At 41.4% G+C, this 144,179-nt stretch overlaps 3 protein-coding genes and 1 pseudogene across 6 annotated transcripts; all 4 read left to right on the top strand.

Annotated features, from left to right (window-relative positions):
* Positions 1–36,634: 36,634 nt before the first annotated feature.
* COMMD3 (COMM domain containing 3) lies at positions 36,635–40,392 on the top strand. Its single transcript, XM_080917955.1, has 8 exons — positions 36,635–36,791; positions 38,054–38,165; positions 38,283–38,346; positions 38,446–38,480; positions 38,814–38,874; positions 38,998–39,054; positions 39,142–39,201; positions 40,057–40,392. Exons 1-8 carry the CDS (start codon positions 36,653–36,655, stop codon positions 40,114–40,116), a joined length of 588 nt encoding a protein of 195 aa, XP_080774081.1. The 5' UTR covers positions 36,635–36,652; the 3' UTR covers positions 40,117–40,392.
* Positions 40,393–41,080: 688 nt separating this feature from the next.
* On the top strand, positions 41,081–50,733 carry BMI1 (BMI1 proto-oncogene, polycomb ring finger). Of its 2 annotated transcripts, none has more exons than XM_080917953.1 (10): positions 41,081–41,589; positions 45,887–46,017; positions 46,313–46,409; positions 46,869–46,924; positions 47,012–47,062; positions 47,194–47,302; positions 47,393–47,432; positions 47,715–47,813; positions 48,053–48,133; positions 48,219–50,733. In XM_080917953.1, exons 2-10 carry the CDS (start codon positions 45,906–45,908, stop codon positions 48,546–48,548), a joined length of 975 nt encoding a protein of 324 aa, XP_080774079.1. In that variant the 5' UTR covers positions 41,081–41,589; positions 45,887–45,905; the 3' UTR covers positions 48,549–50,733. The 2 variants fall into 2 exon arrangements, with proteins under 2 accessions (XP_080774079.1, XP_080774080.1); XM_080917954.1 differs by lacking the exon at positions 41,081–41,589 and adding an exon at positions 41,836–41,949.
* A 12,416-nt stretch (positions 50,734–63,149) lies between these two features.
* Positions 63,150–127,358, top strand: SPAG6 (sperm associated antigen 6; the record flags this gene model as incomplete). 2 transcript variants are annotated; one of them, XM_080918422.1, is made up of 11 exons in its annotated part: positions 63,150–63,234; positions 63,308–63,403; positions 76,547–76,713; positions 81,265–81,448; positions 102,734–102,939; positions 103,770–103,943; positions 105,012–105,164; positions 107,616–107,807; positions 120,022–120,138; positions 122,692–122,837; positions 127,289–127,358. In XM_080918422.1, exons 1-11 carry the CDS (start codon positions 63,210–63,212, stop codon positions 127,356–127,358), a joined length of 1,530 nt encoding a protein of 509 aa, XP_080774548.1. In that variant the 5' UTR covers positions 63,150–63,209. The 2 variants fall into 2 exon arrangements, with proteins under 2 accessions (XP_080774548.1, XP_080774549.1); XM_080918423.1 differs by lacking the exon at positions 105,012–105,164.
* On the top strand, positions 71,393–72,530 carry LOC308421663 (lupus La protein homolog; annotated as a pseudogene). The gene has a single exon. The product of its transcript is annotated as a lupus La protein homolog (transcript).
* Positions 127,359–144,179: the final 16,821 nt, after the last annotated feature.

Below are 144,179 nucleotides of genomic sequence, written 5' to 3'. Positions count from 1 at the left end.
TCCATAGGCAGCCCCAAGGTTAGAGTCACCCTTGGCGCTGGATCTGGCCTGGCCCTGGATCTGGCCTGGCCCTGGGGCTGGCCTGGCCCTGGCCTGGCCCTGGATCTGGAGCTGGCCTGGCCCTGGAGCTGGCCTGGCGCTGCAGACCTCATTGTCTCCTTCTTTTCCTCCTTTTGCCTCTTCCTCATCTTATTCTGTAGAAACTGCACTTGGATGAGGTTGGCCATACTGCCGCAAATCTTCTAGAATGCAGTGAGTGTTGACACACTTAATCTCTTTTAATGTGGCAAGTAATGGGGTCAATTAGCTGGAAAACCTCAATGCAAAGAGAGCCGACAACTCTTATCATTCACCAACATTTCCCTTGGTGGCCATTATTCCTGCATTAAAGACCTCCTGTAACCCCAAGGATCAGCCTACCCGTTCCTCACTAAAACTGACCAAGTACACTTTCTCCTCAAGCATATTTACTTAACAAAGCATCAATATCTAATTAATTGGGTTGAAACCTTAATTTGCATGCTCACAAGCAACATTTTTATTTTTAAATCATTAAAAGACAAAACACTTGACATTCTAGAACGGGCTACAAAGACATCTCCCAAAGGTAGCTCTGCAACTGGTTATCTAAATATTTAATAGCACCCGAACATGATATTGAATAGGCTCTAGATTGTAAAAAAAAAAAATACCTTTTTGCAAACCACACTAAGCATAATTTTTCCTGGGGCTAGTGATCATTCCAGCTTAAAGACAACACAAGATCTTTGCTATGGTCAGAAGACACAGATGTTTTTATCATCTCAATGTTTGCCTGGTCCCCAGATAGTGACCCCCTTTGGGGAAGTTGTAGAGGCTTAGGCAGTTGGATGGAGATAAAGGATAAAGGAAGCAACCTGGAATCAGGTTCTTGGGGTTATGATATCCTTGGCTACTTCCTGTCTTGTTTTTTGCTTCCTAGTTAGCCATGAAATAAGCAAACAGCCTTGTCTTACACAGCCACTGCCATGATGTCTCCCTAAGTACCCAGAGCCACAGACCATGGGTAACATCCTCTAAAACTGAGACACACTCAAGCTCTCTGCCTTATGTCCAGCATCTCATCACAGTAGTGGGAACATCCTGTCAAGAATAACAGTGTTGCCTTCTAAGCTCTTCGTGGGCGTCTTTCTTGCTGAGTTCCTCTGTTGCTGTTAGTCTTGGTGTCTGCTTCTTTTCTATATTGTTCTCACAGAATATCTTTACTTTAAGAAACAAAATGTCTTTGCTGTTGTTGAGACAGGGTTCTCTGTGTAACCCTCCTAGACTGGCTTTGTAGACGAGGCTGGCCTCAGACTCACAGGGATCCACCTGCCTCTGCCTCTGGAATGCTGGGATTCAAGGCGTGTGCCACTATGCCTGGCCAAAAAATGTCTTTGTGTCAACAAGCCCCAGTTTTCTGTCTTCCACTCAGATTCCTCCCTTGAACTTCAAGTCTCAAATGTCCTCCTGCCTTGGACACATGCTATGAATAGGTAATAGGTACCAAACGATGTAGCCTGAGCATTTTTCTTAAATAAAAACCGTTACTCTCACTTCCTTCCACATCTCAACAATTAACAATTCCATCCTTCTAAAAAGCTCTGTTTTTTTTTTTGTTGTTGTTGTTGTTGCTGTTATTTTGTTTTGTTTAAAGAAGTTGGAGTAAACCATGCCTTTCTCTTTTCCTTCCTGAACCTTTAATTAAACTGTAGGAACCATACTGGCTTCGCTGTCAAATCCTCAACTGTATCTATTACAGAGCAGGTGGCTCTCTCTAGATTCCTACATCTTCTGGCTGGTCTCTGTTTAATTCTTCTTCCATGACCCACTCACCTCCTGTCTGTTTGAAATGTAACATCCAGGTACTCCTTTAAAAATCTCCTCAGTTCAGCCTCCCCTAGAATATTCTCACTTTGTAGAGAGCCAAAACCTCTAACATTATCTCGATCACTTCTCTCTTCCTCATCCTTCTCTGAAGAACAAGTCCTTTGCTCCAGCCACTTGGCTTGTTCCAACCACCACACCCCCAAACCCAGCAAAGACACTTCAAGATCTTTACCTCTCTCAGTTCTACCAAGAATACCCTTTAAGACTGGAGTGGTAGAGCATTTCTTTATTCCCAGCACTTGGAAGGCAGATATCTGAGTTCAACACCAGCCTGGCTTAAAAGAGTGAGTTCCAAGACAACCAGGAGTACACAAGTAATCCTGCCTCAGAAAACAGAACAAAACAGAACAAAAAAAAAAAAAAAAAAGGAAACAAAAATCCCAACAACAACAACAAAAATACTTTCTGCAGACATGTTCTTAGCTTCAAGTCCTAGGTTTAAAGTCACCATGTTAATCTTTAATTAACTTGCGTGTGTATGTGTGTGTTTGTGTGTATGTGTGTGTGTTCATGCAAGTAGAGGACAGAGGACATCTTTCTAGGGTTGGTCCTTGCTTTCCACTTTGTTGAGACACATCTTTTGTGATTGTTGTTGCACTGAATACTGAAGCTACCTGGTCTACAATCTATTTCACTGAGGAGTATTCATATAAGATGTTCTGTCCCACATTTGGCCTTATATATGAATTCCAGAGATCAAATTCAGACATTCAGACTTGATGAGTATCTTCGTTAATGATTCTATTGCTGAGATGAAAAACTGACCAAAGCAACTTGAGAAGAAAGGGGTTTATTTGAGCTTACATGTCCAGGTAACAACCTACCACTGAGGGAAGTCAGGGCAGGAACCTGGAATGGGAAGGGGCCAGGGAGAAAGCAGCTTGGGACTGACTCCTAGTGGCTCCTCCCTGCTGCCTTCTGTTCTCAGCACCTTCCAAAGTCACACCACCCTCCGGTGTCCCAGGGTTTAGTGATGAGCTTATGGGAGACATTTAATGTTCAAACTATAATGCCCACGCTCTCCCAAGTGCTTCTTTGCTTTCCTACAGCTTTTTAATGCCACTTCTCACTTTAACTGATGTTTTGTGTGTGTGATGAGTTCTCACCATTTAACTTAGGCTGACTTCTAACTTCCTATCTGCCCTCGTGCTGAGATCACAGCTATACCAACACACAGGACCTGAGCATGCCTTCCCTTCTGATGTATCTTCTATTTACCTGTCTGTCTTCCCTCACTGGCATGTAAGGTACATGAAAACAGGGAGTTTGTAGCTTTTATCCATGTATTCATTTATGTCCAGGGTATGGTATGTACCCAATAGCTATATGTTGAGTGGACCAGTGAGCACCAGTGGTTTATGATTAGTAAGCGGAAAGCATGGTGCATGGTCTCAGGAAGGAGTGGATCCTCAAGACTGCTGTGCTCTGCCCTGCACCCTAGCATCTCACACAAGCTGCACCTTGGCATTCAGAAAATACTCACTGAATTGAATTGGCTTTCAAGAGAGCGCACAGGCTGAACCATACAGCCTAGCTGTTCTGTTTTCTAGTTGTGTAAACTTCTGCCTAGTGCCTTTCTAAACTAGGGATGTTATATAATACAGTTTTTATGATGGTGTACTGTTGGTTGTTGATCTCTCTTTTAAAATTTACTTACTCGTTTATCTTTCTATATATACATGTGTAAGTGTGTACATGTATGAGCTTATGTGTGTGCATAAACTCAGATGCCAGTGGCCAACTTCATGTGTCATTCTCAGGAATGTCATCTGATTTCTTTATGATAGGGTCCTTTATTGGCCTGGAGTTTGTTTGTTAGGCTGACAAGTGAGCCCTCCAAATCTTTCTGACTCCACCTCCCCAGTGATGGGATTAAAAGCTATGTCTTTCCCATATGCACACACCCACACTTACACACATCGTTGAAATAAGATAAATCTTTTTTTTTTAAAATAAAGAAAGTTTGCCTAGTATGTAAAAGGTCCTTGGTTCCATCTGCAGACTGAATGAAAAAAAATGTTAACAGAAGGCTAGCTTCCAGACATTATACATTTCCAGAAATGTTACAGAGTGATGGCTTTTTCTAGAGATATAAAAACACTTCCTATTTTTTTAACAATAGTATATAATTCGCAGAGAGCTTTTATGTTGCCGAGTAGTTTACAATACTGATCACATTGAGGATGCCAGGGTAGACACTGCCACGCCTCTGAGAAGAAAAACTCAAAGAGAACAAATGATTTATATAAGAATTTTTGTGTGTTCTATTCTTTCCCAAAAGGGTCTAAAATTACATTTATTTATTTATCTCTTTATCTATTTATTTGTGGGTACAACTGTGGGGACACATTAGCCATGGGACATGTGTGGCAATCACAGAACAATATAAGGGAGTTCTCTCCTGCCGTGTGGGTTCCAGGGATCAAACACAGGTAGGTCTTCATACTTGGTAGCAAGCACCTTCACTACGAACTATGTTGCCTGCCTTCCTGCCTTCCTGCCTTCCTGCCTTCCTTCCCTCTCTCTCTCTTCCCTCCCTTGCTCCCTCCTCCACTACAGTCTCAGAGTAACAGCTTTACACATGCTGGGTAAATACTTTAGCTCCTGTGCCTCGTCCAACTCAGCTCCTGAGAATCACAGCTAACAATTGGTGAATCTATGCCCAGAAAACTGATTTTTTTTTTCTTTCTAATGTCTAAGTCACGATAGCACTTATTATGAACTTCTGTTAATAAAGACTAAATATAATGAATGGGTTTGAATTCCTTGTAGTGTTTAGCAGATACTAGAGTAGGGTGAGTGTTACGTACATGCTTTCTCATTGCTTAAGGTAAAACGATAACTTTATTCTTTTATTCTGACTCATCAGGGTAATCACAGGAGTAAAGACAATTCATTTCATTTGGAGGACAGTAATCTAACATCATGGCTGGGGGCAGAGCTCAGTGGATAGATGCTTGTCCGGCCTGTTCTGAGTTCTGCTCTTTGCACTGCATAAACTGGGCATGCTCCAGTAATCCCAGTACTCAGGAGGCAGAGGCAGAAAGGCCAGAAGTTCAAGGTCATTCTCAGCTAAATAGTTCAAGGCTGGCCTGGGATACATGAGACTGTGGAAGAAGTGGGGGGAGGGAAGGGGAGAAGAAATCCCACCTCTAGGTCTTGTTAGCCATAGCTGTTTAAATACTTTTAAAAGATGCAGAAGCTACTGTAATGTGTCTGTGCTTTCCACTGATGCTTGCATTTACCCACTGTCCTAAAAGGAGGATGCTTGCACCCATCTCCCAGGAGTTCGGCAAGATTAATGAGCTTCATAACTTATTTTCTTCTGAACCAGAAAATAAGTCATCTGACTATAGGATCTTGTTTGTCCTGAATCTGTGATTCTCCTGCATTTGAAGCATCAGAGAAATTTCACCTTAAGCTGTCTTTTCCAGGAGTTTGAAACCTCATGCTTAAGCTGCATGTGGATACCTGAGAGCCTAAGGTTGTACTGGTGGCTTAAGTCCAAAAATGTGGGTCAGCCTGAGCGATATGATGAGGCCCCGTCTCAAAGCAGAACAAACAACCCATTTGCTGCTATTCATCCCTACTATTTTGAAGGTTTAGTGAAATATAGAAAGTAGACGATCTCTGTGTTCAAAGAGCTTACGTTTGTCTCTGGGATATAGAAGACTACAGCAGATCCCGTAGAATACACTTTTATCTTGTTTATTTCCTTCCTCTCAGTTCATTCTTAGATTCTCCAAATCCCAGAAAACCTTATTTTCCCAAGACTGCTATGAAGAAGAGCCTGATTTCAGGAGCTCTCGGCACACCTAGCTTGCAGGTTGCACAGTGCTCTGTATTTGATCCCCTGAAGCCCTCCCTAACCTCACCCCCAAATTTCTTCCTGGAAAAAGACTTCATCTTTTGACTCACCCCGTGCAACCTTTTGTGGTGCAGCTATCCATTAAGGTAGGGACGCCAGGGCTCCTGACAGTGCTTTTCTTCACGGCTGCTTCAGTGAGGTCATTCTACTTAAATCTGGGATATCTCCCACCCTCTCCCCATACTGCCATCTTCCTTTTCTCTGTAGAGAGCATCTGGTGAAACATAGGCTGTGATAAAGGTGCCCAGGTTCCTCGGACACGTGTCTGGATGGAACTCACCATCATGACTGCCCAGGTTGCTGGAGTAAACTGTTAATTTTCTGGCACCTACACACTGAGGCAGGAGTCCAAACTTGTGGATGGCAGCCAGCCATGCCTGCAGATCAGCAGATGGACGCAGGGAAGGCGGCCAAGAAAACATGTGTGCATCCAACATAGGTGCTCAGAACAGGAGTTCCAGCTGAGAATCTCAGAGCCTAACTCCAGCTTAGGCTGAGGATCTGTCAGCTCCTGCCTTGTCTCCTATCGATGGAATGGGGTTCCACAGAAAAGACAGAGTTCAACAGACTCTTAAATGTATCTTTTTGTGAGAAAACATAAAGATAATATAAAGTAGATATCTTGCATCAAGTGCTTTGGTGGTGTCATCTGAATAGAAACAAATTTCAACATCTCTGTGTGGCTAGCTGACTGCTTAAAAAGATACAAAGCGGCCCTTTGGCAGCTTAGCGTTGTTTCTCATTTCTTATTAAAACCCGTAGGTGTACTCAACTTTGCATTTGAACGTCACTTCATTTGTTTTTAAACACAGGGTCGCGCTACATAGCTCTGGCTATCTTCTCTTTGTAAATCAGGCTGGCCTCAAACTCACAAAGATCTTCCTCTCTCTGCCTCCCTAGCAAAGTGGGAACTTCTAGTTTCTTTGGAAAGTCAGTTGTGTCAAATGATGGGTCTGGAGCACACGGTGAAAGGATGCCTTGCTAAAGCAGACACAGTGAAAGGATGCTTTCCTGAAGCAGACAGAGGTAAAGGGATGTTTTCCTGAAGCAGACAGAGGTAAAGGGATGTTTTTAGCAAACACATGAAAGGATATGTATAACTTTAATTTTTTTCAAATCCTACTTTTACTGATGGTTCTTAAACGTTTTAACCTCCCTTCTAGCCCACCACCCTTCAGAGGTAGTGGAAAAGAAAGGATGCAGGGGGAGTGGACCTGTTTAGAAATGGTTCTCTTGAGCAACTCCCATCTGTTTTCTGGAAAACAGCAGTTCAGTTCACAGGTCAGCAGCAGCTCCATCTGTTTGAAAACACCTCATGGATACAGTGTACGTCCAGCAGTGGTCGCATGTCCTAGCAGGTACAGCCAGGCCTAAGCCTTGGCACGAGTCAGTAGGAGGGACCAGGGCCACCAGGGATGCCAGAATTTTGTTGCTGTGCCTTTTTCAACAAAGTGAAGATCAGCAAAGACTCGAGACTAATCCATGCAATGTGGACTAATACATGTGTGTTGCTAGCGAAGACTCCTTCATCATGTGCTCTCAAGACTGCTTTAGCAGAACATCCTTTCACCTGTGTCTGCTTCAGCAAAATGTTTCTTCACGTGTTTGCCCCAGCAAAATGCCATCCAACACAACTGACTTTCCAAAGAACTCCTAGGTTTGCACTTCAGACTCATGATGAAAGAATGATATGACTCCACAGACAGTAAGAGCTGAGCACTGGTTTGGTTTGCTCCATCTTGCTATTCTCTGCCAATGGCACACAAGTATTGGTTCTCCTTACGTTCACTGGGTTTGTGGTAACACTGCCATTGAGAAAACCTCGATGAACTGCTTGTGAGTTTCCTGCAGCTCTTGCCACTTCCTTGGCCTCAGGCCAGTTGGTGAACCTTGCAGTCTCTTCACTGTAGGTTGGGTCTTGTGGCCTCTCACGTGCTCAGGCTTTGCCCAGTGTGGACACAGTCTCCTGCTGCTGCCGTCAGATCAAGATACTGAACAATCAGCTCCTTGCACAGTGCCATGATGATAATGGACTAAACCTCTGACCCTGTAAGCCAGCCCTCATCAAATGTGTCCTTTATAAGAGTTGCCTTGGTCATGGTGTTTGTTCACAGCAATAAAACCCAAATTGGGACAGCAAGGCCTCCTGGAGTGTATAAGGTAGAGAATGTGGACTGAGAAAGCATGCCTGTATTGTTTGCTCCCTATTTGTTGACTACAAATGCAATGTGAGGAGCTGCTTCAAGCTCCTTTTGCTGGACTTCCCCACCAGGCTGGGCTATGCCTTTAACAGTGAACCAGAGTGAACCCATTTTCCCTTATGTTACTTTTGTCAGGGTATTTTATTACTGCAACAGGAAAAGAAACTGTGATAGCCTTTGTTGTCATGGTCTCCCCTTAGTTTCCTGGTTTCTGTGTTTATGCCCAGCTGTACTTACATTTAAAGATTCAGAGCTAAGATACACAGGTAAGAGAAGATTTGTGGCGTTTGCCTTTCTGAGTCCGAGTTTCCTTGGTCCCATTTGTTAATCTGGAAATTGCCTTTCTCTATATGGCTGAATAGTACTTTATTGTACATGTGCCAAATTTTCATGATACTTAAGATGTCTCTGTGTCCTAGCTAATGTGTATGCTAATGAGTATGCTAATGTTATGGCGTGGCTGAGCAAGCTTCTGTGGTGTGATCCTTTCAGCATACACCAAGGAGTGGTATGGCTGGGCTATACAGTAAGTTTATTTTTCGCTTTTTGTGGATTCTACATGCTGATTTTCAGAGTAACTATACCAGCGTGCAACCCCACATATGACATTTCTAAGTGCATTCCAAATACCTATCATTCTTCCCCCAGAGAAATGTAGCTCTGTCCTCATCAGAAAAGCATATTTTTGCAGCAAAGACCATTACATAATAACACAACTGGCCAAAATGCAGAGAATAGCTTGTCACAAGATGTCCAGTCCCAATTGATGTGACAAGAATACAAGCTATACACCGAGAGTGCAAGGGATGTCACGGCAGAGGAAGAAGGGGAGACTCCAAGGCCAGAGAATCTGTAGATCTTCTTTTGGTAAGATACCTACTTTTATATGGATCCTGCCAGCCCGTGGATGTATGAGATCTTTCCATCTTCTAATGTCTTCTTTATATGATTTTAGAAATGTTAAAATGAGTTTATGCCATTTTCAAGGAATTATCAGAGGCTCTGAGCAGGAATGATGTGTCTCATGAAGTAGATGATTTCCCTGGGTCTATGGGAAGGTGCAATGCAAGAGCTGATGAGATGGGCACCACCATTTACTTCAGTGATGAGATTGGCGTCACTGTTGACTTTGGTACAGTGAACGAGAGTCCCCCACACTGCACCTCTGAGGGACTGAGACTCCATGAGACAGGTAAGGGCAGAGGCCTCTGAACTGCCCAGTGTGGTCTGTGACCTGCCCAATGGCAACATCACCTGGGCTGATGTGGAGGCCAGGTGTTCCCTCTTTGAAGGGCAAGAGAAGAGACTGTCAAGAAGGAGACAGGAGAGGAAGGAGAGCAGCTGGCACCTTGTGACCGCCTGTGCTAATAAATACCTCATCAAGTCCACTACAAAAAAAAAAAAAAATGTCTCCCCTGATTTCTTCAATGACTCCGTGTTCATTCTGGAGTGTTTTGCTCAGTCTCTGAGTATTTGTGTAGTTTCTCTCGCACTTGCTTCTAGTTCTCTTCCACTGTGATCTGATAAGGCAGAAGAAATTGTTTTGATCTTTGTATTTTTTATTTGCTCAGACTTACTTTGTAACCCGGACTATACTCTGTTTGAGAGAGAGCTTCAAAAGTACGTGTCATCTGTTTCCGCTGGTGAGAGTTCTGCAGGTGCACGCTAGCTAGCTCCATATGGCTTTCCACAGTGCCCTTTTTACCTCTGCTGGTGTGGGTACCTCTCCCAGTTTTATTCGGTGATCCTCTCCTGAGCAGCCTGCTTTCCTGTGTTCTATCTTCAGTTTATTCAATGAGGGGAAAACAAACTTTCTTATACAGTGTTCCATGGCTGTGAAAGATACCATGACCACAGCCACTTTTATAAAAGAAAGCATTGAACTGGGGCTTGCTTACAGTTTCAGAGGTTTAGCGTATTATCATCATAGAGGAGAGCATGTTGGCATGCAGGCAGACATGGAGAAGGAGCAGAGAATTCTACATCTGGATCTGCAGGCAGCAGAGAGAGAGAAAGACATTGTGCTTGACTTGGGCTTCTGAAACCCCAAAGACCATCTTCAATGACATACTTTCTCTAACAAGGCCACACCCACTCCAACAAGGCCACACCTACTCCAACAAGACCACACCTACACCAACAAGGTCACACCTACTCCAACAAGGCCACACCTACTCCAACAAGGCCACACCTACTCCAACAAGACCACACCTACTCCAAGGCCACACCTACTCCAACAAGGCCACACCTACTCCAACAAGGCCATACACATCTCCTAATCCTTCTCAAATAGTGCCACTCCCTGATGATCAAGCATTGGAATCTATGAGCCTATGAGACATTCTTATTCGAACCACCACAGGGACCATTATAATAGCAGCAACATCAATTTGAAAAAGACAGAAATACACTTGAAATTAGTGAAGACTCATGAGTACATTACAAATGACTGTAACCCAGTCAAGGAAAAGCTAATGTAGAATGTGCTATGGAGCTAAAATTATTCAGGATAAATATGGAAATAATAGATTAATCAGATAAAAAGGCACAGGTAAAGAAGAAAATAGAAAAGAAGCAAGAGGAAATATATTGCAGAAATAGATGAGGAGTGGAGAAGAGAAAAAGAAAAAGAAGAAAAATTTAAAGAAAGTTTGAATATAAATTTAGATAAATATAAAAAGAAGAATAAAAACTGGAGTTTTTTTTTTTTTAATACCGGTAAAATACTACTAAAAGTACAGTAGACTTTTTTTAAGGAAAAAAAAGGAGGGTGTAAAAGGAAAAATACTGAAATAATAATTAAAAGGTGTAAATAAAGTTAAAAGTATATATAAAGCAGAATAAAAATAAAAATATATTTTGGAGATACTATGGGGTCAAAATACTGAGTTTTAAGGAGCCAAAAAATAGAAGAAAAGAGGAATGGGAATGTGTGGAAGGAAGGAGGGAGGGAAGGAAGAAGGGACAGAAAGGAGGAAGGAAGGATTGGAGCAGTCTCTTCAAAGCTTCTTGTACATGTGTCTTCCCTATGGCTTATGCTGGTTTGGAACTTGTATTGGACAACTGCCTAGTGTGCCAAAGGTGGCTCCACTCTCGCAGCTTCCCTTCTCGGGGTACCAGGAGCTTCTGCTGGCTCTGCTTAGCCTCACACTTCCGTTACCCTCCCCAGAGCTCTGAACTTGGTCCTCCTGCAGTGGCTGGTGTTTTACTGTAGACTATCTACCAAATGCTTCTGGGTGTTAGACATGACCACAGCACTGCTAGTAATACAGGCAGAGGATTTGTCACTATGTCCCTGCAAGGCCTCCAGCCTACTAATGGCCCTGCGGGAGAGTGCAGCTGAGGTTGAGAAGTGGCCTGTTGGGCTTGAGTCTCTAGTCTGCTGCCTCTGAGATCAGGCTGGGACTCTCCACTCTGAGGTCATCCTTGGTTGATGAAGTCTGGTCCCAGCCACCAGGGCTTGGGTTCCCTTTCCCTATAAACTTTCCTACCTTCAGGGAGTGTCTCTTCACCTGCATCTTGAGCTTTTAAGTGTTGGCCTCTCACTTCCCCTAACACTCTCCCAAAGCTGTCTCTTACTTAGGGCCATGGCAGATTAAACTCAGGCTTCCTGTCTTGTGACAGTTTTCCATTCTCTGGATCAGTTTTGAACAACAGGTTCTCTGCTGAGATTGCAGGAGGCCGCTGTCCTGTGAGTCACACAGAGTGACACAACAGGACTTCTTCACTGCTGACCTGTCCTCTGGGGGCCTCATTTCCTCACGAAACTCATGACTCATTTGGAGGTCTTTCAGGGCTGTGAGCTGGTCCTGGAGGTAGGATTGCTGGTCTCTAGTCACTAGGGATATTTAACTCACCTTATCTTCGGGAAGCTTTGTCAGTTTTCCCTACACATAGTGTGGAATACAGTTGCCGTAGCTTTCTTGTGGTTTAGCTTTCTTCCTTCTCAGATATCCCACCTTTGTGAATTTCTGATGGTCCCCCCCTTTCTCTCGTTCTTTGTCTGTCTCTCTTATTGTCCCTGTCTGTCTGTCTGTCTGTCTGTCTGTCTGTCTGTCTGTCTCTCTCTCTCTCTCTCTCTCTCTCTCTCTCTCTCTCTCTCTCTCTCTCTCTCTCTCTGTGTGTGTGTGTGTGTGTGTGTGTGTGTCTTTCTTCCTCTGGAAAACAGTCCATGTTTTCTTATTCTGGCTCTCTTTACCAAGTTACATAAAAAGAACATCTTGTCTTCCAACTTTTCACACAGTAGTTTGGAATTAAGTTCTGTACTGGTCTGTTCACTGTTGGTTTATAGAAAAATCGGTTTCAGCACTTCAGCTAGGTGCAGTAGCCTGCACTTGGAATCCTAGATATTCATGAGGCTGAGGCAGTAGACACTTTGAGCCCTTCTGGAGGGTTGGGGAACATAGTAGGACCCCACCTTTTATAAAAGGAATAAAACCAAATCTGTTTTATGGAGTGTTAACCTCTCACTTTGCAGCTCTGAGGGGGTGCTTGTCTGCTTTCGTGCTTAGTTCTGCAATATTTGAGCAACTCTGCTTCTGATGTCCTCTCTTTACAAACACCTCTACTTCCCTTCTGCACATTAGATGTGCCTTGTTACATTTAGCCTAAGGCTTTATCTAGAACTGGAGGCGTGATGCTGAATAATAGAGATGGAAATGAATTCCCTTATCTGGTTGCTAATCTCAGGAAAATGTTTCTATCTTTCACCACTGAAGACAATCTTAGCTATAAGCTGTTCACAAGCATGTTTTCCCTTCCCTTCTTTGCAGTGCTGGTAATTAAACCAAGGGGCTGTACCTGCTAGTCGGATGCCCTACTATGGAAGACTCTCCCGTAAATGTGCCTTTAGCTCAATGAGCAAGCCTCCTTCTCTTTCTATTCTGCTAAGTTCGACTGTCTTCCTTCCAAACTCTTCATGTTTTACAAAAGAGTTTTGTCAAAGGTCTTTATTTAAAAATTAAACCAATTTTAAAGGAACAATTAAAACAATTGTCTCTCTGTGCTTGTGCGTGTGTTCCCTTCATCGATGATATAGCGCACTGACCATTTTGGGTTTCAACCACCTTTGCACCCCTACTTAAACTCACATGCCAGGTGTGGCACATTCTTGAAATCTAAGCACTCATGAGCCTGAGGCAGGAGGATTGATAGTCTGAGGCTTTCCTTAGCTAAGTAGTAAGATCCTAACCAAAGCCAAAGAAAAACCAGTTCACTCAGTTGGAGTGTATACTTCTCTTACAATACTGTTAGGTTTGAACCCTGATTTATTGAGGTTTCATTTGACTACCTGTAGGGAGTACAGGTCTGTAGATTTCCTCACCTGTATTCTGACTGACTTTGGCAAGGGGATGGTGCTGGCCACACAAAATGGCTTGCTGTTTCCTTCTCTTCTGTTTTCTGCAAGAGTCTAAAGAGGGTTGGTGCTAATTTTTTAAATATTTGGTAAAAGTAATATGGTTTTGGTTTGAATTTTCCATTGTTTAATGGAGGTAAGCATTTTCTTAAAGGCTCGTTGGTCATTTTTACATCATCTCTGTCAACATCTGTTTGAGTTTTTTGACCATTTTCCAGTTGGTATTGTTTCTTTTCCTTGATTTATAGTAGTTTTTATGTATTCTGGATGCTTCCTTTGTCAGAGTATTGTTAGTCTTTTCTTAGTTTGTAATTTCTCTCTCTCGACCCTTCTCCAGGGGCTTGCTTATGACTCCCAGGCTGGCCTTGAATTCCTGATTCTCCTGCATCAGTCAACTCCGCACTGGGGATACAGGTACCCTCTCACTTAGCTCCTTTATTCTCCCTAGGGCTTCTTTAACAAACAGACTTTTTGATTTTATTATAGCTCTGATAAACCTTTGTTTTATGGTCTTGGTGTGGTTACCTGTTTGTATGGTTGGCAAACCATCTTGGCAATGTCAAAAAAGAGTTCCTCCTTCGGCAAGCACCGTTGTTTATGTGCATGATATTTGAATTTATTTTTTGTATAGAGAGTAGGTTAAGGTATATTTTTTCATGTTAATATTTAACTGATCCAGTATCAATATTTTTCTCATTGCTCTGCAGCTCATGCACGTGTATGTGTGCACGTGCAAGTGTGTACACGCGAGCATGCACACACGCACACACAGAATTGTTTCTTTTCCAGTCTGTTCTGAACAACAGGTTACCTACCTATGCACAAGAATTACATTATTCTCATCACCACAGAAGGCCTAGCTCCTGACCATGAATGCCCTTCAGCTACATGCTTCAAATTTGTTTTAAATGTACTTATCTACTTCATGTGTATGAATGTCTTGCCTACACCTGTGTGTGTATCACATGCATGCCTGGTACCTATGGAGGTCAGAAAAGGGCACCAGATCCTCGGGAACTGGAGTCATAGTTGGTTATGAGCTACCATGTGGGTGCTGGGGATCAAATTCAGGTCCTCTACAAGGGCAGGCAGTGCTCTCAACTGTCCCCAGCCCCACTGTCACCAAGGCTTTATAAGGTATCTTTCATCCTTTGCAGGTCTGCATTCATTTTTGAGTCAGCTCTCTATTTCCACAGAGAAGAAAGAGAAGCTTGCTGGAATTTAACTGGGAGTGTCTCATCCCAACGAGCTCTAGAAGTTGAAGAAAAAAACAAACAAACAAATAAAAACAAAAAACAAAAACCGGTACCTCTAAAATTTGGAGGCACCATCAGGAAAAGTAATATTAATTCAGCAAACATTTAATCAGTGCCCAGTATCTTCCACGTGCTCTATAGGATGCAGTAACTTGGAAGAGGACACAGTGGTGAACAGGCTGGGTGTGCTGTTCACCTGGGAGGCTGAAGCAGGAGGTTCAGGCATTCGAGACCAGCCTGAGACACACAGCAAGACCCTAGGAAAGAAAGAGAACGGAACTCAGGAGGAAGACTTGAGTTCTCTTCATTTAATGCTGAGGGTTTCTAAAGCTGACGCAGTCTGTGGGATCCTATTTAATAATGACAATTCTGCAATAGGTGAGATTAGATACCTGCTGGGGCATTTTAGAGTCCTTTGTCAATATCCTCCCAATGACGGCAGGTACTTTTAAAACTTATAATAGATTTTGCTTAGGAAATAGACGTTACTGGATCCTGAGCCTGTGTCACTGAGCATTCTAAAAATTACTATATTTAGTGGACATGATAACCTTATCCAACAAGGAAAGGAAATACTACACCCGTTGTTCTTACAAATTAGGAAATTGAGGCTTAACTAAGCCCCAAGATCACACAAGTCAGTACTGTTAAACCCTAGAAGTCAAAACTATAAATGACAAAAAGTGATTCAAACCTGTGATTTCTAACTAGGGTCTCCGGGAAGTGTTGTGGTTAATATTAAATGAATGGCTTAACTTTTTATTCGGTCCCCGCGGTCTCACTCTGTGGACACTACTCTAGCGCGGAGCCGAGCACACACATTTGGTCCCCACACCACCTGGTGCTCCAGGCCAACTCGATGAACTCAGGTGCCGTTCACTCCATCCGTCCCAGGTGGATTCCACAACCCCGACAATTCCCCTTGGCGTGTTGTCGCCAGGCCTTACAAACACACGCCCCAACTCCATGGCGGGCTTTGTGTGTTCTGCCAGTACACCCTTTGAACTCAACTAAGTCACCACATCAAAGAACACACCAAAACACTCTGGTCCAACTGGTAAAATATAATTTACCCACCTAGATAAATCAAATGATCTTGTACAATTCCATCCCTTATAAAACATTTATAATCACTTTATTTATGAAGAGATAGATGTGCCAAGAGAAACATAAACATCTACCTCCATCTCCCCAGAAATTTCTTCTCCTGCCTCTGCTTCTGCTCTTCGACCTTTCCCCGCCTATCTCTCTGCTGTCCAACCATGTATCACATTAACATAAATCTACAGGGAAGAGCAGTTCATGCTCTTAACCACTGAGCTGCCTCTCCAGCCCCCAAGAGAAACGAGCTTACCATACACAAGATAATCTCTCACTACTCACTACCATAGCCATTTTAAGAACTGCAGATGCTCCCTGTAGATAGGACCTTGAAGCACTCAATGTTATCGGAGCGGTGGATTGAGTCTTTTCTTTGCTTGTGATGCTCAACCACATAAAGAGCTATGAAGGCAAACACCATGGACCATAAAGCAGAGGAAGCCAGTCATTATTACGTCTACATGAACCTGGTGACCCATAGTGGAGCTGAGGGGCGAAGCTTTCCTCCCCAAGACGAAAACCTCATATTACTTCCTAATCTCCCTCCCCCACCTCATTTCCACACACTTTTATACACATCAGTCCCCACACACTGGGATGAGAAGGAATGGGTTGGAAGCATACCCGCCTATTGAGTTTCTCTGCCTGTTTATAGCTCTGACATTTCTAGAGCATTGCACAAACGGAATCATGTAGCCTGTGTCTGGTTTTACCTCACACAACAACCTGGAGATCTGCCACTGTTGTCACATCAGCTGTCCCTTCCTGCTCCTTACTACTGCCCTCCTATATGATACACCATTTTTTGTCTCATCTGGCTCTGATGAACATATTTGAGTTATTGACAGTTATGAGTGAAACCTTATGAAGATCTGTATGCTGATTTTCAGTATAGTGCAACTTTAATTTCTTTAAAACTTATTTTTAACAATGGTTCTTAATCACGTTAACCTCTCTTGTAGCCCACCACCCATCAGAGGTAGTGGAAAAGAAAGGCTATTGGGTACAGGGCAGGGAGTGAACCTGTTTAGAAAGGTTCTTTGGAGTAACTGCCATCTATGGTGTCTGGAAATCAGCTGTTCAGTTCACAGGTCAACAGCGGCAGCTCTATCCATTCAAAAACACTTCATGGGTACACCAGCAGTCCAGTTTGGTAGAGTCAGGTTAGCAAACAGGAATCAGCAGGGACAGCCAGGCCTCAGCCTTGGCACGAGTCAGCAGGAGAGACCAGCAGGAACACCAGAAGTTCTCAGCTGCGCCTCTCCAAGGGAAGCAAAGATCAGTGAAGACAGGAAACCCACAGGCATCACACAGCTAGCTGTACCAGCAAGCCAAGCTCTGTCTCTGTCACGCACAGAGACAGAGTCCTATTTATACCTCTAAACATCATGTGTCCTCCACATGCCTTGGCTCGCATGTGCATCCAATCTGCCTGAGTCTGAGGAAGTGGCAGCAAACTGCAGCACACCACCAGAAGTCTTTTGGTGCATTTTTCTCTACAGAATCCCAACAAATGCCGCTCAATTACACAACCCATGCAAGGCAGACCAATACATGTATGTCGTTAGCAAAGAATTTTTCATCAAGTGTTCTTTCACATGCTTTGCTTTAGAAGAACATCCTCTCTCTTGTGTCGGCTTCAGTGAAACGTTCCTTCATGAGTCTGCCTGAGGCTTTCACCTGTGTACACTTTAATGAAACATTTCTTCCTGTGTTTGCCCCAGCAAAACACCATCAACTAACTTTCCAAAGAACCCTTGAGTTTCAATTTCAGTGGAGATACATTTGTATTTTTTGGAATACATTCAAATATGTGGAATTGCTGACATATAGAATGCATGTAAAGAAACGCCACAAGCACACTGCCTTTTTCACAAGGATTGCGGGGTAGTAAGTCCAGGTCTGTTTCTTAGGAAGCATTTTCACCAGGATTGTGGGGTAGTAAGTCCAGGTCTGTTTCTTAGGAATAAGAAATGTGTTGAATAACATCCATTAATCCATCTGTAACATGATAGATAGCCTCTCAAGTAATACATTTAAAAAATCCCTACAGGTAAGCCTTCATTCAAAGGAAGAAGAAAAGGCCTTTCTTCAGAATGTGGGGTATATTAGCCAAGTTTTTCAATGCTGTGATGAAATATTTAACAAAGCAATTTCAAGACGAAAGGGTTTGGTTTTGCTCACAGTTTGGTGGTATAGTCCATCGGTGAAGTCACAGTAGCAGGAGAGGGAGGCAGGATTTCCCAAAGCAGCGGGTTATAGAAAGAAATGATCAGACCAGAGGGTGACAGAAACACACCAGAGAATCTCAGGTTAGCCATTTGAAAATGGTGAGAGAATCATCTGAACTCCAAAACGCTTGTGTGAGTCCACCCCTCCAGCCCCTCTCTCTTGGACCAACTCCAGTCCAGCTTTTCTCGGTGGACAGTACTGGCATCTGAAGTACATAAAAGTCTCCATTGCAACTTAGACTTCACCTTCACAGCGTCACACAATTCTGTCACACATTGATGATACATGTTCCTGCTCTCTGGAAATGAAGTGCAAGATTCCATGATCCCTTCAGTCTTGCATCTTTCATCTTGTCTGCAAAAAACAATACTACATAGGCAATGCTACCAGCTGAGGTGACACCTGTCTACCAGCTGAGGTGACACCTGTCTACCAGCTGAGGTGACACCTGTCTACAGCTGAGGTGACACCTGTCTACAGCTGAGGTGACACCTGTCTACCAGCTGAGGTGACACCTGTCTACAGCTGAGGTGACACCTGTCTACAGCTGAGGTGACACCTGTCTACCAGCTGAGGTGACACCTGTCTACAGCTGAGGTGACACCTATCTACCAGCAAAATTGACACCTGTGCCTTTAGATTAAAAGCATAAGAAACTTTTTCTTGGGCTTACCATCCCTAGAACATTCCTTCATTCTTCACAATCCATGCCTTCTCCTTTCAAATGAACTCTCATTTTCATAAACCGGAACCTTTGGTGAGTAGGGTCATGTTTTCCAGGTACTTGCCCATTGTCTCAGTGCAGAGCAGAAGGTTTCTCTTTAATGACTGGAATGTAATGTGTTGATTTCTTTTTTCTTTCTTTCCCCCCTTTTCTCTTCTAAAGCTTTTTAATTGATTTTTTGTGAGTTTTATATCATGAATCCCAATCTCACTCATACTCTGCCTCTTTGTATCTGCGCTTCACCCTGGCAACTCCCCCCACCAAAAAAATAAATAAATAAATAAAAACAAAAACAATTTTAAAAATAAACTAAACAAAATATAAAATCCATTTCTTTGTGGGAGCTGTAGTGTGTCAGTGTGTCCCACAGTATACCCTTGTGTTCACACATCTTGATTTATAAATATTTATTGCAGTGAGTTATTGGTCTGGTTTGAAGCCTATGGCTTCTGCTATATCATGTAGTACTAGATCCTAGAAGTGGAAACTTAAGGGTTCTTTGGAAAGTTGGTTGGATGGTGTTTTGCTGGAGTATGTAAAGGAACATTTTGCTGCAGAGAGGATGTTCTGTCTGCTAAAGCAAGCTTCATGTATGCGATGAAGGATTCCTTGCTAACAACATACATGTACTGGTCCGCCTTACACTACATAGTTGAGCTCCATTTGTGGGACTCCATAGAGAGAAGTGTACCTAAAATCTTCTGGCTGAGTGTCAGAGTGATGTCAGCTGAGACAAACGCAGTGCTGAGGCCAGACCTGTGGAGGACACGTGATGTTTAGAGAGTATAAATAGGACTCAACCGGGTGACCAAGTTTGGCTTGCTGGAGCAGCACAGCCAGAACGTCTCCTTTCATCCCTCCAGGTCCCTCCTGCTCACTTGTGCCAAGGCCTGAGTATCCCTGCTAAGTAGCGCTACTGCTCCTGATTCATGTTTGCTCTCCCAACTCTACTGAACTGGACTGTTGATGTATTTTCATGATGGGTTTTCTATTGGATTGAGCTGTTGCTACTTGCTAACTTGTGAACTGAACTGCTGATTCCCAGTCAACACAGATGAGAGTTGCTTCAAAGAGCCTCTCTAAACATGTTCATGTTCCCTGTATCCTTTCTTTCCCACTACCTTTGGTAGGTGGTGGGCTACAAGGGAGGTTAAATGGAGCTGGAGAAGAATGAGCTAGGTCCAGGTGGACTTAATTGGCGTTAGCTAGCTATTAATATCTTAAGGATTTTATAGGTCTTTTATCTTATATGGAAGGGCGGTTTGTATCTTTGTCTACTGGATGTAATTGTATTGTGTAGAGGGCTTGTGAATTAAGAATTTATTATATAAACCCGTTTGAAAAGTTACTGGCCTTTGAAGTGATGTTTGTGACCGACAGTGGAGGAAAGAAGATGCCGGGGTGGTAATTCCACGTGGAACAGAGGCAGAAAGGCAGGTGGAGTGAACGACCTGGGAAGGGAACCGTGGAAAGGGGCGAATAAAAGACTGAGTGACAGAGTCGGTGCACAGGGTTCCACACTAAAGCAGTATCCACAGAGTGAGACTGCTGCAGGGGCCGATAAAGAGATAAGTCATCCTATTTTTAATATTTACTGCAACAAAAGCATGTAAGGACCATCATTAAAAATAGACATTAAAAATAATATAAGCTACATAAGGGTGTTTTTTTTAAAGGTAGGCTTTGTTTAAGTAGAATGTAAGCAGCCTGGCCTGGAACGCACAGTATTTCTCCTTTAGCCTCCTAAGTGCTGGTATTATAAATATCTTCTAATATTCACCAGAGGAAGCCTAGTTTTTTTATTTTATAAAATAAAAACAAAAAATATTTATAGTTAACATTCATATTTATGACCCTACACTTGAAAATAATTTAAGCAACATGAACAACATAATTATGTTCACTTTCACTGTTCCTACTCAAACTTCAAACTGAACATCCTTGCCTGTCTATTAAGGCATGAGCAGGAGATAAAAGACTTAGAGGATGGAAAGAAAGAAAGAAAACTACCTCTGTTTACATAAGACAGAATTATTTATGCAGAAAAATCTGAGAGTTTATAAAAACTACCAGAGTAGTGAATGAGTTCCAGTGAGGCTATAAGGTCATACAAAGCCAGACAGCATGGCTACTAATTATAATCACATGACTTTGGAAACTAAGGCATGCTCTGAGTTCAAGAGTGGCTTTGGCAATATACCGAGCTCCAATCTAGCCTAGGCTATAAGATTGTTTTAATTAACTGTTTCAGTAAACACTACAAAGTGGCTTTTTCTATCTTGCTGCTCTAAGCTGTCCCTAGAAACTCAAGCATAGTTCACTCCACTACCCCTATTGCTTCTGTCCTGGATAATAGACCACCCTGGCGTGATTCTTTCTTCTACTGCCTGGTTCAAACATGACTCACATCTTTTATTTTATCAATCAGGTTTATAGTTTAAATTCTCAATCCACAAACCCTCTACATAATAAGCTTACAAACAGTGGGCAAAGATATGAACTGCCCATCCAGAAAAGATAAACTAGACCTGTATAAACCCTTGGAAATAATCATGACAACCTCATGAAGCTAGAAATGCACCAAGAGGAACATACACATCTGCCTCCATCTTCTCCTCTGTCAGTTTCCTCCTCCTCCCTCCTCTTTCACTCCTCCAGCCTCTTTCCCCGACTACCTCTCCACTACCCAATCATGTATCATCTTAATGTCAACCTAAAATAAATCGTACATAGATTAAAAATACCTGTAGGCTTTTGATATTGTTTATAAATCAACAGGCTTACTCTATCTATAATTAATGTGGAGAAAGCAAGGAAAGGGAAGTTAGAAGAAAAAAAACAGGGTTAGAAAATTCACACTACCTGATTTTAAGACCTTAAAATAAATCTGTAATAGCCACTATTATGTAATTTTAGCACATGGGTAGGTATACAGATCAACAAGATAGAAGATCCAGAAATAGACCCAATAGGTCAACTGACTTTTGATAAAAATGTAATAATAATTTAGTGCAAATCAGTCTTAAAGGTGACAGAAATGGGACCAGAAAAAAATGGCTCAGTAGTTGTCTGAGTCAGTGTTCTATTTCTGTAAAGAGACACCATGACCATAGCAACTCTTATAAAGAAAGCATTTAATCGGGGCTGGCTCACAGCTTCAAAGGTTCAGTCCACTGTCACACAGGCAGGCATAGTGCAGGAAAGAAGCTATGAGTTCTACATCTAGATCCACAGGTAGAGAGAAAGCCACTGGGCCTGGCCTGGCTTTGGGTTTAAGTGCCAGTCCCTGGTGACCAAGCACTGTAATCTATGAGTATATGGGGGCCATTATAATTCAAGCCATTACAGTGGTTATAAAAGCACTGGCTTCTTTCTCAGAGGATTCAGGGTTAGTTTCCAGCGCCCAGACAGCATCTTACAAAAAAAAAAAAATAAATAAAAAAAACATGGAATAGTTTCCAGAGATCTGGGATCTTCTACTAACCTCAAGGGTCACCAGACATGCACACATTACACATACATGCAGGCAAATTACTTACACACATACAAAATATAAATAAATCTTTTAAAAAGACAAATAATTAAACATCCATATGCAAACAAACAATGACAAAAAACCCAACAACTTAATTTATCTTCTGCCATAAATAAAAATTAATTTCCAATGTGAATGTAAAATCAAAAACTAGATAACGTCAAGACTAAAACAGAGGAGAAATCCCTTATGATTTGGTTAGAAGGTAATTTTCAGATGCACTTTCAAAAATGTAAGTTATGAAAACTAGACTTATGCAATTAAAATGTATTTTATTTGGCACATATAATGAAAAGTATGAAAATGCAACCCATGAGGGCCCACAATAACATTTGCAATGCCTCTAATGAAGGTGTGCATGTGACATCTATAAAGAACACCCACAATCCAATAATACAAATGTCCTGATGTAAAGACCAAAGATTTGAATATACCTTCAGGAATAAAGACTGGGCGTTACAAATAACACACAGAAACGAGGCTCATTATTAGGCACTGGGGAAATGCACATTAAAATCCTAGTATGAGAACATGCTACTCTATAGCTATTAAAACAGGCAGCCAAGCAGGATTCTGTCTAGAAAGAAGAGAAGAAGGGGAGGAGGCAAAAAGTCTTTAAGTCACGTTCAGAAGGACATGTGAAGTCTTAAAACCACATACAGAAAGACATGGGAAGGATTCCCACTCGCTACCGCACAATGATGGTGGAAATGCCGTGGTCTGACCACCATGAAGGCAGTTCGGCAGCTCTTTATAAAGTCAGGTGTGCAGGAGGTATATACACCAGCAATTCCACACTTGAATTGGTTCCAACTAAAGAAAGACATCCCTCCCAGCCAAATCAGCCCACGCATCTTTATCCATAATTGTCAAGAAACTGGAAGCGATCCATGTGTTCACCGGCAGGGATAGAAACAGTGGAGTGCACTCTATGTGGGACACTAGAAAGGAGAAGGAAGGCACCTGTCGAGGCCTCCGCAGTGACAAATCCCCAAGCTGTTCCACGAGGTTTAAATCAGACACAGAAACCTTCCCTACTGCGTGATGCTACAGAAATGGTGACACTGTCATGGTTGGAGTCATTCATTGGTTCTTTGGTTCTTAGGTGTGTCAGTTATGAGGCCTGAAAACGGGAGCTGGGAAGTGTGTTAGATGTGGTGGCGTGATGACCTTACTGTTCACTCTCCTTTGCCTGTGTTCACGGAGATGTTCCGAATGTGGGGTCATAACGCTTAAGCCTCTGCATCCCCAAGTGTTCTTCAGTCCACAGTGAATGAGAGTCCTCGTTGTTGTTAAACATGGTTTCTTTTCTCAATGCCTTATGGAGCATGGGAGTCTTTGTAGAAGATATTCCAAACAGATTAAAAGAGATCACAATTTACAGATCACTCCGTAAAAAGGGTGAGAACCATGCTTTGAAATGAGATAAAAAAAAAAAAAAACCATTCTAAGGAGAATATGAATGCATCTTGATTTTTCTCCCTAAGACTTAAGAATGATAAAGCACATTTATTTATGTAGTGTGTGTGTGTGTGTGTGTGTGTGTGTGTGTGTGTGTGTAAGCTCACTTGTATACATGCAAGTCAGCTGATTTGCTCCTCCTCCCATCTAGGTTTCAGGAATTGAACTCAAGCTGCCTGTCTTGACAAGAGCCTTTACCCATCTGCTCTCCCCTGACCTAAGGGAACACTAACCCAAAGAATTATCTCAAGAAACCTGGAGGGGCTGAAGAGATGGTTCTGTGGGGAAGAGCACATTCTGCTCTTGCAGAGAACCCAAGTTCACTTCTCAATATTCTTAATGGAAGAGCTAATAGCTACCTATAATTTCAGTTCCAGGAAGATTCGGTGCCTCTGGTCTTCATTACACACATACACTTTTAAAATAATACTAAAAACGAGTTTTAAAACTCTGGAGTAAAAACTGGTAGCTCTTCTTTAGAAGCAGGGACTTACTGATGTCTTGATGGCACTGTGGACTCTGACTCCTGGGAGTTGTGGGGAGGATGGTATCAAAAGAAAGAAAAGTAAGAAGTTTATTATCATCAAACCTTGGAGGAACTGGACACTGGTGGTGTGTTCACGCCTTTAATCTCAACACTCAGGAGGCAGAGTTAGGCGAATTTCTGAGTTTGAGTCTAGCCTGGTCTACAGAGCAGGTTTCAGGACAGCCAGAGCCACAAAGAGAAACCTTGTCTTCCAAAACCAAACCAACTAACCAACCAGACAAACAAAAGCCATTGGAGGATATCACATGATTTGTGTTATTAGAAGACCTCTAGAGGTTTCACTTTTTTGAGTTCCTGAAAGCAACCGTAGGCACCCAGCAAGGTTTTTAGAAAATTTAATTTCTATCTGGGGGCTTGGGATCCACAAATGGTCAATCACATGCTCAACAGCTGTGAATTTAACTGAGAAGCAATCCACGCTGGTAAAATCAGAATTCATTATTACAGAATTCTGACATTTGGTTGAAACTACCACGGATACATTATTTCAGAATGCTCTTCAAGAGCCTGGGAAAATAATGTCTTTGTCATCTCCACAGTACACTTGAGGAAAATGCGATGTAGGGAAAATGTCTGTGGCCCAAGGTCATAAAAGGGAACCAGGTGGGATGGGAGTTTGATTCCATTTCCTTCGTTCCTTGTTCTCGGCCATCTTCTGTCATCAGCAGGTTCCTACCTGCTGTCTATTACTTGCCGGGCTCTCTGCTAATGAAAGGGCTCTTTATAGGACAGTAAGATACAAAGTAGCCATCCTTACTGTTGTTGACACCCACATCATAAATCCCCTTAACTTCAGCTGATGTTGAGAAGTGCTTATTTATGTAACTGTGGTGCCCCTCAGTGCTGTCAACATAAAAATAAACTCGTATGGCAGAGACAGGAGTATCTCTGTGAGTTCGAGACAAGCCTGGTCTACAGAGTGAGTTCCAGGACAGCCACAGCTACACAGAGAAACCCTGTCTCAAAAACCAACCAAAGAAACAACCCACCAAACAAAAATCCCCCAAAAGTGCAATTATCCCTCTGGATAAATGTTGTCTGAAAGGTACTAGGTATCTCTATTCGATAAATTATGCTACAGCTGATTATGTTATTAGAGAAGCAACATACTATACAGACCTGCAAGTAAACTCTAACACTGAAAACTACACTTAAATCTTTATATTTCCCTTAATATTAAATCACTGAATAATTATTCAGTTATCATTAACAAAAATTGGATAACTGCTTTCACCCAGAAAGGGGAGGCATTATAATACATACAGTTCTATTGGCCACTTTCTTGTTTCTGTGTTTCATATAGTTAGGATGGGGATCTAGGGATTTTTGCATATGTCAGTCCTCATTTGCATATGTCACGGCTTCCACATGGTGGAAGGAGAAAACATGCACCATTGGGTTATATCTACCCATGACATGCTGGGCCCACATACACATATATATATACACTCCCCACTCAAGTGAAAAATATAAACAACTGTGATTCTAAAATTCCCGCAGACATGATGGATCAGTAGTACAAGTCTTGCCACCTGAGAGCAAGCACCAGATCCACATAAAAGCTGTACTCTCACACTAGTAATAAACATTTGAAAGATGTGTTTATATACATTGCCTGCATATACAGCTGAATGGTTGTAGAGGCATTGGATCCCATTACAAATGATTGTGAGGTACCATGTGGTTGTGGATACTGAACTCGGGACGTCTGGAAGAGCAGCCATTGCTCTCAACCTTGAGCCGGCTCCCTAATAGATATTTTTAATCAAAATATGTGTTATGAGTAAAGCTGTCTGAAAATCTACTGCCAATTTTATGGAATAGTTTTCCTTCCTTTCTTATTAAAAATTTCCCTTTTATTAAAAATAGGGGGTTTACTCACATAATATATCCTGATTATGGTTTCCCTTATCTGAACTTCTAGTTCCTTCCTGTTTCCTCTCTCATCTGGATTCACTCCTTTTCTGTCTCTCATTAGAAAGAAACATGTTTTATAAATTTATATTTTTTAAAGCCTACTTTAAGAAGGGTTCCTAAATTCTTCAACATTCCATCTAGCCCATTGACCAAAAAAAGGGGGAGAGAGATGGTTAGTAGGGCCAGGGGACGAGGATCTGTCTAGAAGTAGTTCCTCGGGGCGATTCAAATCTTCTGTTGTTTACAGTCCAGTCCACTAGCAAACACCAAACAAGAATCAGCAGTAATGGCTTGATCCAGATAAAACCGTGGTCATCGGTCAGCGGGAGTCCACTGAAGCAGCAAGAAGCATCCAGAGCACCACCAGAGTTCACTGGTGCAGTTCTCTCTACAAAGTTACAAGAGAAGATGAGAAAAGAAAGCAAGGTCAGCTAAGACGAGCATCAGCAAAGCCCAGAGAAGACCAGCAAGGCAAACCAATGCCAGAGCATCATTTGCTGTCTGTTGGAACCTACATATACCCTTTCTAAGCACCATGTGTCCTCTCAAGGGTCCGATCCAGCAAAACATCAATGCCGTTTCACCAGGCAGCTTCCAGACAAACACCATGTGTCTGTCCACAACAAAACATCCTCACACATGACTTCTTCAACAAATCATCCTCTCACAAGACAGACACCAGAAAAGCATAACATGACACAACCAAGTCTCCAACAAAAGCAGAAATTCCCACTTCAAGGTTTCAAAGAGATAATAATAAAATAAAATGAAATAAAACAAAAACTAACACATTGGAATTGAACAAAACAAACAAACAGAAGGAAGAGAGTCCAAGGAAAGGTACAAGGAGCAAGAGACCTGATTGTTTAGACACTCGTGAATCTCATAACAACACTAAACTGGAAGTCATAACATACAAGCAGAGGAAAGGACCTGGCGCAGACCCCACAGGCCCTGTGCAGGCTGCCTCAGTCTCTGGAACTTCATTTGTGTTTTGATCATGTTGGTTTAGAGCACCTTGTTTTCTTGGTGTCTTCTGTCCTCTCTGGTTCTTATACTCTCTACCTCCTCTTCTGCGGGGTTCCCTAAATTTTAATTTAATTAATTAATTCTTTTTCGAGACAGGATTTCTCTGTGTAGCCCTAGCTGTTCTGGAATTGGATCCCCTTTGTGATGGTTTGAATATGCTTGGTCCAGAGAATGTCCCTATTAGGAGGTGGTTGTTGGAGTAGGTGTGGCCTTTTTGGAGGAAGTATGTCACTGTGGGGGGTGTGTTTTGAGAGCTTCCTCCTAGTTACTTGAGGATGCCAGTCTCTTCTGACTGCCTTCAGATCAAGATATAGAGCTCTTAGCTCCTTCTCCAGCACCGTGTCTGCCTGGATGCTGTCATGCTTGCTGCCATGATGATAATAGACTACACCTTTGAACCTACAATCCAGCCCTAATTAAATGTTGTCCCTGATGATAGTTGCCTCAGCATGGTGTCTCTTCCCAGCAATGGAAACCCAGACACCCTGGAACTGGGGTTACAGAAGGTGTGTGTGCCACCATGCTGGTGCTGAGAATCAAACCCTAGGTCTTCTGAAAGAGCAGACAGTGCTTCCATAACCACGGAGCTAGATAATCTCTTATAAGCATCACCTGTCCATAAAAAAGCTTATGACCAATGAGCAGAGACAGGAAATAGGAGGTGGGACATCTGTCATGTTGAGAGAGAATTCTGGAAAATAGTCAAGAACTCCGGAGACTCGCTAAGGAGACAGATGTAAGAAGGCAAGGAGAGGAAGCCAGCCACGTAGCTGAGCCCAAACAAGAATAAAGGAGAAAATAAGAGCAAGTCAGAGAACAAGCTGAAGCTATGGTCTAAGTGTTTATTGATATATAATTAGTCTCAGGGCCGTTATTGCTGGGAATTAAGTGGACAGAAAGAAAGCAGAGAGTTACACTACTCCCATCCACTGTGGTTTTCTACAAACCATTGCAGGAATCAAAGTGATACTGTATGTATAAACCTGATCAAGACTGAGTACTACTTTCTAAACTTCTAATAAAGGGAACTAAGAGAAAAGGCTTAAGTAAATGAATTAACTTGTCTTTAAACTATGTCAATGGACAGACACTTGTGGCTGGGGTAAATATTTGAGTCTCTTACTTATGACACATGCCCCACCATCCCCCTCTTTTGTGGCAGGATGTATGCTTTCGAAATGACCGACTTTCCTATAGTTGTTCTCGATTGTAATTTAGTAGACCATTATTATGACTCAACTTAAACATTAAATGCCACGAGCTCTACAAAGAGACAAATATTGATCATAGCAACTAAGATAAAGAATAAAAAATGAAATGTAAATAAATTATACAGTATCCATTTGAAGATTCCCTTTAATCATTGGTTAAAATGCTTCACAAAAATTATATCTCATATTTTATTTCTGTCCATTTTGTTCTCAATGCAATCTCAGGTAACTTTTACAAACTATATAAAAACATATGTGTGATATAGCTTTCCTTCAGTTATAACTGACAAAACAAAAAGTCAGTATTTCCCAACATTTCGAGTGCATGCTACTATAAGAAAGACTTATTTAAAATTTTTTATTTAGATTTTTTTATTTTATGTGTTTGAGTGTTCTGCCTGTATGTGTATATGAGCACCCCATGCACGCCTGATGCCTAACGTGGTCAGAAGAGGCCACTGAATCCTCTGAAACTGAGGTTGTAAATGGTTGTCAACCACCATGTGAGTGGTGGCAATTGAACCCATATCCTTGGCCCAAGAAAGACGTTTTTGTAAAGGAGAATGTGGAGTGCATAAAAAAATTTATGAAACAAAACATGTTTCTTTCATTGGTACCTGTGGTCTTATGAACTATTCAACATTTTCATTTCTATTCACAAATAACAGTATTGTATTATTATTATTTTAGAAAACCCAACAATTTTCTTACACTATTGAAGAAATACATTTATTTATCTTTTATACTTAGGACTACACATATTTTATATATCATATATCATCTATGTATATTTACATATTATACTCAGGACTACATAGAGAAAGAATGTCTCAGAAAACTAATTAAATAATAAATACACTTCACTGGTTTTTAAAAAAGAAAAGAAAAGCTTATGAAAATTCAGAGTATTTGGGATTTACTTCTCTCCCATATGTTTCCATCATATTATAATTCTCTGAATTTTTTATTTCTTGACCTGTATTTTATAGAGAGCTGTAAAGAAGATTTAAATTGTCATTTTTCTGATTAATTTAATGTACTCCAAATAATACGACCTATTTCTATCAGCACACACACATACTCAAAAGCTTGAGGAGCCGAGTAATTACATAAATACTAGCAATAGAGGGCCAAGTTTCTAATTTCATGGACTAAATTGACTATATAATACAATTCACCCTAGTTAACAGTTAACTATATTTTCTAGGTATTTTATTACATTAAACAGGTTTTATGGGCCCGTCCCACTGGCCCAGCGTGCAAGCCCTTTGTGTGATTTTCCCCAGCTGCAGGAAAAAGAAGAAAAAAGAAAAGATTTTGTAAAAAGTGCCTCAACCCAATCACTTTCCTTAATATATAGATAAAAATGCTTGTAGGAAGAATTCTAGTCTGGGTTTGGGAATGTGTTTACTTAGCATATACATGGCCCTGGATAAATCCCCAGGAGCACTAAGAAAATAATTCTAAATTAGAATATAACATTTGAAAAAAAAATGAAAACATTGCACTCTGAACCTTAAACTAAGGAAACAAAGAGGAAAACATTGACTCCATGGGAGGAAACAGTAGGAAAGTTGTATCTTTTTCATGGTACTCCCTTTCTCAACAGTCAACAAACAATGCTGTTTCAAAAGTTAGTATAAGGATGAAAGGATTGTTCGGGAAAACTCTTATCTATGCAAGCAATGTCAGAAAATGGGACTACTAAGGTTTCCCCAAATTATTTTTGGGGGCTGAACAGTTGTTTCAAGTCTATGCTTTCTTTTGAAAGGAGAAATAAAATATGTATTTGGTTGGAAAATAACATTCATCAACAATTATAAATAAAATGTTAAATTCTAAACCAGTAGTATTTTAAATTATAAATTTATTTCAAAACATTATAAAACTTGTTTCTACTGCCAACTGGGTCACATATACAACCTGCAATTTCTAATCGCTGCTCAGAAGCACCCTGGGAACCTCGTGAGATCTCGTCTGTCCAATCAAGTTGAGGAATGTGTGAAGAAGGCTCTGCGCAGAGCCAAGTTCAAGTTCTCTGGTTGCCAGAAGATCCACATCTCAAACAAGTATGGCTTGACTAAAGGGGGAGTGGGGCTTCAACAAGTATGATAAAAATGAATTGAAAGGCATGGTAGCCAGATTCATCCCTGGTGGCTCTTGGGGTCAAATTCACCCCTGGTCGTGGTTTTCTGGAAAGCCGAGCTCTACGTGCCTGTGGCGTCCATTTCTGAGTCTTACACCCTGCCAAATCATGCTCATTAATCAATCTCACATCTATTCTGAAAGCAAACAAACAAGCCTTTCCCCCTAGACTTTTATTCGCTAAGCTCTTTAAAAATCATTTGCATTTTTGTGGGTTTGTGTTCAGCTGACTTGGAGACTGAACCTAGAGCCTTATACACACACTATGCAAGTGTTCTGTTGCTGAGCTGCGCCCCCAGTTTCTTTTAAAATTTAATTCGTTTAAATGCTTATTTTAAGTGAGTTCAAAGTACATTTAGCATAGTCTTTTTAGTGTTTATAATGCATTTAATTCAAACCATCCCTTCTACATGCAATTTTCCTGCTGGAATGTATCATTTGATAAGTGAGTATAGTCAACTCTTGCAGTTTATAAGCAAGGACAGATTCTCTTTATCTGAGTTTTAATCTATAAAACATTCCTTTCCCTTTTCTCGTTTTGTTTTATTTTCATTTGCCTTTACAAGTTAATTTCCTTTCATTAAAATAAATGGAGGTTATTCATACATTAAAATTTTAATTGTGATATATGAAAAGCAAGCTCTCAAAATATCAACTTTAAAAGTTATTGCTATAGGCAATTATATTACCTGACATAGTCTCCCTCTCTCTCTCTCTCTCTCTCTCTCTCTCTCTCTCTCTCTCTCTCTCTCTCTCTCTCTCTCTCTCCCTCTGTGTGTGTGTGTGTGTATGTGTGTGTGTGTATGTGTGTGTATATATGTGTGTATGTGTGTGTATATGTGTGTGTATGTGTGTGTATGTGTGTGTGTATGTGTGTGTATGTGTGTGTGTGTGCAAGTGTGTGTGTGTGTGTGTGTGCTTGCTCTCGAGCATGCATGTACACATGCCAAGTGTTTGCTGGAACTCACAGATCTGACCAAAATTCCAATTTCTGAGACCAGAGAAAATATAGTTAGAATTAGTTCTAAATCTAGAAGTGAAGAGGGATCAGAGCCCTGCTTTTGTTGAGAGGTGGAACACCTGGAACTTGGCAAATGAGGCCCAACTGGTTCACCTGGGATGTTACCATGGTGCCCTGTTGGAACCAGTGCAGCTAAGAAAGTCTTGAACTGAACCTGTGAAAGAAATAAACAAGCAACCTCTGATTTTTCTCCTGGTAAAAGGTAAGGCTTTTCTGCCCTACTTCATTTTCATCCTTGCTCTTCCTTTCTCTCTCTTCTTAAAAACATCCTAACAATGTATCGGACAGGCTGTACAGGTAAGGAATTTGAAACATCAGTCAGCATGAACTTGTCTCCCATGTCTGAGCTTCACTTTTACCCTCTTTCAGGTAAACCGTGGGTCATTTGAACGGCCACCAAATCAATGCCATTGGACTCTGAATGTGGTATCTTTATAACTCAAACAAAGAGAGGGGGAAAGCAAGGGAAGGGGAAGGAGGGAGGAGGGAGGAGGAAGAAGGGAGGGAGGGAGAGGAAGGGAGGAAGGAGGGAGGTGGTGAGGGAGAGAGGGTCCCTGTAATTGAGGACTTATGTTCAAGTAGTCTATTGTTTAAGTAGTCTATTAATTCATTTAATAGAGTTGGCTAGATGACTACCGTCCTCTGACTGTCATAGCACTTCTCTGGTGATAGAATACAATGTTGCTTCAAGGGTAAACTTCTTTTTAACAATCTTTTTTTTTTTTTTTTTAAGATAAGTTGCAGTCACCTAGGTTACTTGATGGCTTTGAAAACACTTTAGTGTTTTCTGTCTGTGCAAAATTCCAAGAACCAGAATTTAGCACATTTCTTTTCTCGCAGGATGATGTTAATATGGTCTTTCATTTCTTCCTAGAAGTCTGCCTTTATCTTTGACAAATCACTGTTGGTCATTCCTGTTTCCTTCTCACAAAATATCTCCTCATTCTTCTCTTGTAACTTTGGTACATGTGACTCAGATATTCTCATCTAATTTAACTACTTTGCTGCAAAGCAAATGCTAGGACACCTTCATTCTGATGTTACCCTGAAGCCCTGAAGGGAAGAAATTATTTACTAATTTTTTATGCAGGGAATTTGTCTAAAAGATTACTTTTTTTTTAGACTGATTAGTTACAATGGCTTGATATTGAAAATAAGTAACTTTCAGTCGGTCCTGGTGGTACATGCCTTTAATCTCAGCACTTGGGAGGCAGAGGCAGGCAGATTTCTGTGAGTTTGAGGCCAGCCTGGTCTACAAAGTGAGTCCAGGGCAGCCAGGATTACACAGAGAAACCCTGTTTTGAAAAATAAACAAGCATTAAGTTCATGCATGTCCCTTTAATTTTATGGTCGCCTGTTTCTACGTTAGCAGCTAACACAACCATGACAAGGGTCTAGTGACAGCAGCTCTCACATTTTGCTTCAGAGATAACAAAGATTTCTCTTCACTATCTTGACTATAGAATTCTCTATTGACAAAGTTTTAACAAAATTAGTGTCCTTTCTTCAGGACAGGCCTTGAGATGTTTCCTTTAAAAGAAAAGGAGTTTCTTGACAGCATGATAAATTTGGCCGTTTTAAACCTTGGATCTAAACTATTTAACTTTCCTTATTGTTCAATTTTGAAGTTTTTATACTTTATAGGTATTCATTTAAAAGGAGAAAATGGTATGAAATGGTGAAAAATCTTATTTAAATGAAAATGGAGCCATTTTGTATTTAATTTCAATATCTTAAATTAAAATTTCAAGGAGAAAACCCAAAATACTTGTGTAAAACCATAATGATGGCTTTTCTGAGTGTTTCAGAGAACATTTTATCATGGGGTTCCACCTCCAGGTCCTAGTTTCTTTGGGCTATCTCAGGCCTCACTTTCCTTCCCATAGTAAGTCTGACTCTATTGAACAGAATTTGAATTCTGATCTCAAATCCACACATACAAACTAAGCTAGACTACATTGGGAAAATTCTTATATACATCTAAATAACTATTGTAGCAATGAGCATTTCAGAAGTTGAGATTTCCTTTTATGTTTAACTCAGAAAGAAAAATCTTTACTATCTCCTTTTAACACTCAGATCACTAGAACTCTATAGTCCTGAGGGTGCAAACCTGACAATTAGAATCCTTAGTCCCAACTGTGTCTTACCAAGTTAGACTCAATAAAATCAGTGCATATGGATAGAACATATAAATTTTATTAAAATAGCTTTTGGCCTAAACTCTCCAAAGATCATGTATAACTTGGTTAAATATTCCTTCCAGCAGTCTGGTTGTGGTAAGGATGGTTTAAAAAAACAAAACAATAAATTCTACTTTTATTATCGAGTTTTCAAGAGCTTATTATAGTTAATTATCAAATAAACCATATGGGAGTAATAAGCAAAATGGTTTCTTTTGTATGGGGAGCCTTAGATATGTGTTGGCATCTTCTCTATCCCTAGAGGATGAGCAGGTAGTTTGATGGACAGGAGCCAAACATCATCTTTACTATGCTCTTCAAACTTCTAGATATCTTACAGGCGTTTATGCCTATTTGTTTTCATTTCCTGCCCACAGATGTCCCACAGACTCTTTAAAGTCCTTCTCTTGGCTTCCTTTGCACAAAAGCAAAAAGTACTTGTTCACCTAAAAACGCTTTTTAATTCATAAACCTAGCATAATACAGCAATAAGGCCATTGGTGAAGGCTGACCACAGGGGGTCATATTGAAGTCCTAATCAGCTGTCACTGTAATGACAATGTGGCAGTCAGCAGTAAGGTGTGAAAACAAACAGCCTGCTCAAATGATACAGTGCACTCAGAAACTCTAAAGCTTTGTTTAAAAGGATACTTTTCAGTTCTTGAAATAACTTCTGGGTTTTTAAAAAGTAAAACAAACTTATCAGTACCTGATACTTCAATATCTGTAACAATAAAGACAAGGCACATCACTGACAGAAAGATGCCTGAATATTGTTATTTTCTGCTCCCCAAACTCTTCTTTTAAAATATCCTTTGAGGCTATAGACAGTCAATTGGCTTTGAGTCTGCAAAAGTTTGTAAAGTTTAGTGTGGAAGTTTCAAGACTGGCTTCCACAAAAGCAAAAAATGTTTAAGTACTTAATTGCTCACTTTCAGAATGTTATTCAGTTGTTCTAACAATATAAAACGTGTGGATTTTATGACTGTGGCAAAAAAGTTTCTATATTTTGCAAGGGCTTGTCAAATATGCATATGTTCATTAAATGAAATATTCGCCAAAGGGAATAAAGGAAAATGCACCTATTGTAAGAAAATCTAATTTTTAGCATGAAAAAAAATCATGGATTAAATTTTTGGGGAGAGCTAGAAATGTAGCCATTACTTGGGCCTATCCCAGGAATATATTTAGCCAGAAAAGACAAGTGCTCTGTAAATACTGTCACATGGGCATAGGTAATGTGAGGTTATGAGGGGGCCCAGCACTGTGAACTGCCTGGTTGTTATTCCCACAGACTTTACCACTTGTTCACTATTCTCTTTTAAAACAGCTTCAAAAAGCTGGTACTCACACGTTCATCTTTTCATTTTTGATAGTAAACTATGATCAGAGATATCACCTCAAATTCTATTTGAGTGGCAACACTCAGTGGTCATAAAATATATAATAAAGAGAATATTTTAGTTGTTAATAGTAACATGTACACGGTTCTTCACTGTAAAATATTCTCTGTGCAAATCAAGTATCCTGGAATTTTTCAACTGTCTTGGGGGGGGGTGGAGGGTTAAAAAGGAAGCAGAGAAGTAGAGAGGGGGAAAAAAGGGAACATAATTAATAGGTATTTGTTCCATGAAAACCCTAGGGAGACTTCTAAGCCTTTCATGGTGGTGAGTTCTCACCTAAAGAGGAGACTGCATGTGCTTTTGAAAGCTTGGCTGAGCAGCGCTATTCAACTTGTTAGATGCTAAAGCACTCCATTTGCGTCCTGTTACTGTGAAGTGGGGTACTGTCCAAGGAGACATAGTGACTTTATTCATTAATAACAGCCTTTCCCCCACAAATAAGCACCTACGTTTAGGAAAAACAAGTGTTTTCAAGTTGAAACAGTCGTTGCTCTGGGAGAGTAAAAGACAATTCTTTTTCTATGTCCCTTTCCTCCTTCCTTCTAAAACTGGATTTAAAAAATTTATTCAACTTTTTTAGTTTTCAAACTTTTTAAAGAATAATAAAAAAAAGCCTAATGTGCTTTACTTCGCGGTTTTCTTAACAAAGAACTATTCTTGTTCTCTTAAAATAAAAAGGAGGAAGTTAAACTTTATACAGGATTTGTCTTTGAAGTTATGAGTATCTGAAAAAGTAATTCATTTATACTAAAGATCTTGCCATTCCTAAGCGTACTTTAGATAAGCTTCTCGTTTTTGTTTAAGAACACTCTATTGAGTAATTAACGCCACGAACGTAGTGAGTTTAGGAGCACAGAATTTATATGACAGAGTGCTTTCGAAAGGTATTCATTCACAGCAGCATATAAAAATTTTAATAATCCTGTCAAATATGTTCATGAATAATTTATTAATCTCCCAATTGTTAAGTTCGGGGCGCGCGCACTCCCGCGCTCTCTCTATGCCAGTGTCTCGGGCACATCACGCAGAAATCCATTGCCATATCCCTGAAGTGACAAAGACAAGGTAGAACTGGTATATTTAAGCTGTCCTCAGCCTCACAAAAGGGCAGCGCTGCGGGTCAGGCTGGCGAGTTAAACACTCGCACTGTCTCCCGCTGTCCCGAAGCTCTGGCCGCTCGCGGCGGCGGGATTCCCGCGCCTCTGGGCACCACGCCGGGTGGGGACCGAGCTGCTGCGGCCCCAGGTGAGCGCCAAGCCGCTCCAACGGGCGTCCGCGTCGCCTCGGCCCAGGCCCGCTGCCCCGAGACTGGAAGAAAGGCCGCCGCGTCCCGCCCGAGGCCCGCAGGGCGGCTGAGGCCAGAGGCCCAGCCGCCGCCCGAGCTTCCCCCGAACCCTCCCGAACCTCCCCGAGCCGCCGCCCGAACCTCCCCGAACCGTCCCGAGCCGTCGCCGAACCTCCCCGAGCCGGCCCACCGGCGGGCGCGCGCCCGATCAGCTGGGCGCGCGCCCCGAGTCACGTGGTGCGCGTGTCGAAGGTCACGGCGCGCTCACAATGGAGCTCTCCGAGTATGTGCAGAGAGGCATCCAGACGCTGGCGGATCCCCGTTCCTTTGACTCCAACGCCTTCGCGCTTCTCCTCCGGGCGGCTTTCCAGAGCCTGCTGGACGCCCGGGCGGACGAGGCCGCGCTAGGTAAGCGGCTCGCCCGCCGCCGCGGCCTGGGCGGAGGGACGCCGGACCGAGCCGCCAGCTCGGCGCCTTCGGGCACAGCTCCGGCCCGGGCAAGTCCCCGGGCTTCGCCCAGCGCTCGGCCGGTCCGTGGCGACCCGAGCGGGCCCTCAGCGCCCCTGTGTCCCCGCAGGGCACCTACACGCGGCCAACTCCACGCTCCTGGCCTGGTCTCCCTGCCAGTCTCTTTGTTCCTTTGTAAAGCCGCGTTCAAGTCTTGTTTGTGGCCTAAATGTGTGGGGTTTTCAGCCTCCTCGGAGACTGCGGCTGTTTTGACACTTGGACTTCAGCTGGGGAGGTCCTGCGAATCAGCCTCCCCCGGCTGGGCTAGAGGGGGTCCAGAGGGGGACTGTTTCCGAGTAACGGCCGGGTCAAATAGCACTGACATTTCCAAGGCAGAAAACACCTCCGGATCCTGTGAACACTCCAGCTCGGGCGTTCAGTGTGCTAAGCCCGGGTTCTTCGCCTAGACCTTTCAAGTAGGGCGCATAATGTTTGTTCTGCAGCGGTTACCAGAAAGAGAGACTTTTTAAATGTCTGGTCGCAGAATGCAGTTGTCATAATGGGTTAAGATCGTGCTTTAAGACAAATTACTTCTAGATAATTTCCTCAAGTCTGTCAACACATTCCAGAACTCCTTGGGTCCCCCCCTCCCTCTAGTTTCATATGAGACACTTGGACAAAAAGTATGAAAGTGGGAGCTCTTCCAACCAAAAAAAAAGTAACCACCCTGGGTTCATCACAGAGGTGTGTGTGTGTGTGTGTGTGTGTGTGTGTGTGTGTGTTGAAGATATTAATGGGATTTTGACATTTCTGTTGTGCATTCTAATGTATGCCCTCCTGTCAAGCTTCCTTGATGAATTTATGTTCACGGAGCCAATTACTCTATAAAGTGTCATCTTTTGAAAGTTGTTCATTTTTAAATTTACACCGTGTACACTACCTTCAGTTTCTCCCTTGCTTTCAGTCCACCAGTAACCACTACTTCCTTTCTTTGAGGTCTTTTTTATATATATTAAGATGAAATAAGAGGATAATTGAGAAGAGATTGACAGCAGATTTTTGATGTATTCTCTCTATTGTTTTGCAGTTGACCTTGTTTATCTCATCCACTGACAATTGAATCGTTACCTTTTCTAAAAAGGAAGTTTTACCAAAACTAAAATATTCCTTTTAGGGACAAGGGTCTAAAGAATGTGTGATCACTAGCAATTAATTTATTTTAGATCACCCAGACTTGAAACAGATCGACCCAGTGGTTTTAAAGCATTGTCATGCGGCAGCTGCAACTTACATACTGGAGGCAGGAAAGCACGGAGTTGACAAGTCTACTCTGAGGTACAGGCTTTATCTAAATACCCATTTCTTTTTAAGTGGTATCTTTGTGATTGTAATTTCAGTTTTTAAAGATTCAGACTAAACCTTGGTTTATTCCCCCCACCCACCCACCCCCAGCACTTACTTAGAAGAATGTAAATTTGACCGAGATCGGATAGAACTGTTTTGCACGGAGTATCAGGTTACTTACTTAAAATTTTTAAATTAACAATCAGTAGCCCCTTTATTTCCTGCTGTTTGCAAAAATGTGTTTTCTTTCCTTTTCTTTCCCTTTCCCCAGAATAATAAGAGTTCTCTAGAAATCCTCCTGGGAAGGTAGGTACTGTCTTAGGTGTCAAGCTGGGTACTCTTCCCTTGTGGGTAATGAATGGCCTGTGTTGGTGTGAAACAAAACAGGGCCAAAAAATGTGGGATCCTGACCCAACATAAAGGGCCAAGGGGCAAGTGAAACAATTGAACTTAAGCTAATGTTTTCTTAAAGAGAGACTGACATAATCTTAGTAGGATGCTTTTACTCTTTTGAACTTGAAGATAAAGGTCAACAATCTTTAAGTTCACAGTGGAATGAGCCCAGTTGAGAGAGAAACACCATTGACTAGGTACTGAAGGTTTTTCTGTGCATACAACAAAATTATCATTGTCTTTTAGTATAGGCAGATCTCTCCCTCATATAACTGATGTTTCTTGGCGCTTGGAGTATCAGATAAAGGTAAAGATAACAAGCTCTTCTGTTAAGGGGATTTAGAAGAACTTTTCTTTTTAGGGTAAAGTTAAAGACTTAAAAAGTAGAGTTTTGTGGTTTCTTTTTTTTTTTTTCTTTTTTTTTTTTAAGACCAACCAACTTCATAAGATGTACCGACCTGGATATTTGGTGACCTTAAATGTAGAGGTATGTATAGATCTTTGTCTAAAAATTATATGTGTAATAGGATTTTTTAATTTCCTTTACATAAATAACAATTTTTTTCTTCCATAGAACAGTGATTCCCAGTCCTACCCAGAGATTAGTTTTAGTTGCAACATGGAACAGTTACAGGTACAGTATTAGGATCTTTAAATGTTTCTTTCAATGGGTGTTTGAGAACTGTTATGGAAACCTTTAAATATAATCTTCCCATCATCAGATAATGAAGGTTGGTTCAGGTTTTAATGGCAAAAGGAGAATGGAACGCAGAAATTTAACATGGACTTCACCTTTCAAAGTAATACAGTAACATCTCCTAGCCTGTACTTGCTGGTTTCTGTACTTTACACATAACTTCTGAAGGCTCCAGATTAGAATACTTTCCTTCATCTCATCATGCATCTGAGTCAACCTGAGCAGAAGTCAGAGCACGGATTTTAAAAAGCCTCTCACAAATTCAACTTCCAAAGCTTTAAGCAAGAGTTTTAAATTACCCTATAAAGAGAAAGTACTCATAAGTTCTTAAAACTGTTAATATCATCAGTGTAAAAGTGAAGAAATTTAAAACTTCGTTGATTGATGGATATGACAACGAATTTCTTACCAATTAAATAAAATTAAAACCATCTCTAAAAATTTGGATGAAATGGAATGTTCCAAGGATATCTAGTCACTTCAGAGTTAATATTAGTGAAACTTTAAAGAGAAAATGTGTGAATAGCTTTCCTTAGAGAAGTTGAGACGTGATTTAGATATTCTCTGCCTGCAAAAAAAAATCTGTTAGAAATTCTCTTTTAATTAGAACGTGAAGAGCTGATTGGAAGACAGGTCCTGTAGGAGAAGCGCTTCTTTTGAATGATTTGCCAGCGGTTAAAATCCCTTAGACTCCTTAGGTGTTCTTCCGACTTTTCTTCTTGCAGCTGCTTCAAAGTTGGGTGTTTCCTTACTTGTATCTCCAAGTTGTGACATGAGTTGTCCATCTTTTAGGACTTGGTGGGGAAACTTAAGGATGCTTCAAAAAGCCTGGAAAGAGCGACGCAGTTGTAACTTGGGGAAGCTGATGACCCCAGGAGCCTAGAGGAAAACCAGACGCGCGCCTTGTCTCCTTCAGGACCATCCTTCCTGCGAGCTGAATGTCATTTTCAATTGAAAAAAAAGAACTCCCTTTTGAAGTTATGCCAGCCATCAATTTTGACACATTTTTTATACTTGAAATGGTTAAGAGGGAAACTCTTAAGCATTTGAATTTTCAGTTTTAATCTTTCATCCTATTTTGAGTGCTTTCAAAGTATTGTACCCTGAATAAATAAGGTGGTATTCCCACAAGAAGGGCGGTTTTCTGTTTGGAGTTTGTGTGTGAATGACGACCGACCAGCGCTGGCTTAGGGACGCCTGCCTTAGCCCGGGTTAAGCCGGGGAAAGGTGTGCGGGGAGCCGAGCTTGCTGTCCCGACGGCCCGTTACCTGCGCCCCGCCCGCCCGACCCCGCGCGCAGCCAGGCCGGCTGCTACCCGCGCGCGCCTCTTCCCGGCCCCCAGCGGGCGGGGCGCCGCTGTTGTTTCCGCGGGCCTGAACCGCGCAGGTTCGGCGGGGCCGGGACAGCGGCCGGGCGCCCCCGGCGGCGGGCCCCGCGGACGTGTGCGCCGCGAGCGGGAGACATGGTGGGGGGCGGGGCGGCGTGCGGGGCCGAGCGGGCCGCGCCGAGAGAGCGGCGTGTGGCGCTGTGGAGAAATGCCTCCGTCGCGGCCGCGGCGCGCTGCGAGGGGAGGGGGCTGGGCGCGCGGCGCGCAGGGGAGGGGGCGGCCACGGGCCCGACTACACCGACACTAATTCCCAGGCCGCCCTTAAGGAATGAGGGGAGCACGTGACCCGGCGGGGGGCGGGGGGAGGGGGCGGGCGGACTCCGAGCCATTTTGGAGCCGGTGTCAGTTTCCACTCTGCCTTCAGCGGAGCATTTTTTTCCACCCTCCCCTCCCCCTCCTCATCCTTCCTCCCCTCCCCCGCCTCCCCGCCCGCAAGCACACTCGGCGCCCCCCGCCCGTCCGCCTCCCCCACGCGAGTCTGAAATAATAATCGTAGTATTAAAGGCAGAGACCGGGCGAGACAATGGGGAGGTTGGCGAGGGAGCCCCGCGCAGGCTTAGCAACACCTCCCAGCCCCGCAGAATAATACGGCTCGGCCCCTCTGCGCGCCCTCCCCCGAGCGCGGCCGGGAGGCGGCGGCTGCGCCGAGGAGGAGGAGAGGCCCTGAGGAGGCGGCGGCGGAGGCCGCGCGGAGGCGGAGGAGGCCGCGCGGGAGGAGGAGGCCGCAGCGCGCGAGCAGGAGGCCGGCGGGGGAGCGGCATGAGCGGAGCGCGGCGGCCGTGGCTGCTCTCGGCCGCGCTCGGTGCCCATTGACAGCGGCGGCGGCAGCTCGCTCCAAGATGGCCGCTTGGCTCGCATTCATTTTCTGCTGAACGACTTTTAACTTTCATTGTCTTTTCCGCCCGCTCAGATCGCCTCGCGCCGGCCGCTCTTTCCGGGTACGTAGGAGGCGAGGCGCCGACGGGCCGTGGCCGGGGACTGGTGGGGGTCGGGGCGGCGTGGAAGTGGGGGGGGGCGGCGGCGCTGACAGCGTGGGCAACCGGCCCGCGCCCCGCGCCCGCGCCCGCGCGCCCGCCGCCTCCCGCGGCGCCGGCCGCCCCGCAGCCCGCACCAGCGCCGGCCGCGCTCCAGCCGCTCCAGCCGCCGCCCGCGCCCGGCCGCGCCGCGCCGCCCCACGTTTTAGTTCCCCGCTCCCCCGAGCGCCCCCCGGCACCCTCGCGCAGCACATGGTCCCCGAGAGCGGCACTTGTGTCTCCAGCCTGCGCGGCTCCCGCGGCCGCTGCGTCCTTTGTTGAGAGGTAGACTTTGCTGAAACGGGGACGGGATCCTGAGATCGGGCGCTGCCTGGGTCCAGCGGCTTCCCTCCTCTCCCGAAGAAAGGGCTCTGGAGGTCTTTGAACCTCCAGGGAACGCCCCCATTTTATAGGGATGGGTACTGTGGGGGGCAGCGATCCCGACGAGGTGGGTGTTAGGCTGGGGGGAGCCCCGACAAAAATGTTATTAACTTAAGTTGGAGGGACACTTGTGTGAAATTGGATGGCTGGTAAGATGGCGGTTCCCAGTTGTTTCCAAGGTCTTGTGCATTTGTGTTGGAAAGGGTAAAGTTTTCAAGGTGGTATTTGTTGGGAGTCGTGGACAGGGGTTCCATACGTACTTGGGGCAAGCTCTTTGGGAGGTGGGCATTTCAAATTTAGAGCTTTGTTTTGGAGTGAAGCCCGTGACTGGACGTTAGCCTTGCTGAAGCTCCCTTTCTCTCTCCACTTCTCCCCCCTCCTTTTTTTTTTTTTTTTTCTTCTTTTCCCCTGAAGACACTACAACTTTCCCCTTTGCTGTGGGATGAGCTGAGACATGGGTCCATTGCATTTTATAGATTTTGCTAAATGTCAGAATAGGTCATGTAGTAAGGGGATGCTTCGGGGAAGGAGCACTAACGCGTTGATTGCTTATGTTTACGTAGTCATTTGGACTTGACAGCGCTGGAGCATGATCTTTTCCCCAGAGCTTTACAGTTAATAATTGGAAATAAACAAGGAGAGAGACTTTGATCATTCCCAATTGTAATAAAAGGATTTAGTGGGCTTAGTGGTCACGGTTCAATATCTGAAAGAGAATTGAGCATTAACCCCTTCTCTTAAAGTAGGCAAAATAACGGGCATATTTACCCAGATGCAGATGTGTGATGGTAGTTCAAGATATTTTATAGGAGCTCCCCCACCCTTTGGGAACAAGTTGTAAGACTTAGTAAAGACTTGATCCTAGAGGCTGTAAATCGTCGACAGCATGAGTTCCAAGACTATGTAGTGACACTGGGGTCTTAAGTAGACTAGTGAGATTAAGGAGACTTAATCAAGAGGTTGAGTTTTTTTGTAAAATTATTATATATACTATAGATAACCTATAGTAAATTGTATTTATATCCATGTCTTTTTATGAAAGGGAAATATTTGAAATAATCTGTAAGGGCAAATTATATTCTTGTTATAATGTCTTTAAAACTATGTAAAAGATTGTGTATGCATGTGTAGACACTCAAATATAATCACATAGAAACTTTTGTAAGGCATGTAAGCATTTGGATATATTTGATCGGTCCATTGACAATCTACCATTAAGCTCTTGGAATGTATGTTAATTATCTTAATAGGCAGAGTTCTCCCCATGAGTAAAGTCACCCCAACTTTACCCATACTTGCTTGTGAGCAGGGAGCTGGAGTGGGATTATGGGGTTCATTTGCATCTCTTAGGTTTCAGTGGGCAGGCTGATTGTTAACATCAGAGCTTCTTCTGTTTTCCTTCAGACTGGCATTATTGGTGGGAGGCCTCCAACTAAAGACTGACAACTCCAATGGACTAAGCTATATTTTAACTATTGAGTATTTTCAGTGTTTTATGCTTGTTGAATGTTCATGATTTATAGGCAGTTTCTGTAGTGCAAGAGGTTGTTTCTTGTCTCTCCAAGCATTCTGGAAAGTCTTCATGAGGTTGTCAGTACTACCCAATAGGATAAAACGATGAAGAATTGATGTTTCTATCAATAGCAGAGTCATAATTGATTAGCATTATGAATGTTTGAAGGAACAGGGCCAATTTATTTTCATCTGTGGGAGGATAGTTGCGTGAATTTGAGAGGCTGTGGTCAAGTCCATGTGACTGAAATGTTGAAAGAGAAGTAACTAGTGTCAGCTTCTATGGTTTGACTGCTCTTTGGGTCAGTACTCACACATGTATGTAGCATGGAGAGGAGGCAAGGGGGCCTTTGGTGTAAACGTAATGCTGTGTGGTGTGAGTATTGGATATGGTTTCTTTCATAGGCAGAGAGCGTCAACCTCTGTTTAGGAGAGAGCCTGTGGTTTTACTGGGAGAGTTGTCTTTAATCACTATGGCTGAATTTACATCTTACTCTTTTTAAAGGCATAATTTCATCTACACCTTCTCAGCTACTTTACTTAGATTGATGATGTTTGTTGACAGAATTCCAAAGCAGTAATCCAAAGAAGCTCTCTGGTTGAAGTCACTGGTTGCCCCTGAGTCGCTTTCAGAAAAGCTTGTTTTGGGATTGGGCCATCTTTAGTATTCATCCCTATTCATTCGAGCCATTGGGTTATACTGGTTGGTATTCCCTCTTCTGTATTAAAATGTCCTTAGAATTAAAGTTCCAGGTGCATTTTATTATAAATTATACAAGTTGGTAGATTTCCATTACTGGCAGCTTTGAGGCTAAGTCAGGTGTAGAAGTTCAGTCTTGGTATAGATGCTGCAATGAATAAAAGGGTAGTAATTGAGGCTATGTCTCCACAGCCACATCCCACACAGGGAAATGAAGACTTCTGGTGTGGTGGTGCTGACAGGTCTTAACTGTGAGTTTCTGAGATGTATCTTTTGGGATTATCATTTCATCTTGTGAGTATTGTAGGGAAGTTAGGTGAGAAAAGACATCCCCTCCCCCATCTGCTCTGCATTTAGCCTTGGGGTTGGGGCTGATCTCAGGCTCTTTGCACCTAGTAACTATACCACCCACTAAAGTAGTTTTTCTTGCCTCCAGCATAGTTTATTCAAATGGAAGTTTGCCCCTCCTTCTCCTCTTGTAAAACAGATTTCGGTATTCAGCCCTTCCAAAAACTGCTCGACTCATCTAATCTTCTGGAGGACTTATTAGAGAAGGGAGCCCAAGAAGTTCAGTGTAATAAATCTCTCTACAACTCCAGACTTTCCTGGCAGTGGCTAAGTGCACAGTTGGCAATTCTCAAAAGATCTCTAAGTAAAATTTCGGACATAGCGACTGATAAGAGGACAGTCAGAAAAAAAGCAAGATGAGAAAGTAGCTCTTCCCTCCAATGGTCATAGAAAAGCCCCGGAGAGTGTCCGGAATGACCGGTGCACTCTCTTTGGGGTTGGGACAGTGGTGGCGGTCACCGGAGCATTGGCACCCTGCATCCCCGCCCCGCCCCTCCCCCGCGCCTCACCACCCCGCACGCCCGCAGAGGCTGGGCTCGGCCAGCTCCGCGCAGAGTTGCAGCGGTGGCCGGATGCCAAGTCTAAGTGTAAGTTGCTATGGAAACTCCAACAGAGGCGAGTTCCGAATCCGGAACAAGACCTAGCCCGGGGCACCTCGGGATCCGCCCCTCACATCCCGCCGGTGTCCGCGGCGCCCTGGCCTCCGCCAAGGCCCACGAGGTGCTGCTTTCCTCGGTACCCAGTCCGGAAATGCCGGGGATGCAGGCGGCTCTCTGAGCGCTTTCCCTTTGTGGGGCCCGATCCCTGCCAGGTTCTGGTTGCTTGAGCCCTCTAAACAAGAATCACGAAGGTTTTGACTAGAGGTCTTGTAGGAAATTCCATAGTAAATTCGGAGACTTAGATCAAGCTCTAGTGGCTAGTAAATATCCGTGGCGGCCACGGCAGAGCTGCGTGGTGTCTGTGGAGCTGGAGGACAGCTGAAAGAAAGAGACCCGAATCCACTCAGTTCCCAACCCCCATCCCTTTTCATCTCGCTCCAGGAATGACCTGAGAGGCCAGAAGTAAATTTAGTTGGATCCTTTTACACCATTTAACAGTGGAGGTTATTCTGATCTCATTAGTAAATTCCTTTTGTGGAAAAGGTTTGGAGCGTCCAGCTGTACAGTGTTAAACTAGTTCTATGAACTGCTTAGCGTTTCAGGGTATACTGTTACTTGGAGTTGTGGAGATTATCTCAGTTCTCTTTTTTGAATTATAGCCAAGACTTTTTGTGTCTTGCAGGATCTTTTATCAAGCAGAAATGCATCGAACAACCAGAATCAAGATCACTGAGCTAAATCCCCACCTAATGTGTGTACTGTGTGGAGGGTACTTCATTGATGCAACTACCATAATAGAATGTCTACATTCCTGTAAGTACAGTGGTCTTCTTGGTCTGTATAGTTCACAGCTCATCCTGACCATAGAACTAGCAATATTCCCACATTCCTTGGAAATGTTAGTACACAATTGTGAGATTCGCTTTTATATGTAGTGATTTGTTACAATTAGGCAGTGTATAGTTTTCAGGGTGTTAATTGGTTTCACTTTTTTACGTTGAGAAATACCTTCATCATTTCCCTTCCTTGAATTTTCAGTTCTTACACTATTAACGTTTGAACCTACACTTTCTAAACTCACAAAACTTTTTTATGTTCTTGTTTCTAGTCTGTAAAACATGTATTGTACGGTATTTGGAGACCAGCAAGTATTGTCCCATTTGTGATGTCCAAGTTCACAAAACTAGACCACTACTGAATATAAGGTAGGAGAATGCAGACATTTCCTGGTGGGGTGTTACTGGCATCCCTGGTATTGCTTTACAGGAAGTTTAGTCCTGATATGTGTGGCTTCACAAGGGTAGAACTTTAATTTCTTGTTATTTTATGACTGTGTTTAGATGAAGTTTGGTTTCATTCCAGTATTTAAAGGTGCTGCCCTTTAAAGCTGATGAGTTCCCTTTCTTGTGCATAGCTTTATTGGTGCCATGACAGACTAGAGTTTTCCCAACACTTCCCTGCTCCTTATTCTCATGGAGAGAGTCCTCTGCCACAGGAAAGGCCTGCCTCTCTCCACTCTTGGATGTGAAGAGTTAATTAGGGAGAGAACAGCTGCAGCACCTCCTCACAGGCTTTCTCTTCAGTGTCCAAGCCAAGAAACCTCAACACCCAGAACAGAGGCACAGCTCTAGTCTTGCCATATTAATTGATTCTTATTTTTTCAGGTCAGATAAAACTCTTCAAGATATTGTATACAAATTAGTTCCAGGGCTTTTCAAAAGTGAGTAAATGGATTCAATGAATTTTTTTTAATTGTTGATTTTACCTACTATAGAAAATTCCTCATTTCCCTTTTCACACATTTTAGATGAAATGAAGAGAAGAAGAGACTTTTATGCAGCTCACCCTTCAGCTGATGGTAAACGGGCAAAAGGCATTTTATGTGGGGAAGAGAGTCTATTTAGTAATTTAAATTATGTTTAAATTATTTCTTCTTTTACAGGCAAAATATTCAGTTTTTAAAAATTAACTTTCCAAATGTCTTTCTAGCTGCCAATGGCTCCAGTGAAGACAGAGGAGAAGTTGCTGACGAAGACAAGCGGGCTCTGACTGACGATGAGATCATAAGCTTGTCTATTGAGTTCTGTGACCAGAGCAGGTGAGCTCTCTGAGAAGCTGCTCTACGGGGTAGGTCACACCTGCTGGGGCTCCTAGGCACCTGGTTTCACCAGCGGTTTCTCTCTCTTAGATTGGATCGGAAAGTAAACAAAGAGAAGCCTAAGGAAGAGGTATGTTCTATATGACAGAAATACAAGGGAGAAAAACTTTGGAATTCATATTGTCCTTTAGATTACTAAGGGGTTATATGATATTATTAAATGGCCAAGTTGTGTTAGGAGTTTGTTGATTTAGTATTTCTAATAGTAAATTCAAAATGTAGCTAGTTGAGAGTTGTTGCATTTTTGGTGTGACTATTAGTACCTTTTTTATCATATTTAGGCAATCCAGACATTTTTCTTCTCTGAAAGTTAGGAATTGGAAGAAAATTACTTTTGTAAATGTGCTCCTAGGTGAATGATAAAAGGTACTTACGATGCCCAGCAGCAATGACTGTGATGCACTTGAGAAAGTTTCTCAGGAGTAAAATGGACATACCTAATACTTTCCAGGTACCTACCTATGCATTTTATGTAGATTTTAAATTTTAAATGTGTTTTTTTTAATTTTTCATTCTGGATCTTAAGAAGCAATACAAAGAAATCTTAAATTTGGTGGCAAAGTTTAAGATGCCTCTTAAAAATGGCTGGTGAAGATGCTTTTTAAAGCATTTTGGATTTGATGTAGAGGACAGAAACATAGTATTTATCTTGTCCTTTTGTCACTGAATACCTGAAATGTATTTCAATAGATTGATGTCATGTATGAAGAGGAGCCTTTAAAGGATTACTACACACTAATGGACATTGCCTACATTTACACCTGGAGAAGAGTGAGTAGCTCTTTACCTGTGGGCTATGTTGGCCCAGTGCATATAAAGAATTGAGTGGCTTTTCTTTTTCCTTTTAATGTTGTAGAATGGCCCACTACCTTTGAAATACAGAGTTCGGCCAACTTGCAAAAGAATGAAGATGAGTCACCAGAGAGATGGACTGGCAAATGCTGGAGAGCTGGAAAGTGACTCTGGGAGTGACAAAGCCAACAGCCCAGCAGGTGGTGTTCCCTCCACCTCTTCCTGTTTGCCCAGCCCCTGTACTCCAGTGCAGTCTCCTCACCCACAGTTCCCTCACATTTCCAGTACCATGAATGGAACCAGCAACAGCCCCAGTGGTAACCACCAATCCTCTTTTGCCAGTAGACCTCGGAAATCATCAGTAAATGGGTCATCAGCAACTTCGTCTGGTTAAGACTGTTAAGAGATTTTTCAACCCAGTTGAGATACCTTCATCCATTACAGCTTTATGATTTAGATACCTTCATCCATTACAGCTTTATAGATGCTAATACATGTGACTGTCTGTCGTCCAGTTTGCTTCCTTTGTAGTGACATTCAATTTGGCCATAAAAGATGGACTAGGTGTGATACTTCATATGAATGTTAAGTGAAAAGAAAGATTCTTTCTCTACAGAATTGGATTCTGAGAAGGCGGACAAGATTTTTTTTTTTTTCTGTTAGGAAAGATGTGAAATGGGTTCTGTGACCACTGTTTGGAACTGGAAATGTTCTACAGTGGGTAGACATGGGCCATAGTTTGTTAATCTCAACTAACACCTACATTACATTCTCTTTGATTGTGCTTGTCATTATGCCATTTGGTGAACCTGTAGAAAACAAGTGCTTTTTATCCTGAAATTCAGCAAATGGGAGGAATAAGCATAGAATAATGCATTCTATGTAGCCATGTCACTGTGAATAACAATTTCTTGCATATTTAGCCATTTTAATTCCTGTTTGATTTTTACTTCTCTGTTGCTACGCAAAATGATCAAAGGAAACTTGTTTTACAAATCTGTATGCCTAAAAAGCGGGTACTACCGTTTATTTTACTGACTTGTTTAAATGATTCCCTTTTGTAAGATCAGATGGCATTATGCTTACTGTACAATGCCACATTGGTATATGACATAACAGGAAACAGTATTGTATGATATATTTATAAATACTATGAAGACATTGTGTTTCATGCATTCTTAAACAGTTGTAAACTTCTCTAAGTGGGTTCGACCTTTGCAGATGCCACAGTGCACCCTATGTTGAGGCTTACCACCAGCACAGAATTTGTTTTAATGCTGATAAGTAGTTTTAAATTCTTTTCTGCTTAGAAGCAAATGTCAGATCTTCATAGTTCTGGCTTTTCTTCAATAATACTTTCAAAATCAATGTTGCAGTAAAGAAAAATTTTAACCAAGGCAAATGGAAATAGTGTTTTAATTTTCAATTGGTTAAAATAGAATTAATGTGTTTTTAAATACTATTTATCAGTGGGATTCTAAAATAGATTTTAAAGTCAACCAGCTAATTGCTGAAGTAAAGCATTTTATCTACAATTTTATTTTAGTGTATGTGGCACAATAGTAATTTGAAATTTAAGAGTTGTTTTCATAGTTAGAGGAATCTGCCTTCTCTGTAATGTCTGGAGATAGAAACAATTTATTATGAGTTTCTACAGGTATTTTTAAATAGAGCAAACATGTTGAATTTAAAATATAAATGACCCCACCAAGTCTCAGTTTTGCTTTGGTCGGACTTAGCGTGTTTACCAGCCATCAGTTATTTGTGAGGATGTTTATTCCATATAAATATTGTTTCATGTTTGTATGGGAAACTGTAGCTAAGCATCTCATTGTCTCCAGTCTGCAAAAGAAGCACAATTCTATTGCTTTGTCTTGCTTAGAGCCATTAAATCATTACTTTTACATATATTGCTGTTACTTCTGCTTTCTTTAAAGATTTAGTAAATGATGTTTTATGAAGCCACAAAATACATATATTTTTATTTTGACCTAAATTTGTACAGTCCCATTGTGTGTGTCATTTCTAATTATAGATGTAAAATTAAATTTCATTTTTAATTGGAAAAATTCAATAAAAGAATATTCATTTAGAAAATAGCTATGATCTTTAAAATTTTGCTATGAAAAGCACAAGGTGCAGAAGTTTTGGAAACCCTGTAGCAGACTGTAAGAGCTAAAACCTAAGGAAAATACATTGTTGTCGTCAAATGATGTTGTTAGTAAATGCTTCGTTGTATATTGCTTGAAAGCCCAATGAAAGAAGTATGTTTATTTACAATCTTTGAAGCAAAAGTTACCAATGTTTACCAATTTTGGTGAATTTAACTCATCTTTCTAGGCTTTTCTCGAGGTTTTCATGGTGTTATCTAAGACAAAAGACATCTCACCCTCTATGATGGACTTACTTCTGAGAGTTCTTTTGTTAAAGTGTCAGAGGCACTTATGGCTTACTAAGCAGTGTGTCACCATACTTGAAAACATTTCCATTTATTGTATCTGGGAAGAGGCTTTTTACCCTTACTCAATTTGAAAATTGCTTAAGCTTAAAGGATATTTCAGTCAAAATTTGTCTTTTAATAAAACAACAGAAAGATGCATCGTGGTTTGCTTCTTAAATGACCAGTCATTGCTGTTCTTACCACTGAGATTTAAAACCTTTCCCCACTTACCACTTATAAAACCTTCACCTTAAGAAAGCCCCTATTGAATCTCCTGACTTTGTAATTTACCAAATTAGGTGAAAAGTTGGCATTAAAGTTTGACTTTCACTTCTAAAGGTATTCTAGCATCCTAGAATACAAAGACAATAACCAAGTGATCTACAGAAAATGCCTAAATTGATCTCACAGATACTTAGTTTAAAGGTAGGGAAATAGGGCCGGCTGCTGTTGTGTAAATAGTGATCTATCTTGCTTTACACATGCATAACACTTTAACAGTACTTTCACCTCCTAAATTGCCGGCGTTAATTGCCCTGAGTAGAAAGGGGTTGCCCTTTAGTTGACTTAAGTAGTTAAGCACATTGCTTCATTTCCATATGCACATGTTCAGACGTCGGGTTCTCTGGAACTAAAACACAACAAAAGCAAAACTTTCCTTCATCTTTTCTTGTTTCCCCACGGGTTAGAATTCAAGTACTGGTGATGTCTTTGATTACAACTGTACTTGTGTGGGCCTATCAAGAACAATTTTTGTTCTGAAACCTTTAAATGCCCACGTGATATACTCCGTGTATAGATCAGTAAGAAAGGAAGACATGATCTTTTTTAGGGTTCGGAAGCAGGTTGCACCAGGAAGCCAATCAGCAACCTGGAAGGAAGTTGTTTTGATCTTCTCTGTGTTCAAAGGATTTAGGACACTTTCCTTCCCATTGCACCAGAAATGACAGAAGTTATTATAGTGCTTACATGAGAGAAACATGTTGAAACAACAAAAGGCGGTAGTCAAATTGTATTTAAAATAACTATTTTCATCTTGTTAGAGCTGTGTATCTTCTAGCCAAACACAAAACCCTTCTCAAAAAGTGCACATCCCTTCAATACACCTAATGAAGTGGAACATGGACCCAGGCTCTAATTTAAAGGTCTTACATATGTATCACTTAAGGAAGTTATCTTCTTGTACAAAAGGAATAGTACAAGTGGTTATTTCCATCACCAGCTCTCCATCCTGACTTCTGCAACAACTACACACCCCCAACCCCATGTTCCCCAGAGGAAACACAGAATCGGGTTTTTATATAAGGAAGAGAAACAAGTTATCACACATTCCAGCCTCCAGTAAGCCTGGTGAGAAACAGTCCGGAGGGTCCTTGAACCCAGAGAGTCGCCCTTCCAATCTCAAGATCACCCAGCTTTGATTATGAAAGTCTCTAAAAAATGTTTACACAGTCGAGTGTTTCCTGTTTCCGCAGTTAATTTTTTAAAACGTTTTTTTTCTTTTGGTTCCTTAAACGGATTTCCTTTATTTGCATCAGTTTCTTTTTCTTAGTGTGTAATTTCTGGCGGTATTTGTCACACGAAGAACTTCACTAAAACTGCCTTCACCAAGACAATGGTACCAGAAATCATCTATCACTCCAGGATCCTTACGGGATTTCTGAAAACGTTCCGGTGGAGAAAGCCCACCTTGGAATCTCATTTAGCCCCTTGAAAAATAGTGAAGCACTCAATAAAAACTTATGAATTAAATTCCCCTTCCTCTGACCCTTGCCATAAAAATCTACCTCCAGAGATCAACAGATTTTTTTTTAAGCTGCTGTTCCCTTGGTCACCTACACGTCAATAAAAACATCCCTATTTACTATTAATTGGGGCCATCATAAAACCCCAACTTTAAGGTTTATGCAGTTGGACGATCTCCAACTCTGTTTCTAAATCAGGTAGAAGCCAAACTGACCGGAGTGACGTGTGGCTTAGAAAGCTATGGATCTTGGTAGGAGGGAAACACGTCGAAAATTGGGATGAGAAACAGAGATTGCTGCAGACAGTCTTAGAAAGAACCAAGAAGCCTGGGAAGATATTCCAACAAAGCAAACCAGTTGCAGAAAATAAAACCGGGGACCAGAGTGATTGTCCTGATTGTCATACCTGTCCAAAAAAAAAAAAAAAAAAAAGTTTCCAGTTATGAGTTCGAGAGGAGCGGGATGCCTGAGGAAACAGCACGGCCTTACACGTCAGGGCAGGTTAGAGGCAGCGTCCTCAGTCCGTCCCTTTCCTCGGTCTTGTCCTTGAGCCGCAGCGCGAGCTCCCCGTCCGAGCCACCCGCGCCCCGCCTTTCCCCGCGCGCGAGAGCGAGCGGGCGCAGGCCACGAGGACCCGGGAGGCCATTTTGCGCGTGCGCCGCTCACCTCGCGCCGCCCCCGGCTCCACGGACCGGGCTCCCGCCAAATTTGAATGCGAGCTTCTCAGGCCGGGCCGGGCTCCCGAAGCCGACGTACCCCGCGGACTTGCCAAACCGGGGCTCCGGACAACGGGCGGCCAGAGCCACAGGTCTGCAGCCTCCGGACGCCGCCTTCTCTCTGAGGCAGTCCTCGTCTCGGGACCGCGCGCGGACCGGAGTCCCGCGTGGACCCCCTTACCCCGAGGCTGCAAGACAGTCACCCCTTTGTCCACTCCTTTCTGCACGCTTTAGTTGCAAAACCATTGCCCCTTCACCAAGGAGGTGTCCTTGGAGCTTGGAGCCCGGGTTTTGTAGGATGGATTTGAAGCAAAGTTACTAATAGACTCGAAGCTGCCCAGGTCCCCACAGGCCACCGGGACCGAGAGAATGGCATGCTCTCTTTGAGCGCGTCCATCTCCTGCGTGGGCGCCCTGATGGCATGACGGGGGGAGCGGGCGAGGGCGACAGAGGCGGGGCATCTTGGGCTCTGGGAGAAGGATCGTCCAAGGGGGACACCCTCCTCTGCAAGGGCCGTGGAGCCGGGGAGGGGTGCGCACGGACGCGAGGGCGCAAGGGCCCAAGTGCCTCTGATTCCAGAGAAGCGAAAGTGGCCTGCCAGAGGCAACGTGGGCAGGCCGATCCCCTCACCAGTGCAGCAGGCTGCAGAAGCCGCCATTTGGGGACGGATTTCGGCGTGTCTGTAGCACGCTGTGTGGGACGTCACAACAGGCTCGCCCACGTGGCTAGTCTTTAACACCCTTTTCCCCATTTTAGGGAATGCAAGTCTCCTCTAGTTTCCTTCCTCTCGGAGAAAGGCATTGCCCTATGGGGGCTGGTAGGAGCTGTCCCTCGTACCTTTGTACCTAAGGGTCGGTGTGACAGGGAATGGAGTCCAGCTGTCCTCTGCCCACTGCTGAGGGTCTTATTTCTCTGTTGCTGAGGAGCGAGTCTAGCTTCCTGCCCGTGGTTCCCTCCCCTGTCTCCTGCCTCACACCTCCTAGGTGTGAGCAGGAAAAATGGGAACCTAAACCTGTGGGGACAGAAGCCACCCGGCCAGTGGCGGCCCGCGGGGGACACAGGACTTTCCAATGCAGCGGCCGATCCCCCCTCCCCCGACCCCCGTGGAGGTGTCAAGGGGCCGCCGTTCAAACCCCCCGTAGCGGGAATCCGCCGAGGGAGGAGAACAAAGGAGACTCCCGAGCCACCCTGGGCACAATGGTCTCGGGTGGGGGGCAGCACCCTGTTCAAGGTGTGGACACCCGGGACGGGCGCTCAGCCGAGCCCGCGACCCGCTGGCGTTCACGGTGCCGAGGGGCTACAGTCCAGGCTGCCATGTTGCTTTCACGGAGGGCGCCGGGATTTTTTGACGCTTGCGAGGCCGCGCGGCCGCGGATCGCAGACGCCTCCGGCTCCTCGCCGAGCACAGCTGCGGTGACGGGGGCGGAGGGCCTCGGGGAGCTGGCGGGGGCGACCGTCCTGTGGGCGACGGGAGCTGAGCGCCCGCCGCGCCGAAGCCGCTTCCCTAAGCCACCTTCCTCCCGAGGCTGCATCCTGCGCTCGGCGGAGGCTCGGTTGCCAGTAGCAACCACACGACGGCGATTTGCAGCCCGGGCCGTCGCCGCTGCTGTGGGGACTGCCACTTCCTCGGAGGTCTTCAGGATTGAGTATCTGAGTCTGGAGGTGGCCTTTGGTGACAGCTCTCTCAGGGAACCTGGCCCTCACCCTCCAGTACCCTAGGCTGGGCTCAAACGCCAGAGTCTGGGGCTTAGCCCTGCCCCCACGGCAGACAATGGGGACAGCTGCCAGCACACAGTGCCGCGTAGGGTGGAACCCACACTTTCTTGGAGTTGCGGGCGTTTTCCTGAGCACTAGGTTCCCTCTTCTCCGATTTAAGTCAAAATTCCCTTTCAAAAGCCAGTAAAGTGGAACAAGGATGGTATCAAATAATGCGACACCAAGATGGTCGGTACCTTTCTAGCAAAGCTGACACCAAGCAGAGGTCGCGGTACTTGCTCTTGGTAAGGGGTGGTTTTCCTAGAGGCACAACTATACCTACAGTTTTCCTTCTTTGTGTATCACAAATATTTAATTACTTGCACTAACACTGCAGGCAGGTTCTTGGTTCTTAAGTGGATAGAGCAGTACACCCACCTCCACTCGATTTCATTTGATGAACTAGAGCAGCTTTAATCAGTGAAAACTCGGGGTTACATAAAGTTTCACTCCTCCACCCCGTGTGTGTGTGTGTGTGTGTGTGTGTGTGTGTGTGTGTGTGTGTGCGCGCGCGCGCGCGCGACGTTTCTAAGACGCTAACTTTTCAAAACAATCTTAGTGTTTCACACAAGTATTACTGAGGAAAGATCTTTCAAGTATGCTGCTAAGTATTTTATTTAACTACAATTGTATATTATACATTGCCAAATCTCTTTGGTTCTTAATACTTGTCCTGGCCTTAAGTAGCTATTACATTTAGCTGAGTGATTTTTGTGGATTGAAATTTCACCTAAATCGCAAAGATGTGACTAAGTTCAGAACTCCTGGGGGACAAGCACTTGTCTCATTTTACCTTTGTATGCTCAGGAATCCATTTTGTAACAACAAATATTTGTCAGATTTCCAGAGGAAATCAACTGTCTTTAGAAACCAAAACCTTAGTATTAATGAGCACAATCTTGAATATGTTTAATAGACTCGCTGAAATACTCAACATCTTTCTCAGTTAGAGGCATTATACAGATGTCCTCATCTACACATATTTTAACTTAATTATATTTCAAAAGTGGTGGATTTATTTTAAAACACCTGATAGACGGTTCAAGATTCTGAGATACCCTGTACATAAGAATTTTTTAACATTGTTCATTTCTCACTCAAAATGCCTAAAATTTTGTTCAAATGGCCATTGGTAGGATTTTAAAATTGGTTTTCATACTTTCAAAAAGTATAGACACTCACCAACTGCCTCTACAGTTTTATGAGAATGTTCAAAGCTAGTACTGAGCATCATAGATCTTCTAAGACATGGCTCTTTGAAATGCCTATGCAATAAACTTTAAAGTATATAAATTACAATGTCTTATTCATATATGATGGTAAACTCAATATATTCCAAAATGACTCACATAGAAAGTAGTTCACGTTTGAGCCTTTCAAATGCCAAGTTCTTTAAGATAGTGTACTTCTTCACTTTAAATAAGAAAGTCAGCCCTTCTGGGTTCCTAGAGGCAACCTAAACCTGTGCTCCAGCCACACCTTAAAAAATAGGAAGACAGGGCTGTAGTGAAGTTTTTTTTTCTGCCCCATTTCAAAAAAGGAGAGTGCCAACTTGAGATTATCTTTCCTTTTTTTCCTCTGGGTCTTTGGGAGAACTGAGGGATGAGATTAAAATACATTCCTGTTCATGTGAATTATCACTTTTGGTTGAATAATGATGGATTTTGCGGTTGTATTTAAACTGAAACCTGTAGCATTGCTTTTGAAGCTATACTGTTACAGCTGAGGAACTTCTATGAGGACTCAGAAACCAGTTAGAACCAATAAACCATGCCATTTCCATGGAGGAAGGACTCTCAAAAAAAAAAAAAAAAAAAAAAAAAAAAAAAAAAAAAAAAAAAAAAAAAAAGAAGAAGAAGAAGAAGAAGAAGAAGAAGAAGAAGAAGAAGAAGAAGCAGTTCTATAGACTCTTGCCATTTGAATTTTGACTCCTTTTGAGTTCCTAATAAAACTCCTATGCCCAGCAAGTTCACTTTCCGAAGGTTCAGGGTTTCATCTTAATGGGAAAACACAATGGCACACCCTTTAACTAACTGTTTAGGAGTCTGACAAATCAGTGTTATCAGTAATTAGCTCAGAGGGGTGATTTTAGCTTTAAACATGATTCATTACAGTTTGTTCCCCAGAGTAACTGAAGAACGCGTCAGTGCAAGCTTGAGAAAATGTGTTTACCAGCTGTTTCTGTATATGCCTCATGACAATCTTCTTAAACTATTTTCACTTGGAGTTTCCTAGAATGCATCATTTTTCAGAGGAGAAAGAGGCTTCCAGATTCAGTGGAACCTGCATAGTTTTATCAAATGATCATTTCAGATCAAATAATTCACTTATTAGCATGCCTCTATGAGAACACATTTCAGTTAGCCCATTACAATAGAGTAGCCTTACATTGAATAACTGGAGGACTCTTTAACCTAGGCTTATGAAAATGCATCTTATGCACTTTAACAAAGCACATATAGTTTTTCGGAACTTAATGGTGTACACTAGGGCAACCCAAGCTCACTCTGTTATCTTGGTTTGCAGTGTTTCTGGGAATACTCTTTCCCAGAAAGAGAACTAATGCAGTTACTTGGCACCTTTCCTAAGCTTCTGCACTATGGTTTGCAGCATTTTACAAGGCACATCATTCGAACAAACAAAAATAAAAACAAAATGCCCTCCACTCTGGACACTCCGAGTCTTTGGTGTGGCCAAGATTTCATCAGCTGCTTCTATTTGGGATGTGTCTATATAAATGTTGAGATTATTTGGAAACTTTCAAGAACTGTAGCTTTGCTTTATAAATAAAACAACGAGCAATTCCACATTGTTTTACCAGGAAAGCAAGGCTTGCAGATGAGAAAGTATTCTTTTGCAATTGTTTTCTGTACAACTACACCCCCCCCCCCATCGATGGGAAAGGTAATTGTACTTTCTTCACATGGATGATCTTTTGTGTTGTTTGAGAATAACACAAAATGACGTAAATTCACTTTAAAATTAAAATGGGTTAATAGTGGAACAGAAAGTAAATAACTCAATTTAGAATGTTTACATTACATCTGAAACAATAATTAATGACAGTATATATCCTTTGTAGGAATGACATGTGCGATAGGGTCTCTCTACATTTCATCTACATCAGAGTCACTCTACATTTCAGCGGAGTTCACTGTCTGACCATTTCTGTTAGAGGAACGGGACCTGCAGAACTGATAAACAAGAGATGCTATTTTTACTTCAAAGGTTTCAGCTACCAGGCAAAGCTTTTCTCTATGTTTGCAGTGACTTTCAGGAGTCAGCTCAAACGACCAATCAGTTTCTTAAATATTCAGTGTACAGGACATTTTGGCTTGAGACTAGTCATAGAGAAAAAAACCGCAAAAGTTAAAAAAAAAAAAAAAAATTGGAACCTCGCACATGCGCATTGAGGTGCAGTTGCGCCGTCACCCTTCTCCTCCTCTTTTCCCCTCCGAAATAAGCTACTGTGTCCCGTCCCTGCCTTTGGGACCCGGCGTACGCCCGTGGAGAACTGAGTTGGCTGCAGGGGACCTCGCAGGGTTCTCGCACAGTCCTGGCGAAGGGACTCTGCCCACGGCTTGGGAGCGTCCCCGGCGGAGGCCAGCCCGGCAGGCCCAGCCTAGCCGCCGCGGGGCGTTTCTTGGTTGCACCCAGGCTGCGGCCTGGCCGCTGGGTTCCGGGCCGGGTCGGCGGAGGCCCTGCCCGCGCCGCGGCCGCGCTCTCCCCTGGTGCACTGCCGGGAAGGTTGGGGCTTGGGGGTGACTCCAGCCGAGATCCCTCTCGGCCTGCTGGGGGAGGCCTGGCCGCAGATCCGAAGCGGAAGGAGACGCCTCGCTTCGGTCAACCGGCTGGCTCCAAGGCCGGAGCGTGGCCGGAGGACCGTGCGGGGAGCAGAGGCTGCAGGGCCAGGCCCGGTGAGCGGCCAGGCGCTTCCGCACTCCGCCGGCGCGCTCCCTCCCTTCTCGGGGCCCCGCGCGCTCCCTGCCCTGCCACCCGCGCGTCCTCGTGACCTCGTGGGTGGTTCTTCCCCCTCTTCCCCCAAGTCCCCAGTCCGCTGCTCTCTTCTGGGCCTGAGGTTCGGAGGATGCTCCCTGGGAGCTGGAGAAACTTTGGGTGAGCGAGAACGCAGAGGCCAGGGCCTTGCCCTCAGCCCATCTGGGCGTGCTGGTCACGGGCGCATCCCTCTCTTAAGAGACCCCAGAACCTTGGTGGCACTTTGTGATCCGCCGGCACCCATCAACCTTGGGTCTGGACCGCACCGCCTGGTCTGGGGAACCTGCACCTGAGCATTGCATGTCCTCTGACGTAGACCCGGGGTTAGTCAGCAGAGAAGCACCTTCCAGGGCTCTCTTGTGTTTTGTACAACCATGAGAGATTTTAAGCATCGGAGAGCAAATTCCCATATGATTTCTAAGAAAAGTCCTACAATAAAATTTGGGAGACATAGAGGTTCTTGAGATGGCGGCTGATAATTTTAAATGTGGAACGTTCACAGGGTTTTCCTTCTAGCCACACTGGCTTTGGAGCAACTTTTAATTAAGAAAGCTTATGTAAGCAGGTTGCTTACATGCACATACTGCGCAGGAATAATTTGTTTTGCTCTGCGTGTTACAGCATAAGACATACCACACTGGTTGACTCCTACATTTAAAACTTAGATTTTAAGTAATCACGATTGTGCTCCTTGGTTTTTTTTTGGGGGGGGGGCGGGGTGGGGAATGAAGTCATTGCTTTGATTATAGCTTTCCTTGGGAGGGGACCAGACGCCTTGAAGCTTTGCATCCAGACACTTCTGTCAGTCTAGTCACTGTCACCTTGACATTGTACTGGTCTGAAAAGCACTACTAGACCCGCAAAACATAGGAGGTCGACTTAAAAATATTTGAGAAGCAAAGTCAAATACGAATAAAATACAAGATTCATAGAAAAGTCAGTCTTCCACTCCCTAGGGAAGTTCTATATCTCTTTTTGCTCTGGGGAACAAATTTGCTGGCACAACTGAATGGTCTACTTATACCTGACTGCAAGACCTGATGCTTATACTTCAAACAAGGATTGTGCTGTAGTTCAGATAGCCCTATGTTTGCTTTCTACATTATAGATCACATCTGAGCCCAACAACTTAGCTGATGTGGAGCACGTGGTACTTCTGTCTTAATTGGAGTGAGAAAGCTACTTCAGTGATTTTACACTTGATATTGGCAAAAGGATTGCTGAAGTTCACAAATTGACAAGTGACAGTTACCAATGGAATGCCTTTGAAAAATGTTCGAATTGAAAAGATTTCTTATCTATAGGAAGCAGATAACATTCTGTTAATAAATTTTTCATTTTAAACTGTCTTGAAAGTTTGCCATTCCCTACTTTACCCAAACCCTCTCAGTCTTTACTCCCTAAACACAATACTTAGAATAATTATAGATCTTAAATCAATGGTAGGCATATACATGTTGAATTAATACAGACTGTATCACATGGAGAATGAATTTTCTTTCTACTAAACGTCATGCTCTGGAAGACAGGTACGTTCTCTTAAGAGCAAAGTGTCTGAAACACAGGGAAATTATGTGTTCAGCTTAAAGGGAGAATATCTGCACACTTCAAGTACCTCAACAGGTATCTGAAATAGAGAACTTTACCTTGTAAAATTCAGCTAGGAACGGGAAGACAGATGGGTTAAAGCTACCAAAGGATCTTTTATGCATGAGAAACATATAGCTACAGTACTGGGATCTTCTGGATTCTCGAAGGAGATTTGTAAAGAGAAATGGAACAAGATTCAAAACTTGGTTTCATACTTTTGGGTTTCAGTGTCATTTTCATAAATAAGTAGGGAATGATTTTGAAATTGCATTGCTAGCCTTTCCTAAAAGAAAGCAAGGACTTCCAAACTTTTCATTGAAACAGTTTTTCAAGTTCATATTTCACTACCAGTCGAGTGCATAGTTTTATTTGGCAAGTTCATGATACACCTGTAAATTCCACTGGTTCTTTAAGAACAATAATCTTTGTTTGATAATAACTTAAGTATTTTTTGAGTAGTTCTTCATTTAACCATTAGATTGAAGCTTTATATGTGTTCCTGGAACATTCTTGTAACTATGTAAAACAGAAGCATTTTGTCTTAAAGTTAGTAAACTGAAAATGGGTCAGGAAAGATAGAACGACTTTCTTTTTAGTTACAGTAATCCCTTCACTGTTTTATATTTAAATTACCAACAATTCCACTTATAGGTAAATTATGATTATTATCTTACATTTCTTCATTGAACTTTAAAGGGCTGAGGGAAAATACTGATAAAAACAAAATGTAACTTTTTTACCCCATCTAACTTCTTCAGCTATGAAATAGTCATTTTATAGTGTGTTCCATCAGGATAATAAAGTCTACTAATGGGCATTGTCCATGACATGCAGACTTTATACTTTAAAATATTCTTTCTACTTGACTTTTAAAACCATGTTGCACCTCATACGGAGGTTATTGAATTCCTAACATTTTTTAAAGTAGAAAATACATAGAATGTAGAAATAGAAAATAAAGAACAAAGCACCTACTAAAAAATGAAAGGTGTAACAATTTAGGAGTTTGAATTGTTTAATTCTGAAACTAAGCAATGGAACCTTTAAGTTGTGAAGTTTTTTTTTTTTTTTTTTTTTTTTTTTTTTTGTCTTCAAAATGCTACAGGGAACTGAAAATAAAACCAGTACAGCTCATTAGCAATTTTAATAATCCACTGGGGGTTCCCTCTACCTCTCTACCTGGGAGCTGACACTTCTGCTTCAAAGACCCTTTTGGGGAAAATATAGACGACCAAAGTGAAACTTAGAGGTGAGTAAAGGATGTGTCACTGGCTGCTGAACTGCAAAAGACAAGGGCTGTCCCCGGGTGTGAAGCAGAGGAATATACACTCTCCTTTTCCCTGGTGTGAAGCATAGGACTACACACACTCCTTTTCCCAGGTGTGAAGCAGAGGAATATACACACTCCTTTTCCCAGGTGTGAAGCATAGGACTGTACACATTCCTTTTCCCTGGTGTGAAGCAGAGGAATATACACACTCCTTTTCCTTGGTGTGAAGCAGAGGAATATACACTCTCCTTTTCCCTAGTGTGAAGCAGAGGAATATACACACTCCTTTTCCTGGGTGTGAAGCAGAGGAATATACACACTCCTTTTCCTTGGTGTGAAGCAGAGGAATATACACTCTCCTTTTCCCTAGTGTGAAGCAGAGGAATATACACACTCCTTTTCCTGGGTGTGAAGCAGAGGAATATACACACTCCTTTTCCTGGGTGTGAAGCAGAGGAATATACACACTCCTTTTCCCGGGTGGGCAGTTCACATTCCAGCCTTTTAGGACTCCAGAGAACACCGAGGCTTCTTCAGAGAGCGCCTATCAGGACGAAACTTTCAAAGTGACAGTAGTAGAAGATTCCAAGTGTGTAAACCAGGGATGTGTGTGTTCCCTCCTGGTGATAGCAAAGATTTCCTGTCTGCCACTGTTAGGCAGCAGCTGTGGCTAGTTGCCCATTTGACACCTGGTGTCAAATGGTCGTTTCAGCGAGAGAAATATTTAAGATTGACACCTGTCACTGAGACATTTGGTACAGAATTTTCAGAGAGGAGCTAGAACTAATGGTGAACTGTAGCGCTTAAATTTGGTGAGAAAGAAAATGCTGCGGAGCTCAGTTTATGTGAGCTGGTGTTTCTAGGTGAAGGTTCATTTCTTTTGAAAATGTCACTGAGCAACAAAATGAAGTCCGAATTTAAAATAAATTGTTTTTTTTTAAAGTCTTATTGAAATACGGAGACAGCAAACTTGGTAGTAACTAGCAAAACCTGCAAGATGGATATTTATCATATCATTTTCTTTTCTGCTTTTCCACGGACTCTCTAGGTGTCTTTAATTGCTGTTAATATATCGTAATTTAGTGTGTGGACACGATTCCTGTGACTCTCCAGGAATTCGGAAATCAGAAATGCCAGGTAAGGAAGAGAGGCATTATAGGAACATGGAGTAACTCGTGCTGACACCCCGTGCTAGCACATCTACTGGTCCCGAGCGCCCTCCTTCCTTCCAGCTCCAAGCCCGCGCTGCAGTCGGGAAAACCACGCCTCACAGGAAGAGTCGACGCAGACCAAATCCTCCCGGGAAACTCCTGCGTCCCGTGCACCGCCAGCAGGGAAGTGACAACCGACACGGAGTCCCGGTTTGCCAGGTCGTCCGTCCACCACTCCATCTACCATTGTGACGTCACGCCTGGGACCCACAGTTGCCGTGGGACGGCTGCATTCAGGTTCCAGCCCGTTGCCGGGGCGTGTAGGTAAACAGGGCAGTCCCGAGGGACTTCGCGGGGTTGCGGCGAGCAGACCCGGCGAGCACCGCGGCACCATGAGCCAGAGGCAGGTGCTGCAAGGTAGGAGCCGTGGGAAGACGCCCCGACGGGCTGGCGCCGAGGGCGGGCTACTCCACTTCTCCTCTCCCCGCAGTGTTTGAACTGTACCAGAACGCCCGGACCCGGTTCGTGCAGATGGTGGCAGAGCAGGCGACCAGACCTCAAAACATCGAGACACTGCAGAATGCGGGTGAGCCTTCACATCGCACGGGGCCCTCGTCTCACTCCCCCATGCCGCATCCATCTTCTTCCTTCGTCGCCCCGGCCTCATCTTTCATCCCGCACTTCATCCTCACACCACCCAGCGCCCCAGCCCCACCCGGTCTCGGGCCCTGCTGCTTGCCCAGCTGCTTGCCACGCCTTCGCTCTCCCTTACTAGCTCAACTTTTGGGGAGCCAAGGAAGTGGACTAAAGTGCTGCCAAGTTACCCCCCCGGACTCCCTCCCCTCCGCAGGAACTTGTGGGTGAGGCGGTGCAAGGGACCTGGCGTCATTTCCATCTTCGTTGCAATAAGCCAGCCATATGAACTGCCTGGAAGTCATTTTCCTGATGGGAGTCTACCCCAACCAGACCCAGTCTATCCCGGTGCCCTCTCTTGTCACTCTTTGATCACATTCACTTCCTAGAAGCAAGAAATTCCAGGCTGCTTTCACCGTCCTCCTCTTGGTATTCATGGAAGAAGAGTAATATGCTTGAATCTTTTCCAAGAGATTCGAAATAGGCAACATGGACCTGGTTTTGTGACTTCTGCAAGGCATCCTTTTCCCACCCCTTAGTCTCTCTCTCTCTCTCTCTCTCTCTCTCTCTCTCTCTCTCTCTCTCTCTCTCTCTCTCTGTGTGTGTGTGTGTGTGAGAGAGAGAGAGAGAGAGAGAGAGAGAGAGAGAGAGAGAGAGAGAGAGAGAGAGAGAGAGAGGTGTATGTTTCTGAAGAGACATTTATTCACCCTTGATGGAGCACCACACACAGACCACAGAAAGGATTCTATTCAAATCCAGCTTGGAGAACCAGTGAGTTTACTTAGCATTATTAACAAGAACCAATCTACCAGTGGCTACACACTACTGAAAATACCTTTCTCCATTAGTCACTTAGACATCCGGGAGAGGGTACAGACATCATAAGCCTCTCCTTACATCTGCCTTTATCTGTGGCCACCCCATGACATGAGGCTGAAAGACAGACACATAGACAGAGACAGACAGACAGACAGATACACACACACACACACACACACACACACACACACACACACACACACACACACACACACACGGGGGGGGGGGGATGAATGCATTATGTTTAGAGAATTCCTGCTGGTAACCACAGCAGGCAGGAGCTCAAGAGGGCAACAGCATTACCCAGAAGACCGCTTTCCACAAGGGCCTCTTACTGAACTTTGAGCTTGATACTACTTACCTGGTCTTAAGAAGACCTCAGCTTACAGGAGGAGATCTTTAAAACTATTTTAAATGAACATGTCATTAAAACTAAATTAAAGAACAAATTGCCGTGCACAGCACTTAGACGGCGCTTACCCTGTTTTTTTGTTGTTTTGTTTTTGAGGAAACATCTTCTCTTTGTTTCCTCAAAACAGATTCTTTGTTTCCTCACTGAATTTTACTGTTTATTCCTTGGGTGTTATCTCTGGTTGTGATGGGGAGCCATTTCTAATAAAGCATGTCTTTCAATAGTGTGATGTAATTGTTGATTTAGCCTCCTCCAGTGCCATCTTCCAAAACTTTAAAACAGATTATGAGGAGGACACCGAGGCAGAAATTCCTTGTCCCCAGTTTTCACCTTTTCAGTTTTGTTCTAGTCTGTAAACTCTTGTCTCTAGAACCTCTGGCTGGCATCGTCAAGGTACAGTATGATGACAAGGGTCTCTTGTGGCTTTTCTTTTAAAGTTTAAATTAGCGTGTATGCACATGGCACAGTGCATTGGTTGGCTCTCCCCTCCCAACTCATGGCCCTGGGTGTGGAACCCAGGGCATCAAGCTTGCCACCGGGCATGGAGCCACCATGGCTGCCTTGTGTTGTGCTTCTAGCCCATGATCGCTCCCTGCTGCTGACTCCAACCTGCGCCACCCCTGAACTAGTATCTATTTTTAAAATATCATTTCAGAATTCATTTTCTCCTGGAATTGTTTCATGTAAATTGACTTTCTTTACATACATGTTGTTCATTAGGGCATTTTACATTTTAAAGTAAATTTTAAATTACTTTCAAATTTATTTTTTTCTCAGTCCTACTCAATGTACTCTGCGAATAGGTGTTTGCTATTTATAAGATTTTACTGTTTGGATAATGTATATGTAGGTAAAAGGTAAATGAATACTTTTAAAGTCACACTACTTAGAAAAATTAATATTGAAATATTAAAATAAAATATGCACAATACTGAAAAGTATACTGAATATCTTTAGGAATTTTAATGATGTGTTGCCTCATCCTATCAGAGTACAAGGTAGGATATATCGTGAGTTTTTCTTTTGTTTGTTCTGTTTTGTTTTTACTTTTAAGACAAGGTTTTAGTTTTGGTGCCCAGGTTGGTCTTGAACTCTTTGGCCCTTCTGCCTCAGGTCTACTAAGGAGCTGGGAATATGGACAGGAGATAATGCTCCTAGTGTGTGGGGAATTTAACATAAACTAGCTGGCTAAGTGGTCAAAGTATAAGAGTCTTAGGCCTGTAAGTCTGGCCTGTGAAGCAATGAACACAAGGGACATAGTAGTTTTTCAAAATTATCCACTACTGACTGTCATCTTCATAGCTCGTTAAGATTTTTTTCTTTTTCTGGGGAAACATTTTTAACATACTTAAGTTTATCTAGAATTCATAATTCTTGTAGTAATTTAAAATCCTGAGTAGCCTTCTATGTATATTCCTGTAGTTCAGAGCAACCTACAAGTTTTATTCTCAAACCTTTTCTTCCTTACTAGTCAATAAAATCAACCATTCTAATGGTACCATGGATTTAAGCCTGCTTTTGAGTGTGTTTGAATTGCACATTGCAACCAGGCTTTAGTTAGGTGAGTGTTTCCCTTAGACAGTAAGGTGCAGGTAGACTTTACTCTTGACTTTGATACATGGTCTATGTATCTGGCAAGATTTTTTGTTTTGTTCCCCATCCCCCAACATGTTCTTATATTAAATATACATCATGAGTCCAGGATAATAATAAATCATTTTCCATATAGGCATAATGAGCAAAGCATAATTCCCTTGCTAAGAATTTTTAATCATTGCATGTGAAAGGGATTTTAAAGATTAGGGTTATTAAAAACTTTGACATTAACTGTTTAAAGAAGCCTCTGACTTTAGGTACTACTGGTGGCTATCAAATAATAGTGAGGGTTGTCAGCCTGTGGGGTCTCTTTGGGAACCACCTTGGGAATCTGAATGAAGTCAGCCTTGGAAAACCTTCTCAGATAAACCCCTGTAGATGGGGACTGACAGTAAATTTAAAGTTGGCCCCATAGGGAGCTTCAGGCTTTTTCAGTCCTAAAAAAACAGTCTTATCAAGCCAGAAGCTCTTTAAAAGTATACAGAAAGAAGTCCAGGGTCCCATAGGAACCGAGAATTGAAGTGGTTCAAGGCAGGCCACAGAGAACCGTTTCAAGCCCACAGTCAAATCAATGATTTGCTGGCTGGGAGAAGTAGGGGAACAACTTAAAAAAACAACTACAGCTGGTTTTCAAGTCCACAATGAACACTTTATTCTTTGTTTTTGGCTTAGATCATACTTTGTGTAAGCTCATTTTATCGGAGCAAAACTGGAATGTCTGCTGAAATTGTGTTGGTCCTAGGAGAAGCACACAGCCACAGTTTTAGAAGAATGTTGGCCTTGCCCAAGAGTCAGTGGGCTAGTCTGTGAAGATACAAGTTAGGTTTTATTAGTTTCCAAAGAAGAATGTTGTCTTTGTCATTCGTCTTTTGCTTCCTGCCATAATGATTATCCAATATTAATTTCTTTAGAGATGTATTTTATTTTATGATTAAGAGTATTTTGCCTGCATGTATGTATGTGCACCACGTGTAGGGTTGGTACCCATGGAAGTCAAGAGAATCCCCCGGAAATGGGAGTTAGTCATGGTTGGAGGGTTATGAGTCACACGAGCTCTTAACTGCTGAGCTCTCTCCAGCCCTCCATGTTACCTTTATGGCTTGTTTGGGTTCTTTCAGAAGTCCAGCTGACAATAAGTGGTATTTGTGACATCTAGAGAGAGTAACCTCTGCCTGCTTTTCTAAACATTCTAAGCTTTGCAGCTGTCAAGGCAGCCAGTGTCAAAGTGTGCCATAGACGGTATTGTTCTTCCATAGAAGTGCTTTATAGACGGTATTGTTCTTCCATAGAAATGCTTTATAGACGGTATTGTTCTTCCATAGAAATGCTTTATAGACGGTATTGTTCTTCCATAGAAGTGCTTTATAGGCTTAGTATTGCGGACAGTTTAACAGCATGTATCTTGCTAAAGTCATTCAGGCTGCTCTGAAACTCATGATTCTCCTGCCTCAGCCTCCAAAGTGCTGGGATTGCAGGTCTGCATCACCACACAAGCTTACATGCATTAAAAAATAAACCCTGAAGTCTAATAGTAAAAGAAGTAGATGCCTGTCAGTAAAGGCATTGGCTTCTTGCCAAAAGAATTTGTCAAAATGCACTTATTTATTCCACAGTTACTTGTTAATTATTCTATGTCATGCTAGCTACTATACATGATTTTTCTGGTAGAAAGCTGTTCTTTTTTATTTATAAAATATTCTCCGTCCTCCTTTGGTGCCAGGAAACTTGTGCTTGGTCATCAAGTGTAATAATAATCCTATCTGTGCTTGTGACACAGTTATCAATTCCCTCCTCTTATGCACAGCTATTGAATGTTATCATTTTCGTGTGTGCTATGGATTTAGCCCAGGGCCTCTAACATGCTAAGCATGTAGGGTCCCATTTATACACATCTTTTAGAGTAAACTTCCTCTAATGAGTAAACTGTATAAATATTTTAGAACGAGTGTGTGTAAGAAGGAATTCTCTCTCTCTCTCTCTCTCTCTCTCTCTCTCTCTCTCTGTGTGTGTGTGTGTGTGTGTGTGTGTCCTTGCATACATGTTTTGCTGGACATTGAACTCAGTCTCATATATGCTAGCCATGTACTCTACCATCGAACTACATACACTGTAAGCCTCAGACAGTTTTCTAATGAAATGCCTTACAAATTTTATCCCCAAAACCTAAAGCAGCAGCCCTTATTACTAACATTTGGTACAGCCCTTATTACTAACATTCTGACTTCACCCTAGATATTTTAATTATCTGCAGTTTTATAATCACATATATTGCAAAAAAAAAAAAAAAAAAAAAAAAAAAAACAAAACTCTACACATTGGTAGAAGACAAGATACAAACCAAGATTTTCAACATGACTTTTGAATCACATGGAACTGTGTCTGTGTGGTGTGATTTTAAGGGAGGAACATTTTAAGTGACCCATATGAGTTCCTTAAAGTTTTATAAATTTGTAATTGCATTGTTACTATACTTAACATTGTATGAATAACAAGAAAATGGCTATCACAATTATTTTTATTGTTTGTAACTGAAGTTTATTTGAAATAAAATTAATTTGCACAGTTGGTTCCTTTGACATCAGCGAACATTTGTGGCATGCATAGGTGCCAGATGGACACTGAACATATATGATGATCATGCAGATATTAAAAGGAACAGTTCCTGCCCTTCAGTGGCTTAGTTGCTAAGGTATGTAGTTTATGTATGTAATATATATTACACACATATAACGCAAATGGTATGTAGTATATAGTGTATATATATATATATATAATATGTATTACTGTTATATATCTATACATTACTATTTATTTGAAAGAAGTGAAGATTTGGGTGTGAGAGTTGCTATGCAGACATGCATCTTGGGGTAGGTTTTACCTCTGTTGAATTTCTAGAAAGCAGCTGATGCAATTGCTTTTAGGCAGAGAAAATATTATGTGTAAAGACAGGAACTCGAAATGGATAAGAGGTGGTGCCGAGGAGAAAAGGCCAGCATTGGGGTCTGGCTGGAGCTTGAGAACCAGGGTAAGGGTGGAAGAGTCCGGTGAAGCGGGAGGGGAAAGCAGGCCTATTCAGGAAGTTTGGGTTTCTTCTGCAAGAAATGCAAAGCTATCACAAGTTTGCAGCCAGAGGACGGACTGGACCAGTGTTGTGTTTGGTAACATGATTCTAGGGTTAGTGTGGAAGAGAGTTGGGCATGGTTTAAACAGCACCATGAAGAGCTAGTGCCTGTCACATGGCTAAAAGCTGGCAAGTGAGTGAAGTCCGAGGATGGAGTAACTTAGGATGGAAGGCAGAGTCAGGTAAGGACAAAGAGAGGTTGGGAGATAATTCCCCAAAATATTGTTGCTTGGACACATCAGCACCATTCAGAAATGGAGAACAGACCAAAGCAGAAGGACTGGCTTCTCTGTAAGAGCATGGGGGAGGAGCGTTTGAGGTGGCGAGCAGTTCAGAAACAGTGCAGAAAGGAGATCGCAGCCGGAAAGAGGTTTAGACACACAGAACTTGCATCTTTATTTGAAAAGTATGTAAATGCCCACTTAATGTTTCCTCATGTAATTATGTTCTAATAACTTTGCCTATAGTACAATACAACTTAATTGGAAGTAACTTTTTCACTCAGCACTAGGGACTGAATCCTTGCTAGGTGTGGATAGCTTACGTCATCACTGCGTTGTATGCTCAGCCCTGAAGTAATCTTAAGTCCTCTCATGAAATCTCGTGGTGTTGATCAGCTGGAGGGTGAAAAGGCATTAGAAAAATTAGGTGATCTTTTACTTAATGTAGTGATTATAGAAGACAACTACAGCAATGCTAATGGTGAAATTATAGAAATTCTGGCAGTCAGAGGCTGTGGTACTCACTGTCAGTCAGAGGCTGTGGTACTCAGTCAGTCAGAGGCTGTGGTACTCACTGTCAGTAAGAGGTTGTGGTACTCCTTGGCAGTCAGAGGCTATGGTATTCACTGTCAATCAGAGACTGTGGTGCTCCTTGGCAGTCGCTAGCAATGGGCTCTTAGTTTTCATGCACTCATTGTGACCCATGGACTCCTTAACAAACAGCTGAGTAAGAAGCTGCTGTGGTTTTTTCCTTCTCTTTTTCCATTTCTTTTCTCTCTGTCTCTGTCACATTTTTTCTTCATTTAGTAAGAGCTTGTTTTATAGCATCGTCCTTACATCTGTACCTTTTAGAAGAAATCTACCTATTATCTCCTGTCTTCTATCATCTGTCACATGGTTCTGTGGATTAAACCTAAGATTATAGGCACAATAGGCGTGTGTCCTAGGGTTTCTATTACTGTAAAGAGACACTATGACCAAATTCAAGTTTGGAAGGAAACAGTGCATTTGGCCACACATTATAGTCCATTACTGATGAAAGCTGACAAGAACTCAAACAGGGCAGGAACCTAGAGACAGTAGATGAGGCAGAGGCCATGGATAGGTGCTGCCTTATGGCTTGATCCTCATGGCCTGCCCAGCCTGCTTTCTTACAGAACTGTACCACCAGCCCAGAGGTGGCACCACCCACAATAGGCTGGGCCCTTTCTTGTCAATCACTAATTAAGAAAATGCCTTACAGCCAAATCTTATAGAGGCATTTTGTTTTTCAATTGAGGTTCCCCCCCTTTTAAATAACTCTAGCTTGTATCTAGTTTACATAAAGGAAGCCAGCACAGGGAGTGTTCTACCACTGAGGTACGACCTTATCATTGGAATAATGAAGTGTCCTTGCCAGTGTAAAGGTAAGAACATATCTTCTAGGTGAAGAGAGGTGTCTGAGAATTGCTACCTATAAAATATACACTATAGTTTAGGAGGTAGACATTTGGGGTACTATTTGAAAGTTTGCTTCCTTCCCTAATAAAAAAATTAATTTTCTCAAGGTCATTTATTTAATGAAGTTATTCAACCCAAAGTACTTCAAACAGACTCCATATTCTGTAATTTTAGATACTTTAAAAATGGTTTAGGGAAAGCCCCCATCTTGAAGCGTGTTTGGCTGGCCCGCCTGTGCTCAGAAGTAGAGAGGCGCTTCTGTTGTTGTTCTCGAAGCTGTGGTGACTGTGGAATCAGAAGTGTTGAGTGTGAGAAACTTTACAGATAGCCACAATGGCTGAAAAGGAAAATAATAAAAAAAAAATGGCTGCTCTGAGGCCAAAAATATGTCATCAAATTGAGCATTAATTTGGAGACCTCAATTTACCACGAGACAAGTTTTTAAAAGAACAGATCAAATTGGATGAAGGCTGGGTACCTTTGGAAATGATGAGAAAATGCAACAGGCTAAACCAGCTGACCACAGACTTTGATGTAATCATACAAGCACTGAGCAAATCTAATGCAAAACTCATGGAAGTGAGTGCAGACAAAACTAAGATTAGATCACCAGGTAGACCATGTCCTGAAGTGAGTATAAGAATGACGTGGAAAACAGATGTTTATATTAAAGGCTTCCCACCCTTGATGATATAAAAGAATGGTAAGATGATAAAGGCCTAATACTGAATATTCAGATGAGAAGAACATTGCACACAACACTTAAGGGGCCAATATTTGCTGTGTTTGATAGTATTCAGTCTGCAAAGAAGTTTGTGGAGACCCCTGGCCAGAAGTACAAGGTCACTAATCTGCTAATCCTCTTTAAGGAAGATTCCTTTGGGAAAAAAAAATGAAGAAATAAAGCAGAGCAAAGTGGAAGCTAAATCAAAAGCCAAACAAGAATGTGAAGGAAGACACAAGCCAGGAAAGACAGGATGCTTACTGAAGCTTGCTGGTCACTTGGATGGGCAGACCTGTAGAGAAGATTTACACTTCCTTTTCTCAAATCACGGTGAAATAAAATGGATTGACTTTGTCAGAGGAGCAAAAGAGGGAATAATTCTCTTCAAAGAGAAGGCTAAGGAAGCACTTGAGAAATCCAGAAGTGCAAATAACAGTTACCTACTGTTAGGGCACCAAAAGGGGATTTGGGATTCCTAGAAGGACATGTGGGAAAAGAAGCAGTGAAAAAGATCACAGATGATCAGCAAGAATCCCTAAACAAGAGGAGGTCAAAAGGAGACCATGCAGCTGCAGATTAAAAGAAAGGGGAACAGACCTGCCTATGCTGGGGCACCCAGAGGAAGGACAAGATTCGATGATGATCATCGTCATGGACCAATGAAAAGAGGAAGAGACAGAAGAGACAGAGATGAACCCGAATCATAAGAAAAGAGAAAAAGATGCTAGAGACAAGTGGTTTATTTAGTAGGCAGTGTTTTTATTCCTCATATTTCAAGCTGCTTATTGTCTTCAAAAGCTTTTAAAAAGAAAAGTGAATTAGATCCACTTCAATGTCCACCTGTATAAAAGGAAACTTTTCTTGTTTTACTTGTTTTCTTTTTGTTGTTATCCAAATGAAAGTTTTTTTTTAATGCACAGTTCTGTTTGTGTTTGGATGATTAAAATATGGAAAGGAAGGTTCTTCCTCTTAATTGACTTTGTAATATGAGAATGTATTAGAACAGACTTGTAAAATATATACTGCATGAAAATAAAAAATGTTTTAAAATTTTGCATTGTGTTACTGTCTAAAGGAATGTATGATGCTTATGACATGGCAGAAATACAGAAGAAAAATCAGTTAACTCTGATTTGGGACAAATCATTGGCTTTGCTCTTTAAAAAAGATGTATGTGTATGAGTGTGTGTATCTATGTGTATGGTGTGTGTGTCTGTGTGTATGTCTGTGTATGTGCCTGTGTCTGTGTGTATATGTGTGTGTGTCTGTGTCTGTGTGTATAATGTGTGTGTGTATGTATGTATGTGTTTGTTTGTGTGTGCTGGTGCCTGAAGAAGCCACATCCCTTGGAAATGAGTTAGTGAAGTTATAAGTGTGAGCTGCCTGGTGTTATGGGGAATCGAATCCAGGTCCTCTGGAAGAACATCAAATGCTCTTAATTTTTGAGCTATCTCTTCACCCTATCTTAATATTTTATGATTCAAATATATTTTAAAAAATGTAGAAAACATAAAAAGAAAAAATTCCTCTGACTATGTGGACTGGTGAAATAAAGTGAAATTTCCCAAATCAGAAGACTTGTAGTTGGTTAGCTATAACTAATAATAACAGTACTAATAAATACTTAGAGTTAAATTAAATATTATAATAAATCACCGTAAGCTATTTTATTTTATTTGTTGTAAAGACAGGGTCTCACTATGTTGCCCTGGCTCGACTGGAAGTTGTTAGAAAAGCAAGTTGGTTTTAAACTTACAGAGATTCTCCTGCCTCTGCCTCCTTACTGCCAAGCTTTAAAATGTACACCACCATTCATGACTTTTTATTTTTATTTTATTTTATTTTATTTTATTTTATTTTACAGCCTGAACAGCTCAGAGTTCTTGTGGCTTATTTTTAAATGCAATCCAATATGAATTATACACTATTGACTTACTTTACATATTTCAACAGACTTTGCATAAACATATCAAAAAGAAAAGAAAAAATGATCAGAATCACCTGAAAAAAGAATACCAAAATCACACTGTGGTTCTTAAAAAGCTATGGTTGTGGTTTCAAAAGTGTGTTCATTGCGATACTTTACTATTTATGTTTTGACCCTTTAAAATCAAACTGTCATATGTGTTATAAATACGTCAATCAGTACTTGAAAACAAGCCAACTCAAATGGGCTAAACCCTCAAATACATTTCTCTAGTAAAGATGTAGACCAATGAGCACATGAGAAGATGCTCAAACTTCTTAGCTGGGGAAATGCACATCAGCCACAGTGCAGCTACCCCGCCATGCACACCACTAGGACGGGATGGCTTGGGTGTAGAGATGCTGGACCTGTTGTGATGTGGCTGCTGTTAAACACGGGCAGTTCTTAGCTGGGGATGGTTAAACACCACTGTAAACAAACAACACCAGCAGACAGGTAAAGAGGATGGAAAGGTAGCTTGTTGTTTGCATTTTATCACACAGCACAAGGACAAGAGTAAGGAAGTGTTAAAAAGAAATAACTATTTTTTTTAAATATCCAGAAACTTTCTAAAAATAGCCTGCGTTCTGATTTGATAATTACTTTAATTCTTTATTCTGTACTCAAAACATTTCATTGTGAGTCTTCTGAAGTTATCTGTCTTAGAAAGTCTACCGAAAAGTATGAACAGCATTCATGAACATCAGGGCTTAGTTAACACAGACCCTGAACCACATGTGAGCAGGCAGCATCTCCCATACAGGCAGTTGCCTTATGGAACATGGTCCAATCTGGCCAATTTAAGCACAGTAATAATAACCAAATGAAACTCGAAACTAGGAAGACTCACAGGCTGTATAATTAAACACATCTTGACTAACAGTTGTTTCTAGCTTATGCTATTTCTGGTCTGATCTCGTGTTACTGTGAATGCTATTTTTTTTCTCTTTCAAATGTTTCTAAATATAGAGTGATGTAAGGATATTTGGCAATATTTGATTTTTGTCTATCACCAGAATACACACACACACACATATATATGCACACATATATAAATGTATATATATATACATTATATAAATCTTTCTAACTTTTAAAATTATATTTTCATTTACTGATTTTTGTGTGACGTGTATATGTGTGGGTGTGCATGTGTCACAGCTTGCACATAGAAGTCGGAGGATGACTTGCAGCAGTTTGTTCTCTCCATGTGGGGGTCCTGGGATGGAACTTAGGCAGACAGTTGGTGGCAAGTGCTTTTACCTGCTGACTCATTGGTCTCTACCAGGATGTATTCTTAAGGAATGGGCATAAGGGTGTCAAGTTTAATAGATATGTAATTAAATAACACTTAGAAAGCCAAGGGGCACTTTGTTCCAGTGTGAATGTGCCATTGTTTCTTGAATTGTTAGACTGAAGTGGTACCAAAGCAGAAGCAGCATGGAAGATAAGGCTGGGGCAGAGTTAAACATCCTGTGAGATAACCATAATCCCTTTATTGCTGGGTTCCCTTCCCTGGCCTCAGTTCTCAACACACATTTGTTCACTAATTATCGACAGAGACTGTCTGAATTCTAATCTCACCCCATCAGTTCTTAATTGTGAACAATTTACATAGTCCTTCTCGGCTTCAGTTCCTTCACTGGTGAAAGAGGCACAAAAACAGGGCCTAGTTCTTAGGTTTATTATGAGAGTTAAATGAGAACAAAGCCCCTAGAGCAGCACTTTTGCATGAAACTCCCAGTCGGTATGATGACTCACTGTGAGGGTGATGTTGGAAGAGCTAGTGATACATTGTTTCCTTAGAACAAGGATTTGTTTAAAGATCCACGTAGCCGGTTTTTGCTACATTGTGGGTTTTTCTTTCTCCTACTTTTCTCCACCTCCTTTCCTCTACTCTTTTAACCTCCTAACACTAGACAAGAAAGAGAAACAGACAGGAAAGAAAAACTGGTAAAGGGGCGACATTATCTGTTATTAGACTAATTCCTGCTGATTGGGGGGTATCAGTTTCTTGGAACAAGTTTGAAATCCCCAGAATTCAAAATGTCACACAATTGCAGAACCTATCCACAGCTGTCAAAATCATGCCCCTGCTATAGCACAAGACAAATCATAGTCAGTTGCTATAGACAGTCTAAAGCAGCCTCATACCACCTGGAATGCAAACAAAAACATAAACTTATCATATTTCTACGGTATTTGTAAAGAAACCAAAATTCTCACTACAGATCTGAAACGGCTCTTTAGAGACAAGACTGACAAAGGTAGCAGGGATGAGGACTGGGCTTTGTCCCAGATACTCTAACCTTTTTTTTTTTGCATCCCTCATAATGATGTCATGAATGTTTACCTGATGAGTAAGATGTGAATTCTCATCCATCCACCTCCAGAGCTGTATTTCCCCTCTGCCTGTATTAGTATTTTTTGGAAACTTGCATGGTTTTTGTGTCTTGACCCATCAGATGTCTTTAAAAAGTATTCAGTTAGTTTTCAGTGGATACTGTGTGTGTGTGTGTGTGTGTGTGTGTGTGTGTGTGTGTGTAAGAGACAGAGATAGAAATGGAGGGAGAGATTTGAACTCATGATTCCTCTGCCTCAGCCCCCTGAAAGCACTGCATTACAGGCATGTGCCACTGTGATGCCTAACCCTCAATTTATTTGTTTATTAATTTGTTTGCTATTTTTTTGTTTATTTTTAAACCTCCATTTTCTGACTGCATATGTACCGAATCACATAAAGCATGCTTTTTAAAGTAAAAATTGGCTGAGTTCTGTTTCTCACCCTTTAACTCAGGTATAATGTCTCTGCTGAGGCCTCTTCTTCTGGACGTGGTCCCAACCATTCAACAGACGGCTGCCTTGGCTCTGGGAAGGCTGGCCAACTACAATGACGACTTAGCAGAGGCGGTGGTGAAGGGCGACATTCTTCCACAGCTCGTGTACTCACTGGCAGAGCAGAATGTAAGACTTTTTCAAAAACGTGGTTTTTGTCTTAGATTTTTACAAATGGATAGCTTTGGCACAGTTGTAAACTGGAGGCATTAGAATTCTAAAATTCGAGTACAATCTCAGATCCCTACATGTGCGCGAGAATATCTTTAGTGAATTTTGCTTTGGGGCTTAAAAGCATTTTTCTGTTACTGTTAATTTAAGAGGACCATGGAACAACATTCGGGGAATTAGACACACGCAGTGTTTCCTTACACTTCAAAGCTCTAAGTTTACCTCAGGAAAGAGGACAACACCCTGAGAAGAACATGGCTGCTTTGTGCAGCTGTCACATGCAGGGGACAGAGTAAGAGACATTCTGGAGGGAGGGCCTGTGCTAAACTGAAAGTTTGATAAAGTGTGTCTCTAAGTAAACAACCACTCCAGCTCTGCTTAAAGCACTATGGGGAGGGGGTGTTAGAGAGACAGTCCTTAATGTATTTGCCCCCCAAAACACCAGTACCTGTGTTCAGTTTCTCAAATCCATGTACAAATGGCAGACATAATGGTACATGCTTCTAATGTCAACACTGGGATGCAAGGCAGGAACATAAGAGCCGTCTGGGGCTCACTGGCCGGCTGGTCTAGCATAATTCACGATCTAGGCCAAAGAGAGACAATGTTTCAAGAGAGCAGGAGGCTTTTCTGAGAATGACCCCCAAAGTGGACCTCTGGTATACACATACACACAAACACACACACACTCACACACACACACTCTCTCACACACACACACACAGTTCTTTGGTATTATTCTATGTCTCTAGTGAGCTATTTGGTGTCTGTAAGTAGGGTTTTAGACTCCCCCCTCCCCCCCCTTAGCTTATCATAATGAAGGTATGTGCCTTTTTAAAACTTCCTTTAAGACTAGATTTCTACTTATATAATTAAAAGATAAATAAAAACTGAAGAACAAGCAGAGAACTTGAATAGATACTTCCCTAAAAGAACACCTCCAAATAGTGAAAAACACAAGAGAAACTTGGCAGCCTTGGCAAGAGGTGCAAGGGGCACAGGCTGGCGTCGCAGCATGCTTACCAGGTGGCCATAATAAACATCCTTAAGGAAAACGAGGTGATGATGTGAAGAAGCAGGGACCCTCAGTGACTGCCAGAAAGGATGGAGAAAGGCATGACGGTCATTAGAAGTAGCTCAGCAGGGAGGCAGCAAGCTCTGTGTTCATGATACAAGTGAAGTAGTTCTAGCATCTGAAAGAACTAAATAGGACACTCACAGAAATTACATACAAATGTTCAGAGCAGTATGACTCACAGCATGGGAGCAGAGATCAAACCAAGTCTACCGCCAGATCGACCAGTAAGAGAACACCATCCACCCCACACCGTGTCATTCTGTCATAGAAAGGACCGGAGCACAGATACATGACACATGGATGGCTCTTAAATCAATGTGCATAAGGAACGGTGTCAGACGAGAAAGACTGCATGGTGTAATTTATATGAATACAGAGAATGTGCAAATCCGTGTAGACAGAAGCAGACTCGTGGGGCCAAGGGCTCATGGCAGAAGGAAGAGGGGGAGTGGTTGCTTAGGTTAAAGAGCTCTTGGACAGCAATGATGCCTGCTCGACACTGTGAACATCACAATTAACGTGGGGATTTTATACTCTGCTTATTTTACCAGACAAAAAGCTTTAACTGTGCAGAAATCGGTTTCACTTGCTAGGTTTATTTTTTTAAGGCCTTTTCAAGGAACTGTAGGAATTTTGTTTTTCCGTGGGTGTTCCTGATTCACATGCGTTATCAGGCTTTCTCCCTCTGAACCATTTGGTCTTTCCTCGGAGAGCAGGCTCTGTTCTTTTGCATCCCATGTGGAAAGTCTGGACAGTTTTCTAAGTATGACTGACTGTGTGCTAGTTATGAGCACTAGGCAGAGAAGTAAGAAGGGGCTTGCCTGCGCACAGTGCAAGGATGGGAGGCATCCCCCATGAGGTTCTGCGGCTACGTAGCTGTATTCTGTGCCCTCTTTGTAAGTGAAGAAGCTCTGTGACCTCAGATTTTGTGTTCAGTTCTTTGGGTTATAGGAACAAGAACGTGAAACATGAAACAGAACTGTGCAGGAGAATGTGATCAGAAAGTGTGAATTATAGGCACTGGTAGTTAACAGGGAGCTATTAATAACTTTACACTGTAAATCTGATGATTCTACAGAAGAAAATGACAAATTAGTTTAAGGTGATGACAAGAAATGTGCCATTATTTTTTATGATTATAATAAAGTAATCTTTAGACAGTTATTTTAAAACTCTACTGAGGTGGAAACATCTAGTTTCTTTGGAAAGTCGTTTGTGTCAAATGATGGGTCTGGGGCACACGGTGAAAGGATGTCTTGCTAAAGCAGACACAGTGAAAGGATGCTTTCCTGAAGCAGACAGAGGTAAAGGACCTTGGATGAAGGAGTATAAATATGACCCCACAGACAACAGGAGACAAGCACTGAGCATTGGTTTGGTTTTGCTCCATCTTGCTATTCTTTGATAATGACATATATGTATTGGTTCACCTTACGGAGCATTGTTGTGCTAAACTTGTGGTAACACGGTCATCAAGAGAAACTCGCTCAAGAGCTGCTCGTGAGGTTTCTGTGGCGGCTTGCAGCTTCTGTGGCCTTGCCTCAGGCCACTTGGTGAGCCTGGCGGTTTCTACACGGATGAACTGCAGCTGGTGGTGTGTGCCTGGTGTGTGTGCCTGGTGTGTGCCTGGTGTGTGTGCCTGATGTGTGCCTGGTGTGTGTGCCTGGTGTGTGTGCCTGGTGTGTGCCTGGTGTGTGTGCCTGGTGTGTGTGCCTGGTGTGTGCCTGGTGTGTGTGCCTGGTGTATGCCTGCTGAGAGGACTGGGCTGTAGCTGCCAAGTCCTGTTTAGTGTTGGCTACAGGACTGAACTGCTGACAAAGAAGATCAAACTCACACCCAAAGAACCATTGCTGAACAGGTCCACATCCCCCACATCCTGATAACTTTTCTCTTCCTCTCCCTCGGCTGGGTGGAAAGCTAGAGGAGAGGTTGAACCCTTATTAAAAGTAGGTTGCAAAAAATGTATGCCTTAATTTTGATAATAAGTTAGAGATTGGGTTCTTGATATAATTTAAGAACATAAAGGAAATATATCACATTGAAGCCCCGGCCTGGTGCTAGTGTAGTATATTCCTTACACTGACGTGTCACTTCCTTAGATATAGGATGCTAAAATATACACAGTGTGCTTTCTGTCTCTTTGCATTGTTTTTGTTTGTGCTTTAGTCTAAGTGACTAGAAATCTTTCAGAGCAGGTGCTAGAGTTGGTCCTTCCTAATATGGTGGTTTGAATGACAATGGCTCATATATGTGGACACTTGATCGCAGTTGGTTAAACTGTTTGGGAAGAATTTGATGTGGTCTTGTTGGAGGAGGTGTGTCACTGTGGCGAGCTTCGAGGTTTCAGAAGCCCATGCTAGCCACTTCTGGCTACTTTTCTCTCTGCCTCCTGGCTGTGAACCAGCTCAGCTACTGTTCCTGAGCCACGCCTGCCACATGCTGCCTAGGTTACAGTGTCTCCTTGCAGCAAGAGAAAAGTAAGACAGTAGGTAATATTAAAAAATTCAAAACTGATAATATCAAGTATGATAATAATTGGATTTTATTAATAAGGACTATGAGATCAGCTGAATGTGGTGGTGTATACCTTTAATGTCAGCATTCAGGTTATACAGGCAGGCAGATCTCTGTAAGTTCAAGACCAGCATGGGCTATGTGATACATTCAGGGTCAGCCCAGCACACACAGTGAGACCTTATCTTAAACAAACAAGCAATGAAACCAACAGAAAATTATGAGATCACCTCTATGACAATCATATAACAACTGTGTTGTAGCTAAACATTTCCTGTATATTTGTTTAGCAACATGAAGAGAAAAACATGTTACTCCTGTGTTTCACTTAAATTTTTTCTTTAATCAAATGAAATATACATATACATACATAAACATATTATGTTTATGTATGTATATGTATATTTATGTATATAACACACACACACACACACATAATATATCCTTTTTTTTTTTAACCAGGAGAAGTTTTAGAAATGTTGTGACTGTTTTACCTTAATGTGATTTCTAGGTATATCAGCATAGCTGCTATTCAATGTAGTTCACTGAGGTCAGAAAAGCCTGCCATGCTGAAAGACTGAGGGGAAATAAAGGAGAAGAGGTGATCAGTTGACAAGAGACAGTTAATATGCTAACATTCCAGAGTTCCTCTGAGTCAAACGGTACCTTTTAGTATCAAGCAGGTATAGAGAATCTAGAAGGTCTCATGTTTATATTTGATTTTATGCAATGTCCAAATGCATGGTTTACCTTGTTTGCAGGTTAGTTACTGAACAGAGGCACTGGGGATATCGCAGCATCGGCTCCCGGGCTGTTCCCATTGTTCACCTTCAGAGGCTGCTGTTCTTGATATTAATGTCATTTGGTGCTGCTTTCAGGCTCCTTTAGATTCTTGGTTTGTTCTCTTTTCCCCATAGTGTGTCTACAAGAAAGCAGCTGCATTTGTGCTGCGGGCAGTTGGTAAGCACTCTCCTCAGCTAGCGCAAGCCACCGTTGACTGTGGGGCTCTGGACTCACTGGTGATATGCTTGGAAGATTTTGACCCTGGAGTCAAGGAAGCTGCAGCCTGGGCACTTGCATATATTGCAAGGCATAATGCAGGTACTGGGGTGTGCCTGAGGGTAGACTCAAGTCCAGCTTTATTGGATGAACACAGTTGTGTTTGGTAAATCATCGGTGGGGGTTTAAAGGTGGTGCTGGACATCAGGGGAGAGCAGTCTTGAAGGACAGACACACTGATTTGGATCACATATCTACAAAACACCTCTATACTTGAGTCCTAACGGAAGGGAATTTGAAGGAGACGGGTGGTTCTGCAGAGTGGGCTGGCAGCGATGGTTCACGCCTGTCATCCCAGTACTGGAGAAGCAGGGGCAGCGAGCTTAAAGGGTTCCCACCAGCCTGGGTTCCACAGCCAGACACTGTCCCCAAACCAAACCAAGCCACATAAACCGAGTTCAGCTGACCAACCAGATAAATACACTCTGGGTAACTCGTCAGAAGATCGTTACTGGTTTGTCATGCTCCGAGCCCCTTGTCGTTCACACATGACAAGACACATCAAGAAAATCAAGGAGCCAAATCCTTGATTGGATGGATGATGGATGGATGATGCAGTAAGGCGACATAAAGTTGTAGATGTTGTGTTCCCCCCCGTGTCGGCAGGAGGGAGGAAGAAACTAAAATCCTGGTGTGCACGACAAGACGGGGCTCTCCTGGGGGGATGCTGTGCAGACAGATGGTTGAGAAGCGGTATGTGGGGGCCGGACCCACGACATGTCTCCGAAGGACCTGCTAAAGAGTAAATGACGAATGGTGTATGAAAATGATTACCTTTGCTAGGAATCGGCATCCTGCACACCGAGCAGGGCAGGACAGCCACGTGTTAGGACCTGAATTCCAGAACAGGCACTGTGCTCAGCTGCTGGGTGACCTCAGCCACAGTGTCAGAACTGCCGCACTTCAGCGTCCTCATAAACAGAGGGTAGCTGAGTCAGCCCCGAGATTTGTGATGGTGGCAAAACTACAAGCAGAGAGCTCTTATCGGGCTTGGCATGAACCTGCTGAACACAAGATGTCTGTAGCATTCACTATTGGAAAGGACACTATAGCACGGAAGTCTTTAGCCTGATGTCGTGGCATGTGCCCAGAGGCCCAGCTACTGAGGCCGGCCTGCACTGCACAGTAGGTCTGAATCTTAAAGAAAGTCAAAAATGAAATGACATTTATTATGTTGGGGAAGGAAGTCCAAATTGCATAAAGTAGTGGCAAACAGTTGGCTGAACTGTTAGTGGCTTCCTCCAAACACCTGATTAGGAAACTGTCCCAAGGAAAGAATATTACGGAAGGGAAAAGCAGTATTTGTGGGAATGTTATTATAACATTGTTTATAGTATCAAAATGCCTCACGTATTTGAAAGAACTTGAGTGGCCTAATAAAATCTCATGCCACAAAGTAAAATGTAGTTAGGGTCTCTATGGGCTAACATGGAAAAGTAAGTACAATACTAAAGCAGGGTCAGTGATGGGAATGTGTAAAGTGAATAAGTTAAAAAAAAAAAACTTTTAATTTAATATAAAAAGGTAAAAAAAAATACTAAGACGGAGAAAGTCGTAGTTATAGTTACAACACTATAAAACAAGCCTTCTACAGATGTAGACCATGAAAAGCACATTGCATTACTAAGCGGGTAGAATTAAAAGTGTCCCTTCACTTCTAGATTGTCCAGTGTGTACAGAGAACAGCAGCTTCTGTGTGGGAAGTCACTGTGGTGAGGCTAGCTCTGTGCGGTGCAGTTCTGACGCCGTGTCTCCTTTTGACTGTAGATGCTTCTTTCCCAAGAAGCATGACTTAGGAAAGAGACCTGGGGTGGGTGTGAAAGAAGGTCTGAGAGTCTGTGTCTAAACCTGTGTTCTCCGAAGTCCATGTTAGCTGTTACACTGCACAGCTGGGCTGACCACTTCCTGACAGTGTTGAGCTAAACGCACAGAAGCAGGCAGAGGCTTTCTCGGGTGTCTGGTTCTTAATGGGGACAGGATAGAAATAGAACAGCATGAAACTAAGCTGAGAAAGATTTGTATTAATTTTCATCCCATTGTATCTGGAGTTTGTAAGTTGTTAGCCTGTCATACAATGTGTTGAGAGAACTCAGTGTTTCCAATCAGAAGCCGAAACGCCACAATTGGATTAAGTAGGTTCTGAAGAGTCAGGGGACATGTTCCACACTGTGCTGAGTCTCTCTGAGTAGTTGACAGAGCTCTGTGGAGTGGCCACACAGACACACTGGTGGGAATGTGTCAGGGATGTCCTGCCCATCTTCCCTGATTGCCTAGTCGGGGAGATGTCACCGCAGTTCATAAGTCGGACTTGACTGAGGGTCACACTCTACTTTCTTTCAGTGGCTTGGATCCCATGAGGAATTTCTACTGTAATCCAATAGTTCCCTGTAGTTAGAGGTCTAGGGTCCAGGAGCTCCCCAAGGAGATCACTGCCAATTTCTTAGAAGGAAAGGCAACTGCTGTTCAGTTCCATAAAAGTCACCAGTCACAACCAAATCAGAGACAGTGGAATATTTTACCCTCAAACAGCCAATCTGTCGAGCAATGTTTTCCTAGAAGTGGAACTTATTGAGGTCACTTGGAAATATCCAGTCATTGTTCTCTTCTTGGTCTTCATGCTCAAAGTCACATGATCGGTTAAAAATGTTTTAGACCTCAAGCAAAGAGCCAGACGAGGTCAAGAGGAAGATAATTTTGGAGGTCAGAGGTCGGCTTTTGTTTTTTGTTTTTGTTTTTTTCCCCAGAATGGTCCCTTCTTCCTTCCTTCTTGCTAGTCTTTCTCACTTTGCTAACAGGTCAGTTACAAACAGGTTAGCTAACAAGTCTGTTACGATTTTCAGGGTCTTATCTCAATTTTAGGGACAAAGTAAGCATTGGGCAGAAAGGGCAGTAGGACTAGCCCCTGGGCAATGGGGCAAGCGGGCACAGGGAACTGCCTCAGGGGCCCAGGCCCAGCATCCCTGGTTGCAGCCTCAGGACCACAGGTGGCCTAATTAAAAGTGCAGACTGAGGTAAAGGCAAGAAATAGCATGATATTTTGAGATAAACCTCTCTACAGCTAGGTTCAAAAGTACGTTTTCAGTGTTGAGAGCTTTAGCTATCTTTATGTGGTCCGCTCTGGTTGAGCTTACTCTCACAAAGAGGAGAGGGGAGTACATCAGATCAGATAGTCCACAACTTATGCACGTCTGGGCCCCAGAGTTCAGCTGAGGAAGCTGTGATGGCGTGTCCACAGGGCACCTCTGGTCACCAGCAGCTTCCAGAGGGGCTCGGGGACAATCAATAGCTTCTGAGCTCTTGCTCTGTGCAAAGGAGGATAATGTCCAGGATACCGTCTTTCTGTTCAAGCTCCCCATGATGCCAGGCACCTCTGCCTCTAATTGCCAGGGCTGGTTTCCACATGTGTGCTCACCCTTCCCCTGTAGCTTTGATTTATGTGCAGCTCAGCCAGGAGATGAAGCCAGTCCCCCTCCTCCCCCACCGCAGGCCCGGCTCAGGCCTGGCTGCTGTGGACATCACAAGAAATTTGCTGACAGTAGCATGAAGAAGGTAGAATGGCCTAGGAAGCTGTAATCAGTTTTAAAACTCATGTTTATTTGTGATGAAACTACCTAAAATCTACATAACCAATTTTCAAAATAAATAACTTTTAAAAGTGCAAGTTTTGATGAGCAATATTGGAGACAAGTGTTGGTGACACTGAGCCATAGAATAGGATTAGATGGACGGCTGGGGTGGGTGGGGGGCAGAGCCCAGAGAATCTGCCCTAGAGGCCACTTCTGCTGTCCCAGGTACAGCAGGCAAGGTAGGAACATCCTGGGAGTTAGAGAGCAGCCCCGGGCAGCGGAATGAATCTTTTCTTCTCAACAACACATGAGAACCTGTAGAAGGCTGTCCCCACTGGTGACTGTAGACCTTTCTGGTTTTATCTTCATATGTGATATATTGTTAACTTTAATATTCATTATATATATTTAATTTTGGAGTGCTTGTGGTACACAGAGAGGCAAATGAAACTTACAGGATTGTTATATTTTATATTTATTTGATCTTGACACTAATTTCTAAAATTCCTTTCCAATGACCCTGGTGCTAGGGAAAGGGAAACATGGAAAACGAATGTCTCTTGTATGTTTTCGGGGAGTAGAGGACAAATGTGTTAAGACATTATTCTACTTAGAACCGTGTTGCCCAGGGCAGTTGTTATCTGGTCATCAGTATGCACATATGTAAGTTGTGCACTGTTATTTTCCTGTCCTTTTAAAGTCCTTGTGATTTTGCTGTTGTCGTTGTTACTAAGAATTCAGTAAATAAGATCTAATTTTTTTTTATTACAAAAAGGATTTGGAGTGTGAAACAACAAAGAGTAATTATTTAACTTTGGTGTCTGCAGATATCTCTATCTTAAAAAATATTTTAATCATCAATCTTATTTATAAAATTATCGTTTAAATAAAGAAAAGCATCCTATGTCAGGAGTGACCAGGCTTAAGTCTATACAACTTTGGGCTTTTGCACAGTTAGAGCAGGCATTTGGAATGGAAGCTGAAGAACTTCCCAATTTTACACTCCGCACTCAGGTCCAGTGCACACATGAGCCCTTCCTTATTTCCTTAGCCTTTCTTTCACACTTTCTACATGCTATACAGCACCACATGTACATTTATCTACATACACACTTAGGTCCCATGTATGACAGAGTACAACTTATTTTATTTCTGACCTTGCTTAATATTATAAAAGTCTATTTTCTGCCTTTTTTAAAATTAATTTTTCTTTAGGCTAAGTACTATCCATCATTTATTCCAATCCCTTGCTATAGAGAATAAAGGGGCCATAGACATGGGGGTATGGTATGGTAGCACATGCCCAGGAATTAAATAGCTGGGTCATATGGTAGTTCTCTTTTTAATTTTTTGAGAAATCTCCAAACAGATTTCTTCAGTGACTGTATTAACTTGGGCCACAACAAATAGTAACTAAGAGTTTCTTTCTCTCTGCATTGTCTTTGGTATCAGTTATAAGATTTCCTGACAGTAGCCTTTCTGATATCAGAGTACTTTTAATTTGTATTTCTCTGACAACCAGGGATACTTTTAATAATAGTTATTATTGGTTTTTGTTACCATTTTGTTTCTTTAGAAAACACTAGTTCATATATCCGCCTGTTGATTGGCAGTTCTGTTTGCTTGGCAGTTGATTCCTGTGATTCTTTGTAAATTCTGGATTTCAGCTCCTTATGTAAGCGTAGTTTGTGTCTGTTTACTCTGCTGATTGTTTCCTTTGCTTTACAGAAACTTTTAATTCTCATATCACCACATTTCTCTTAGTAGACAAAATAAAGTCAATTTACATATCCTTTAAAAAGTCTCCAGAATTCAAATGTCACACAATCACAGAAACTCGCTCAAGCTAGGAAAATTACTCCCCTGTTAGAGCACGAAGCAAATCCTTCCTACACATAGGGTTAAAATAAAAGCACATTCCTATTCCTGTGTATTTTAAAGAAGCCAAAATTCTTGCTACACATGTGTGGTTCTCATTATCACATAACACAGGCGTGATATCACATGCATGTAACTCCAACACCGAGGAGGTGAAGACAAGGAAGATCAGAAGTTCTACATCATGTTTAGCCATGTACAGTGTTGAAGGCCAACTCTGTCTCCAAATAAAATGAGCATATAAAGTGCATTGTATGATATACACTGGAGAGTGTAATGTAAATGATGGGGTACAATAGCAAAAGCAAGGCCACTAGAACCCCAGTCTAAGCTCATCTCATTTTCTTCTCAAGGACACTCAGGCGAGCCCTGACCAGACTTCGGGAACTGAAATACAGAAGGGAATGAATGTGCACCACGGGAGAGGAAAGAACCCCTGACCCCTCTCCTCGATAGTACCCCGAATTCTCACAGTCTAGAATTCAGCTTTTGGTTTTGTGTTAATACTTGTGGGAGAAACATCTCTGTGTGTGGTGGGGGGTGGGTGAAGAAAAGGGTCTGGAGTACTTGAACACAATGCTGTGACATCCCACAGTCTGGGCCACCCAGCTTCTTGAACCTCATTTGTTTTCCAGTCCATATAAACACCTTTTAAATATGGAGAGGAAACATGTTGATTTGCAGTTGAATTTCTCAGACTTCATTAGGCATAATGCATTTGAAATCTGAAAGTATTCATTTTAGGCTGGGGCACTTCACAGCCTTCAGGAGAGAAGTTGGCTATGGAATGCCAGGATTATCAGTGTAGGAATGATGCTCTACAGTAAGACATGCATAACACCCAGTCTCACCACAGAGCTTAATGCCAATTTTTTTTTTTTTTTTTTTTTTTTTTTTTTTTTTTTTTTTAGGAAATGGCAAGTATACTATGCTGACATATTTGGGGGCTTTTTATTTCCATATGTACTTTTGGGTGAATGGCCCAGCTTGCTTTCAAAGTGCAGAATAAGTTAATTACATCAAAGCTATTTACTCAAGCAGTGTTTTTAAAGTTGTCAGGGTGAGCGCCTGGGCCCTGGCAGCCCTAACAAGCTAGGTTCGACCACCCATCCTCAGGAGGCCAATTAAGCAAATAAATAATAGCGAAAGCAGAGAAAGGAGATTTATTCAGTGTGGTCACACTTGGAGGGAGAACAAGAGGTCCTGTGACTCCTCTCCAGCCCTAATAGGAGGTTTATGTTTAAATAGGAGATGCAGGTCCACACAGTTCAGCAGTGGACCAGCCAAGCTAGCCGGAATGGTCAGGTTCAGTAGGGTACCCTTCCTCAATAAGTAAAGTGAAAACACTTGACATCCATCTCTGATCTCTACACACATGCGTATGTACACATATGTAAACATGTATCCACACATACAGTATATAAACGTGACCAGAATACAACCATTGTACTACTGTATGTTAAACAAACAACCAAGCTAAGCAAAAGCAGTTGTCTACCGTAGGTCCTGACGGAGGAAATCATTAAAATATGTACCCAGCATGATTTCAGGTGAACATTAAACATGTTTGGTGAGGGTTTGGAGGCTCTGTGGTTACGAGCAGCTATTTCCAGAGGACCTGAGTTTAGCTCCCGACACCAGTGTCAGGGGCTTACACCTGCTGCAACTCTAGCTCCTCCAACCTTCAAGGGCACTTATGTGGGCACACACACACACAGATGACTCTTACACAGACACACAATTAAAAATTCATTTAAAAATATCGTTGTGTTAGCTCTGTCTCCAGAATGAAAGTTAATGGTGAAGCAGGCGGGTTTAGTTGGGTGGTGCTGGGGGCCCTTTGAAGAGCCATTCAGGGAGGCATAGCAGAGACTCAGAAACAGTCCTCTTCTCTAAGAGCCTACGTGACTTTTGCTTGTTATGAAACAGGGTCTTTTTATATAGTCCTGGATGCCCTAGAACTCATTATGTGGACCAGGCAGGCCGTGAACTCACAGAGATCCACCTGCCTCTGCCTTCTTCATGCTGGGATTGAAGGTGTACACCATTGTGTCTGGTATCCAGTGTGACCTTTCTAATCTCAAGTGTCTTACTGTCATTTGCCTTTCAGCTGCCTTCTTCCTTGCCCTGGGTCCACAGAGACTCCCATCAGAACCTCATAAACTTTATATGAGGTTCTCCATCCCCCTGGGTTTCTAAAAGGCAGGGACTCTACCTAGCACTGGGTGGAAGCAAAATGGATACCAATAAAGTCTGAATAAAAAACATTGGCATTTCCCAAGAATGAGATGGGAGTGATGAAAAGACAGTGACATTTGTAAGTGTGAGGACAAAGAAAAATTACACCAACTGTTTTCTTTGCTAATACCTCTTTATTTTTTCAAATTTTTATTGGATATTCTTTGCATTTACATTTCAGATGTCATCCCCTTTCCCAAATCCTATCCCTCCTGCCCCTCTCATTGCCTCCATGAAGGTGCTCCCTCTCCCAACCTTCCTCTCCCCCCTCAGCACCTTGGCATTCCCCTACACTGGAAAAATGAGCCTTCACTGAACCAAAGGCCTCTCCTCCCATTGATGCCAGACAATGCCATCTTCTGCTGCATATGGACCTGGGGCCATGGGTCTCTCATTGTGTGCTCAGTGGTTGGTATTTCAGTCCCTGGGAGCTGTGGTAGGTTTGGTTGGTTGATAATGTTGTTCTTCCCATGGGGTTGCAGAACGTTCCAGGTCCTTCAGTTCTTTCTCTAGCTCCTTCCTTGGGGTCTTCATGTTCAGTCTGATGGTTAGCTGCAAGCAACCTTCTCTGTATCAGTATGGCTCTAGCAGAGCCTCTGAGGAGGCATCCATATCAGGTTCCTGCCAGTAAGCACTACTTGGCATTAGCAATAGTGTTTGGGTTTGGTGGCTGCAAATGGGGTGGACCCCAGGTGAGGCAGTCTCTGGATGATCTTTTCTTCAATCCCTGTTCCTCTATTTGCCCCTTTATTTCCTTCCATGAACGTTTTGTTCACCTTTCTAAGAGAAAATGAGGCATCTACCTTCTGGCCTTCCTTCATTTTGAGCTTCATAAGTTCTGTGAATTGTTTCTTGGGTATTCCGAGCTTTTTGGGCTAGTATCTGCTTCTCAGTGAGTACATACCATGAGTGTTCTTTTGTGACTGAGTTACCTCACTCGGAATGAAAGCTTCAAGTTCTACCCATTTGCCTAGGAATTTTATGAAGTCATTGTTTTTAATGGAGTGGTATAGCAGGGTCCTCAGGTAGTACTATGTCCAGTTTTCTGAGAAATCGCCAGACTGATTTCCAGAGTGGTTGTACCAGTTTACAATTCCACCAACAGTGGAAGAGTGTTCCTCTTTCTCCACATCCTCACCAGCACCTACTGTCAGCAGAATTTTTGTTCTTAGCCATTTTGACTGGTATGAGGTAGAATCTTAGAATTGTTTTGATTTGCATTTCCATGAAGACTAGGGGTGCTGAGCATTTCTTTAGGTGCTTCTCAGCCATTCATTATCCCTCAGTTTAGAATACTTTGTTTATCTCTGTCCCCCATTTTTAATAGGATTATTTGATTCTCTGGAGTCTAACTTCTTAAGTTCTTTGTATATACTGGATAGTAGCCCTCTATCAGATATGGGATTGGTAAAGATCTCTTCCCAGTTTGTTTGTTACTGTTTTGTTCTTTTGACAGTGTCCTTTGCCTACCGAAGCTTTGCAATTTCATGAGGTCCCATTTGTCGATTCTTGATCTTAAAGCATAAGACATTGGTTTTATGTTTAGGAAACTTTCCCCAGTGTCTATGTGTTATAAGCTCTTCCCCACTTTCTTTTCTATTAGCTTCAGTGTACCTGGTTTTATATGGAGGTCTTTGATCCATTGGATTTAAGCTTTGTACACCAGATAAGAAAAGATCAATTTGCATTCTTCTGCATGCTGACTGCCAGTTGAACCAGCACTATTTGTTGAAGAGGCTATACTTTTACTATGGAATGTTTTTAGCTCCTTTGTTGAAGATCAAATTACCATAGGTGTGTGGGTTCATTTCTGGGTCTTTGATTCTTTTCCATTGATCTACCCACCAGTCTCTGTACCAATACAATGCAGTTTCCCCCCCCCCACAATTTCTTTGTAATATAGCTTGAGGTCAGGTATGGTGATTCCCCCAGAAGTTTTTGTATTTTGTTTTTATTGCTGAGAATAGTTTTTCTATCCAAGGTTTTTTATTATTCCAAATAAATTTGCAAATTGTTCTTTCTAACTCTATGAAGAATTGAGTTAGATTTTTAAAAAAGATTTATTTATTTTATGCATGTGACTAGACTATCACTCCTTCAGACACATCAGAAGAAGGCATCAGATCCCATTACAGATGGCTGTGAGCCACCATGTGGTTTCTGGAATTGAACTCAGGACCTCTGGAAGAGCAGTCAGTGCTCTTAACCGCTGCACCATCTCTCCAGCCTGAGTTAGAATATTGATGGAGATTGCATTGAATTTGTAGATTGCCTTAGGCAAGATGGCCATTTTTAATATGTTGATCCTTCCTATCCATGAGCATGGGAGATCTTTCCACCTTCTCAGGTCTTCTTCAATTTTCTTCTTCAGAGACCTGAAGTTCCTGTCATACAGATCCTTCAGTTGCATGATTAGGGTCACCCCAAGGTATTTTATATTATTTGTGACTATTGTGAAGGGTGTCAGTTCTCTAATTTCTTTCTCAGCCTGTTTATCCTTTGAGTAGAGGAAGGCTACTGATTTGTTTGAGTTAATTTTATATCCAGCCACTTTGCTGAAGTAGTTTATCAGCTGTAGAAGTTCTATGGTGACATTTTTGGGATCACTTATGTATACTATCATATCCTCTGCAAATAGTGATATTTTGACTTTTTCCTTTCCAATTGGTATTCCTTTGACTTCTTTTTTCTGTCTAATTACCCCGGGTAGTACCTCCAGTACTATGTTGAATAGGTAGGGAGAGAGTAGGCAGCCTTGTCTAGTCCCTGATTTTAGTGGGATTGCTTCAAGTTTCTCTCCATTTAGTTTGAGGTTGGCTACCGGTTTGCTGTATATTGCTTTTACTATGTTTAGGTATGGGCCTTGGATTCTTGATCTTTCCAAGACTTTTAATATAAAGGGATGTTAAATTTTGTGAAATGCTTCCTCAGCATCTAAAGAGATGATCATGTGGTTTTGTTCTTGAGTTTATTTATATAGTGCATTACATTGATGGATTTCTGTATATTGAACCATCCTTGTATCCCTGGGATGAAGCCTACTTGATCATGGTGAATGATCATTTTGATGTGTTCTTGGATTTGATTTGCAAGAATTTTATTGAGTATTTTTGCATCAATGTTCATGAGGGAAATTGGTCTAAAGTTATCTTTCTTTGTAGAGTCTTTGTATGGTTTAGGAATTAGCATAATTTTGGCTTCGAAGAATGAGTTGGGTAGTATTTTCTCTATTTCTATTTTGTGGAATAGTTTGGAGAGTACTGGTATTAGGTCTTCTGTGAAGGTCTGATAGAATTCTGCACTCAACCCATCAGGTCCTGAGCTTCTTTTGCTTGGGAGGCTTTTGATAACTGCTTCTATTTCTTTAGGGGTTATGGGCTGTTTAGATGGTTTATCCGATCCTGATTTAACTTTGGTACATGGTATCTGTCTAGAAAATTGTTTATTTCCTTTAGATTTTCCAGTTTTGTTGAGTATAGGTTTTTGTAGTAGGATCTGATGATTTTTTGAATTTCCTCAGTTTCTGTTGTTATGTCTCCCATTTCATTTCTGATTCTGTGAATTTGGATACTCTCTCTTTGCCCTCTAGTTAGTCTGGCTAAGAGTTTATTGATCTTGTTGATTTTCTCAAAGAATCACCTCTGATTTTGTTGATTCTTAGTATAGTTCTTTTTTATTCTGTTTGGTTGATTTCAGCTCTTAGTTTATTTCCTGCCATCTACTCCTCTTGGGTGTATCTGCTTCTTTTTCTTCTAGAACCTTCAGGTATGCTGTTAAACTGCTAATGTATGCTCTCTCCAGTTCCTTTTTGGAGGTATTCAGAGCTATGAGTTTTCCTCTTAGCACTGCTTTCATTGTATCCCATAAGTCTGGGTATATTGTACCTTCATTTTCATCAAATTGTAAAAAGTCTTTGACTTCTTTCTTTATTACTTTGTTGGCCAAGCTATTGTTGAATAGAGCATTGTTCAGATTCCATATTTATGTGAGCTTTTTGTTGTTTTTGTTGTTATTAAAGATGCAGCCTTAGTCCACAGTGATCTTATAGGATGCATGGGATTATTTTGATGTTCTTGTATCTGTTGAGGCCTGTTTTGTGACTGACTATATGATCAGTTTTGAAGAAGGTGCCATGAGGTGCTGAGAAGAAGGTGTATTCTTTTGTTTTAGGATGAAATATTCTATAGATGTCTGTTAAATCTATTTGGTTTATAACTTCTCTTAGTTTCACTGTGTTTCTGTTCAGTTTCTTCTTCCATGGTCTGTCCATTGATGAGAGTGGGGGGTTGAATTCTCCCACACACTATTATTGTGTGCCGTGCAATATATGGTTTGAACTTTAGTAGAGTTTCTTTTATGAATGTAGGCGCCCTTATATTTGGAGCATAGATGCTCAGGACTGAGAGTTAATTTTGATAGATTTTCTCTTTGAAGAGTATAAAGTGTCCTTATCTTTTTTGATAACTTTTTGTTGAAAATTTATTTTATTTGATATTAGGATGGCTACTCCAGCTTGTTTCTTGGGATCATTTATTGGAAAGTATTTTCCAACCTTTTACTCTTAGGTAGTGCCTGTTTTTGTTGCTGAGATGAGTTTCCTGTATGCAGCAAAATGCTGGGTTCTGTTTATGTATCAAGTCTGTGTCTTTTTATTGGGGAATTGATGTTAAGAGATTAAATAATAGTGTTTGTTGTTTCCTGCTATTTTGTTGTTAGAGGTAGAATTATGCTTGTGTGCTTTTCTTCTTTGAGGTTTGTTGCAAAAAGATTAATTTCTTCCTTTTCCTAGGGTGAAGTTTCCCTCCATGTGTTGGAGTTTCCTGTCTATTATCCTTTGTAGGGCTGGATTTATGGACAAATGTAAATTCACTTTTGTCCTGAAATAACTTTGTTTCTCAATCTATAGTAATTGACTTACTGGATTTATTAACCTGGACTTGCATTTGTGTTCTCTAAGGGTCTGTTTGATGTCAGTCCAGGATCTTCTTGACAAGTCTGGTGTAATTCTGATCAGTATGCCTTTGTATGTTACATGTCCCTTTTCCCTTACTGCTTTTAGTATTCTTTTTTTCTTTTGAACATTTGTTTTGACTATTATGTGTCAGGAAGAATTTCTTTTCTGGTCCAACCTATTTGGGGCTCTGTAGGTTTCTTGTATGTTCGTAGTCATCTGTATTTTTAAGCTGGGGAAGTTTTCTTCTATAATTTTGTTGAAGATATTTACTGGGACTTTTAGTTGAGAGTTTTCGCTCTTTTCTACATCTAGTATCTTTAGGTTTGGTCTTCTAATTGTGTCCTGGATTTCCTGGATGTTTTGTATTAGAAGATTTTTGATTTTTGCATTTTCTTTGTTGTGTCAGTGTTTTCTATGTTATGCCCCTGAGAGTCTGTCTCTCTTCCATCTCATATTTTGTTGGTGATGCTTGTGTCTACGCCTACGGATGTCTTTCCTAGGTTTTCCAACTTCAGGGTTGTTTCTTTCGTGATTTCTTCATTGTTTCTATTTTTGTCTTCAATTCCTTCACCTGTTTGTTTCTGTTTTCCTGTAGATCTTTAAGTGACTTTTGTGTTTCCTCTCTAAGGTCTTCAGCTTGCTTCCATGTGTTCTCCAGGCTCTCCTCTACTTCTTTAAGTGCATTATTTATGTGCTTCTGGAGGACCTCCATCATCATCATGAGGTATGATTTTAAGTATAAATCTTGTTTTTCTGGTGAGTTGGGATACCCACTCTTTGCTGTGATGAAAGAACTGGGTTCTGATGTTGCCAGGCTGTCTTGGTTTCCGTTTCTTAGATTCTTATGCTTGTCTCTTGCCATCTTGTTATAGGTAATGCTAGGTGATCTTGTTGTTTTCTCTGACTGGAGCTTGTCTGTCCTGTGGGTATGTGGGCCCGTGTTCTCCAGAGGGAGATTGCTCCTGGGTGTTTGGCTCTCTGGGTAGGCTGTGAGCTCTGATGGCAGTGCCCAGTCCTGATGCAACTGCTCTGGCTCTGTCCTTGGGCCTGAAGTGTCTCTTTCAAGGAAGCACTTTTAACTGCACCCTGAGAGTTCTGGGAGGCCTCTCCTGAGATAGTCTGTGGAGAGGGAGTGTGGACTCACCCCTGGGCTCAGGAGTGAGAACACTCCTGCAGCTCTTCTGGGTGCCCAGCAACCTGCAGGCAGGCCACCAGTCCTGATGAAACTCTACACCAAACATTTTTATAATGCACAGAAAATTCCTCTCTGGCTCTGCCAATCCTGACAAATATATTGGCAAATGCTGGTAGCCAGCCATTGAACTGAGAAACAGGGTCCCCAGTGGAGGAGTTAGAGAAAGGACTGACGGAGCTGAAGGGTTTTGCAACCTTATAAGAACAACAATATCAACTAACCAGAGCTTCCAAGGACTAAACCACCATCCAAAGAGTACACATGGACAGACCTATGGCTCCAACTGCATATGTAACATAAGATGGCCTTTTTGAACATCAGTGGGAGGAGAAGTCCTTGGTCCTGCCAAGGCTGGATGCCGCAGTATAGGAAGATGTCAGGGCAGGGAGGTGGGAGGGGTGGGTGGGTTGATGGGGGAGTACCCTCATAGAAGCAGGGGAAGGTAGATGAGATAGGGGTTTCTGGAGGGGAAAATGGGAAAGGGTATAACATTTGAAATGTAAAGGAAAAAATACCCAATTCAAACAAAAGAAAATTCCTCTTTGTACCTTTCTGGTTACTATCTGCAAATTGAGATATCAAACAGTTAGCTCAAAGTTATAGTCAAACTGAGAGAGTGTAGTCTCTGGGTGTGGCATCTCTCAGCTGTGTTGGTGAAGATCAGGTTGCCACGGGAGACACTCCAGTGGTGTCTGCTTCCTACTGTGTACATCCTGTGTGGTCCTCCCAACAGATGCAACGTTCTGTAACTTTGAAGCTCTGTTATGAAGGAGCACAGGGTTTGTATTTGATCCTGTGTTCTGGGTCATTATTTTAGATATACCCTTTTTGGATGACCCACTGGGAAGTCCACATACTGGAAAGAATAGTAAGTTCCTCCCAAGACTCATGAGTGTCCACAGAAGTAATTTTAGATGACTGTAGCAGCCATCCAGTGAGGCTGACCCCTCAGCTGTAGCCTAGTGAAAGGTTTGAGTTCCTTGGCTAAACTACTTCCATATTTCTGACTATGAGTTTCTAAGTTTGGTGTGATGTTACATAGTAGTAGATAATAACAACAACAACAAAAAGTAGCAGCTGGGTCACACCAAGACTATATTAATTTTGCTTGGAAGAGCTGTGTTGAAGCCGTACTGAAGATTTGAAATAAAGCTTAATTTTTTAAATTATAATTTCATCTAATTATGAAACATTGGTTGAATGGGCTGTCAGATTAGTATTAATGTAAGAGTATTTTCTCAATGTATTTTCTATGTTGTTTTCTTTAAAGTTTTATTGGGCTGGGGCTACAGTTCAGTTAGTAGAGGGTTTGCCTAGCATATGCCAAACATGGACCTCCAGCAGTGTTGAGAAGTGGTATGCTAACCAGCACTCTGAGGCTCACTCAGGAGAATCCGAAGTTTAAGGTCATCAGCATCACGAGTCTAAGGCCATCTGCCTGGAATACACTAGACTCTGTCTCTAAATAAATAAGCAAATGAACATACAAACAAACAGACAATAAATAAACAAATGAAAGCTCAGAAGTGGTATCGTGATGTATTTTAATTTTATGGCTAGAGCAAACTCCAGCCAGCCCATGTTTAAACAGAAGCAGTACCGCCTAAGTGCAAGGCACTGGACTGTGACTTCTGGTCCCTTTTCTAGGAAAACAGGTTAAAATACATCTTTACAGGCTTGGAAATAAGTAAAGTTAAAGAAATTAGGGTTTTTTTTTTTAATGTAGGAGTTCTCAGAATCACTTCATTTTGCTCTGATGCTTCTCTTTGTACATGTGAGCAGGAAAACCAGTGAGTGTTCGTTTTTTTAGATCAGCCCTGCCCCTTTGTTGGCTAATGTTTCATCGTTTCTTGCTTTGTCCCTTTTCTTCTGTCATCACTATGGTGACTCCTCCTTTATGAGACCACTGAACATAAACATAAGAATTAAAGGCAGGAAGGACACCATGCCTCTGTGTCTGGGAAGCCTTTTGCAAAGGCAGGTCATTTTCGAAGGCAGAAGACTTAAGCCTGGGGTTGTAAAATGCTGGCTGAGTTTGAAGCCGGCTCCTAGGTGGAGGTGTTTTATTTGGCCAGCATCATGTTGTTCCATACAGAGTGACTTAAAAAAATAAAGCTGCTCACACTTAAAGGGCAAGGCGCTCCACAGTTTAGAAAAGTCTGACAGCAGCATGCCTGTATTCTTGCCCAGCCACACAGGGCTCAGGCTGGGAACTGATATCTTATAGACAGTGACTTCCCTTCTTCATTGCTCCCAAGTTGGCTGCTTTCCTTACTTCTTGAGCTTTTTTGGGGGTGGGGCTGGGCCCTGCAGGCATTGTGTTTACCACCCTTGATCCAAACAGACAACTTCTTAATGCATAGTTAAGCCATGAGATTAAGGGCTGAGTGTGTACCCCAGATGGGTAAGACCCCCGAAGCCCTTTTTCTCCAGCAGTCGACAAGAGAGTCTTCTGGCACATAAAAAAAAAAAAAAAAAAAAAAAAAAAAAAAAAAAAAAAAAAACTAGCTTATTTCTAAGTTAAATACACAAGAGTAGAGATTTGAAGTTAGAGTCCTGTGCTGGCTGGTTGTATGTCAGTGCGACACAAGCTAGAGCTAGGTGAGAGGAGGAAGCCTCAGAGAAAAAGCTAGGTGAGAGGAGGAAGCCTCAGAGAAAATGCCGCCATAGGACCCAGGTGCAGAATGTTTTCTTCAGTAGCGATTAATGAGGGTCCAGGCTACTGACGGTGGTATCATCCTTTGGGTTGGTGGTCCTGAGTTTTGTAAAAAAGCAGGCTGGAAGAGCCATGGTGAACAAGCCTTTAAGCATAACTGCTCCATGGCCTCACCTCCTACCTCCAGGTTCCTGCCTTGAGTTCCTGTCCTGACTTCTTTGATGGTGAATAGTGATGGAACCGTTAGCAAAATAAACCCTTTCCTCCCTAAGACAGTCCATATATGAGGAGAGCATAGGTGTTTTGTTGGTTTGTTTTTGAGACATGGTCTCTCTACGTAGCCCTGGCGGTCTGGGAACTCACTATGTAGACCAGGCTGGCTTCAAAGTCACAGAGGTTCATTTGCCTCTGCCTTCCAAAAGCTAGGATTAAAGAAAGGTATGTGGTAGCAAGCCTGGCCGGACATGTTATTTTTTATTTGTCTGGTTACATTACTGAATATATTTTCCCAATTTTATACAATAACCTGCAAATTTAATCAAATTATATTTTGTATATATGTCATAATTTCATCATCCACTCAGTGGATGGACTTCTAGGCTGCTTCTGTTTCCCAGTTATTATGAATAAAATGGCAATAAACACAGGATTTCATGTAGTCGAGGCTAGCCTCAAACTTGCTACAGAGCTGAGGGTAATCTTGAACTAATCATCATACCTACCCTCCCAAGTTTGAATCACAGGAGTGCAACCCTATGCCAATAAATATATATAATAATATGTTGCATATTATTATATTATATTATATATTTTATATTATATGATATACTTTTATAGTATATAATTATTATATGATGCAATATGTTATTTAATAAGTATATATTAATGCACAATGTTATAGTTTATAATAGAATACATGTTTATAAATTAATTTTGAAGATTAATTTAACATTTAAGATGAGGCTAAGATATTTTCAGGGACTAAAGATAAAATTCTTGGCTACTCTTAAAACTTTGATTCTTTTGAGATCAGGTTTTACTTTGTAGCCCTGGCTGGCCTAGAACGTACTATGTTGATGAGGCTAGTCTGGAATTCACAGAGCTTTGCCTGCCTCTTGCCTCCTGAGTACTGGGATTAAAGGCGTTCCCTAGCACACTCGGCCTTCTTGTTTATTTTTGAAACAGTCTTCAGTGAGCATCTGTGTACATAACTATCACTGCTTTCATAAGCATGTTAACTGAATAGCCAAAAGCTGCCTTCTAAAATAGTTTTAAAATGAGCTCCCCGCGGAGATGGCTCAGTAGTTACTGACGGCTCTTCCAGTGGTCCCGGGTTTGAGTCCTAGCAACCACATAGTGGCTCAGGACCATCTGTAACTCCAGTCCCAAGTGATTTGACACCCCTTCCTGGTCTCCTCTGGCACCAGGTGTGAATGTGGTATGCTGACATACATGTAGGCAAAAACACCCGCACACAAAAAACAAACAAAACGAGCTCCCTGAAATTTCTCTTAGGAAAAGTTTTAGATGTATGTAATTTCTGAATGCTTGGTTCTCACTTTTTTTTGGGGGGGGGGTAGACAAGCAACAGAAAAGGAGGGGTGGGGAGGAGGGAGTATGCAGGAAGCTCTTTCTGGATGAAGCCCCAGTACACATGTCCTTGATGTGCCACAGTCCCAAGGCCGGTTTTGCTCTGTGTAGCAGTCTTTTCCTGAGTTCACTTGGAGCAAGTTCTAGTCTAGAACATGGATTTAATTATGTTCTACTTTCTCCAAGCCCAGCCAGGGATCTAGCCAATAGAACACACTCTCTGAACACCTGGCATATATAGGCAAATAGCAAACACAGGAGAGGCAAGAATTGTATATCTGGATGCTTTTAGGTCTTGGTTACTGAGCATTGAGCACAGTGACTTAAGCAATAAGAATGTGTATAAGAACTTAATGCCAGCTGACATAAAGTTCAGAGTCAGGGCTATTCCGAGCTGGACAGTGTTAGGTAGCACCCAGATGTTTTTCATTTTTGTACTCAACCATCAAAGTATCAGTGATGTTGTCCACAAGACAGGGTAGGTGTTCCAGATGTAGTTTGCAGACACAGCCACACTCAGCAAAGAAACTGCTGTGCTGTTCCTCGTTGTGAATCTCGGCATACTTCGGGAAAAGCCTTCACAAAGCTTCCAGTAGACTTCAGCTGAGGTTCTTTGGCCCAATACGAGTCCCTCATTGACAAATCTTGCTGGTATACTCACTGGTCACTGGTCTGATCCCCCAGAGAAAGTGGTGATAGAAAAGAGGAGAAAGCATTACTGAACACAGAGAGAGTCTGAAGGCAGCATGTATGCACACAGTACAGTGGAATCCCCAGGTAAGGTTCCCTTACCCATGGAAGGGCAGCTGTCAGAGACTGCTTGGGTGAAGGTCATTGGTCAATATTTTTTCTAAGAAACAGCATGTGGTATTCAAGTGCAGACCCCAGCACCATGGGACCATATACACTTGCTGATGGACAGGATCTAAGTAGAGAATCTAAGTAGAAAGTTGCTGGGCCTAGTGTAGGTCCAAGAAACTTCCTCATCTTGCAGAGCTTTTTCCAGGGATCTACTAGTCTCCCCTCATTCAACAGCATTGCTTTCAGATTCTATGGAGTAGCATAGTGGGGAGCTAGGTAGCATTTCAGGACAGTCTGCTTTGGTATTAACGGCTCACCATTCGGGTGATGGAGCATGTGTCACCCCAAAGTTCAATGAGAAAATACGTATAAATCTAACACAGATGCTTTGTAGAAAGAACCTTGAGGGCTGGTTGTTAATGGCTTATTCACATGGCTGGGGCTGGCTTAATATTTCCATCAAAGAGTTGAATTATACTGTATGCTACTCCTACAACAGTATAAGAATGAAAACTCAAAAGTGAATTGATCTTTCCACTTTCTGTAGATAAACACCTGCCTTAGTTTCTTCTCTGTTGCTGTGAAAAATGTGAGGGAGAAAAGGTTTATTCAGGCACCTGACAGGACAGTTACAGTGACAGGAACAGAGAACTGGTCACTGTCACATCTGCAGCCAAGAGCAGAGAGGAGCCAATGAAGTCGTTCCGGGTGGTGCTCAGTCTGCAGATTCAGTCTTACAGGGCCCAGGATCACCCTGCTCAGGGAATGGTATTGTCCACCATCAAACCCGGTCTTCCCACATTAATTAACTTACAACAATCATTCTCAGACATTCTCAGAGGCTAGCCTTAATCTAAACAAACCATCACCAGTGCACCTGGAGGTCTGCTTCCTGGGTGACTTGCAGACGGTATTTACCATTACATTACCTTATTCCAGTAGGCACATTGATATTACCACAAACACTGCATAATTTGGGTTAGGTAGAATTCCTCAGAAACCTGTTAGTTAACAGGGAATCTGAGTGTTATAACTTTATATTGTCTTCATTTCCCTAGAGTGGGTGGGAATGCATGGGAGAGAGACAGGTTCTTGTCTCTGCCTGCTGTCCTGGCCATCTTCTGGTAGATCCACAGCAGACCAGAGATACTTCTGAGGAACCTGCTACATTGCCATGTGGTATCCAAATCTTTCTGATATTATATTCAGAAAAAAATTTCTTTTCTTTCTTCAGGTTTTTGAGATTGCCTATAAGTTTCCAGAGTTAAATGAGGCTAGCACATAATAACCTTCCATGAATACCTGTTTAATGAAATAATAAATAAAATGTATACACAGTATTGAGTCTTCTAAGGTAATTTTGATAATTTAAGGAAAACAAGTTATAGACACTAACCCGTGTTTGCTAACATTAGTTCATTTTAGAAAATGTAGTATTACCAATCTTTTGAAAAATTAACTTATTCCCAGATTAAAGGTTTAAGTGACATGGTAAATAGTTATTTTATCTTGACAATGATATACATGCATATCACATATATGTATATAATATATACCACTAGAGATATGGGGAAAGAAGGACGCAATTTGGAAGGAAGAGATTGGAAAAATTTATGCATTTCAGTGAGACCACACATGCATCGCGAATAGAACGTGTTACTGGACAATGACACTCACTGCATGTGCACTATAGGGCTCTGCTCCAAGAGCTTTCTCTGAAGTGTAACTTTATTATTTTACAGTTGTTATTCTTGGACATTATAGGTAAATCAGCACTGTATTTGTTTATTCTCTGTATAGCATGGTTAAAATAAACATTCCTTTACCTAAATATTAATATTAATATGAAAGTATGTTGAAAAGTTATAAACTTCCCTTTTGAAAGTATTTTAGAATACAATGAAACGGCAGCCTTTTATTTTGTATAAACTATTTTTTAAAATATTTTCAAAGTATTACCAGATGAAAGGAATTTAGCAATCAACATTATCGGTCCACGAGTCATGCTAATGGCGACTCACATAAATAGCACAAAATACTGCCTCATTAGTGTGGTTGGCAAATTTTTGGTACTTTAATTTTCTCTGTTATTGTAAACCATGCATAAAATGCTTGCCTATTGAGAAGCACAGAATTACCAGAGCTTAAACAGCTGACATCTGCTTACTCTCTTAAAAAAAAAAAAAAAAAAAGAATAACAAGCCATCTCAGCCTAATCTACCTCAAATGTGTTCATGTAAATGGAGGTCCATCTATTGACCTGTGTTCTTTTCAGCTCAGGATTGGTCCACATGGTTTATGAAACCAGAAAGGCTGATTTGAAATGCAGATGCGGAGAGAGTGAAGTACACCCTCCCCTTTTTCCTTTGCTCTATCTGTCAGGGTGAAAGATGGCTTGCACAAGGGTCAGTCACCCAGACTCACTTAATTACTTTGCTTGGACCCACAGAACTGTCACAAGCTGTGGTGGATGCGGGAGCCGTTCCTCTTTTAGTACTCAGTATCCAGGAGCCAGAAATTGCTTTGAAAAGGATCGCTGCCTCGGCCCTCAGTGATATCTCAAAGCACTCACCAGAGTTGGCACAGACGGTGGTGGATGTAGGAGCCATTGCTCACTTAGCCCAGATGATCCTCAACCCTGATGAAAAACTGAAGGTATTTACTACCGAGGTCAAGAGACAACAGACAAGCCAGTGGCTCTAACAATCCGAGACAATGCCGATGTGTACAGACTAGTGATATTAAGAAAAACAATTAGCAAACACCATAGAAAGCAGATATGAAAGAATTGTGTCTTGGGTCTTTTAAGGTGGAAATAATGCTTTGGGTGTCACGTGTAAGATGTGATTTAGAAACTGGTGTCCAATGCTAAAGATTCGAGGTAGCATTTGTATTAACAATAATAAAACAAGGGTTGGCTTGCCCCAGAAAACTCAGGTGGGATAGTCCTAGCCTGAAAACAGGGCTGAGAGGTTTTCTAGCTCATCATTAGAATATTTAAATTTCTCATGAAAACTGCCATGTTTGTGACTCCTGTGGCAGCCTTCTAAATTTACCAACTACACAACTACACATGTATACTTTTAAAAATATTGACACTAGCTAAGCAGATGGGGAGTTATTTCAGATGGTACCAACTGCATGCCATAAAGATGTTCATTCTGCTTGCTCTTGTATTACAGATCACACATATCACAAATCAGCAACCTGTGTATGCGTAATTAAGAAGATATTTACCTAAAGGACCTATATTTTAACTCCATGTAAAATATTTTAAAGTACTCAGTGGAGAACTAATAGAAAAAAAAACCATCTAAAAATATTCAGTTTGTGACTAAAATGTGAAAGTCTCAAGGCTCAGAAATCTTAGATTGTGTTCAATATCTGCATAGCTCCTTGTTTTCTGACAAGGCAGTCACAGCTGAGCTGTGAGGTGAACAGTAGCTCTGTAGCATTGCGCTTTAGTTTGTTTTCTTGCCGATCAGCAACAGATTCTCTCGGCTCTGAGTCACATCGCGAAGCACTCTGTGGACCTGGCAGAGATGGTTGTTGAGGCGGAGATTTTCCCGGTCGTCCTTACCTGTCTGAAGGACAAAGATGACTTCGTGAAGAAGAATGCGTGTACTCTGATTAGAGAGATTGCAAAGCATACACCGGAGGTAAAAGCAAAGCAAAACCAAACGAAATGCAGGCAGGCCTCAGTACAAAGTTAAAGCCAGTTTTGTTTTTGTTAATTAAATACCAGTTTGTCTATGAGGTCAGAGCTTGCTCCATTGCTCCTCACCCTCAGCACTGCAGACGTTCTGGATGATGTGACTGTCTACGTGGTAGAGAGGATGCTCACCTGTGTTCCTGGACTCTGCCCACTTGATGGCATTGGTGCCCCTCCCCCACAAGTAGTAACAATAAAACCTGACTCCAAATATTGTCAAATGTTCTCTAGGCTACAAAATCACATCCGCTTGAGATCCACTGTACTGATGACATTTGGGTTTGAAATACATTTCTACTCATTAATTATTGCTAGTTTTTCATTGCTAGCTAGATGGGGAGACTCTATCCGAACCGCTATCATTCTTCTCAGTTATGAGGGTTGGGAACATGGGAATAATATTGCCTCTGAAGTTTGGGCCTGCTATGGCACCCAGATAGCTAGCTGCTCTAATGTGATTTTCTGCTCTGGGTTTTTAAATGGGACAGAACCAAGCCCGTGTTAATTTTGAAATTGTCTCCTTTTCTTGGGTGTACTTTGACCAATCTAGTTTTTATTTCATTACATGTTAAAGTAAATTTCATCCAGCATCTCTAATAGTCAAAATTTTCCAGAACCGAAATGTACCCAGGTAGGAATCACAGTTGGTGTGTGGGTAATTAGATCAATGTCTTTGGACATTGATTCATCCTTAAACTCGGGCACTAGGATAGGCAATTCTGTGGTTAGCTAGGTATGAACTAGTCTTCAGCTTAGTGTCTAAGTGAGGAATTTTGAAATTCATTACAATAGGGATGAAAGTTGTACCTTTTCTTTTTAACCAAAGAATGGACTGTTCCACTATGAATATTTGGGCATTTGAAATGGCAGGTTATTATACCTGAACATTTCTTTAATAAATGCAGTGCCCTCCTGGAGTGGTCTTCACCTTTACCGGGAGGTTAAGTACTAAACTGAGTGTGGCTGAGCCCTGTCTAAAGACCGTCTTGTGCCGTCTGGGGTCTTACTCTTCCAGCTCTCCCAGCTGATTGTTAATGCAGGGGGCGTGGCTGCTGTGATCGACTGCATTGGGTCCTGCAAAGGGAACATTCGTCTCCCCGGCATCATGATGCTGGGCTACGTGGCTGCTCATTCTGAGAACCTGGCCATGGCGGTGATCATCTCTAAGGTTGGTGCGTGCTTCGGCTCTCGTCAGTTTCATGGCTGACACCAGGATCGGAAACATAACTGGACACAGTAAAAGAATTGCCTAAAGGTGTTCAGCTATTTACTGCTCATGCCCACCAGAGTTTATTGATATGTTTTGGGGGTGGGATCTTTGACAAAAGGTGTGAACTATAAAATAAATATGCAAAGGTTTCTATACTTAATACTGACCTTTAATTGAGCATTACTATAATCTGCCTTTATATATATATATATATATATATATATATATATATATATATATATATATATATCTTGAAGGACTAATTGTGCATACTTAAAAACACTCCAGTTAAAAACTTCATTTAAATGACTTGCCCGTTTATCACTTTCATGCACCCAGAGGTCTGTGTATCCTTCCGTTGCTGTCATCTTGGGTAAGATGATGCTGGCTCTTTTCAGAAGCAATCAGGCATTCAGAGGGCACAACAAACAGTCATATTTTTGTTGTTTTATGCTCTGGAAATTTAGTCTTTTCTCAGTTTACAGCTTTGTATGAACAGTGTAGCTGTGGCCTGTAGTAGGTGCTCACATAATATGTTGGAATATAGATAGAGGTTCCCTGAAGACCACTTCAAAGACTGTGTGCTCACACTGTGTGTGGCAGGCAGCCCTCTAGGGGGCAGGGTTCTTATCAGCATTGAAAACCTGCTGCTGTTTGTTAAACAGAAAAGGGATTTTCCCCCTTGCTAATCCTCCCAACACAAAGGAGCCCCAGATCCTGGTTTTTACCTATTGCACACGGATGTCCCTGTACTGAGCCCTCTCTGTCCTGTGCCGTTCTTCTCTTGCTACGGAATGACTGGGGCTCACTAGGGATGTGCCTGGGGTTTCGGTCCTTACTTCCCTGCAGATCCTTTGGAACTGGCCAGGGCACTCTCCCTTCCTCAGTGAGGGCTGCTGCCTGTCTCTGCCACTGGCTTGCCTTCAGTCCCTTGAGCACTGAGGTGGAAGCAGAGATCTGAAAGCAAGCCACACAGCAGTGAGAGGCCTTTCCTCCTTGTCCTGTGAGGGGCGTCAGGGACCAGTTGATAATGTCTACTATTTATGGCTCTGTTGCCTCTAAGCACATTTATGTTCTTGGTCTCATCTGTGTATTCACAGTTGGGGCCAGTAATGTGGAGCTTGAATGAAGTACAAGGACTGCTTGCTGGTCCTCCCCTCGGTCCCTGCTTCCTCCATCTCATGTCCTAAAAGCACAGGCTCCTTATCAAGTCATTTCAACAAGAAAGGGAGGAAGGAAGGAAGGAAGGAAGGAGGAAGGGAGGGAGAGAGGGAAGAAAAGAAAAGAAAGAAAAAACAAATTAAGAGGCTATGGGGAAGGCATATGTTTTGACCTTTGCCACAGCAGCATTGACTTGTGAAACCACATTTGAAATAATTAGTATTGTCTCAAATTAGTTATAAAATTGTACCTTATACAGAATCTGGAATTAAAAATTGATATGTTTATTTTATTTTTAGAATTTATTTTTTATTTTATGTTCATTGATGTTTTGCCTACATGTATGTCTGTGTGAGGGCATTGTATTTACAGACAGCTGTGAGCTACTGAATGGGAGCTGGGAATTAAACCCAGGCCCTCTGGAAGAGCAGCCAGTGCTCTTAACCGCTGAGACATCTTTCCAGTCCCCTAATATGTTTGATTTTTCCCTAGATCTATAAACTTATTTTGAGGACTTTTGATAATGTTTTTATTATTTAAACATATCAAAATTAGAGTTTAAAATGCAAAATGTACACACGTGCCACCCACATAACAAAAACAACCTGGTCACATCTGGCCTGTTACAATATGCAGAGCTGTCCTTATAAGACGGACAGAGCCAACAGGAAATGTAGCTGGTGCTTCAGGGAAGATATTAGTGAAGTGTGGTCCATGTAAAAGGTTCTTGGGGGGGGGGTTCTTTTCCATATTCACTTGATTCTTAGTTTGCAGCAGTTACTGTGCTTTCAGATTCACTGTACCTGCGGTATGTGCATCGCTGAGGTTGAACTGAGAGCTGCCATTTAAACAAATGTGTCACCTTTTAAACAAAGGAAAATAAAGGTTTCTGTTTGTCCCATTGGGATCTGATTTTGCCTGGTCTAAGGCATCACTCTTGTTTGTTTAAATGCCCCTCTCTCTGGGGATAGAAGCTAGAGAGACATTCTTATTTAAGTTGGATTGCTACAGGTAATTAAGGTAATTTAGCTCTAGTCGGTCTATTGACTTAAGAAATGGCCACCCTTGTGATGGGAGCATTTATTGAACCATTTAGGGAAAGAGAGAGAGAGAGAGAGAGAGAGAGAGAGAGAGAGAGAGAGAGAGAGAGATCAAGGCTGAAATGATTTCTTGTAATGCCTGAGAGACAGGGAGGACGTTAATCCTGCTGTAGATTTATGGCACTTGCTCTTTTGATCCCCACTGCAGGGTGTACCCCAGTTGTCAGACTGCCTGTCGGAAGAACCAGAAGATCATATTAAGGCTGCGGCTGCCTGGGCTCTAGGGCAGGTTGGGAGACACACTCCAGAACACGCACGCGCTGTCGCTATCACAAACACGTTGCCAGTGCTGCTGACTTTGTACATGACCCCAGAGAGCTCTGAGGACCTGCAGGTGAAAGTACGTGCTTGCCTTCAACAGGGCTTAGTCATTCTTTAAAATATGTAGCTCAATACCATGATTTTCCTGGTGGCCCGTGTTGTTTTTCTCAGTCAAGAAATATGAATCTGTCAGGAGAACGGGGCATCTTATCTCTGAACACTGGTTCCTGAGTCTCCATGGTCAGTGCTGTGTTTTCATGGAAATTTTGTACAGATAAATACAGAATTCTTGAATTTGAGTTTGCTGGAGAACATTCTGTACATTTTCCAGTCAGAAAAACTGAGCGCCAAAGAATTTAAATTGCTTTTCAAAGAGATAACCAGTGAAAGACTCTTCCCGAAGCTATAATTTACTTCTCCTAATTTCAAGAATGTCTGATCTTTTAATTCTGTGTCTTCTTTCTTTTTAAAACATTTAAGATTCATAAAATTAAAACTTTTTGATCCTTGTATCTTTTAAAAGGCAAATTATAAAAAAATACTGGCTGTGAAGGTAATTCATGAAATAGGCATATAAAGTAGGGTGGACTATTTAATAATTCTATATTTTCAAGAAGAGAAAATATTTCCTAGAATACATATTAGGAAAATATGGAGTCTTTCAACTGACATGGGAGAAGTTTACAGTGGAAACAGTAATTCAAACTAAGGTAAGCATGCAGCCTGGTGACCTAGTAGCCTGGTGGCCTGGTGGCCTGATGAGTAAAGGTGATGACTGCCCAAGCTAAGCTTCGTCCCCAAGACTCACACGAGGAAGGAGAGAACCAGTCTCAGGCCAAGTTGTCCACTGAGCCCTGTACACTTGTTGCAGGCATAAGTTTGCATCCTCTCATACACACAGAATAAAAGATAAATGTAAATTAAAGCCCAAAACAAAATTAATAGTAAAGTGCATTAAAATTTAATTAAATGACTAGATTAATGAGCCGTGAAACACATGTGCTGGCGTGCAGCTTTGGATGACAAGGTAGAATGTTCCCTTTTGTAAGTTTTATCAGTGAGTTTATCTGGTTATGTTTACATGCTAGTTTTCTGAAAATTGATTGTTCAATTTATAAGACTTTCCAAATCAAAGCAGTGCTTACATAGATTCAGGGCTTCCCTCACATGACTGTCCCAGGGAGGCAACCTCAATAGTAATACCAGACAGGAGATCAGCATTGGGCCCTCCCAGGTCTTCTCCAGTTAAGCTGGCGTCTGATTCTTCCACTTCCTGGTGAGAAATTTCCAGACCCATTTGCAGTTCTGATTTGTCCAGATACAGCCAGCTAATAAATAATGTAATCAACAGTAATTACAGCTCCAGAAACGCTGGCAATGTGGCCCTTAGGCAGCATTAGAAATTCTTACTTCCAAGTGCTGCAGGGATTAACCGAGGGTTTGGACATACTAGGCATTTAAGCCCTCAGTCACCAAGCCTTGTCCACATAATTTTTCAAAATGAACCACTGTGACATTATATTGTACAACTATCCATGGGAAAAGTTTATTGAAAATGTTACTTTTAAAAGTAAGATAACTGTTATTCTGTTTAATTCATCATAGGTGGTTTTGTTAGGCTAACTAATAGAAATGAAGGGTTTTTTTTTTTTTTTGATACAGTATTTACTTTCAGAAAGTGCACAGGGCATTAAATGTAAAGAGCAAGCCTTTAATAATTTCCCAGGCAACAAAACCTTCCCAGATGTTGGACTTCATCTTAATCACTTCTCCCTGTAGGATGGTCTCTTTTTTGTTCTTCTCCAGGGTCTCCTGGAGTGCCCAGTGAAGTCTGTCAAGCTTCTGTGATTTAACACTAGCACACTAGAAAATGTGTATCCAAAGCATTAGGAACTGTCTAGCAGCATTTATCATTTGATACTCTGTGGCAGCTTTTAAAGAATAAAGCTATCTCAAGGTTCATTTTGTGTCAGAAGCATGTTAGCTTCTGCAAGCATTGACTAATTGGGTCTAATCAGGGAGAGCCAATGAACAGCCTCTTGGAATTACTCCTGTGTGGTCAATGTTTGCTGCCCTTGTGCTGTTCTAATGCCTTAATAAAGAGTGAAAAGTTATCTGACTACATCATCCAATATATTTTCTTTAGAGCATCTTGCTGATGCTTTAGCTTATGTTGGCTGTGAGTCCTTAGGACATTGTCCAGGTCATTAACTCCACATAGGTCCAATGTTCTCATACTTTTCAGTGTAGTTTAGTAACTTTATTGAGATGTAACTTACATGTCTTACTCACTTAAAGTATAAGACCCAGTGTGTTTTAGTATACTTACAGAATTTTGAAGTCATCACTACAAACTGATTTTAAGTTTTCCCGTCTAACATCTCGTCAGTTGTCCCTCTACTTCTCTTCTGCCTCCAGGCAGCTGTTAATTTTCTTTCTGTCTCTACAAGATGATACAAATACTCATGACATTTTGTGTCTGGTCTGAAGGAGTTTTGTTAGTTTGTTGTCTAATGTCCTGCCTGCATGTGATCGGTGTAGTATGTGTTCCTGGTGCCCATGGGTCAGGAAGAGGGCATCAGATACCATAGAACTGGAATTACAACTGTTGCGAGCCACCTTGTGGGTGCTGGGAATCAAACCTGGGTCCTCTGGAAGAACAGCCACTATTAACCACTGAACAGTCTTTCCAGCCCCTAACCTGACTTTTAATATTCTTCCATAGTGTGTGTCGGTCTTTTGTTTCACTCTGTTATTGGATAATATTACACTGTTTGTCATTCACTAGTTGATGATAGACACTTGTTTGTTGATGTCAAGGTGATATGTGATTGGACAGTAGAGAGTGTGGCGGGGACAAGGTTTTGGTAAGGCAGGAGAGAAGGAGAAAGTGGGAAATTCAAGAAGAGGCAACATGGAGACAGATGCAGATGTTTCTTTCAACTCATCTCTATATGGATAAAGTTGTTATAAATATTTTATAAGGGATGGAATTGTACAGGATGATCTGACTTATCTAGGTGGGAAAATTATATTATACCAATTGGATCATCTTATTTTGTGTGTTCTTTGATGTGGTGACTTAATTGAGTTCAAAAGAGGGTGTAGCGGCGGGACGCACAAAGCCTGCCACAGAGTTGGGCTCTGTGTGTGCAAGGCTTGGCAACAACACGCCAAGGAAAAGTGAGTGAAAACAACATGCTGGGGCTGTCATGGACCACCCAGATCAAAAGCAGCCAGGATGGGCAGAGCAGATTGCCCGGGTCAAAGGAAGCCGGGGTCTACAAGTACTCGGGGGCAGCATGGAGCCTCTGAGTTAAAGATACCCCGCAGTGCCATGTGGCCTAATGGTGCCGGCTCTAGCACAGGGTAAAAGGTTAACTTTTTATTTACGACAACAGGCACTGAACTCTTTCAACTCTTTATCAATCTGCACATGTTTTCATGTGGACTTATTTTTTCAGTTTTTAAAAATTGATCAGTAGCTTGTGCACATGTATGTATTCGTGCATGTATGTGTGTGCATATGATGTGTGCACATACACGTGTGTGCCATGGCTGTATGCGGAGATCAGAGGCCAACTTTGGAGTTGATTCTCTCCTTCCATCTGAATATCAGACTCAGGCTCTGGGTAGACTTGAACAGCAGGCACATTTACTGTGTCTCTAAGCTGGAGGAGACACACCTGCATTTCTTTTGGGCATATTTTTTGAAGTACATTTGGGGAAACACTGCTAATGTTTTAAGATTTAAGATTTAAGGAACTACTGAACTAGTTTCTTTTACAGCAGATTTTTATACATCCTTGTGAATTTTATTTATTCATTCTATTCTTTTACTCTAGCTACTTTTGATTTTCATTTGCCTAATGGCCAGTAGTGTTGAAAGTTGTTTGTGCATATTCTTTGATCATCTGCCTGTTTTATTATTTAAATTTGAGTTTAAATATCAAACTTAAATTTAAATTGAAAATTGGTTTCGATCTCAAGGCCTTCTACAAGCTAGGCAAGCCCCTGTCACTGAGCTCTATTTTCAACTCTGCCCTGGAATTAATTTGTGTGTTAATTTTCTCAGGTAAGAGATAGGCAGGTAAGCCAAACCTTAATTAACTAATAATTCCCTCATGTATGACAATAGAGTTGATAATTATCACAACATCATTACTACCTAAGAGAATAGTTATAAAATAAGTGTATGTCTTTCAGATTAATGAGAGGAAACATGACAAACTTCTAAGGTCATTAGATTTCTTTTTAGAGCCCTTGATCTGTCACCATCATCGTGGAACGGTCTGAGTTAGAGCAGGGCTGTCTGTGAGCTGTGATTGATATGACCTGAGCCATTACAGCTATTTGGCCTTGTTAGCAATAGCAGTTAAGTTAAATTTCTTGGTCTGCTAAGGTCATCATGGGCCTAAGATGGTTTACAAAGGGACAGTATAATAAGGCGTGTTGGAAATGGGTTTCTCTTCCATTCACACTGCTTGTGGGCTACCTCTGTTCATCCTTTAGTTAACCCATGCAGCAATGGACGCTATGTAAGGCTCCTTAGTCTGGCTCTCTAAAGAAAACCTAAAATCCTATACCACAAATAAGGACAAAAGTTTTGCTGACAACAATAGCCATTGATAAAGTCCATGGTGTAAAACCAAAATGGTCCTTCATTTCAAAAGCGTTGCCAGACATACAGAAACAGAAGCAGAAAGGCAAGTGTGCTGTGACTTCCGAGGACTAAAGAGCAATGTCCCTAAGGTAGCCTGGATACTCACTATACCCAAGATGGGGGATTCTAGAGAGAACTAGCTGTGGGCAGACAAGTAGTTTGTGTAACATACAAAGAAACGGTATCCCAGCCAGGCAGACTGCTGCAGCACACGCTCATCACAGAGGGGCCCTTCAGCCAGGCTCACAGCTGCGGACAGCAATATTGTATCAGTTTGAAAGCAGGAACAGTGCGGCTGGTGGGGAGTGGAGGTGGGGATGGTACATGGGGAACCTATGTTTTGTGGAGTTATTCTCAGCTGACAGGTGATTGGACAGTTAAGCAGATTCTGTTTTGCTTCTACTTGAAAATGGACCAATTTCTGTCCATGAGCTATAGCAGCTTCTACAAATGCACATAAGAATAATTCACACACTAGACATTTGTCTATGTGAAATGAACTTTTTTGACAGTTTAGAGTACCATATACCATATAGATATCATATATAGCTATATAATATATAGATTTATACACAGAAGTAATGATATGTTACTGTATATACATTATATACTTTATAATAACTATCATCTTACATTGTAGATTAAAACAAATACAATGATTTAGTTGTCTGTTTAATGGCTATAAATGTATACTTACATATTTATTTATTCTAAGACATGTTAGTTTACAGTAAATTAGTACATTTTATACTTTTTAACTTTGTAGAGTTTTAATATTTACTTTTTTAGAGAAAAATATATTAAATGAATTTTATTAATGGCATGGCTTTGTTCTTACACATTGTTTCAGTCCATATTTGATCTTTTTCACTGTGAGTGGAACATCAGAAATTCTAAAAAAAGGGATGGGTTAATATATGATTCTTCTTCTTCTTTTTTATTTTTTTACATGTGAACAGTCATTATTTCTTTTTTTCCCCTTACCGCTTTTTTTTTTTAAAAAAAGAGAGATACATTTACAGATTTTTAAAGGCATTTTGGCATAACATTATACGAATAATTTTGTCAGTACTTAATTCTTTAAGAGGTTGGGTAGCATACATAGAAATCCCACTAGTTACCATAAGCATTAAGTACATGTAGGACAGAAGGTAGCATGGATACAAATTTCTTGTTGGGTATAGATTAAGCATAATGATCTGTGAATACCAAAAATTGCCACAAGGCTATTATCTTAGATCTTGGATTATTAATGATTTGAGGTCCACCACACTGAGAGGGTGCTATACATTTATTTTTTTCCCTAAAGACTGAGGCTTTCTTCTTCTTCTTCTTCTTCTTCTTCTTCTTCTTCTTCTTCTTCTTCTTCTTCTTCTTCTTCTTCTTCTTCTTCTTCTTCTTCTTCTTCTTCTTCTTCTTCTTTTTGGATTCTTCACTTCTACTTAGAAGGGGAAACAAAACTGTTTATTTCTTTTTTTAAAAATTGAACAACTTTATTTTAAGAAACAAAGATAAATGCACAGATTTTAAGCATTTATGCATAAAAGTATGCAAATACATTTTTGTCAGTACTTGATTTTTTTTTAAAGGTTTGATAGTATGCATTAAAATCTTACTAGTTACAATGGGCATAAAGTATATATAAAACAAGATGTAACCTAGAAATAGTAAAAGTTTTCTTGTTGTGTAAAGATTAAGCATCATGGTTTTTCATTTTCTTTTTTTTTTTTTGTCCTTTGTTTATTTTTGAACTTCATATAATCTGTGAGTTGTTTCTGGGGTGTTCAGAGCTTTCTGGTGTTAGTATCCAATTATCAGTAACTGCGTATTATGTCTGTTCTTTTGTGACTGGGTTATCTCACTCAAGATGATATTCTCTAGATGCAGCCATTTTCTTAAGAATTTCATAATGTCATATTTTCTGATAGCTGAGTAGTACTCCATTGTGTAAATATACCACAATTTTTGTATCCATTCATCTACTGAAGGACATCTGGGCTCTTTCCAACTTCTGGCTATTATAAATAGAGCTGCTATGAACATTGTGGTGCATGTGTTTTTGTTGTATGTTGGAACTTCTCTGGGGTATATGCCCAGAAGTGGAATAACTGGGTCTTCAGGTAGTACTATGTCCAATTTTCTGAGGAATCGCCAGACTGATTTCCAGAGTGGCTGTACCAGTTTACAACCCCACCAACAGTGGAGAAGTGTTCCTCTTTCTCTGCATCCTTGCCAGCACCGGCTGTCATCTGAATTTTTGGTCTTAGCCATTCTGCTTGGTGTGAGGTGGAATCTCAGGGTTGTTTTGATTTGCATTTCCCTGATGACTAAGGATGTCTAGCACTTCCTTAGATGCTTTTAAGCCATTCGATATTCAATTGAGAACTTTTTGTTTAGTTCTGCACCCCATTTTTTTAATAGGGTTGTTTGATTCTCTGGTGTCTAACTTCTTGAGTTCTTTGTATACCTTGGATATTAGGCCTCTATCTGATGTGGGGTTGGTAAAGATCTTTTCCCAATCTGTTGGCTGCCGTTTTGTTTTCTTGACAGTGTCCTTAGCCTTAAAGAAATTTGCAATCTCATTAAGTCCCATTTGTCGATATTTGACCTTAGAGCAGGAGCCATTGGTGTTCTGTTCAGGAAATTTTCTCCTGTGCCTATGTGTTCTAAGGTTTTCCCTACTTTCTCTTCTAATTGTTTCAGTGTACATGATTTAATGTGGAGATCTTTGATCCGCTCGCACTTGAGCTTTGTACAAGGAGATAAGAAAGGGTCTATTTTCATTCTTCTGCATGCTGAGTGCCAGTTGGACCAACACCATTAGTTGAATAGGCTGTCCTTTTTCCATTGAATGTTTACAGCTCCTTTGTCAAAAATCAGGTGACCATATATGTGGGAGCTCATTTCTGGATCTTCTAATCTATTCCATTGATCCACGTGCCTATCTCTGTACCAGTACCATGCAGTTTTTAGCACAATTGCCTTGTAATATAGCTTGAGGTCAGGGATAGTGATTCCCGCAGATGTTTTCTTGTTGTTGAGGATGGATTTCGCTATAGGTCTTTTGTTATACCAGATGAAATTGCACATTGCTCTTTCCAACTCTATAAAGAATTGGGTTGGAATTTTGATGGGGATTGCATTGAATCTGTAGATTGCTTTTGGTAAGATGGCCATTTTTACAATGTTGATCCTTCCAATCCATGAGCATGGTAGATCTTTTTATTTTCTGAGATCTTCCTTGATTTCCTTCTTTAGAGATTTGAAGTTCTTGTCATACAGGTCCTTCACTTGCTTAGACTCACACTAAGGTATTTCATATTGTTTGTGACTATTGTGAGGGGTATCTTTCCCCTAATTTCTTTCTTTGAATGTTTGTCTTTTGAGTAGAGGAAGGTTACTGATTTTTTGAGTTAATTTTATATCCAGCCACTTTGCTAAAGTTGTTTATGAGCTGAAGAAGTTCTCTGGTAAAATTTTTAGGGTCACTTATGTACACTATCATGTCATCTGCAAACAGTGATGTTTTTACTTCTTCCTTTCCAATTTATATCCCTGTGATTTCCTTTTGTTGTCTAATTGCTTCAGGCCAGGACTTCCAGTACTATGTTGTATAGGTAGGGGGAGAGTGAGCAGCCTTGTCGAGTCCCTGATTTTAGTGGGATTGCTTCAAGTTTCCCACCATTAAGTTTGATGTTGGCTGTTGGTTTGCTGTATATTGCTTTTATTATGTTTAGGTATGGGCCTTGTTTGCCTGTTCTTTCCAAGACTTAACATGAAGGGGTGTTGAATTTTGTCAAATGCTTTCTCAGTGTCTAGTAATATGACCATGTGGTTTTTTTTTAAGTTTGTTTATATGGTGGATTACATTGATGGATTTCCGTATATTAAAACATCCCTGCAGCCCAAGGATGAAGCCTACTTGATCATGGTGAATGATTATTTTGATGTATTCTTGGATTCGCTTTGCAAGGATTTTGTTGAGTATTTTTGCATCAATGTTCATAAGTGAGATTGGTCTGAAGTTCTCTTTTCTTGTAGGATCTTTGTGTGGTTTAGGAACAAGGGATATTCTAGCCTCAAAAAATGAGTTAGGTAGTGTTCCATTTTATTTATTTATTTATTTATTTATTTATTTATTTATTTATTTATTTATTTTTGTGGAATAGTTTGGAGAGCATGGTATTAGGTCATTGATAAATGTCTGATAGAATTTTGCACTGAACCCATCTGGACCTGGGCTTTTTTTGGTTGGGAGGCTTTTGATGACTACTTCTATTTCTTTGGGTGTTATGGGATAATTTAGATGGTTTACCTGGTCCTGGTTTAACTTTACTATCTGGTATCTGTCTAGGAATTGATCCATTCCCTCCATATTTTCCAGCTTTGTTGCGTATAAGCTTTTGTAGTAGGATCTGATGATTTCTTGAATTTCTTCAGTTTCAGTCCTTATGTCTTCACTTTCATTTCTGATTTTGTTAATTTGGATACTCTCTCTTTGTCCTCTAGTTAGTCTGGCCAAGGGTTTATCAATCTTGTTAATTTTCTCAAAGAACCAGCTCTTGGTTTTGTTGATTCTTTGAATGGTTCTTTTTGTTTCTATTTGGTCAATTTCTGCTCTGAGTTTGATAATTTCTTGCCATCTATTCCTCTTGGGTGTAATTGCTTTCTTTTGTTCTAGAGCTTTCAACTGTGCTGTCAAGTTGCTAGTGTATGCTCTCTCCAGTTTCTTTTTGGAAGCACTCAGAGCTACGAGTTTTCCTCTCCGTACTGCTTTCAGTGCATCCCATAGGTTTGGGTATGTTGTGTTTTCGTTTTCATTGAATTCTAGAAAAATTTTCATTTCTTTATTTCTTCTTTGACCATGCTATCGTTTAATAGAGAATTGTTTAGTTTCCATGTGTATATGGGCTTTTTGTTGTCTTTGTTGTTATTAAAGACCAGTCTTTGACCATGGTGATATGATAGGATACATGGGAGTATTTCAATCTTCTTATATCTATTGAGGCTTGTTTTGTGACCGATTATATGGTTAATTTTGGAGAAGGTGTTGTGAGGTGCTGAGAAGAAGGTGTATTCTTTTGTTTTAGGATGAAATGTTCTGTAGATGTCTATTAATTCCAATTAGTTCATAACCTCTGCTAGTTTCACTGCATTCTTGTTCAGTTTCTGTTTCCATGATCTGTCCATTGGTGTGAGTGGGGTGTTTATGTTTTCCACTATTATTGTGTGGGGTGCAATATATTTTTTGAGCTTTAGTAGGGTTTCTTTTATGAATATGGGTGCTCTTGTATTTGGAGCATATCTGTTAAGGATTAAGAGTTCCTCCTGACAAATTTTCCCTGTAATGAGTAAAAAGTGTCCTTTCTTATCTTTTTTGACAACTTTTGGTTGAAAATCTATTTTATTCGATATTATAATGGCCACTCCAGCTAGTTTCCTGGGGCTGTTTGTTTGGATGGTTTTTTCCAAATCTTTTACTCTGAGATAGTGTCTGTTTTTGTCTCTGAGATGAGTTTCCTGTATGCAGCAAAATGCTGCATTCTGTTTATGTATCCAGTCTGATATCCTATGTCTTTTTATTGGGGAATTGAGTCCATTAATATAAACAGATATTAAGGAATAGTGGTTGCTGTTTTCTGCTATTTTTGCTTTTAGAGGTAGAATTGTGCCTTTGTGTCTTTCTTCTTTTGGTTTTCTTGCTTAGGTATTTTCTTGTTTTTACTAGGATGTAGTTTCCCTCCTTGTATTTGGTTTTCCACCTATAATTTGTTGTAGTGCTGGATTTGTGGTCAGATATCGTGTAAATTTAGTTTTGTCCTGGAATATCTTGATCTCTCCATCTATGGTGATTGAGAGTTTTGCTGGGTATAGCAGCTTAAGCTGACACTTGTGTTCTCTTAGGGTCTGCATGATGTCTGTCCAGGATCTTCTAGCTTTCATTGTCTTTGTTGAGAAGTCGGGTGTGATTCTGTTTGGTCTGCCTTTACATGTTACATGACCTTTTCCCCTTACTGCTTTTAGTATTCTTTCTTTGCTTTGGGCACTTTGCGTTTTGACTATTATGTGTCAGGAAGAATTTCTTTTCTCATCCAATCTATTTGGAGTTCTGTATGCTTCTTTTATGCTCATGGTCATTTCATTCTTAAGGGTAGGGATGTTTTCTTCTACGATTTTGTTGAAGATATTTACTGTGCCTCTTAGTTGATATTCTTCGCCCTCTTCTACTCCTATTATCCTTAGGTTTGGTCTTCTCATTGTGTCCTAGATCTCCTGGATATTTTGGGTTAGGAGCTTTTTGGCTTTTGCATGTTCTCTGACTGTTTTGTCTATGTTTTCCATGGTTTTTTTTGGGGGGGGGGCCCTGAGATTCTCTCTTCCATCACTTGTAGTCTGTTGGAGATGCTTGCATCTGTGACTCCTGATTTTTTTTCAGGTTTTCTACCTCCAGGGTCGTCTCTTTTAGTGTTTTCTTTTTTGTTTCTATTTCCATTTTAAATTCCTTCTTCAATTCCTTCATCTCTTTGGTTCTGTTTCCCTCTAGTTCTTTGATTTCTTTGAGTTTTTTTTTTTTTTTTGGTGTGTGTTTCCTCTTAAAGGCTTCTATTTGTTTATGGTTTTCCTCCCTTTCTTGTTTAAGTGAGTTATTCATGCTCTTCTCAAAGATCTACATCATCATCTTGAGGTATGATTTCAGGTCTGAGTCTTCTTTTTCTGCAGTGTTTGGCATTCTGCTGCTTGCTGTGATGGGAGAGCTGGGTTCTGATATTGCCAGGTTGTCTTGGTTTCCATTGTGTAAGTTCTTTCGCTTTCCTCTTGCCATCTTTTTTTCTGTGATTATATGTGGTCTTGTTGTCAGTGATTGTTTCCCGTCTCTCCCTTGTACCCTGGCCTGTGTCCCTGGATCTCTGCTGTTTTAGGTGGCAAATGGCTTGACAGTTTGATTCACGTGCAAGGGCCTTTCGAGTGGACACTGAGTGCCTATTGCAGAGTTCCTGCTCACCAGGACCAACCGGAGAGCCATGCCTACTACGTGCTAGGCCTAGCCCTCTCTGTGCTCCGGCTACTCACAGCGCAGTCTCACCAGGCCTGTGTCCCTGGATCTCTGCTGTTCTCCGTGGCAAAATCTTAATATTTACTTTTATATTTTTATTTTTTATGAGTAGTCTGTCTTCATGTACACCAGAAGGAGGGAATCAGATCCCACTACAGACGGTTGTGAGCCACCATGTTGTTGCTGGGTATGGAATTCAGGACCTCTTCAGAAGCAACTAGTACTCTCATCCTCTGAGCCATCTCTCTAGCCCCGCTTTATAGTTGTAATGTCCTGATGTATATTTAAGAACCCTGCAATTCACTGCATAGTTTAATGTTTAACAGAAGACAATTGGCAAAATTCATTGTACCAGTCAAAATAGTTCTTCAACATTGAGAAATGGACAGCTTTACTGTATCTGACTTTAAGACCATTAAAAAAAGTTTCTGCAGGGGCTGGGAGTGGATTATCTGTTAAGTTATGCAGAAAATTGTTTAAAAACAAAACAGCAGTGAGAAATGGATTTTATTGTTAAGTTCCAGAAATATGGGACATGACTTGCAGAGATTTTTATCTTGCTTTGTATTTCAACAGAGTAAAAAGGCCATAAAGAATATCATCCAAAAATGCACCTACCTCCCAGCTCTTGAGCCATTTCTCTATGATGCGCCTCCCAATATCCTGAAGTATGTGACTGGACAGTTCAGTAAGGTAAGAAACACTCTCATAGACTGGAAAAGGGGAAGAACAGGAATATTATCTGTGAGCTTGCTTCTCTGATTTCTCCTATAAAATTGACTCTAGGCTTTACTGTTTAAGACTCAGTTATCACCAGTCTCAGCTGATGCAGGTCACATGGGTCACTAAGACTCACCAATGATGAAACACTTCATCCTTTGTCATACAGTTATCAAGCTCTGTACTGTATCTCTTTAAACAGCACAGAAGGCAGGATCAAGCCGACATGTAGGAACCTTACTTTCCAGGGTTCTTTATTTTCACTTTTAGCCTAGAAACATAGAATAGGAACATCTTGAGAAAAGAAAAAAAGTCTTTAGCCACTAGAACACATTTTAGAAACTACTGGACATGCTTTCAGTCATCTGGTGCACAGTGACTCCTTGTGAACAATTTACACTAGTGTACCTGTTGTGCTTTTAGATCATTGCAGATGAACAGTAGTGCAGAAGGTGGAGCTTCCAGAATGCAGAGCGAACAAGGCAGATCTGACAGCAAGGACTGGGAGAGCCACTGTGTCACTGTACTAATGCTCAGGATATCAAATTATACCCAGCATATCTGACTTAAAGCAGGGTTGATGGGGGGGGGGCTGCAGCTATGCCTCAGCTAACAGCTTAACAAGAATACAGCCTATTCTTCCAACATGGCTTCAATCCCAGCACCCACACAGCAGATCACAGCTGCCTATACTCCATTCCCAGGGGATCCATAGCCTCTTCTGGTCTCCATGGTCACAAGTATGTGGTACACAAAATTAATACAAAACACCATACACATTTTAAAAAATAAGTTATTACCATGTAGGCTGAGGGCAGAGGCAGGTGAATCTCTGTATATTTGAGGTCAGCCTGATCTACACAGAGAGTTCAAGGCCATACAGGGCTGCAAAGTGAGGCCCTCTCAAAAGCAATCAATCAAGCAAGCGAGCAAACAACAACAACAACAACACAACAATAACAATAATAAATAAAACCAACAACCCCCCCCAAACAAACAAAAGAAATTGGGGCCCAAACAAGTCATGCGCCAGAATTTAGAATCCATTCTGCTTCTTTCCATTTTGTGTTTTGTTTTTGGTGCTGAGGATGGCACTTAAAGCCACACACATAGCGGCTGCTCTACCTCGGAATACAGCTATGACTGTATTCCAAGTTATACCTGTAGAAAAATCTTAGTTTGATTGCACATAAGACCGGGATTGAGATTACTTTCTTCATAGATAGTTGTAGAGATTAGACAAGTAGTACATGGTAAGAATTTAGTTCAATCTAAGGTACATAAAAATACCACCAAATGAAAATAAAAACAAGCAAAAATTGTCTTTTAAAAGAAAAGACACTTGGGCCTAGTGACGGGGTTCCACAGGTGAAGGCGCCTCCATCTCGCCTGGCAATCTGAGGGTGATCAGGAGCCCACCTGGTGAATGGGGAGAGCCAACTCTTGCAAGTTGTCTTCTGGCTTCCATCCAAGTGTTACTACGTGTGAATCCCTCCAATACAGATGGAAATGTTAAAACAACAGCCCACATTGGGGCTGCTGCTCAGTAGCAGGTACTTGCCACCCAGTCTTGATGGAGTTTGATCCCTGGAGCCAGCATGAAGGCGGAAAGAGAACCAACTTGACAGAGTTGTTCTCTGATTCCATGTACACCTTGTGGCACATGTGCCCATCCCCAAAGCAAACAAAACTTTGTGTGTTTAAAGCCAACTAAAGTTTCTTTAGATAATGGGAGAAAATAACTCAGTTAATAGTCAGTATTAATGCTATTTATTATAAACAAGCTCATTTTTTTCTGCCTCCCCCATCTCTCCATCTCTTCCTCTCTCCTCCTTCATTCCCTCATCTCCATCTCCAGTGCTTGGGATCACACACAGAGACTTGTATATGCTTGTCAAATGTTGTCATTGAACTGCCTTAGTCTTTTAAAATATAGGGTGTCATTATATGGCCTAGATTAACCTTTATTTCATAATCTGATGAGCTCATGGTCCTCTGACCTTTGTCTGCTGACATACAGGTATCTGCCATCATGCCCAGCCTGTACTTTCTTAAAGGAGGTAATATTTGAGCTGAGTGTTAAATAGTGGGTAAGAGCCAACCAGGCAAGGGGATGCTTCTTCAGTGGGAAATGCAATGGACAATATACAGCTTGCACGCTCCAGTGCTCTGGAGACAAAGCTTGGGATAAGGACTCCTGAGTCTGGAACTTGGAGATGTATTTGGGAGAGAACCTTCTCCTCTTTGTTTCGGAGCTTGTCTTCACTTCGGTGAAGAGCAGGGAGACCTAGGATCCACACAGCTTTAGGTGTGAGTAGGTCTCCACCTTTCTTTCATCTCTATTACACAAGTTAATGTACTTTGAAAAAGAATGTACTTTACTTCAAGTCATCATCTCTAAGTTATAGGTGGTGTCCAGAACATAAAGTCTCTTCTGCATTATTTCTGATACAGTAGAACTTTTGAAGAGAAATAACCTGACTTGGAAAAGTAAAGATTATGTTTTCATCTGTTTCTACTTTCAAGGTGCTGCCACACGACAGCAAAGCTCGAAGGCTTTTTGTAACAAGTGGGGGGCTTAAAAAGATCCAAGAGATAAAAGCAGAGCCTGGCTCCATCCTCCAAGAATACATCAACAACATCAACAGCTGCTACCCAGAGGAGATAGTAAGGTGGGAAAAGTAATGTTAGGCAGTCCCATATTACAAACCATGTTTTGGTTTTTACGTCTGTGTCAAAATGTAGATGTTGGGGGCTGGAGAAATGGCTCAGTGATAGGAATGCTTGGTCCGAAAGCAAGAGGGCTTGAGTTCGAATCCCTACACCTGTGTAGAACCTGGGCCATGCATAGCCTAGGCATTGGGGGCAGAGACAGGTAGAATATGGGAGTTCACAAGCCAACCAGGTGATCGGTGTCAGTGGGACTGATTCTCTGAGAGATTTTGTCCCAAAAACAAGGTGGCAGGTGATGAGCTTATGTCCGCACACATGTGCTTCAAATACTCGAGCGCGCGCGCGCACACACACACACATACACACACACAGAGACACACACACACTGCATATACCACATTTACAAAAGAAGAAAAAGAGGGTGAGGATTAGGAAAAAAGGAAGAAGAGGAGAATAATGAAGGAGAAAGAAGAGGAGGAGAAGGAAGCAACTGTTCATTTTGTTTTTTGAGATGATTTTGCTATATAGATTAGACTTTCCCTATATTTACTACCCTTCCTTACTAGCCTCTCCTCCCAAGTGCTGGGATTAAAGCATGTGCTACTAAGCCTGACTTGAGTTCTTTTTAGAAACTTACCATTACCTATCTGTGTGTATGTGCCCCAAGACAAATCCCATGGGCATCTGATGTGGTGCCGGAAACAAAACTCAGGTTCCTACTTGGGTCCTCTTCAAGAGCAGTAAGTGGGCCATCTCTCCAGGCCAAGTTATGCATTCTTGAGAGGCTTATGAGAACTTGAAAAAATTTCCAAAAAGCTAGTTTAAAACTATTAATATATTAATATACGATATCAAAGGAGTAGTATGTCATAGCATATATAAGACATACAAATGAATAATAAAAGCTATATAACAAAACATTTTATTAAAATTTGTTTTTATACATGGATGTATTCAGGAAGAATACTATTTTGTGTAAGCTTAAGATAAATTCCAATTTAGTGTTCTATAAAACAAAATACAATAAGAATGGAGAAAACAAAGGGCAAGCTAAAGGTCCCTAGGAAAGAAATGATCCATTCAGAAGCCAACCTCCTCAGCTTCCTCGGGATCGGGGTAAGGTTAATTTTCTTACACTCTTCCTAAAGGCCATTTGCATAGGTTAGCTCAGGTTGGCTCAGCAGCTTCAGGGAAGGAGTTTCTCACTTTGTAGTTACTCTTGGGAGGAAAACTCTGCTCATGTGTCAGACAGACCTAGGTTCTTATCTCAGTTCTAATTATTTCCTAAGTGAACTTGAAGACAATTATTTAATTCCTTAAGCTAGAACTTCTGTATTTGTAAATATTATTACCTATCTCATAACATTAAAATCAAATGACACTATAATCAAAGGGCTTAAATGAGTAAGAATTCAGCCCAGGCAACATGTCTTATTGTCCCTTTTGGGGTATCTCTGTTATTATTTTTTTTCCTCTTGAGATTAAGTAGCATCATTAGGTAAATCAAATTTAATCTTATTTTTTTCTTACAACTTTATTTTTAAAAAACATATACATGTACAGATTATTAAGAGCATTTTAGCATAAAACATATATAAATATATTTTGTCAGTACTTAATTTTTTAAAGGTTTGATATTATGCATTGAAATCTTACTATTTACAAAGATCATAAAGTATGTGTAAAACAAAATGTAACATGGAAATAGTCAAAGTTTTCTTGGTGAATAAAGATTAAACATAATGATTTTTAACTACCAAAAATTGCCACAAGGCTATCTTCTTAGCTCTTGAGTTATTAATGATTTAAGATCTCGGTGTGCCCCACTCTGAGAGGGTGCTACACACTTATTATTAATTTTTCTAAGAGGGACAGAGGCTTCCACTTTTTGGTCTTTCTTTTTTGGGGCAGAGGCTTCATATGGTCTGTGACTTGTTTCTTGGGTATTCAGAGCTTTCCGAGGCAAGTATCCAATTATCAGTGACTGCGTATAGTGTCTAAATTTAATCTTATAATCATATTAGAAGCATTTTATAGTAGTACTTGGGTCCTTACTTTTTACTATTTGTTTTGATAACAAATGCAAAGCAAGCAAAGTGTCCATTCTAAATTTACAAATATAAAATTATTATGATACCATTAAAATGCCTTTTATTGCTGAGCTGGAGTTACATAGTTTTTCCTAATAGAAAGCTACTTTTTAATTTTTTACCACCATAGTAGTTGGAACAAGGTCTTCTCACAGTAAATGAATAACTTACTATCTTTATTTATGGATCTATATCTTGAGACACATGCTGGGTTAATTGCAGCTCTGCGAGGCTGGGCAAATCTAAGTGCCTGCTCTGTTGATGAGGCGTGGGGATGTTTGATCTCTTCTTGGCTGCTCGGAGTCCTAGAGATAGTGGAGGAGTCTCTGAGGCCTTTGGTGAAGGAACTTGGCGATGTCAGCAATATTGGAAATGAGTCTAGTAAAGCCTCAGAGTTACTGGTACATTCCAATTGATACAGTGCAACTTTTAGTTTAACAATGTCCAGAAAAAAATAGACTCACATGTATAATTTCCAATGTTTTGTTAGTCACATTTAAGAAAGTAGAATGAAATGGCAAGTAAGTTTCAATAATTTCTTAAGACTTCAATGATCTAAACCTTGTAAGTTTAACTTGTAATAAATATAAAATTAGTTATTTTACATTTGTATAATATTTTGTTACTTCTATGATATCTTAATTCAGGCAGTAAATCTCATTGCAAATATTTGGGTTAAATTTATATCATATAAAATTAACATGGGAAAAGGTGGACTCACAAATTATTCCAAACACATTTTGTGTTTTCCGAGAGTTGATTTGTCAGTTTTGAAGTTAAAATTTTTAAATTAATTTTTAAGCATAGTAGCTATATTTCTAGTGTTCTTTAGCCCTATGTGATTAATGGTTACCCTTTTAAGTAGCACATTTAAAAAGATTTTTAAAACTCTGCCTCCTAATATTGATATAAAGTCTACCTGTCTTGTATCCAACACATTTATGAAGAACCAATGAGAGTGGGGTTAGCTTCAACAACTGCACTAACTCAGACAGAAAGACAGTCAGTCACCTGTTCCTCTATGCCAGACTAAGAAACCCATTTTGAAACTAATTTTTCTAGATTTGGTGACTTTTAGATTTTTTTTTTTTTGACAAGGTCGGTGTCTTGCTATGTGGCCTTATCTGATCTGGAACTAGCTATTTAGACTAAGCTGGTGTAAAAGTCACGGAGCCCACCTGTCTCTACCTCCTGAGTGCTGGCAGTAAAGTCATGTGCCACTATGCCCATCTAAAATTGTATTTTTATTTAATTATGTGTATGTGTGTTTGGACACATCAGTGCAGATAGAAGAACATTCTTTGTGTGTGTGTGTTGTGTGTGTTCTGTTTGATTTTGATTGTGAACAAGGGACACTATTAAGGAAAACACAGCTGTTTTGCCGACCTAACTTGATAAAGACATGAAGGCAACTCACAAAGGACAAGTCCCAGCATTAACTTTAATGTCCAGAAAACACTTTCTGAGGCTTAATCATTACTTTGGAAATTTTTAAATTATACTTTCATAGGTTTTTTAAATCCATTTCTACATTAGAATATGGACCAGGTTTTATTTGGCTTGTGTTTATATAAATGTAAATTCTTTCCACACACACTATTTATATATTTAATATGTTTTTCTAAGTATTTTACAAGATACCCAATTTAGACATATGTAAATGTCATAAATGGTACTGTATATGCCCAAGAAGCAATGAAGATGGTTAATTTTCTATTTTATATGCGTGTTTATGAGACATTTGTTCAATTGTTTTTCATGTGAATTATGACTGGTTCTGATCAAACTATACATTAAGATATAATTTCTACGGCAATTGGAATGTAGAAGTTGATTAGCGATAATAGACTGTATACTCTAACATACAAAAGGCATGTATTAGCCATGATCCTTAAGTACCACTCATCTGATATGATAACAAGGCTGTCTCTGAAGTATTACCACTGCATGGAAGGGATGCTTGGGAAAATCGGCTTTGTACTTACACGCTTGAAGTATGTCAGTATCTAGTACAACACTGTGGGCTGGGGTTCTCTCTTTACATGTTCTAACCTTATGCATTAGCATACTGGAAGAGATGTGAAGTTTCACTCATACAATGATTTAGTTTAAAACTCTTTATATTTGTGTGTGTGTGTACATCACAGCATGCATGTGAAGGCCAGACTTGCTGGGTTTGTTCTCTTTCTAATACATGGGCTTCGGGGATAAACTCACCAATCTTACTGGTTGAACCATAAGTTATTTCTTACCACCCCAATAGGTTATTTCAATAAGTTCCTTACATAGACTCCTTGGTTCCTACTGTATAAAATATATGAAAAATTTCCATATATTTGATAGCAAATTTTCTTTTTCAGGTACTATTCTCCTGGATACTCAGAAACACTTCTGCAGAGGGTGGACAGCTATCAGCCTCATATTAACTGAATGAAGTATATTACAATACTCAGATTCACAGGAGAGTCTGAATGACAGATGTTAAAGATATTTCCAAAATGTCTGAACTAAGTACTTGTTTTCTGCATTTATGTAATACTTTATAAATTATTAGCTACAATGTATGAAAAGATTATAATAGTTTTCACGAATAAAGAGAAATTAAAAGGCAATAATGGATTTTAAGGTATTTATTTTTGTACAAAACACACAAACACAGCACAACACACATCTTTGCAAGGAGATGTGAATGAGACTTGCTGTTTGAAGCCGTTAGTTGCTTCCCCACAGATCAGGCAGGTAAGGAAAGCTGACCTTAACCATCACACAGAAAGACAGGTGTACAGAGTGAGGAGAAAACGGTGACAGGGTACCAGGCCCTGAGACGGAGACGTGACTACTTGAGGGCACTGACTCAACACAGGAGAACTGCAGACTGCCTGCGTGTTTCCTCAGAATCTAGGCAAGGCCTCCTCTTTTAGCCCTGGAGCTGTTCTTCTCACCCTACACGAAGTGTTTCTTGCCTTCTGTGAACTCTGAGTCCAGCGCTGTGTTCTCACTGAGAGGTCTTAGGATTCCTGCTCAAGGCTGCAGACACGGAAAATGTGTCCTTAAGATTCCCTTGTCCCAGGTTCACTTTCCCAGCGTTCAGACTTTACACACTCAGGAATATAAGGTATAATTTAAGAGTAATAGCAGCAGCCTCATACGTAACACATTCCACCTGGAAAGCTGTAATGGGGTCAAAGTACAGTCCAACAGAACACTAATGATAGTGCTGGAAAAACTATTTATTTTTCTAATTTCTCTACTTAGCCAATACCCCTGTCACCTTAGGAACCTTTGTTTAGAGTCACATGTCTTATATAAGTGTTTTGTTTGCATGTGTGTCTGTGTACCAACTGTGTGTCTAGTGCCCACAGAGGCCAGAAGAGGGCTTCAGATCCCTTGGGATTGGAGTTACAGATGGTAGTAAGCCACCATGTGGATGCTTGGAATCAAACTGGGCTCCTCTGGAAGAGCAAGCAGCCAGGGCTCTTAACCACTGAACAATCTTTTTCTAGCCCCTAAAGGTTTATTTCTTGAGAAGGACTTCTTGGAAGCCTGTAGAACAGAAAGGAGGGGTAACCCAGGAAATCCCTACACTATGGTGGTCCCTGGAAACCTGGGTTCAGGCTTTCTTCTTGGACTCTATTTATGGTTTCCTCAGAAGGAAAACACCTATTTCCTGTGTTTACCTCTGCCATGTTTATTTTTTTCACAAGCAAACAGCTTTGGCACATTTTTCAAGACTTCTTTACAACCAGCAACTAATCTCCCATCTCTCTCTCTCTCTCTCTCTCTCTCTCTCTCTCTCTCTCTCTCTCTCTCTCTCCTCTCTCTTTCTTATGTCAAGCTAAAATACCAAGTGATTACCAAGTGATTTCGTTTCTGGTGGTGGTGCTGAGGATTGAACTCATGGTGATGTATGTACCCTGACTTCATTAATACTTTAGTAGCCTATTTTGTTTCTTTACAGCCATTTCTTAGACACACTACATAGGAAAATATAATTTTTATTTCAAATTTTGTAGCTTCCCTTCCTTTTTCCTGCCTATCTAGCTTGTCTTCCAAAGCCACTTAATGACCCGAAGAAATAAAAAGTAGCTTTCATCATTCTTACTTAAGAATGTTTTTAACTTTGTGTGATGTCTCAGCACCGGGGAGCTGATGGCAGCAGGTTCCAAGTTCTCGGTGACAAATTAAGCACCTGCGTAACACACAAAACAAACCAACAAAACCAACCACAGCAGAAGTTCTCAGATGACCGTGATGGTAACAATCAAAGCTACGTTACCTAGGTTACTGTATCTTTAGATATTGGATGGCGAGTACCCTCTCGTTTCTTGTTAACTTAGAGTTGGCATTTCTCACTTTATACGGCATGTTCTCCTTATCAGGGAGAACAATTTATTTCTACAGTAGGAATAAACTATCCTGTCCTGCTAGATGTTTCTAATTTGATCAGATGAAATTAGGACACGTGAAGTCATGCTTCTTGTTAATCTTGTCTGATATATCGTCACGTCGCACTGGCTGTCCTGGAACTCACTGTTGACTCTGATAGCCTCCAACTCAGAAAGGTCGGCTTGCCTCTGCCTTCAGAGTATTGGCTCTAAGGGACACGCCACCACACCCAGTTGTATAAAATGTTTCTTTACAAAACACTAAGCAATGTAAAACTCTTTTTGTAAAAAATAGCATTAAAAAAGACTTTTTGTGTTAAAGCAAAAATAATGTCTGGCACTGATAGTAATTCTCTGACATTTTCACTGCTGGTTTGAGTTTGGTCAAAGCCAGTTGTCTGCGCCGACTAACCTGTCCCCATGTCCCCTTTACCTTTTACCCTTTTATAGGTGTGAGGGTTAACTGCTACAGGGCTTCAGGACTGGAACTGGCCAAACCTTCCTTCTGCAGATGAAGCTCCCTCACCTGCTGTGGGAGGAGATTTAATAACAACTTTCTGAAAGGGACATTGAGGTCTGGGTTCTAGTCACTAGTCAGTTAGGGAGGAAGGGTGAGGGTGTGCACTCAGGCTGCTCATAAGCTGCTCAGGAAGCAACCTGTACGGAAGCAGGTAACTCTTCATAGATTCCACAGACTTCACAGGATTTGTCAACAAAACTACACATTGTGACCAACAGTTGCGCAGTGTCTCCCAATGATTTGTGATAGAAAAAAACTACATTTCCTGTTGTCGTGGAGTTTTCTGACATACACCCTTTCCCAGAGGGAGCAAATTATCCCGAAAACCATAAAACACCAAGCACAGAACAGCCATATTTAATTTAGCATATGAACACAAATGGCAGCTTCACAGTCACAGGACAGTGTTCTGTTTTTCTTACTCTTTCCTCCAAAAACAAAACAAAACAAAACAAAAACAACAATAACCACATTTGATGTGTAGAAAACTTAACTTGTAGTTTTCCCAGAGATTGACAGGCTCAAGTCATGAGTCTGTGTCCACAACTGTTGTTGTTTCCAGTTGCTTCAAAGTCTTTTGAGTTTTAAACTTAGATTTTGGTAAAATGTGAAGATATCGTTCTGTTTTTAATCAGTCCTGGAGGCTGTAAGTTAGATCAGTTAGCGGCACAGCTTTAAAGGCTGCAGGGTTGCAGGCTTCCCTTGTAAATGTCACGGATGGTGAGAAAGGCAGAGGGAAAGGAGCAAACTCATTCCAGAGCTCAGGACCCTGGAGGCTTGCCATTAAGATGTTATAGGAACTTCAGATGCTTCCTAAGCCTTGTACAGTTAGAAAAAGTTGGGGAAATGTATCTATACTAGTTGTGAATTTTGAAATAAATTCCCAGAGGCACAGCAGTCCCTTTGTCTTATAGAGCACACTTTTCATTTTTCTCTCTATCTAAATGGGTTGAGGGAATCCTCTCTGATTGATCCCTGGTGATTAATCTAGGGATTAGCACTAAAACATATTTCTAAATTTTTAAATTCATGATTGGCAGTTTTTCTATAGTAATTTTAACAATGCTGGGGCAATAATACCTAATATATCACCATCATAAAATGGTCTAGTATAGGCTCTACGCAATAAATAAAGCCCATTAGTCTGTCTATGCAAAGAATTTATTAACACATTTTTGGAAAATAATTTATACTAAAACATATAATACTGAAGGTAAATGTGCAATGTATGTTGGATGTAAAGGTGTTCAGCAGCTTGGGAATGATCGCAGCCTATACTGAGTTCTTTATTTTACAGGTTTCTGTGGCATGTTTAGTGTAATTTAAACCATGTTATTGCTCTGTTCTTTTTAGTTCCCGGTATCACCAGCACTGTGTAAGCACGCAAAAGGCACACGTAGCAGCTGGGTTGAAAGGCCCTCTGGTGCATGGTTGATTTAGGCTGAGTCAATTTTCTCACTACAGCCAACCAAGTCTCTTCAAGTTCTGATGCTTTCCTTTTCTGAGATAGTGTAGTGTAGACGGAACCAGAGTTTTAAGATCCACACGAGAATCCCTAAACTCCTGTGCTCTGAGCAAGGCTGTGGGCAGATGACCAAGACTGTCCGCTTCACAGAGGCTGCAGAAGCATAGGACTTGGCAGTGCAGGAAGCAGTCTCACCATCAGCCTGCATGTCTGCGATCTGAAAGGGCTGACCAATCCTCAAGACATTTTATTTCCATTGGAACAACTTGTTGTAATAATCTTATTTTGTTAAAATAAGACACTTGACTGCCATCTGCTGGAACATTTTCTTTGTAAATATGCAAATGTATGGCGTCCATTGCATAAACCATGGCACCCAAGAGGTACTGGTGCCTTTGTGTAAACCATAAGCTGCAATGTTGTACACGCAGAGCTCAGTAAAAGTCTACTTGCTACTCTTCTGGCTTTAGCTGTTTAGATAAGCATTCCAGGTAAAAGTTAATCTCAATAAAAGGAATCAGCATATTCTGTCATTTCCCACTTTACCAAAAAAGAATATTATACAGTAAACCCATAGCTAAGTAAAGTTAACTAAAATACTAATTGAGGAGCTGGAGAGATGAGTCAGTAGTTGGAACGCTTGATATTCTTACAGAGGACCAGAGTTAAACCAGCACCCACTTCTGGGGCTCGAAATCATGTATAATTCCAGATCCGGGGAATCTTCTGGTGGTGGAGCCAAGCAGTCAAAAAACAACTCTGCTGTGCTCTGGTTACCCAGGTTACCTGGGCAGGGATAGAACAGGTCTCTGTTCTAGCAGGAAGTCCTTATTGCGGTGACTATTGCACACAAAGGGAAAACTTTGACTCGTTTTCATACCCAGCTAGCACTACAATCACTGAGAAGCCTGGCTAGCATCACATAAGAGCTCATTGACAGTGGGGGCACTCTATCAGTATCAAGGATTTATCACTGGCAAGGACCACAGGTGCCAAGGTGGCTTATGGAAGCCTGGAAGAAACAATAGCCTGTTGTTGAAGATTTGGAAATGTTACAACTGTCACAGTTGAGTGATAAATGGCATTAGTGGTTCCAGGGGTCATGCTATGTAAGGATGGGAAACTGACCAGCCAGGTGTGTGATCTGTAGAGAGCCCGCAGGACATACCATGGTAATGAAGTACATTAAAAAGGGTAACATCACCAAGTACCTCAGTGGAGGCTGCCTCTGCATGTGGGGCTCACTAGAAGAGGTGTAGTTATAGAATGGGAACTCTTTGACAGAAATAAGGACAGATCCCAAAATAACAGAAGCCAAGTAATACCAGAAGCAAAGTATATGTAATTATTTCAAAAGGACAAGGTTAATGTATCATCCAGTGGTTCTATCCTGACATTTATGGAGATAGTCAATAGAAATTAATGTTCTAGAGACAAGATAAGGGTAGTCTACAGGGGTAAAACTTTAAAACAAAAATAAAAAATGGATGGGTTACGAGACTTAGTGGTAGCTGCTTTTGTCAAATTGACAGAAACTAGAGTTACTTGGAGGGGGAAACTCAGATGAGACCTTGTTTCCATCAGGTTGGTCTGTGGGCATGTTTATGGGCATTCTCTTAATTACTGATTGATGAAGCAGTTAGCCCACTGTGGGTGGCATCATTCCTAAGCAGATAGGTCTGAGCTATGTATTTTAACAACCCAGAGGAAGCAAGCCCACAAGCAGCGCTTCTCTGAGTTCTCTGCTCCAATTCCTTTTGTCAGGTCCTCCTTTCCTCCATGATGCATTGTAACCTGTAAGCCAAATAAACTTTCTCTTCCCCCAGTTGCTTTTGCTTAATGTTTTATCACAGTAATAGAAACCAAACTAGGATACTTGCTTAGTTTCCTGAACTGAGTCACCTCTCGAACCTCAATCTCACTGTCCAAGGAGATGATGATCTTTCAAAAATTTACTCAGTGGTGTTTTCTCATCAGAGGAATGTTGTTCTAGCTCTTTTACTAGGTTGCAGCACAAAGCCCTGACATGTCATTCAGAAAATCCTATGGTATTAGAAGGATTTGTTGAGAAAGGGAGGTCAGGAAGTTACTGGGAATCATAAGAGTCACAGGATAGACTTGTAAGATTCAGGAGCAAGATTCACACCACCCATAGAAACAACATTCCAGAAACTCATGTAAACTCTCGTGGATGAATCATAGGACATCATGCAGATACGTAGCCAGAGATATGGTTGTACATAAATCATGAAGTTTGGTGGGCTAGAAGTAATCTGTCATTAAAAGTCAGCAGTAGACACAGGGCTGAGCATGAACAGAGAGGGAAGACACCAGAGACTAAACCCAAATGTCATCCACTATGATTGTATTGGTTTTCCCAGCTGCATGGGGTGACCCTCAGAGCAAGCCAATGGGGAAGGCAACACCGCAACCTATTTTCTCACGGATGGCTTGGTCAAGAGTGCAAACTAAAGACAAATGCTGCTGTGCTATTTGAACTTGAAGTGACCTTGAAAGGGGCGAAGGGAATTGTTAAACTGGGGAAAGTTTATAAAGATCAACTGGTCACCTACTTTGCATGGAAAGAAGTGTGGCTCAAGGTGAGATGCATGGGGAGTAGTCTGATCAAGGACATGAAGAAATCCTAGTAGCAATGTGAAGGTTGAAGAACTCCCTCAAGGCAGCTGCTACCAAAGCCACACTCAACAACATTCACCACTCAGCCCCAGTGTGATGGTAGTGCCGACACAGGGCACAGGGATAGATTAACAAGTGTGAGGATAACAGGTATGTGCTGTTTTAGTGACATGGACTTTTGTTCCAAGGCTGATCTGGCTTCTCTACTATCAGATGCCCATACAACACTGCCGTGGACCGGAGTCCACTGGTTCTCTTCAGTCTAGAAACTCCAACCTAGAGATGATACTCCATAGACTGAGAGGCCATCCTAAGTCAATGAATAGCCTATGCCCAAAACAGAATACATGGAAACAGAGACCCTGACTCGTGTCATTCTTAGTGGTCCATTTGGGAAAGTGTGTTTCCTGTTTCGTAAAACTTACATTCTATGGATCAGAAGACCTTGTTTCCCAGAGGGGAAATATGCCACTAGTGGACCCAGGATCTGTTTATACTTTAAAATGTAGCAGCCACTCAGTACAGTACTTTAGTCTCTATACCAAGGTAGCAAGACAGTAACCAGTACTGTAGCAGCTGCAATTTTGGAGCCTGGCCTCCTGGAAGAGGTAGGTAGGGCACATTACAGAACGAAGAAACCGAAGAATAGTTGACAGATGTGATTACAGAAAATTATATCTGGGTAGGCATGGCAACCAGGGACTATGAAAACGTGGGTTTTCGCAGTAGGCTGTGTGCCTAGATCAGCATGGGATGTGGTGGAGTGCTGTAGAAGGGAGAGGAACTACTTACTTCAAACTGGAGAGCCTATGAACTGAATTAAATCTCACAGACAGAATGGATCTTAATAATGTGTCAACTTTTAAAATTAGAGTCTTTCTTTGAATAAGAATAACACTGAGACAGCTAGGTCAAACCAACCCAGCCAGATTAAACAAATCTAAGTTCTTCAGATTTCTTAAGATTTGAGTATTCACTGTGTCTCTTGTGAGCTGGTTTTGGAGTTGCTAATGGCAAAAAGCATTTCTTTAAAATATATATTAAATATTGTGTGTCATGGGCATGAGTGGGCTTACATGTCACAGCAGGAGTGTGAAGGTCAGGAGACAGCTTTGTGGAGACAGCTTTCTTCTAACAACTAACTGTACATGAGTTCTGGGATCAAACCTGTGGTCTCACACACAGAAGCACCCTTATCTGCTGGGCTATCTTACTGGCCCACCATCTACTTTTCAAAAGGCAACTCCACAATCAAACATAGCCTTTGATTATAACATGAAAGTATAGACCAGGTCATGCTTCATCATGGAGTCAGTTTAGTTCTCATTCCATGTAGCATGATGAAAATGCTGAGTAGCATGAACTCTTACTTTCTGTAGCAATGAGTCACAACACACCAGGCAAAATCCTTAGGTTTCTTGTACAAAGGAAGATGTTTTAGAACCCAGTGTTCATATGAAGTTATTCTGAGGAAGCCTTAGATTGTCCATTCAAAATGCACATCTAGGTTTACTCACAGGGGCAAGCAAGGAGCTGTACTTGATAATCTGTGTTCAGCCCGGTGCTGGAAGGTGATCAAAAGTCAATATGGAGTGAATGAGGCGGCAGAGTTCCAGGAATACCCTAGCTGTCGCTGATCCTTGAAGGAACTCTGCTCTGGACAAATATTTTTTTTAGCACTGCTGATGAAATCCAGAGTTTAGAGGATGCTAGTCAAATGTTCAATCACTGAGCTACCTCCCTACCTTATGAAGCAGGTCCAAAAAGACAACTTGCCCATAGAACAGACTCTTTTCAAGCTTTCCTATGGCAAGACTATGGTACTGGCTGGTTGTTTCGGTCACATGGACCCAGTTGAGGTTATCAGTACCTGAAGCATTTCTTAGGATTTTAAAATAGCAAAATAGAGTAGTTTAGATGGAATGACCCCACACTGCAAGGACAGTTTCAGACTGTATTATATTCCACAGATTCAGTTGAATGCAGCAATCAGAGTCTCCTGGGATTTTTAGAATTTACTTATGAAACAGTGATAACTGAGTCTTTTGGAGTGGTTCATGGCAGCCTATTGGAGCAGTCAGTAACTAGAAAACACAGTGCTTGTTTTCTAGGGAAGAAGCATGGTTGTTTCCTAAGATGCTTGGGTATCCTGTTTGTAAATGTGTACTGTCAGTTAGGTTCGCCCCAGCTGGCTTCTGCTGTTTGCAAACAGGAAAAAGGCATCTGGAGGAAACTAGATGGATCCCTGGGTAGGCTGTTGAAGAACTTTGGTGCTGCCCAGGGAAGTAGGAAGGGGAAGAAGAGCTGAGTACTAGTCCTGAGACAAGGAATGAAGTCTCCATGCTGCTTTCCAAGTATCCAGTGTGCTCTCTGGAGGCCTCTTCCATGCCGAGGGGAACTTTCCTACACTTCTTGCTTTCATCACTTGAACTTTTAAGTGTATCTTTTGCCTTATCCATTCAAGGTGCCAAATAAAGATTAACAAAAGTGTCATGGAGGTTTTGTGGTTCCAAGATACCCCTGTGATTTGATCAGCTTTTGCACTGAGCCCAAGGAAGGAACTCATGGTGACTTGATCCTTGCATCTCCCCCCCCCCCCCATTTTTTAAATTACCTCTTTGTAAAGATTTTAGAACTAAATCCTTTTTCTCTGGTTTAAACCATCAATTCCAATTAATTCCCTGGAGGCCTTTGGGAAGAAAAGACTGTTAGGAAAGGGAAGAACAACTACTATGAGTTTATGTAGGAAGAGGGGAAAGAAGAGGGATTTGGGTCATCGCTATCCTTCATGTCTTACTGATGGTTAAATACAGTGGTTTGTTCTCTTTTCTGCCACTTGAGGGTTATTTAATTAAATTCATGACCCAGGATGCTAACCAGCCCCGAATCTAAAATAATTGCTTCTCTGTTGGTGAGATGTAAAGCCAGGATTGATTTTCCCCTGGCTGATAGCTCTCCTCTCTGACTCATGAATGTCATCTCCACTCCCCTCCACACGTAATTTGATCTCTGTATTTGATCCCTGTTTAGTAGTACACTTCGCTAAGCAGATGTGGGAGTAATTAAAACCCCACACGGGCACTCAGGCAGTGACTTACATCTATTTAATAGTGGGCTTAGAAACTTTTCACCCCCGGCTCCCTCCATCCTGGTGTTATTTAACGGGTTTAAACATCACAGCTCAAGCTGGCTGTTTGTTTTCCTGCGTGTGTTAAGTCCTTTCTTTTTCTGATACTGTTTCCCTACCAAGTTCCAGTTTCTTTCAACAAACCTGAATTTTCACCAGCATCCAAATTCTCACAGAATGAATCACCTGTGTACACTCATGCCAGATTAGTAATTAAAAAAAAATCTTAACAAGGTTGTTGTAACCATGGGTTAAGAGTGCCTTTTATCATCCCCCCAGACATAGCCAAATAGTTCAGTCTGAAAAAAATCTTCAAACAAACAAGCAAAAAAACAAAACAGAAAAAAAAAAACACCCCCCAAACAACAACAACAACACCTCCAAAAGGGCATGAGATCTAATACTAAAAGCCTGTTTGGATGCTGCAAGTCACCAAAGGCCATAATACTTTTGGAGGACAAGCTGAGGTGAGTTTATTACATGGAGTTTGCCTCTTTGGGAGAGAATTTAAAACTTCCATTCACTTACAGAAGTTATTTATAAAAAATATCACCACTAAAAGGACAATATTTGAAATGGTAAATCTGATAGGGGCATACCTGTAAACAAAACCTTTGGACAATGTTGGCACGTTAAGGAGGTGTACAAATTCACCATCCAGCTGGCAGATAAGTACCACGTTTAAATTCCAAAGAACTGAAGACTTTTAAAGAACCCATCATTAGGTACCTACCAAGTTAGCCAGACAAAAATTGTGTAAGTGACAATCTTAACAAAGCAGAGTCACATCTGGCAAATGTGTAAGTTTTTCATCACATACATGGTTCTTGTAAGGCCACTTCTAGGATATTTCAGAATCTTTTTTAAAAGTTCAGAAGCCAACAGGCCCTGCTTTAGCTCTAAGACTCTAAAAGTAAAAAAACCCTTCTTTTACACAATGCAAACTTCAGCTCCTGCCATCTACACTAACAAAGGCTGTGTAAGTACACAGAGATACAAGTTAACAAGTGTCTTAGATAAACAGTTACACACAATGAATGGGAGTCTTACATAAACAACGGACTACTATTAAACTACGTAAACTAGAGCTACTATTTCAGGAAGGTAGATTCCAAAACGGGGAAACTGTGGGTGTGGTGGTGCACTGTCTAATATCTACACTTTTCTGGAGCTGGAGAGTTCCAGGACTGTCATGGTTTTCATTCTCAGTGTGCCCGGATATTCCACTCTCCACCCCTGCCTGTTCTCTAGTCCTTTCCTCCTGTATGGAGCTGTGTTTCATCTGTTAAAAGTTCAGAGCATTTCCTCTCTGACCTGGGCTTCATAAGCCTTGTCCCCCCTCTCACCTCCCCCCCAGTCTTCCCATTCACATGTCTATCCTTGTTCTTCTGTTTCTTTCTGATCACTGAACAAAAATGTGTTAATGCCGACAACCCATTCCTGCCCCCACTGTCGTGGTATAAATTAGGAAGGCTATTTCTTGACTCCCTCACAGAGTTTCGAGGATCATAGGAGCTCTTACAAAAGCTCAAACCACAGCCTTGCCCACCATTTTCCATTTGAGTGAGCTATAACATGGTTCTTTACTTCTCTGTACTTCAGTCCCATGATACAGAAAATAAAGATAATGAAACTACCTTAGTGCTAGGCTTGATTAGCTCATGGTCAGAGCATGCTTACAATACTCTCAGTTCCCTGCAAGAGCCAATAGAAATGCAGGGCGCAGGCAGGGTTTTCCCCTGAGGTCAGGCACTTCCTCTTAGGCTTCTGGCACTGTTCTTATTTGGGAGGTACTGGTTGAGAATAATCCCCACTCCCGTGGCTTCACCAGTAAACATATTTCAGATCATTTGTGTATGTTGAGTTTTCACTCTGCTATCTATCTGCTATCTATGTGTGCACATACAGACACAGACACAGAAATTATCCTTTCTAGTCTGGGAGGTGCAGATTGCAAGAAGACCAACTGGGTCCATCTAAGTTTGTGTAGGCCAAAGTATTGTCGGGATATCAAGACAGCTTTTCACTGCTAGGTAATAACCTTCGTATCATTTGCAGTATTGTCAATTTATAGAGCTCAGCCTAATCTTAAACTCCCCTCTTCCAGAGAATGAAGGAAAGCACTTCAGGGATGCTTTTGAACAAGAAACTGGTGAAAAAACCAGTTACAACCCAAATGTTACCCTGTAGAAGAGAAACAAGCAGAGAACAAGCAAATATCCAAACAACAAAATACAAACAAGATATACAAGCAACAAAAGAAAAAGAAAATGGGATGAGTGAACCTTCCAGATGAACTCTCTTCTAAGTGGCCTTATATATAACTACATATAGATACATTGATGCCGTTGTACAAAACGTTTTCTAGAAGACTCTAAGATGTAAATGTTAACTCTCCTACTTGATATTCATCACAAATACCCATGTTCCAACTTATTATTTATAGCGTTTGGCATAGACGATCTAAACAATTCTATGTATACATCTATTTTTCCATGGTTTTATGGTATATTTCTCTTCCACGACAGTTTCTGTTTCATACTTCCTTCTTTAACCTGAGATGGATTTCAGTATGGATGAAGATGCATTCAGAGTCCCCCCAGTGACTGGTCAGTATTCCTAGTACTGCTTGTTGATAATCCATGTTCTCCCCATTAGTGACGCTTCATTTACTGGCTTATTGAATTCAGAGCTATCTATTTTAAAATACCAATCTGTCAATCTTTTTTTCAGTAATTCAATATTGCTGTAATTATTATGGCCTTATAATACACATTAACATCTGGTACAGTGAACACCCCTGATAACATTCTTCATGGTCAAATCTATCCTGGTTACTTTGGTTTTCCCTTCAGATAAATATTGTTTCAATTCAAACTTGTCCCATTGGAGTTTCTTGTTGTTGTTGTTAAAATTGCAAAGATTTACCTAGGAGCATATATATCTTAATTATTCTTTGCCTCTCTTTCCTGTGGGATATAGATCTCTTTCAGTTCTTGCCAACATTACTTGTGTGTGAATTAGATCATTTTGTTATTTTGCATAGAATCTTTTAACCAGTTATATTACCCAACAGGTAATTGGTGAATCACTGGAAAACCTTTTTATATGTCCGTATCTATGTATATGGTGTATGTTTGCATTATATGTGGGTGTGCACTTGTATAGATTCACACACCTGTGCATATATATACCCACAGAGGCCAGAGGAGGACACCAGGTGTTCCATTCTACAACTCTACCTTATTGCTTTTCGTGGGATCTTTTACTGAACCAATCATCAATATTCTACAGTAGCTTTTTCAATTACGTTTCTAAGATTTTATAGGCCAAAGTATTACCTACAAACAAACACATTTCCCCACTGCTTTGAAATAGTCTCCCTGTTATTTGCATTTTATCTCTTTAGGCATTTCAACATAATTTTAAATAACCATGATTCCAGGCATCTTTATAGTTGATTTTAATGAAAATGGTTCTGTTGTTCTGTGTATAGAAATTTTAAAACGTGAACAAAAGTAGAGCAAAGAATAAAACAGCACTTGCCCATCCCCCACACTCAAAACTGTCACATTTTTGCATACACTTACAAACTGATACAGATTCTGCCCTTCTGGATACAGGCTTAGAAATACCTACTCAACTATTGAAATTTATTTAGTCCTAAATAATAGGTAAAGATTCAATGATGTCTTTTATGAAATAATAAGCAAAGACACTCCACTACTATGTGATTGCAGAAAACTGGATAGTAATCTACCTGGTTACCAACTAGTGAGTGAAAAAAATCATGATTAATTCATATAATTGTACTCAAAAAATAAAATAACATTGTAGTCTTAAATAATTTAAAAACATACTTCTTATCACTTTGGCTTTTATAGTTTTATTTATGCTCTGTATATTTCATTAAATAATATTTTCAAAAATTTGTCCATTTCTTGATCTCTTTCCTTTTGAATTCATCCATTTTGTTCAGCTCCAATTCATCCATTTGTCTTGCAGTCATTCTTCAGCCCTTTCTTGGTTGATGATGAGATGATGATGATTTGGTTGTTGTGGTTTAAGTACCACTCAGTTCACTTAATTTTCTTCCTTCTCATTGAAATCTCACCTGTTAAACGCTGCTGTGGTTGCAAGTGACCTTCAGATATTTCTAACAGTTTGGTCTGTTCTGAGTGGAGGAAGCTTTGCTAACACTGACTATGTCATTTAAAATAACGTGACTAAGACACTAGTGGTATAAAGAATTCTAAAAATGTTTGAGAAATGGGACCCAGTTGCAGCAAGTTTATGACCTACTAAAGAGGCCAGTGCCTAGTGTGTAAGTATAAATCTATAAGGTTGCTGAACACTGTATCTTCATAAATTTGGGAAGAGCTAGCAGCCAGGAATTAAAGAGGTACTGTTCCTTTATTAAGATAAATTCTGATTTGCATAGACATGAATAACCTAAGATATTCCTAAATGTCTTTTTCTTTCTTTGAAAATGTACACATTATTTGTACAGTCTTGCTCCATTTTTGGTTCATAATTAAATTCAGATGGAATGTTTTTAAGTGCAAATATTAAAAACGGTAAACACAATAAGAGAAAAAGTTTTCATTGCAAAGACCAGTTCACTAACTACAGGTGTGGATGGAAGCAGAATGTGTATTTTAAATGGTTTTCGAGGCTAGAATTTTAAGCAGTAAGTTGCTAAAGCGAGCACTGTGGGTATAGAAAAGCAAGTTTGCAGGTGTCTGCAGCAGAAATCATTACAGTCATGTGTTTGCTGATTATGTAACAGTTTTTAAGTGGCCAAGAGAGGGAGGATTTTGTGGTCAGAAAAGTGGAAATGTTCTCTTTAACATTTGACCCTGGTGAGTCAGTCCCATCTCGAATTACTGTTGATCAAGTTACAGAAGATTGGCCAGCCAGGTGGGAGCCAGATTGCGTCTGACGAGTGAATCTTCAATAAATATGTTGCCACAAACCAGTGGCAATTATTATTAAAAACATTAACCTAACACTCTAATATTTAAAATAATGCCGAGAAAAATTGTTTTGCCAAGCATTGTGAGCTAGAAGTTACTGTAAAAGGCCCATAATTTATCTTCTCCTGGTGATTTTACAACCAGCAAAACACAGCTTTGTGAAAATGAACTAAAAACATATAATTACCTCTCCAGATTAACAGCCTTATAATCATAATTGAAAGTATTTTTTGCTTTACACAAACATGCATCTCAACTTTTCAAACTTCCAAATGTTGAAAGCATGTTAGAGCCTATGATCTAGGAATTAACTTGTATGAGGAAACACCAATAGAAACCAAATAAACAGAAGCCCAAACCTTTATCCCTCTCCCAACCCCAAATATTTGGCAATGATCTTAACAATGATTTGCCTTCTAAACTAGCACTTTAAAGAGACAGTAATCTAGAGCCACAACGGTGAGGGGGAAAAATGATTGTCATGATTGTGAAATCTTTAGGAAAGTATATGTAATACCCAAACACTGCCAAAGAAAAGCTAGTCTTAAGGGCAATTGTAAGTGCTAAGATCTGATGAAAAGATGGAATCCCGGGGCATCAGGAACAAAGAGAAATAGAAAGGAGAACGGATACAAAGCAGTGCGTTAGTGAACCCTTATGAGAAAGTACAGCTGACTGCTCAGTCCTCAGCTTCCAGGCAAACCTGTCAATCAAGCCTTGGGTGTATCCCTGGTAGTAAGTGATAAGCTGCCTAGTGCTTGTTTTCCCGCCTCTGTGAAGATTTGTCTCATACTGTAATAACTTTTCGCTGGGACCTTGGGCAGATAGAGGCAGAACATTCCACTATCACAGCCCCGTATAAGGTAGCGGTGTAGATTCCTCACCCTCAGTTGCTGGGTGACAGAGAGGGACCAGGAAAGGGACCCTCTACAGAAAAGCCAGCCCTGGATACTGAATCAGAGGTGGTGGTAGGGTTGGTAGGGCTAAGTAAATTTGGAGAGGCAAATCAATTACAGTGTTTGTTATATAGGCAACAAAATCGCCATACTGTTCTTTAGGCATAGACCAAGGACATAGTCTTCCTTTGTTAGAGTACACTTACTCTTGGACTCAGTTCTGAGATTGCATGTTTTTAAGGCTCAGATTTCCTAAGCAGTAAATATTTTTCCTACCAGCTAGTCTCTTAGTCACCTACCCCTAGCAACAGCTTCTCCACAAAATGCACAACCCCACCTCCGCCAACTTTTGAGGAAATTATTTTACTTATAGTTTGAACAGAAATAAACCTTTAGACTGCAGTTCTGTGAGTTGTGACAACTGTGATGTAACCGCCACTACTTTTAAGACATACAGTCATTTTTCTAGCTTCCTTTCATTTTCTGGCCAGGCAAATGCTATGTCTATCTAGTTTACAGCTTGGGAACCTCATAGTCATGGACTCAAGTTGACCATGGTCCCTTCCTGTGATTTTTTTTTCTCATGATGTATTTTTAGATCCGTGTGAGTTGTTACCTGTATTAACAATGAGTTAGTTAATGCTGGGCCACTTCTTCAGGTTATGATGTGCTTTTAGACGACTTGACTTTGCCTGTATTGTCCTCATTCCTCCTCACCATCTTGAATGAAATAGCATTCCAGTTTGGGAAGGGAGGGAGCACCGAGCAACCTCTGCCAATCCACTGTCAAGCCTAAGTGGACAGATGACGGATCCTCAGGCTCATAGAAAGCAGGACCCTGATGGAGAACATCCCAAACCTACTGCTGCGGTGCCCGGAGCGCCTGCTTATAAGCGCACGACCTGCCGTACTACACCCGTTTCCCTCCGCGCCTGGGCCCGCGTGCCCTCCGCGCCGACCGCACTACTTCCCGGGACTCTGGCGCTCTCCCCGGACCGCCTTCCCGCCGCTGGCGTTTGGCTCCCCCGGAGCGGAGGTGGCCGAGCACTGCACGGAGCTGGCCTTGACCTGAGCGGCGTCAGGCTTGCAGAGCGGCGGGAGACGGGTTGGGACGCTTGGGGACAGAGCCCACAGCACCTCGGCCTGCCCTTCGCTCGGGACCCGCGGTCGACTTTCGCTTTGTACCGAGCACCGGGGCGTTGTTTCCCGGCTCACGGACTCACCGAGCGGCGGCCTTCCCGGGAC

The sequence above is a fragment of the Micromys minutus genome (genome assembly GCF_963924665.1).
Source record: "Micromys minutus genome assembly, chromosome: 6".
NCBI lineage: Eukaryota > Metazoa > Chordata > Mammalia > Rodentia > Muridae > Micromys > Micromys minutus.
Note: the sequence above shows the minus strand (reverse complement) of the source record. Positions and strands in the feature narration are given on the sequence as shown.

Excerpts from the sequence above, each read along its gene's own strand:
- COMMD3 (XM_080917955.1), top strand. The coding sequence starts at position 36,653 with ATGGAGCTCTCCGAGTATGTGCAGAGAGGCATCCAGACGCTGGCGGAT. Across the intron at positions 39,055-39,141 it reads TGGTGACCTTAAATGTAGAG|AACAGTGATTCCCAGTCCTA; the intron begins GTATGTATAGAT and ends TTTCTTCCATAG. Across the intron at positions 39,202-40,056 it reads GCAACATGGAACAGTTACAG|GACTTGGTGGGGAAACTTAA; the intron begins GTACAGTATTAG and ends TCCATCTTTTAG.
- BMI1 (XM_080917953.1), top strand. The coding sequence starts at position 45,906 with ATGCATCGAACAACCAGAATCAAGATCACTGAGCTAAATCCCCACCTA. Across the intron at positions 47,063-47,193 it reads AGCTCACCCTTCAGCTGATG|CTGCCAATGGCTCCAGTGAA; the intron begins GTAAACGGGCAA and ends ATGTCTTTCTAG. Across the intron at positions 47,433-47,714 it reads AAGAGAAGCCTAAGGAAGAG|GTGAATGATAAAAGGTACTT; the intron begins GTATGTTCTATA and ends ATGTGCTCCTAG.